The sequence below is a fragment of the Zea mays genome, chromosome 4 (assembly GCF_902167145.1).
Source record: "Zea mays cultivar B73 chromosome 4, Zm-B73-REFERENCE-NAM-5.0, whole genome shotgun sequence".
NCBI classification, from domain to species: domain Eukaryota; kingdom Viridiplantae; phylum Streptophyta; class Magnoliopsida; order Poales; family Poaceae; genus Zea; species Zea mays.
The window spans coordinates 3,115,392-3,232,188 of record NC_050099.1 but is presented as its reverse complement, the minus strand read 5'-3'; the positions used below and the strand labels follow the sequence as shown (position 1 = coordinate 3,232,188).

At 45.3% G+C, this 116,797-nt stretch overlaps 7 protein-coding genes and 2 long non-coding RNA genes across 11 annotated transcripts; 4 read left to right on the top strand and 5 right to left on the bottom strand.

The window, feature by feature from the left end:
• Positions 1 to 47,804: 47,804 nt before the first annotated feature.
• Positions 47,805 to 48,594, bottom strand: LOC100281921 (Bowman-Birk type trypsin inhibitor). The gene is made up of 2 exons (NM_001317908.2): positions 48,437 to 48,594; positions 47,805 to 48,327 (listed from the first exon to the last, which is right to left on the bottom strand). The coding sequence occupies exons 1-2, from the start codon at positions 48,510 to 48,512 to the stop codon at positions 48,029 to 48,031; spliced, it is 375 nt and encodes a 124-aa protein (NP_001304837.1). The 5' UTR covers positions 48,513 to 48,594; the 3' UTR covers positions 47,805 to 48,028.
• A 4,833-nt stretch (positions 48,595 to 53,427) lies between these two features.
• Positions 53,428 to 63,160, bottom strand: LOC118476852 (uncharacterized). Of its 2 annotated transcripts, XR_004857649.1 has the most exons (4): positions 62,695 to 63,145; positions 62,493 to 62,618; positions 61,801 to 61,919; positions 53,428 to 53,725 (listed from the first exon to the last, which is right to left on the bottom strand). It is a non-coding gene; the product is annotated as an uncharacterized lncRNA (long non-coding RNA). The 2 variants fall into 2 exon arrangements; XR_004857648.1 differs by lacking the exon at positions 53,428 to 53,725 and having other exon boundaries at positions 60,451 to 61,919; positions 62,695 to 63,160.
• A 1,225-nt stretch (positions 63,161 to 64,385) lies between these two features.
• Positions 64,386 to 65,157, top strand: LOC118476851 (Bowman-Birk type trypsin inhibitor). Its single transcript, XM_035967154.1, has 2 exons — positions 64,386 to 64,554; positions 64,666 to 65,157. Exons 1-2 carry the CDS (start codon positions 64,482 to 64,484, stop codon positions 64,968 to 64,970), a joined length of 378 nt encoding a protein of 125 aa, XP_035823047.1. The 5' UTR covers positions 64,386 to 64,481; the 3' UTR covers positions 64,971 to 65,157.
• A 5,601-nt stretch (positions 65,158 to 70,758) lies between these two features.
• LOC118476850 (laccase-15-like) lies at positions 70,759 to 74,634 on the top strand. Its single transcript, XM_035967153.1, has 6 exons — positions 70,759 to 71,023; positions 71,104 to 71,255; positions 71,360 to 71,607; positions 71,690 to 71,809; positions 72,974 to 74,023; positions 74,141 to 74,634. Exons 1-6 carry the CDS (start codon positions 70,886 to 70,888, stop codon positions 74,275 to 74,277), a joined length of 1,845 nt encoding a protein of 614 aa, XP_035823046.1. The 5' UTR covers positions 70,759 to 70,885; the 3' UTR covers positions 74,278 to 74,634.
• A 3,412-nt stretch (positions 74,635 to 78,046) lies between these two features.
• LOC118476849 (Bowman-Birk type trypsin inhibitor-like) lies at positions 78,047 to 79,019 on the bottom strand. Its single transcript, XM_035967152.1, has 2 exons — positions 78,676 to 79,019; positions 78,047 to 78,566 (listed from the first exon to the last, which is right to left on the bottom strand). Exons 1-2 carry the CDS (start codon positions 78,749 to 78,751, stop codon positions 78,268 to 78,270), a joined length of 375 nt encoding a protein of 124 aa, XP_035823045.1. The 5' UTR covers positions 78,752 to 79,019; the 3' UTR covers positions 78,047 to 78,267.
• Positions 79,020 to 83,667: 4,648 nt separating this feature from the next.
• LOC103652702 (uncharacterized) lies at positions 83,668 to 93,414 on the bottom strand. 2 transcript variants are annotated; one of them, XR_565027.4, is made up of 4 exons: positions 92,949 to 93,399; positions 92,747 to 92,872; positions 92,055 to 92,173; positions 83,668 to 83,963 (listed from the first exon to the last, which is right to left on the bottom strand). It is a non-coding gene; the product is annotated as an uncharacterized lncRNA (long non-coding RNA). The 2 variants fall into 2 exon arrangements; XR_565026.4 differs by lacking the exon at positions 83,668 to 83,963 and having other exon boundaries at positions 90,704 to 92,173; positions 92,949 to 93,414.
• A 1,230-nt stretch (positions 93,415 to 94,644) lies between these two features.
• Positions 94,645 to 95,416, top strand: LOC103655019 (Bowman-Birk type trypsin inhibitor). The gene is made up of 2 exons (XM_020551794.2): positions 94,645 to 94,813; positions 94,925 to 95,416. The coding sequence occupies exons 1-2, from the start codon at positions 94,741 to 94,743 to the stop codon at positions 95,227 to 95,229; spliced, it is 378 nt and encodes a 125-aa protein (XP_020407383.1). The 5' UTR covers positions 94,645 to 94,740; the 3' UTR covers positions 95,230 to 95,416.
• A 5,335-nt stretch (positions 95,417 to 100,751) lies between these two features.
• On the top strand, positions 100,752 to 103,412 carry LOC100280281 (uncharacterized). The gene is made up of 6 exons (NM_001394731.1): positions 100,752 to 100,975; positions 101,061 to 101,212; positions 101,321 to 101,568; positions 101,654 to 101,773; positions 101,855 to 102,874; positions 103,050 to 103,412. Exons 1-6 carry the CDS (start codon positions 100,838 to 100,840, stop codon positions 103,184 to 103,186), a joined length of 1,815 nt encoding a protein of 604 aa, NP_001381660.1. The 5' UTR covers positions 100,752 to 100,837; the 3' UTR covers positions 103,187 to 103,412.
• Positions 103,413 to 109,221: 5,809 nt separating this feature from the next.
• On the bottom strand, positions 109,222 to 110,047 carry LOC107603303 (uncharacterized). Its single transcript, NM_001323420.1, has 2 exons — positions 109,901 to 110,047; positions 109,222 to 109,785 (listed from the first exon to the last, which is right to left on the bottom strand). Exons 1-2 carry the CDS (start codon positions 109,977 to 109,979, stop codon positions 109,490 to 109,492), a joined length of 375 nt encoding a protein of 124 aa, NP_001310349.1. The 5' UTR covers positions 109,980 to 110,047; the 3' UTR covers positions 109,222 to 109,489.
• Between the last annotated feature and the right edge of the window lie 6,750 nt (positions 110,048 to 116,797).

The window sequence follows — 116,797 nt, the reverse complement described above, 5'->3', positions numbered from 1 at the left end:
CTTGGCAAACCTCCACACTTCGATGGGGAGGACTACGGATTTTGGAGTCACAAAATGCGTAGTCACTTATTCTCTCTCCATCCAAGCATATGGGAGATTGTGGAGAATGGAATGAAATTTGATAGCTCGGATAGTCCTATGCTTATAAATGAATAAATTCATAGAAATGCACAAGCTACTACTGTTCTCTTAGCATCTTTGTGCAGGGAAGAGTACAATAAGGTGAGCGGCTTGGACAATGCCAAGCAGATATGGGACACCCTCAAGATCTCTCACGAGGGGAACGACATCACCATGCTCACCAAGATGGAGTTGGTGGAGGGCGAGCTTGGACGATTCGCCATGATAAGGGGAGAGGAGCCAACTCAAACTTACAACCGGCTCAAGACCCTTATCAACAAAATAAGGAGCTACGGAAGCACGCGTTGGACGGACCACGATGTCGTCCGCCTAATGCTCAGGTCCTTTACCGTTCTTGATCCTCATCTCGTGAACAATATTCGTGAGAATCCCAGGTACACGATGATGACGCCCGAGGAAGTACTTGGAAAATTCGTGAGCGGGCGGATGATGATCAAGGAGGCAAGATACGTCGACGACGCGTTGAATGGTCCACTCCACGAGCCTCAACCCATTGCTCTAAAGGCAACAAGGAGCAAGGAGTCGCTACCTAGCAAGGTGACGCAAGTTGAGGCGGCCGGGCTCAATGATGAAGAGATGGCTCTCATCATCAAGAGATTCAAGACGGCGCTAAAAGGTCGAAAGGGACAGCCAAGCAAGGCCAAGACCAAGGGAAAGCGATCATGCTTCAAATGCGGTAAGCTTGGTCATTTTATTGCTAACTGTCCCGAAAATGATAGTGACCAGGAGCAAGGGAAAAATGGGAAGAGAGAGAACAAGAAGGTTTACAAGAAGGCCAAAGGCGAAGCACACCTTGGAAAGGAGTGGGATTCGGATTGCTCTTCGTCCGACTCCGATGACGAAGGACTCGCCGCCACTGCCTTCAACAAATCGGCTCTCTTCCCCAACGAGCATCACACTTGCCTCATGGCAAGGGAAAAGAAGGTAATCACTCGTAATGCTAATACTTATGATTCTTCTGGTGATGATGAATCTAGTGAGGATGAAATTGATTACTCTAGTTTATTCAAGGGATTGGATAGAACTAAGATAGCTAAGATTAATGAGTTGATTGATGCCTTAAATGAAAAGGATAGAATCTTAGAGAAACAAGAAGACCTTTTATATGAAGAACATGATAAATTTGTTAGTGCACAAAATTCACTTGCTCTAGAAGTTAAAAGAAATGGAATACTTTCTTGTGAACTTTCTACTTGTAATGAAACCATTTCTTCTTTAAAAGGTGAAATTAATGTTTTAACTGCTAAACTAGAAGTAGCAAGTAACTCGTGTGTTGAAAATATTACAATTTGCACTAGGTGTAAGGATTTTGATGTTAATGCTTGTAGTGAACACTTAGTTTCAATTTCAAAACTAAATGATGAGGTGGCTAGTCTTAATGCTCAACTTAAGACTAGCAAGAGTGAAGTTGATAAAATAAAATTTGCAAGGGATGCCTACACGGTTGGTAGACACCCCTCAATTAAGGATGGTCTTGGCTTCAAGAGAGAGGCCAAGAACTTAACAAGCCATAAGGCTCCCATCTTTGTCAAGGAGAAAGGGAAGGCCCCTATGGCTAGTAGTGCTAAAAGGAACCATGCTTTCTTGTACCATAATAGGAGACATGCTAGAAATGCTTATAATGATTTTGATTCACATGTTTATGATTCTCATGCCATGTTTGCTTCTAGTTCTTCCTATAAGCATGATAGAGATATGTGTAAGAGAAATGTTGTGCATATGCCTAGGAGAAATTTTGCTCATATTCCTAGAAAAGTTGTGAACAAACCTTCCACCATTTATTATGCTTGCAATGCTCCCTTTGCTATTTGTAGAAAGGGTAAGAAGGTAATTGCTAGGAAGTTAGGGGCAAAATGCAAGGGAGACAAAACTTGCATTTGGGTCCCTAAGGAAATTTGCACTAACCTTGTAGGACCCAACAAGAGTTGGGTACCTAAGTCCCAAGCCTAAATTTGCCTTGCAGGTTTATGCATCCGGGGGATCAAGCTGGATTATCGACAGCGGATGCACAAACCATATGACGGGGGAGAAGAAGATATTCACTTCCTACGTCAAGAATAAGGATTCCCAGGATTCAATTATATTCGGTGATGGGAATCAAGGCAAGGTAAAAGGGTTAGGTAAAATTGCAATTTCTAGTGAGCATTCTATCTCTAATGTATTTTTAGTAGAGAGTCTTGGATATAATTTGCTATCTGTTAGTCAATTATGTCATATGGGATATAACTGTCTATTTACAAATGTAGATGTGTCTGTCTTTAGAAGAAGCGATGGTTCATTAGCTTTTAAGGGTGTATTAGACGGCAAACTTTATTTAGTTGATTTTGCAAAAGAAGAGGCCGGTCTAGATGCATGCTTAATAGCTAAGACTAGCATGGGCTGGCTGTGGCATCGCCGCTTAGCACATGTGGGGATGAAGAACCTTCACAAGCTTCTAAAGGGAGAACACGTGATAGGTGTGACTAACGTGCATTTCGAAAAAGATAGACCTTGTGCAGCTTGTCAAGCAGGTAAACAAGTGGGAGGAGCGCATCACAGCAAGAATGTGATGACCACTTCAAGACCCCTGGAGCTGCTACATATGGACCTCTTCGGACCTGTCGCCTATCTGAGCATAGGAGGGAGTAAGTATGGTTTAGTTATTGTTGATGACTTTTCCCGCTTCACTTGGGTATTCTTTTTGCAGGATAAGTCTGAAACCCAAGGGACCCTCAAGCGCTTTCTCAGGAGAGCTCAAAATGAGTTTGAGCTCAAGGTGAAGAAGATAAGGAGCGACAACGGGTCCGAATTCAAGAACCTTCAAGTGGAGGAATTTCTTGAGGAGGAAGGGATCAAGCACGAGTTCTCCGCTCCCTACACACCACAGCAAAATGGTGTGGTAGAGAGGAAGAACAGGACGCTAATCTATATGGCGAGGACAATGCTTGGAGAATTCAAGACCCCCGAGTGTTTCTGGTCGGAAGCCGTGAACACGGCTTGCCACGCCATCAACAGGGTCTACCTTCATCGCCTCCTCAAGAAAACTTCGTATGAGCTACTAACCGGTAACAAACCCAATGTATCTTACTTTCGTGTTTTTGGGAGCAAGTGCTACATTCTAGTGAAGAAAGGTAGAAATTCTAAGTTTGCTCCCAAAGCTGTAGAAGGGTTTTTATTAGGTTATGACTCAAATACAAAGGCGTATAGAGTCTTCAACAAATCATCAGGTTTGGTTGAAGTCTCTAGCGACGTTGTATTTGATGAGACTAATGGCTCTCCAAGAGAGCAAGTTGTTGATTGTGATGATGTAGATGAAGAAGATGTTCCGACGGCCGCTATACGAACCATGGCGATTGGAGAAGTACGGCCACAGGAACAAGATGAACGAGATCAACCTTCTTCCTCGACCATGGTGCATCCCCCAACCGAAGATGACGAACAGGTACCTCAAGTGGAGGCGCTTGATCAAGGGGGAGCACAAGACGATCAAGTGATGGAGGAAGAAGCGCAACCGGCACCTCCAACCCAAGTTCGAGCAATGATTCAAAGGGATCATCCCGTCGATCAAATTCTGGGTGACATTAGCAAGGGAGTAACTACTCGATCTCGATTAGCTAACTTTTGTGAGCATTACTCCTTTGTCTCTTCTATTGAGCCTTTCAGGGTAGAGGAGGCCTTGCTAGATCCGGATTGGGTATTGGCCATGCAGGAGGAGCTCAACAACTTCAAGCGCAATGAAGTTTGGACACTGGTGCCTCGTCCAAAGCAAAATGTTGTGGGAACCAAGTGGGTGTTCCGCAACAAACAGGACGAGCACGGGGTGGTGACAAGGAACAAGGCTCGACTTGTGGCAAAAGGTTATGCCCAAGTCGCAGGTTTGGACTTTGAGGAGACTTTTGCTCCGGTGGCTAGGCTAGAGTCAATTCGTATCTTGCTAGCATATGCCGCTCACCATTCTTTCAGGTTGTACCAAATGGATGTGAAGAGCGCTTTCCTCAACGGGCCAATCAAGGAGGAGGTGTACGTGGAGCAACCCCCTGGCTTCGAGGATGAACGGTACCCCGACCATGTGTGTAAGCTCTCTAAGGCGCTCTATGGACTTAAGCAAGCCCCAAGAGCATGGTATGAATGCCTTAGAGACTTTTTAATTGCTAATGCTTTCAAGGTTGGGAAAGCCGATCCAACTCTTTTTACAAAGACATGTGATGGTGATTTGTTTGTGTGCCAAATTTATGTCGATGACATAATATTTGGTTCTACTAACCAAAAGTCTTGTGAAGAGTTTAGCAGGGTGATGACGCAGAAATTCGAGATGTCGATGATGGGCGAGTTGAACTACTTCCTTGGGTTCCAAGTGAAGCAACTCAAGGACGGCACCTTCATCTCCCAAACGAAGTACACGCAAGATCTGCTAAAGCGGTTTGGGATGAAGGACACCAAGCCCGCAAAGACTCCGATGGGGACAGACGGACACACCGACCTCAACAAAGGAGGTAAGTCCGTTGATCAAAAAGCATACCGGTCAATGATAGGTTCTTTGCTTTACTTATGTGCTAGTAGACCGGATATTATGCTTAGCGTATGCATGTGTGCTAGATTTCAATCCGATCCTAAGGAGTGTCATTTAGTGGCGGTAAAGCGAATTCTTAGATATTTGGTTGCTACGCCTTGCTTCGGGCTCTGGTATCCAAAGGGGTCTACCTTTGACTTAGTTGGATACTCAGACTCCGACTATGCTGGATGTAAGGTCGATAGGAAGAGTACATCGGGGACGTGCCAATTCTTAGGAAGGTCCCTGGTGTCATGGAACTCTAAGAAACAAACCTCCGTTGCCCTATCCACCGCTGAGGCCGAGTACGTTGCCGCAGGTCAGTGTTGCGCGCAACTGCTTTGGATGAGGCAAACCCTCCGGGACTTTGGCTACAATCTGAGCAAAGTCCCACTCCTATGTGACAATGAGAGTGCTATCCGCATGGCGGAGAATCCTGTTGAGCACAGCCGCACAAAGCACATAGACATCCGGCATCACTTTTTGAGAGACCACCAGCAAAAGGGAGATATCGAAGTGTTTCATGTTAGCACCGAGAACCAGCTAGCCGATATCTTCACTAAGCCTCTAGATGAGAAGACCTTTTGCAGGTTGCGTAGTGAGCTAAATGTCATAGATTCGCGGAACCTGGATTGAATTGTAGCATACATGTATTTATGCTTTTGATCATGTTCCTTTTTTTTGCATTTTGTTGCTTATTATGGTGCTCAAGTTGTAAAAACACTCCCTGGACCTCACAAGTCCGTTGCAAAGTGATGCACATGTTTAGGGGGAGATGTGTTACAACTTGACCCTTTGAGACTAACCATGTGCTTGAGTTTGATGATTTAGTCTCGAAGGAGGATTGAAAGGGAAAAGGTGGACTTGGACCATGAAAGACTTCCACTGCACTCCGATGAGAGGGTAACTAATTCCAAGTTCATCTCATGAAATCTTATTGCCATTTGCTCTTAATTGAAGACTTTGGTGAGGCAATGGGGTTAAAGAGGCCAAGATTGATCCCGTTTTGGTGCTTGATGCCAAAGGGGGAGAAAATAAAGGCCAAAGTGATAAATGGATCAGCTACCACTTGAGAGATTTTGAAAATAGTAGAATAGAGTTTTTGTTTTGTCAAAAGCTTTTATTGTCTTTTATTGTCTCTATTGTCAAAAGTTGGCTTCTTGTGGGGAGAAGTGTTGATTATGGGAAATAGGGGGAGTTTTTGAAATCTTTGATCGATCTCTTTTGGAATGACTCTCTTTATGCCTCAACATGTGTGTTTGACATAGAAATAGAGATTTGAGTTTGATTTGCAAAAACAAACCAAGTGGTGGCAAAGGATGATCCATATATGTCCAAATTGAATCAAAACCAATTTGAGTTTTTATTTGAAGTGATTTTGCACTTGTTCTATCTGCTTTATGTTGTGTTGGCATAAATCACCAAAAAGGGGGAGATTGAAAGGGAAATGTGCCCTTGGGCCATTTCTAAGTATTTTGGTGATTGAGTGTCAACACAAGTGCTTAAATGTGAATCAATGCCCATGGATGAACAAAGTGCAAATCTTCAACAAAGGTATGTTTCTAAGTCTTAGTACATTGGTTTTGTGTACTAATATATTTGTCTAAGTGTTAGAAACAGAAAGAAGAAGAGAAGAGAAGACTTGGCTGTGTACAGCCAAGGGGCTGTTTCGGTCTGGGGCACCGGACTGTCCGGTGGTGCACCGGACAGTGTCCGGTGCGCCAGGCTCCCTTGGCCGAAGAGGCCGCTCTCGGGAATTTGCTGACGGCGTACGACTAAAATTCACCGGACTGTCTAGTGTGCACCGGACTGTCCGGTGAGCCAACGGTCGGCCAGGGCCAACGGTCGGCCGCGCGATCAGCGCGGGACACGTGGCCGAGCCAACGGTCGGAAAGGGGGCACCGGACTGTCCGGTGTGCACCGGACATGTCCGGTGCGCCAACAGCTCTCGCATCTGCAACGGTCGGCTTCGCCATTTAAGGAAAGGAATCGGGCACCGGACACTGTCCGGTGTGCACCGGACTGTCCGGTGCGCCCGACGACAGAAGGCAAAGATGGCCTTCCAGATTTGTTCTCAACGGCTCCTAGCTGCCTTGGGGCTATAAAAGGGACCCCTAGGCGCATGGAGGGAAGACCAAGCAACTCTTGAGCATTCTTGATCATCCACACTAAGTCTTTGCGCATCCGTTTGAGATTCTAAGTGATTCGAGCTCCGTTCTTGTGAGAAACTGTGAGATAGTCTTTGAGCTCGATTCTTGGTCGTGTGTGTGCGCATTTCGCTGTGGATTTGTGTGTGTTGCTTCCCTCCCTTACTCCGTGTTTCTTTGTGAATCTTAAGTGTAAGGGCGAGAGACTCCAATTTGTGGAGATTCCTCGCGAGTGGGATAAAGATAAGCAAGGCATAACACCGTGGTATTCAAGTGGGTCTTTGGACCGCTTGAGAGGGGTTGATTGCAACCCTCGTCCGTTGGGACGCCACAACGTGGAGTAGGCAAGTTTTGTACTTGGCCGAACCATGGGATAAATCACTGTGTCTCCTCTGTGTTGAATTCTCTGTGATAGTCGTATTGTGCAAGATCTCCTCTTTAGCCACTTGACAATTATTGTGCTAACCCTTAACAAGTTTTTGTGGCTATAAGTTAAGTTTTTACAGGATCACCTATTCACCCCCCCTCTAGGTGCTCTCAATAACAAGCTAGAAAAGATGATCATATTAACAAGGAAAGATCATATTAACAGTTCATGTTACGTTTGCAGATATGGATCTCGATGGTTTTCTCCACATTAGGAAAGCTGGAAGAGCCTTTTGAACTCACTTTTTTGCTAACAATGGTGTTACGGTGGAAAATAGTTTTGCGTGTATGTACCAACAACTAAAATGTAAACACGACATTATCATAGTTGAGTACAGGAATAATTATCTCTTATATCTTATTGTAAAATCTAAAACAGTTCTCCTGTAGATGGTTAGCTTGCATTTTACGCCACAATTACCTCAGATCACTTCTTGTTGTATTTACTCCAATTTACGATATTTCTTGATGCATTTTATGACAACCTCGTGCGCAGAGAGGTATATTTGGTCTACATTCGTTATTATGAAACAGATGAATGATTTACGCTAAAATTCGTACTCATTTACGTTGTTTTGGTTCACGTTTTACGCATAAATCCGTCTGAGCCAAAACCCGCGTACGTCCGGTGACGCGTGATTTTCGCGCCGTAAATTTCGGCTCCATTCGCCATTACGAAACAGATATACGATTTACGCTAACATTCGTACTAATTTACGATGTTTAGGTTCACGTTTACGCTAAAATCCATTCGAGCCAGAACCTGCGCACTCGGCCACACATAATTTTCACGCCGTAATCTCGGGACCTATTTGTTGTTACGAAACAGATAAATGATTTACGCAAAATTTCGTATTAATTTACGTTGTTTTAGCTCACGTTTTACGCTGGAATCCGCCCGAGCCAGAACCCGTGCACGATCGGCTGCACACAATTTTCACGCCGTAATTTTAGGCTTCATTTGCTGTTACAAAACATATATAAGATTTACGCTAAATTTTGTACTCATTTACGCTGTTTTAGCTCACTGTTTACGCTGGAATCGGCCTGATCAAGGACCCGCGCACGATTGGTTGCACGCGATTTTCACGTCGTAATTTTAGGCCCCGTTTGCTGTTACAAAACAGAAATAGGATTTACGCTAAATTTCGAGCTCATTTACGCTGTTTTAGCTCACTGTTTACGCTGGAATCCGCCCGAGCCAGAACCAGAACCACATACTGTATGATTTATGCTGTCAAGTACATGTCATTATGCAGTCGTAAACGCTGTCCACAGTGTCATATTCATTCCACGTGTTTCGGGCGTCAAAAGATTCCTTTATGCATGGTTTACGCATCTTTATCCATATATATATGCATTCGTATATTGCCTTACGCGCTTATCGTCCTGGATTCCTGGCTGTTGACTGCATGGCTGCGCGGGTGCTGGGTTGACCGCGTCCTGGCTGGGGCTTCCATTAGTAGGAGAAGCCCAGGGCTTCCATTACCTCTTCCCTATATATATATATATAATACGAAATTCAGTGATACAAATTTATAAATATTCTTTGTTTTTTTTTTGTGATGGGGCGGCGGATGGAAGGGGTACACCACAAGAAAGCTCAAGTAGCTGAAATGATGAGGTTGTTTACACGCAACTAGACATGCAAGTGTGTATACAATCATACTGTAAGTGCAATCAACCCCAAGTGAGGGTTTTGGTGATTTAATGACAAAACAAATAAGGGTACTAACAGTTTTTGTTCTCAGTGTTTGATTAAAAGGAAACAGGAACTTAAGGAAGCACCAAGGACTTCATGCAACGGACGTATAAAATTTGTGTAAAATCTTGTGTTGCATGATGTAATTCTTCCTTGTTCTTTTTCGCACAGGTACAGGTGTTTGCTATAGCTCAAGTCCCCAAATTCAAAAGCTATTTTTGAAAACCAAAAATCACTTTAACATTATTTGGTTGACCATGGTTAGGGTTGAGAAACCTAGAGTGTTCTTGCTGAAAAGCAGCTGAACTTCTTCAACTGCAGCTGAGCTTTCCAGCTGAACTTAACTTCAGCTGTGATGAGCTTCTTCAGCTGCAGCTGAGCTTTTCAGCTGAGCTGGACTTCAGCTGAGTTGAACTTTTTCAACTCCAGCTGAACTTCAACTTCAGCTGTGGACCTCTTTGACCATACCCAGCTGAACTTGCCCCCGGGCAGCTGAGCTGGGGTTTTCTCTCCAAAACTCTCTGGTCTAGACCAGCTGAACTTGTCCTTGGGGGCAGCTCAACTGGTCTCAGGGGGCGGTTCAACTGCCCTGGGGGGCGGTTCAACCGGTCCTGGTCTGTCTCGGGTCAGTCTGCCAGTCAGTCTGGCAGTCAGACTGGCAGACAGTCTGTTGAGCTGTCAGGGGGCGGCTCAACCGCCCCTGGGGGCGGTTCAACCGGTTTTCAACGGGTTTTTTTAGTCAAACGGCTAGTTTTTGAGCCGTGACTATAAATAGACCCCTCCCTCTCTCTCTTCTTGAAGACGGCTGAACACTCACTCATTTATTGCTCACCTAACTTGAGACAAAGCACTCATCTCTCCATCTCTCTCACACTTAAATCTTCCTCAAGATTCAACCTTGTTGGAGGAGCTCTTGGGTGTGAGGTTTGTGCTTGTGCTCACGATTTGGTTTTCCTCTCCCATCTCTCTTTCAAAGACTTGAGCTTGTGCAAACCCCTCTTGTGCGTTCTTGGTGTTCTTGAAACCCTAGGTTTCAAGATCTTTGAGGTTGCTTGGGAGTCTCCAAATTTGTGGACGACCCTAAGAAGTTTGTATTACCCGCTCCTTGAGCTAAGATAAGAAGAGATTGCCTTGACCTTTGTGGTCGGCTTTTGGAGGATTAGGGTTGAAAAAGACCCGGCCCTTTGTGGGCTCCTCAACGGGGAGTAGGACACCTTTGTGGTGTGGCCGAACCTCGGATTAAATCTTGTGTCTTGTGTTCTTGCTTGTTTCAACTTGAGATATTCTTTTACTTGCAAGATTGACATAAAGATTTCTCTGTAGAGTTTATCTAGAAGTAAAAATAGCCTTTACATATACATCTTTTCATCCTCACTTAGCTATATCTTACTTCTTTCAAGAACTTGTGAAGTACTTTTCGAGTAGATTTTAGTCTAAAGTTTTTTTAAAACAGTTGGATTGGTTCAGAGTGGTTCAACTTGCGCACGTACCTGTTGAACCGGCCTGCACCAGTCGAACTGTGTATCTAACAATCTTTCGAAGTTTGTTGTGAAAATTTTCAGATTAGCCTATTCACCCCCCCCTCTAGGCTACTTTCAATTGGTATCAAAGCTACGTACCTCGTTTTACGCTTAACCGCGTGAGGAAACGATCATGTCTACTCAACGGGACCATGTGGATCCTCTCCTCGAGGAAATCCCCATCACATCTTCCGGTGAGGAAGTGGACCCCAAGGTCCTCGACCTCGCCATGAAGATTGCCGAGAGAATGTTCCTCAAAATGAAAGAGGAAGATGCTAAGAAAAAGGCCGAAGAAGAAGAATCAAGAAGAAAGGCCGAAGAAGATAAAGGTAAGGGAACATTTGATTATAATGACGATCTAGTGGATCTTTTGGTGTCTAAGGTATTGAGCAAGGTAAGTCTCAACACCGAAGGATCATCTACCAAAAGCAAAGGTAATGACTTTAGCAAAGTTCAATTCGATTACTCTAGAAATTATATTCCCAACTTCTCTTCCGCCCCACTTGGAAAGTTACCAACTCTTAGTGAGTTGAACTATGATGAGTGGGCCGACAAGATGAAGTCGCATTTAATCGGTGTGCATCCTAGTCTTTGGGAGATTGTTAATGTAGGTATGTATAAGCCCGCCCAAGGAGAAGAGATGACTCCGGAAATGATGCAAGAGGTTCATCGAAATGCTCAAGCAGTGAGCATAATCAAAGGAAGTCTTTGTCCGGAAGAATACCGGAAAGTTCAAGGAAGAGAAGATGCCCGTGACATTTGGAATATTCTTAAAATGTCACATGAAGGAGATCCCAAAGCTAAAAGACATAGAGTTGAGGCTTTGGAAAGTGAGCTTGCAAGATATGATTGGACAAAGGGTGAGTCGCTTCAATCACTCTTTGATCGCTTGATGGTAATGGTCAACAAAATAAGGGTTCTTGGGAGTGAAGATTGGAGTGACTCCAAGGTCACAAGATTGTTCATGAGAGCTTATAAAGAAAAGGATAAGAGTCTTGCAAGGATGATTAGGGATCGTGATGACTATGAGGATATGACACCTCATCAATTATTTGCAAAGATTCAACAACACGAGTCCGAAGAAGCCCCTATCAAGTCAAGGGACTCTCATGCATTGATCACTAATGAACAAGACAATCCCAAGAAGAACAAAGACCACAAAGCAAAGAAAGTGGTCGAGACTTCAAGTGATGAAGATAGCTCAAGTGATGAAGACACTGCTATGTTCATCAAAACATTCAAGAAATTTGTAAGGAAAAATGACAAGTTCCAAAGGAAAGGAAAGAAGAGGGCATGCTATGAATGTGGCCAAACCGGTCATTTCATAGCGGATTGTCCTAACAAGAAGGAACAAGAAGCTAAGAAGGAATACAAGAAGGACAAGTTCAAAAAGGGGGGCAAGACCAAGGGATACTTCAAGAAGAAGAAATATGGTCAAGCCCATATTGGTGAAGAATGGAACTCCGATGAAGAGAGTTCTAGCTCCGAGGAAGAGGAAGTGGTGGCAAACGTGGCCATCCAATCTACATCAAGCTCGCAACTCTTCACCAACCTACAAGACGAATTCTACACTCAAACTTGCCTCATGGCAAAAGGAGATAAGGTAACCTTATTTAGTAATGATTTTTCAAATGATGATGATGATGAACAAATTGCCATGAAAAATAAAATGATTAAAGAATTTGGCTTGAATGGATACAATGTTATCACCAAATTAATGGAGAAGCTAGATAAAAGAAAAGCAACTCTTGATGCTCAAGAAGACTTGCTTATCCTTGAAAAGGAAAGAAACCTAGAGCTTCAAGAATTGCTTCACAATAAAGATGAAATGCTAGATGTCTTGACTAAGGAAGTATCTTTAGTTAAGATAACTATAGAGAATAAAGATAAAGAAGTAATTAACATGAAAACCTCTATAGCTAATCTTGCAAATGAAAAGAATGCACTTGAAGCAAGCATGTTAAGCTTGAATGATCAAAATCAAGAACTTCAAGTGCAACTTGAAAATTGCAAGAACATCAATGCATCATCTTTAGTGCTTGAATCTAAGTCTAGCTTAAATGATAATTCTTGCAAACATTGTGCCAAATATCATGCTTCTTGTTGTCTAACTAACCATGCAAGGAAAAAGAGCCCACAGGTGAAGGTCAAAGAAATATTGAAAAAATGCTCTAGCAATGATGGGTTAAAGAAAGTTGAACCCAAGTACAAGTCCCTAAAGCCCAACAATGGAAGAAGGGGGCTTGGGTTCAACTCATCCAAGGAAAACCCTAGCATAGAGCATAAGGGGTGGAGATCCCCCAAGTTCATAGAGGGAACCACTCTATATGATGCCTTGGGGAGGATTCACTCCTCAAATGATAAGTCACCTCAGGTAAAGGTTAACTTGAGTTCCACAAAGAGTAAGATGAAGGACGTGGGATCCTCAAGTGGACAAAAATCTAATGCTCCCATTTCCCACTCATATCTTTGTGATTATATGTTGACTTGGGATTTAGGAAAATTGGTTGTGAAATATGTGGGTGCCTACACTAAACGAAAAATCATGAAAAGAAGTGTGTGGGTACCCAAGGCTATAACTAACACTGTAGGACCCAATTCAATTTGGGTACCTAAAAGCATAGCCTAAACTTGTTTTGCAGGTCTACTCCTCTGGTGGGTCAAGTTGGGTGCTTGACAGTGGATGTACAAATCACATGACCGGGGAGAAAGACATGTTTCATACATTGCAACTAACTCAAGAAGCACAAGAAATTGTGTTTGGAGATAGTGGCAAAAGTAAGGTGATTGGTATTGGTAAAATTCCTATCTCAGACCAACAATCACTTTCAAATGTTTTATTAGTAGATTCTTTAAGCTATAACTTGTTGTCCGTTTCACAACTTTGTGGAATGGGTTATAATTGCCTATTTTCGGATGTGGATGTGAAGATCCTTAGAAGGGAGGACTCCTCAGTTGCCTTTACCGGTCGCTTGAAGGGCAAGCTTTATCTTGTTGATTTCACAACAAGTAAAGTGACGCCTGAGACTTGTTTAGTGGCAAAGTCTGACAAGGGTTGGCTTTGGCATCGCCGGCTAGCCCATGTCGGTATGAGGAATTTGGCCAAACTTCAAAAGGATAATCACATCATTGGACTAACAAATGTTGTTTTTGAGAAAAATAGGGTTTGTGGCGCATGCCAAGCAGGAAAGCAACATGGAGTCCCACATCAATCAAAGAATGTGGTCACAACAAAGAGGCCATTTGAGCTTCTTCACATGGACCTCTTCGGACCTGTGGCCTACATTAGCATTGGTGGTAGTAAGTATGGTTTAGTTATTGTTGATGATTTTTCTCGATTTACCTGGGTTTTCTTTTTAAGTGATAAAGGTGAAACTCAAGAAATTTTAAAGAAATTCATGAGGCGAGCTCAAAATGAATTTGAGCTCAAAATCAAGAAAGTGAGAAGTGATAATGGGACGGAATTCAAGAACACAGGTGTCGAAGAATTCTTAGGAGAAGAGGGAATCAAGCATGAGTTCTCGGTGCCTTACACTCCACAACAAAATGGTGTTGTGGAAAGAAAGAACCGAACTCTAATTGAAGCTGCAAGAACCATGTTGGATGAGTACAAGACACCTGACAACTTTTGGGCAGAGGCGGTCAACACCGCCTGTCATGCAATCAACCGTCTCTATCTTCATAAGATCTACAAAAAGACTGCTTATGAGCTTCTCACTGGTAACAAACCAAAAGTTGATTATTTTAGAGTATTTGGTTGTAAGTGTTTTATTCTTAACAAGAAAGTCAAGAGCTCAAAGTTTGCTCCTAGAGTGGACGAGGGTTTCTTGCTTGGGTATGCATCAAATGCGCATGGGTATCGTGTTTTCAACAATACCACCGGTCTTGTTGAAATAGCGATAGACGTGACATTTGATGAGTCTAATGGCTCGCAAGGGCATATTTCTAATGACACTGCAGGAAATGAAGAACCACCTTGTGAGGCCATAAAGAAACTTGCAATAGGTGAGGTGAGACCTCAAGAAAAGGATGATGAAGAAGGAACCTTATGGATGACCAATGAGATAGTTGATGTGGGTGCAAGGGTGGTGAGTGACAAAGTCTCCACTCAAGCAAACCCATCAACCTCAAGTCATCCAAGCCACGAAGAAAATCATCAAAGGATGCCAACGGTGGTAGAAGATGAACACGAAAGCATTGATGGTGAAGTGCCTCTCGATCAAGTGAATGATGAGGAGGAGCAAATTCAAAGACAACCATCAGTGCCTCATCCAAGAGTCCATCATACAATTCAAAGGGATCATCCGGTGGACAATATCCTGGGTAGCATCAGGAGAGGGGTAACAACTCGATCTCGTTTAGCTAATTTTTGTGAATTTTACTCGTTTGTTTCCTCTCTTGAGCCACTTAAGGTTGAAGAAGCATTGGGTGATCCGGATTGGATAATTGCCATGCAAGAGGAGTTGAACAACTTCACTAGGAATGAAGTCTGGTCCTTAGTCCCAAGACCCAAACAAAATGTGATTGGGACTAAATGGGTCTTTAGGAACAAGCAAGATGAACATGGCGTGGTTACAAGAAACAAGGCACGGTTGGTTGCCCAAGGCTATACTCAAGTGGAAGGACTCGATTTTGGCGAAACATATGCGCCGGTAGCAAGGTTAGAATCAATTAGAATATTAATTGCATATGCTACTAACCATGATTTCAAGTTATATCAAATGGATGTCAAGAGCGCATTTCTAAATGGACCACTGCAAGAGAGAGTATATGTGGAGCAACCACCGGGTTTTGAAGATCCAAAGAAGCCAAATCATGTTTATCTTCTTCACAAGGCACTCTACGGGCTTAAACAAGCCCCTAGAGCTTGGTATGACTGTCTTAAAGAATTTTTAATTAAGAATGGGTTTACAATAGGAAAAGCTGACTCTACCTTATTTACTAGAAAGGTTGACAATGAATTATTTGTGTGCCAAGTATATGTTGATGACATTATATTTGGTAGTACTAATGAAAAATTTTGCGAAGAGTTTAGCAAAGTAATGACGAACAGGTTTGAGATGTCTATGATGGGCGAGCTTAAATACTTCCTGGGATTTCAAGTCAAACAGCTCAAGGAAGGTACTTTTCTATGCCAAACCAAATATACACAAGATATGCTCAAGAAATTTGGCATGGAAAAGGCGAAACACGCCAAGACTCCAATGTCATCAAATGGACATCTCGACCTAAATGAGGAAGGTAAACCCGTAGATCAAACATTATATAGATCAATGATAGGATCACTGCTTTATTTATGTGCATCTAGACCTGATATTATGTTGAGTGTTTGCATGTGTGCACGTTTTCAAGCAAATCCTAAAGATTGCCATCTTGTGGCAGTTAAGAGAATTCTAAGATACTTAGTTCACACCCAAAACCTAGGATTATGGTATCCCAAAGGCTCCTTTTTCGATTTACTTGGCTATTCTGACTCAGATTATGCCGGTTGCAAAGTAGATCGAAAAAGTACTACTGGGACTTGCCAATTCCTTGGGCGGTCCTTAGTATCATGGAGTTCCAAGAAACAAAATTGTGCTGCACTTTCCACTGCAGAAGCTGAGTACATAGCAGCTGGGGCATGTTGTGCACAGCTGTTATGGATGAAGCAAACCCTTCGAGATTTTGGTTGTGAGTTTAACAAAATTCCACTTTTGTGCGACAATGAGAGTGCCATAAAACTTGCAAACAACCCTGTGCAACACTCTAGAACTAAACATATTGACATCAGACACCATTTCTTGAGAGACCATGAAGCCAAAGGAGATATCGAATTGTTTCATGTGAGCACCGAAAATCAACTAGCCGATATCTTCACAAAACCCCTCGATGAGACTAGGTTTTGCTTTCTTAGGAGTGAATTAAATATCTTGGATTCTCGTAACTTAACTTGAAAACGGTCACAAAAATTGGTTGATTCACTATTTTTTTATTGATAGTTTTAAAAGCTATGTGATGATCTTTAAAAAAAAAACAAAAAAAACTTTGTGAAAATATTAGAAATTGAATGCATTTTAGTGCAAAGATTTTTTTTTGGGCTCAACTGGCTTGTCCAGCTGAACTTTCTAGTTCAGCTGAGGAGGCCAGCTGAACTTTACAGCTGAACTTCAGCTCAGCTGCTTTTGACCAGATTTTACCAGGAGCTCCCGGGTTAAAACCGGTTGAACTGCCTTGGTGGACCGGTTGAACCGGTGTCTGACCGGCCTGCCCGCGCAGGTCTGTCACCTGCAACTTTTTTTTTTGGTCGCGCAGCACCTTTTTGACCGGTCGCAGGTCTGTCTCCTGCCTTTTTGTCGCGCTGCACCTTTCTTTATGACCGGTCATTTCGCGTTTTTTTTTTGTTTGTTTGTGGTCAGGCGCGCCCACTTTTTCCCTGAGCAGTCAAGCGTCCGGTCACTTCCCCCTGCGGCGTGCGCAGGGCTCTTTTTTTATTTGCATGCAGACGCGCCCCTGTGCAGTCACTTCCCTGGCGCACAGCTCTTTTTCTGCATGCAGAGTCTGCCAGCGCGCGTCTTTTTTTTCTTTGCATGCAGACGCGCAGTGTCCGGTCACTTCCCTGGCGCACAGAACTTTTTTTTTCATGCATTCGCAGCGTCTGGTCACTTCCCCCTGCCGCGCGCGCAGATATTTTTTTTGCTGTGCTGCAGAATCTTTTTTTACATGCAGCGTCTGGTTTGTCTTTTTGGCTTTGCATGACGACATGCGGGTGGAAAATCTTTTATTTGGTCAACAGCAGGGGTGCGCATGCAGGAATTTTTTATTTTATTTTTTCTTCTTGTTCTTGTCTGGTCACATCAGCTCTGCTGCGCGCGCAGACTTTCTTTATTTATTTTCTCTGTCCAGTTCCTTCTCCTCGCGCCATGCATATTTTCTTTCTTTCTTGCCTCGCTCAAGTGCAGGGAGCGCAGACATTTTTTTGAGCAGTTTTTTTGGTCGCTGCGCAGCAAAACCAGCTGAACTGGGCCATGGGGGCAGTTGAACTGGTCCTGAGGACCAGCTCAACTGCCTATATATATTTGACACTCTCTCCTTCTCTTTTCCCACTTCATTCACTCTCGCCTTGGTCGCTTCACATCCTTTAGAGCCTTTCCTTCACACACTTCAACCGCTTCACAGTTTCACCACCGTTTTCAATCATGGTGCGTCGCCGCAACCCCTCTGTGGTTGAGTTTAGCAGCGACTCCGACGAGATTCAGGAGGAATCTCCCGTCCCCTCTCCTCCGCCTCGTCGCTCCCTCTCTAAGAGAGGACGTGGCTCTGGTCGGATGCCTGGCGAGGGCTCTTCCATGCCTTCGCAGCCGACTCGCGGGAGACGCCAAAAGGTTGGCGCCTCTCGTCCTCGTCGTAGCACGTCTTCCTCAGGGTATGCTCCCTGCCAAGAGGAGGATGGGGCTTTCGACGACTTCGTCGACCTTCCGGCGCCTGATGCTCTCTACGTCACCGGACTGCACATGCATCCGGCGAACGTCAGCCGCGGTCCGCATGAATCTCCCATCGACTTCACTCAGAAGGGAATAGAAACCCTTCAGCGTCTTAGGTTTTCCAACCCTACTCTCACTCCTCGTCATCCTGGTGTCCAGGACCCTCGGTTCTGGAATCTTTTCCAGGCTGACTTCTACGATTCTGTCATTCTTACCAAGAAACACCCAGTCGTCCGACATAGATTTATTGACTGGGAGGGTTGTGAGAATATGGGAGATGTTGACATGTCGTCAGCTCTCGTTCACTTAGAGAGAAAGGGGTTACGTAACATTATGACCATGGAATACCCCTGGAACGATGAGGTGGTAGCTCAGTTCTATGCCACCCTCTGGATAAAGAAAGTAGATGAGGAAGCCGATGGGTATGAGTACCCAGTCATGTATTTCTTTATCCAGGGTAACTGGCACAAAGTCAGTTATCGTCGTTTTGCCCATATTCTGGGCTTCTCTGATACAGACATTCAGGGCAGCAACATGCGAGTGCATGACATTCGGCTGCCCATGCGGGAAGAGACAGAATTCATTCATGTCTCTACTGAGCGGGAGTTCTGGACAACCGCTAACATGCATAGGTACTATAGGTACCTTAATTCCTTGTCCCGGATGACCGTTCTCCCAAAGGGCGGTAATCAAATGAACGTCCTTGGGGAGAGTCGAGTCCTCCTCCTCCTCCTTGCTCCAAACCGTCTCGCCCGCATCAATGTGTTTGACATGATCTGGGAGGAGATCGTTCGTGCTTCCTGGTCTCCTCACAGAGGGTGTCTTCATGCACCCTTTATCATGAAGATGATCGAAGTGGTCACCCAGACCCACTTCGAAAAACCCGTCAAACACTCCCGCTACGTACCCTACTGGGTTGATTCCTCCAACCCAGCTGCTCGTACGAAGCGGGTTCCCTCACGGTCTGGAGGCCCTGCCTCCTCCTCTGAGCCACCTCGCCAGCCTCCTCACCATCCTTCCTCCTCTCCCCCCGCTGCTGCCTCGCGTCCCTCTCCTGGCCGCGGATCTCCCATGCCACGTGCTAGTGGTCGTGGTCGAGGTCGTGGCCGTGGGATGGGTGCTCGCTTGCTCCATGGGCTTGCGACATTTTTCTCCGCGTGCCGCAACATTTCTGCTGATGTCCATGAGGTGGCACGGCGTCAGCGGGAGACTGACGACAATCTTCGTCGTCAAGCCTCCTCCATGGGCATGCCTTTTGTCCCTCGTTCGCCTGATGTGCCTCTCCATCCTCCTCCCCCGGAGATCAATGAGTGGCACCAGCAGGCCTACGGGGTGCCTTTTATGTCTGCAGACGATGAAGATGAAGAAGTCTATGTTGATGATCGCGAGGAGTTTGTCCCGCCTCCCTACCATGGGGATCCGGGTCAATCATCCTCCCACCCTCCGCCTCCTTACCCGGGTCCTGGACCCATTCCTGGTGACCCTAGGCCATCCGGCTCTGGTTACCACCCTCCACCTCCTCCTGATCATCGTACATCTTCGGCATCCGTTTTTTCTGCGGCTGATGAGCCACCTCGGGACTCCACTTTTGAGGAGGACGCGATGAGGACTTTTTTCCCTGACTACACTTCATATCCTCCATCGTATCCTCCGTCGTATCCTCCTCCTGGAGGATACTGATTCTTGTATCCTTGTCTCTCTCTCCGTTTTTGGTTCTTGTTGCCAAAAAGGGGGAGAAAATCAAATCTCTAGTTTGTGGTTCTTTCTATTTTGTGGTTCTTTCGGTTTTCTTTTGGATTATTTTCGTTTTCGGCCACTGTTGTGGTTTGTACTTTACCATTGTATGAAATAAAACTGTTGGATTGTTATTCAAAGGAATATGATGGTCTTCTGGCCATCATCTTTTGTTCTATCAGTTTGTAATGACTACTCTGCTATGAAGTAAAAATAATGTGTTTTTAGAGATAGTCATGTGCATCACAACTCCTGTTATGACACTTTTGCACCCCTCGGATGATTGTATTTAGCATGGTTTTTGTCACTACCTCTAAATGTGTTGCTCACATGACATATTATGTCAAAACGTTGGATTCACAATCATGCACACATTTAGGGGGAGCCATCTACATACAATCATTCAAAAGAAACTTTCTATTGCAAATATATATCTTTTTGACCTTAATTGTTTTGGCATCAATCACCAAAAAGGGGGAGATTGTAAGTGCAATCAACCCCAAGTGAGGGTTTTGGTGATTTAATGACAAAACAAATAAGGGTACTAACAGTTTTTGTTCTCAGTGTTTGATTAAAAGGAAACAGGAACTTAAGGAAGCACCAAGGACTTCATGCAACGGACGTATAAAATTTGTGTAAAATCTTGTGTTGCATGATGTAATTCTTCCTTGTTCTTTTTCGCACAGGTACAGGTGTTTGCTATAGCTCAAGTCCCCAAATTCAAAAGCTATTTTTGAAAACCAAAAATCACTTTAACATTATTTGGTTGACCATGGTTAGGGTTGAGAAACCTAGAGTGTTCTTGCTGAAAAGCAGCTGAACTTCTTCAACTGCAGCTGAGCTTTCCAGCTGAACTTAACTTCAGCTGTGATGAGCTTCTTCAGCTGCAGCTGAGCTTTTCAGCTGAGCTGGACTTCAGCTGAGTTGAACTTTTTCAACTCCAGCTGAACTTCAACTTCAGCTGTGGACCTCTTTGACCATACCCAGCTGAACTTGCCCCCGGGCAGCTGAGCTGGGGTTTTCTCTCCAAAACTCTCTGGTCTAGACCAGCTGAACTTGTCCTTGGGGGCAGCTCAACTGGTCTCAGGGGGCGGTTCAACTGCCCTGGGGGGGCGGTTCAACCGGTCCTGGTCTGTCTCGGGTCAGTCTGCCAGTCAGTCTGGCAGTCAGACTGGCAGACAGTCTGTTGAGCTGTCAGGGGGCGGCTCAACCGCCCCTGGGGGCGGTTCAACCGGTTTTCAACGGGTTTTTTTAGTCAAACGGCTAGTTTTTGAGCCGTGACTATAAATAGACCCCTCCCTCTCTCTCTTCTTGAAGACGGCTGAACACTCACTCATTTATTGCTCACCTAACTTGAGACAAAGCACTCATCTCTCCATCTCTCTCACACTTAAATCTTCCTCAAGATTCAACCTTGTTGGAGGAGCTCTTGGGTGTGAGGTTTGTGCTTGTGCTCACGATTTGGTTTTCCTCTCCCATCTCTCTTTCAAAGACTTGAGCTTGTGCAAACCCCTCTTGTGCGTTCTTGGTGTTCTTGAAACCCTAGGTTTCAAGATCTTTGAGGTTGCTTGGGAGTCTCCAAATTTGTGGACGACCCTAAGAAGTTTGTATTACCCGCTCCTTGAGCTAAGATAAGAAGAGATTGCCTTGACCTTTGTGGTCGGCTTTTGGAGGATTAGGGTTGAAAAAGACCCGGCCCTTTGTGGGCTCCTCAACGGGGAGTAGGACACCTTTGTGGTGTGGCCGAACCTCGGATTAAATCTTGTGTCTTGTGTTCTTGCTTGTTTCAACTTGAGATATTCTTTTACTTGCAAGATTGACATAAAGATTTCTCTGTAGAGTTTATCTAGAAGTAAAAATAGCCTTTACATATACATCTTTTCATCCTCACTTAGCTATATCTTACTTCTTTCAAGAACTTGTGAAGTACTTTTCGAGTAGATTTTAGTCTAAAGTTTTTTTAAAACAGTTGGATTGGTTCAGAGTGGTTCAACTTGCGCACGTAGCTGTTGAACCGGCCTGCACCAGTCGAACTGTGTATCTAACAATCTTTCGAAGTTTGTTGTGAAAATTTTCAGATTAGCCTATTCACCCCCCCCTCTAGGCTACTTTCACATACACGTGTACAGCAGAGATCTCAATTAATAAGGAGCTTTTTTACACGCAAGGAACTCAAAGTACAGCAAGTTCGACCATCATTTAATAATAAGGAGCACAAACGCGTGCGTGTGTAGTTGTTATCCAAAATCCTGTGTGGCTAGCTGTGCACAAACGACGCGCGCATAGAAATTTCCTATATATGAAAGTCGGTTCAAACCGAGCTCTCTCGCGGTGTCCACGTCGCCCATAATGTTTCGACGCGTTCGATTTCTAATCAACGGGGCACCGGCCTCCACCCCTCGACGAGCACTCCCCTTCAGTCTTGCCCCAGATCCTTCTCGATGCTTCTCTCGCCCTCGCCCGCGAGGCCGCGACCCATCCCTCGTACGGGGCTGGCCCCTTCCTCCTTCTGCCGCTCGCACCAACCCTCCGCCCCTAGCTCCCCGCCCCGCCCGCGCCAACCCTGCGCCCTCGAGCTCCCTGCCTCATCCAGCTCGTATATATACACTTTGGTGGACTACACTCTCCAGGAGCTTCATCCAACAGCCCAAGTGTACCCAGGCCAGTGCCAGAGCCACCGCCGAAGCTGAAGCTAGCTAGCAATGGCTGCGGCGGCTCCTCCTGCTCGTCCTAGCAGCAGCAGCTGCTGCCGCTGCATCTCGCGGCGCGCCGCCGTCGTCGTGCCGGCGCTGCTGCTGCTGGCGGCGATGGCCGCCTCCTCCGGCGACGCGCAGCCTTCCCCGGAGTACTACCCGAGCTCCAGGTTCAGGCCGGTGCCGTTCAACCGGGCGTACACCAACAAGTGGGGTCCGCAGCACCAGACGCTATCCGGCGACCATTCCGCCCTCACCATCTGGCTCGACAAGACCTGCGGTATGTTGTTGTTTTGTACTGCCAGTGCTCCTTCAACGGTCACTCCACACGACAGTTTTTTTTGACGAAGGGGCGAAGCCCCCTATTTCATTAAGAAATAGGAAAGTATGTAACAACCGCACACACGCGGTAGAACCACCAAAAGAACAGCCACGACCAGAAAGTTATCTAGACTCTAACCACTATCGCTAGATCAGTGAAGAGACTACGATAACAGAGAAAGTTTTGGCCTACGAAGAACTACATAAGACTTTCTTATTTACAACCAACCAGACAGGCAGAAGCCACAAAAGACCTGAACAGTTTAGCCAGCAAAAGACAGACAACTATCCCAACAAGGTTTCACGGCTTCAGCAGTTTTGTCATCCAGAAATCCGCCTGTCAAGAGGACACCACCCCAAGGCCCTCCCGAAAGCTTCACTTGCCGTCTTTCGGATTAACTTGCTTCCTAGCACCACCATTCTTTGCTCCTTCTTTTTCTGACGAATCGCCCAAGAATCCAACCAGAAGCAGCAAAGAAAAATGATGTTAGATGGGTCAAGTAAATGACTATTCCCAAAACACCAATCATTTCTAGTGCGCCAAATAGCCCAGAATAAAGCACCACAACCAAATAACACCAGCTGAGCCATCTTGTCTTTTGGTTTACAAAACCAATTGTCATACAAATCTTTGATATTTTTTGGGATAGATTTCAAATTCAAGGCCACTTGAATAACTCTCCACAAGTAATGGGCAATGGGGCAATAAAAGAACAAGTGATCAATAGATTCATCCACCCCACAAAAACAGCAGTTTAAAGAACCAATCCAGCATCTTTTTCTCAAATTGTCCTTAGTAAGAATCTTATTTCTTACCACTAACCAGAAGAAGACCTTAATTTTATGAGGCAATTTAGATTTCCACAAAAACTTATATGGAATCAAAGATTGATTTTCCATTTTCTTTCTGTATAAAGAATTAACAGAGAAGCTTTTCTTCCCCAGAGACCACACAATTTTATCTTCATGATCAGATAGACAAATCTGCTTACAATAATTAATCAGATCATCATATAGTAACTTCAGATTACCCACAATCCTTCTTCTGAAAGTAAGTGATAGTCGCCTAGAGGGGGGGGTGAATAGGGCGAAACTGAAATTTACAAATATAAACACAACTACAAGCCGGGTTAGCGTTAGAAATATAAACGAGTCCGAGAGAGAGGGCGCAAAACAAATCCCAAGCGAATAAGCAAGTGAGACACGGAGATTTGTTTTACCGAGGTTCGGTTCTTGCAAACCTACTCCCCGTTGAGGAGGCCACAAAGGCCGGGTCTCTTTCAACCCTTCCCTCTCTCAAACGGTCCCTCGGACCGAGTGAGCTTCTCTTCTCAAATCAAAGCCGGGAACAAAACTTCCCCGCAAGGGCCACCACACAATTGGTGCCTCTTGCCTTGATTACAATGGAGTTGTGATCTCAAGAACAAGTGAGAAAGAAAAGAAGCAATCCAAGCGCAAGAGCTCAAATGAACACGGCAAATCACTCTCACTAGTCACTAGGGATTTGTGTGGAATTGGAGAGGATTTGATCTCTTTAGTGTGTCTAGAATTGAATGCTAGAGCTCTTGTAGTAGTTGAGAAGTGGAAAACTTGGATGCAATGAATGGAGGGGTGGTTGGGGTATTTATAGCCCCAACCACCAAACTTGACCGTTGGCTGGAGGCGTCTGCTCGATGGCGCACCGGACAGTCCGGTGCACACCGGACAGTCCGGTGCACACCGGACAGTCCGGTGCCCCTGCCACGTCATCACTGCCGTTGGATTCTGACCGTTGGAGCTTCTGACTTCTGGGCCCTCCTGGGTGTCCGGTGCACACCGGACATGTACTGTTTTATGTCTGGTGCACTGGTATGGGCATGTCTGACGTCTGCGCGCGCTGCGCGCGCATTAAATGCACCGCAGGGAGCCGTTGGCGCCGAAAAGAGCCGTTGCTCCGCTGGTACACCGGACAGTCCGGTGCACACCGGACAGTCCGGTGAATTTTAGCGGAGCGGCTGCCACGCGAACCCGAGGCTGGCGAGTTCCGGAGACCGCGCTTCCTTGGAGCACCGGACATGTCCGGTGCACACCGGACAGTCCGGTGAATTATAGCGCGCCGGCTTCCGAGAATTCCCGAGAGTGAAGAGTTGGAGTTGGAGTCCTCTGGGCGCACCGGACACTGTCCGGTGTACACCGGACAGTCCGGTGCCTTCAGCGAGAGGTGCCTTCGGTTGCCTCGTTGCTCCTTTGTTGAATCCAAAACTTGGTTTTTATATTGGCTAAGTGTGAACCTTTTGCACCTGTATAATCTACACACTTGGGCAAACTAGTTAGTCTAATTATTTGTGTTGGGCAATTCAACCACCAAAATTATTTAGGAACTAGGTGTAAGCCTAATTCCCTTTCAATCTCCCCCTTTTTGGTGATTGATGCCAACACAAACCAAAGCAAACAGAGATGTGCATAATTGAACTAGTTTGCATAATGTAAGTGTAAAGGTTGCTTGGAATTTAGCCAATATAACTACTTACAAAATATGCATGGAATGTTCCTTTCTATTTAGTATTTTGGACCACTCTTGCACTGCATGTTTTGTTTTTGCAAAATTTTTGTAAATTCATTTCAAAGATCTTTTGCAAATAGTCAAAGGTAAATGAATAAGAGTTTGCAAAGCATTTTCAAGATTTGAAATTTTCTCCCCCTGTTTCAAATGCTTTTCCTTTGACTAAACAAAACTCCCCCTAAATTAAATCCTCCTCTTAGTGTTCAAGAGGGTTTTGATATACCATTTTGAAATACTACTTACCATTTTGAAATACTACTTTTTCCCCCTTTTGAACACAGTAGGATACCAAATGATAAATACTTTTGGAAAGCACTAAGTTTTTGAATTTGGTGGTGGTGGTGCGGTCCTTTTGCTTTGGGCTCATTTCTCCCCCTTTTTGGCATGAATCGCCAAAAACGGAATCATTAGAGCCCTCTCGAAGTACTATCTTCCTCTTTGGTCATAAGTAAATGAGTTAAGATTATACCAAAGACGAAATCCGGTCCTTTTGCTTTGGGCTTTTACTTTCTCCCCCAAAGACAAGGTCCTTTTCTTGGAGCGATGGCGAAGGATGAGTTACGGAGTGGAAGCCTTTGTCTTCGCCGAAGACTCCAATTCCCTTTCAATATACCTGTGACTTGGTTTGAAATAGACTTGAAAACACATTAGTCATAGCATATAAAAGAGATATGATCAAAGGTATTCAAATGAGCTATGTGTGCAAGCTAGCAAAAGAAATTTCTAGAATCAAGAATATTGAGCTCATGCCTAAGTCTGGTAAAAGATTGTTCATCAAGTGGCTTGGTAAAGATATCGGCTAATTGATCTTTAGTGTTAATGTAAGAAATCTCGATATCCCCCTTTTGTTGGTGATCCCTAAGAAAATGATACCGAATGGCTATATGCTTAGTGCGACTATGCTCGACGGGATTGTCGGCCATTTTGATTGCACTCTCATTATCACATAGCAAAGGGACTTTGGTTAATTTGTAACCGTAGTCCCGCAGGGTTTGCCTCATCCAAAGCAATTGCGCGCAACAATGACCTGCAGCAATGTACTCGGCTTCGGCGGTGGAAAGAGCGACCGAATTTTGCTTCTTTGAAGCCCAAGACACCAAGGATCTTCCCAAGAACTGACAAGTCCCCGATGTGCTCTTCCTATTAATTTTGCACCCCGCCCAATCGGCATCCGAATAACCAATCAAATCAAACGTGGATCCCCGAGGGTACCAAAGCCCAAACTTAGGTGTATAAGCCAAATATCTCAAGATTCGTTTTACGGCCGTAAGGTGGGATTCCTTAGGGTCGGATTGAAATCTTGCACACATGCAAACGGAAAGCATAATGTCCGGTCGAGATGCACATAAATAAAGTAATGAACCAATCATCGACCGGTATACCTTTTGATCCACGGACTTACCTCCCGTGTCGAGGTCGAGATGCCCATTGGTTCCCATGGGTGTCTTGATGGGCTTGGCATCCTTCATCCCAAACTTGTTTAGAATATCTTGAGTGTACTTTGTTTGGCTAATGAAGGTGCCTTCTTGGAGTTGCTTGACTTGGAATCCTAGAAAATACTTCAACTCACCCATCATCGACATCTCGAATTTCTGTGTCATGATCCTACTAAACTCTTCACATGTAGACTCGTTAGTAGACCCAAATATAATATCATCAACATAAATTTGGCATACAAACAAGTCATTTTCAAGAGTTTTAGTAAAGAGTGTAGGATCGGCCTTGCCGACTTTGAAGCCATTAGCAATAAGGAAATCTCTTAGGCATTCATACCATGCTCTTGGGGCTTGCTTGAGCCCATAAAGCGCCTTAGAGAGCCTATAAACATGGTTAGGATACTCACTGTCTTCAAAGCCGGGAGGTTGCTCAACATAGACCTCTTCCTTGATTGGTCCGTTGAGGAAGGCACTTTTCACGTCCATTTGATAAAGCTTAAAGCCATGGTAAGTAGCATAGGCTAATAATATGCGAATTGACTCAAGCCTAGCTACGGGTGCATAGGTTTCACCGAAATCCAAACCTTCGACTTGGGAGTATCCCTTGGCCACAAGTCGTGCTTTGTTCCTTGTCACCACACCATGCTCATCTTGCTTGTTGCGGAAGACCCATTTGGTTCCTACAACATTTTGGTTAGGACGTGGAACCAAATGCCATACCTCATTTCTAGTGAAGTTGTTGAGCTCCTCTTGCATCGCCACCACCCAATCCGAATCTTGAAGTGCTTCCTCTACCCTGTGTGGCTCAATAGAGGAAACAAAAGAGTAATGTTCACAAAAATGAGCAACACGAGATCTAGTGGTTACCCCCTTATGAATATCGCCGAGGATGGTGTCGACGGGGTGATCTCGTTGGATTGCTTGGTGGACTCTTGGGTGTGGCGGCCTTGGTTCTTCCTCATCCTCCTTTTCTTGATCATTTGTATCTCCCCCTTGATCATTTCCATCATCTTGAGGTGGCTCATCTTCTTGATTTTGCCCTTCATCAACTTGAGTCTCATCCTCATTTTGAGTTGGTGGAGATACTTTCATGGAGGAGGATGGTTGATCTTGTGCACTTGGAGGCTCTTCGGATTCCTTAGGACACACATCCCCAATGGACATGTTCCTTAGCGCTATGCATGGAGCCTGTTCTTCACCTATCTCATCAAGATCAACTTGCTCTACTTGAGAGCCGTTAGTTTCATCAAACACAACGTCACATGAGACTTCAACTAGTCCAGTGGACTTGTTAAAGACCCTATATGCCCTTGTGTTTGAGTCATAACCAAGTAAAAAGCCTTCTACAGTTTTAGGAGCAAATTTTGATTTTCTACCTCTTTTAACAAGAATAAAGCATTTGCTACCAAAAACTCTAAAGTATGAAATGTTGGGCTTTTTACCGGTTAGGAGTTCATAGGATGTCTTCTTGAGGATTCGGTGAAGATATAACCGATTGATGGCGTAGCAGGCGGTGTTGACCGCCTCGGCCCAAAACCGATCCGAAGTCTTGTACTCATCAAGCATGGTCCTTGCCATGTCCAATAGAGTTCTATTCTTCCTCTCCACTACACCATTTTGTTGTGGCGTGTAGGGAGAAGAGAACTCATGCTTGATGCCCTCCTCCTCAAGGAAGCCTTCAGTTTGAGAGTTCTTGAACTCCGTCCCATTGTCGCTTCTTATTTTCTTGATCCTTAAGCCGAACTCATTTTGAGCCCGTCTCAAGAATCCCTTTAAAGTCTCTTGGGTTTGAGATTTTTCCTGTAAAAAGAATACCCAAGTGAAGCGAGAATAATCATCCACTATTACAAGACAATACTTACTCCCGCCGATGCTTATGTAAGCAATCGGGCCGAATAGATCCATGTGGAGTAGCTCAAGCGGCCTGTCGGTCGTCATGATGTTCTTGTGTGGATGATGGACTCCAACTTGCTTCCCCGCCTGGCATGCGCTACAAATCCTGTCTTTCTCAAAATGAACATTTGTTAATCCTAAAATGTGCTCTCCCTTTAGAAGCTTATGAAGATTCTTCATCCCAACATGGGCTAGTCGACGGTGCCAGAGCCAACCCATGTTAGTCTTAGCAATCAAGCATGTGTCGAGCTCAGCTCTATCAAAATCTACTAAGTATAGCTGACCCTCTAACACACCTTTAAATGCTATTGAATCATCACTTCTTCTAAAGACAGTGACACCAATATCAGTAAAAAGACAGTTGTAGCCCATTTGACATAATTGAGATACGGAAAGCAAATTGTAATCTAATGAATCAACAAGAAAAACATTGGAAATGGAATGGTCGGGTGAAATAGCAATTTTACCAAGACCTTTGACCAAACCTTGATTTCCATCCCCGAATGTGATAGCTCGTTGGGGATCTTGGTTTTTCTCATATGAGGAGAACATCCTTTTCTCCCCGGTCATGTGGTTTGTGCACCCGCTGTCGAGTATCCAACTTGAGCCCCCGGATGCATAAACCTACAAAACAAGTTTAGTTCTTGACTTTAGGTACCCAAACTGTTTTGGGTCCTTTGGCATTAGAAACAAGAACTTTTGGGTACCCAAACACAAGTCTTTGACCCCTTGTGTTTGCCCCCAACAAACTTGGCAACGACCTTGCCGGATTTTTTAGTCAAAACATAGGATGCATCAAAAGTTTTAAATGAAATAGCATGATCATTTGATGCATTAGGAGTTTTCTTTCTAGGCAACTTAGCACGGGTTGGTTGCCTAGAACTAGATGTCTCACCCTTATACATAAAAGCATGATTAGGGCCAGAGTGAGACTTCCTAGAATGAATTTTCCTAATTTTGTCCTCGGGATAACCGACAGGGTATAAAATGTAACCCTTGTTATCCTGAGGCATGGGAGCCTTGCCCTTAACAAAATTTGACAATCTTTTAGGAGGGGCACTAAGTTTGACATTGTCTCCCCTTTGGTAGCCAATGCCATCCTTAATGCCAGGGCGTCTCCCATTATAAAGCATGCTACGAGCAAATTCAAATTTCTCATTCTCTAGGTTGTGCTCGGCAATTTTAGCATCTAATTTTGCTATATGATCATTTTGTTGTTTAATTAAAGCCATATGATCAAGAATAGCATTAACATCAACATCTCTACATCTAGTACAAATAGATACATGCTCAACAATAGATGTAGAGGGTTTGCAAGAATTAAGTTCAACAATCTTAGCATGAAGAATATCATTCTTATCTCTAAGATCGGAAATTGTAACTTTGCAAACATCAAAATCTTTAGCCTTAGCAATCAAATTTTCATTCTCTAATCTAAGGCTAGCAAGAGAAATGTTTAATTCTTCAATCCTAGCAAGCAACTCATCATTATTATCTCTAGGATTGGGAATTGAAACATTACAAACATGAGAATCAACCTTAGCATTTAAACTAGCATTTTCATTTCTAAGGTTGTCAATCATCTCACGGCAAGTGCTTAGCTCACTAGATAATTTTTCACATTTCTCAACTTCTAGAGCATAAGCCTTTTTAACCTTAACATGTTTCTTGTTTTTCTTTAATTAGACAATCCTCTTGGGAATCCAAAAGGTCATCCTTTTCATGAATAGCACTAACTAATTCATTTAATTTTTCCTTTTGAGCTATGTTAAGGTTGGCAAAAAGGGAACGCAAGCTATCCTCCTCATCACTAACATTATCATCACTAGAAGATTCATATTTAGTGGAGGAGTTGGATTTAACCTTCTTTCGTTTGCCGTCCTTTGCCATGAGGCACTTGTGGCCGACGTTGGGGAAGAGGAGTCCCTTGGTGACGGCGATGTTGGCGGCGTCCTCGTCGTCGGAGGAGTCGCTTGAGCTCTCGTCGGAGTCCCACTCCCGACAAACATGGGCATCGCCGCCCTTCTTCTTGTAGTACCTCTTCTTCTCCTTTCTTCTCCCCTTCTTGTCGTCGCCTCGGTCACTGTCACTAGATATAGGACATTTAGCAATAAAATGACCGGGCTTACCACACTTGTAGCAAACCTTCTTGGAGCGGGATTTGTAGTCTTTCCCCCTCCTTTGTTTGAGGATTTGGCGGAAGCTCTTGATGACGAGCGCCATTTCCTCATTGTCAAGCTTGGAGGCGTCGATTGGTTGTCTACTTGGTGTAGACTCCTCCTTCTTCTCCTCCGTTGCCTTGAATGCAACGGGTTGGGCTTCGGATGTGGTGGCATCGTCAAGCTCGTTGATCTTCCTCGAGCCTTCGATCATGCACTCAAAACTTACAAAATTCCCAATAACTTCCTCGGGGGTCATTTTGGTATATCTAGGATTGCCACGGATTAATTGAACTTGAGTAGGGTTAAGGAAAATAAGTGATCTTAGAATAACCTTAACCACCTCGTGGTCATCCCACTTTACGCTCCCGAGGTTGCGTGCTTGGTTCACCAAGGTCTTGAGCCGATTGTACATGTGTTGTGGCTCCTCCCCTTTGCGAAGCCGGAAGCGACCGAGCTCCCCCTCAATCGTTTCCCGCTTGGTGATCTTGGTGAGCTCATCACCTTCATGCGCGGTCTTGAGTAAATCCCAAATCTCCTTGGCGCTCTTCAACCCTTGTACTTTGTTATACTCCTCTCTACTTAGAGAGGCGAGGAGTATTGTTGTTGCTTGAGAGTTGAAGTGCTCGATTTGGGCCACCTCATCCTCATCATAGTCCTCATCCCCTACGGATGGTACCTGCGCGCCAAACTCAACAACATCCCATATGCTTTTGTGGAGCGAGGTTAGATGAAATCGCATTAAATCGCTCCACCTAGCGTAATCTTCACCATCAAAAGTTGGTGGTTTGCCTAATGGGACGGAAAGTAAAGGTGTATGTTTGGAAATGCGAGGGTAGCGTAGGGGGATCTTACTATACTTCTTGCGCTCTTGGCGCTTAGAAGTGACGGAGGGCGCATCGGAGTCGGAGGTAGAAGTTGATGAAGTGTCGGTCTCGTAGTAGACCACCTTCCTCATCCTCTTGTGCTTGTCGCCTTTCCGATGCGGCTTGTGGGAAGAAGATTTTTCCTTCTTCTCTTGGTGGTGAGAAGAGGAAGCCTTTTTCTCCTTCCGTTTGGAGGAGTCCTTCTTCCTCTCCTTCCTCTTGGTGCGGGACTCTTCCGATGAAGTGCTCCCATGGCTTGTAGTGGGCTTTTCGCCGGTCTCCATCTCCTTCTTGGCGTGATCTCCTAACATCACTTCGAGCGGTTAGGCTCTAATGAAGCACCGGGCTCTGATACCAATTGATAGTCGCCTAGAGGGGGGGTGAATAGGGCGAAACTGAAATTTACAAATATAAACACAACTACAAGCCGGGTTAGCGTTAGAAATATAAACGAGTCCGAGAGAGAGGGCGCAAAACAAATCCCAAGCGAATAAGCAAGTGAGACACGGAGATTTGTTTTACCGAGGTTCGGTTCTTGCAAACCTACTCCCCGTTGAGGAGGCCACAAAGGCCGGGTCTCTTTCAACCCTTCCCTCTCTCAAACGGTCCCTCGGACCGAGTGAGCTTCTCTTCTCAAATCAAAGCCGGGAACAAAACTTCCCCGCAAGGGCCACCACACAATTGGTGCCTCTTGCCTTGATTACAATGGAGTTGTGATCTCAAGAACAAGTGAGAAAGAAAAGAAGCAATCCAAGCGCAAGAGCTCAAATGAACACGGCAAATCACTCTCACTAGTCACTAGGGATTTGTGTGGAATTGGAGAGGATTTGATCTCTTTAGTGTGTCTAGAATTGAATGCTAGAGCTCTTGTAGTAGTTGAGAAGTGGAAAACTTGGATGCAATGAATGGAGGGGTGGTTGGGGTATTTATAGCCCCAACCACCAAACTTGACCGTTGGCTGGAGGCGTCTGCTCGATGGCGCACCGGACAGTCCGGTGCACACCGGACAGTCCGGTGCCCCTGCCACGTCATCACTGCCGTTGGATTCTGACCGTTGGAGCTTCTGACTTCTGGGCCCTCCTGGGTGTCCGGTGCACACCGGACATGTACTGTTTTATGTCCGGTGCACTGGTATGGGCATGTCTGACGTCTGCGCGCGCTGCGCGCGCATTAAATGCACCGCAGGGAGCCGTTGGCGCCGAAAAGAGCCGTTGCTCCGCTGGTACACCGGACAGTCCGGTGCACACCGGACAGTCCGGTGAATTTTAGCGGAGCGACTGCCACGCGAACCCGAGGCTGGCGAGTTCCGGAGACCGCGCTTCCTTGGAGCACCGGACATGTCCGGTGCACACCGGACAGTCTGGTGAATTATAGCGCGCCGGCTTCCGAGAATTCCCGAGAGTGAAGAGTTGGAGTTGGAGTCCTCTGGGCGCACCGGACACTGTCCGGTGTACACCGGACAGTCCGGTGCCTTCAGCCAGAGGTGCCTTCGGTTGCCTCGTTGCTCCTTTGTTGAATCCAAAACTTGGTTTTTATATTGGCTAAGTGTGAACCTTTTGCACCTGTATAATCTACACACTTGGGCAAACTAGTTAGTCTAATTATTTGTGTTGGGCAATTCAACCACCAAAATTATTTAGGAACTAGGTGTAAGCCTAATTCCCTTTCAGTAAGGGATTCAAAGTTTGAAGTGAAAACTTCGTTAACAGAAACATCTTTGTTATAAGCCAAGTCAAACAAAACTTGAAACTGGCTAGACAACGGTTGGTCACCCAACCAAGTGCTTTTCCAGAAGCTAGTCTTCAAACCATTACCCACATCAGTTTTACAATATTTGTAAAAGATGTCCCTTAACATCAGAAGCTTTTTCCAGAAATGAGAGTCATTTTGCTTTTGCTTAACAACAATAAGGGGTTTCCCTTAATATACTTACTAGCAATAATCTTTTGCCATAAACCATTCGAATTCTCAATATTCCAAAGCCATTTAGAAAGAAGAGAGTCATTCATAACTTCAAGATTTAACACACCCAGGCCCCCTTGAATTTTGGGAGAACACACTGACACCCAATCTGCCAGGTGAAATTTCTTGGACTGTTTACCCCCCTGCCATAAAAGTCTCTTTCTCAACAAATCAATTTTTTTAATAACAGACTTGGGGGCAGGGTAGATCGAAAGCATATATAAAGGAACATTAGAAAGGCAACTATTTAGCAAAGTAAGTCTACCACCAAGACTCAGGAATCTACCCTGCCACCCAGCTAATCTTTTTTCCAACTTTTCAATCATGGGGCACCAGAGATTCTTATTAATCTTTTTCTTATCTATTGGCACACCAAGATATTTCATAGGTAGATTACCTATAGGACAAGTAAAAATATCAGCATACAAAAAGTCTATCTCTTTAGCATCACCAAAACATAATATTTCACTTTTGTGAAAGTTAATTTTCAAACCTGACATGCTTTCAAACAAACATAAAATGAATTTAAGATTTCTGGCGCCTTCTAAGCAATCTTGAATAAGAAAAATGGTATCATCAGCATACTGTAAACAACAGCAACCATTTTGAATGATGTGAGGGATCAACCCTTCAATCAGACCTTCCTCCTGAGCTTTTTTAATCAAACAAGCTAAACCATCAGCCACCAGATTGAACAAAAGGGGAGAAAAAGGATCCCCTTGCCTCACCCCTTTGTGAGTAGTGAAATAAGGGCCCAGAGTATCATTAGTCTTGATGGCAACTTTACCACCTCTCACAATCTTCATGACCCAATCACACCACTTACTACCAAAGCCTTTTTTCTCCATCATATTATAAAGAAAATGCCAATTCACTTTGTCATAAGCTTTTTCAAAATCAATTTTTAAAACTACTCCACTTTGATTTTTCCTTTTAACTTCATGAAGAATTTCATTAAGCGATATGACCCCATCCATAATATATCTATGCTTAATGAAACCATATTGAGAATCACTTATCACTTTTGTGATACAACTCGCCAGTCTGTTGTTCAGAACTTTGGTAATAATCTTGTAGCACACATTCAACAGGCAAATAGGTCTGAAGTTTTTCATGTCAGCCACTTTGTCCACTTTTGGTAATAATGTTACCACCCCAAAATTCAGTCTCTCAATTTTGAGACTATCATTGTAAAAGTCATTGAATAATTGGACAATATCCAACTGAATAGTATCCCAAAAAGTTTGAAAAAATTCAGCAGGGAAACCATCGGGTCCAGGAGCACTGTTATGCTTCATCTCAAAAATAACTTTCTTAATCTCCTCTACTGAGAAAGGAGCCGTCAGGAAAGATCTATCATCGTCTGATAATTGCTTCATGTTGCACTGAGACATATTGATATTAGATATCACCGAATGACCAAAAAGATCTTTATAATAAGAAGTAGCAATTTTATTAATACCATCGGCATCACTCACAGGTACATCATCCTGATTTAAGAAAGGAATTCTAACCCTCCTCTTCCGGCCTTTAGCTAAAAGATGAAAGTACTTGGTATTTTCATCACCCTCATTGATGAATTTCTCTCTAGCAGTTTGTTTTTTTTACAAATATCTTCTTCCATGATTTTTTTCAGATTCCATTCCATATCAAGCTTTTCTATTCTCTCAGAATCTGAGATACCCATTATTTCACATTTTTTATCTAAAATATCAATTTTACCAATCAACTCTTTTTTTAATTTCAAATATCTACCCTCAACATTGATATTCCAACCTTTCAGCAATTTTTTCAATCTTTTGGTTTTTTCTTTCCAAATGTCAATACCAATCTTACTTCTAACAGGCAAAGACCAATTATTCATTACTAAAGACATAAAATCGGGTCTTAATTTCCAACAAAGCTCATACCGAAATTCTCTTCTAGCCGGAGAAATGTAATCAGTTTTTAGACATAAAGGAACATGGTCAGAAAAGGATCTACTCAGACCAGTAACATTCAAATTATTATAATGCAGATCCCAATCAGGACTAACAAGGAACCTGTCTAACTTCTCAAAAGTAGGAGGATTACGATTATTCGACCAGGTAAAATGACGACCACTAAGATCCAACTCAATCAAATCATGAACCTCAATAATAGAATTAAAAAGAGAGCTCCACTTGTTAGTACCCCCAGGTTTGTTCTTATCTGATTCCTTTCTGAAAATATTAAAGTCACCGCCAATCAACAAAGGGTGAGAACAATTAGAACAAAAAGCAGATAACTCACTCAAGAATTTCTGTTTTTGATCATTTTGAGCAGCACCATACACATTAATAAAATTCCAAATAAAACCTGAAACTTTACGAATCACCAACAACCTAATCATAAATTCCCCCAACTCTTTTTCTCTAACATCAAACATTTCCGCATCAAAACCAACCAACAAACCACCTGACCTACCATTAGGAGGAGACCAAACCCAAACAAAATTTCTATTACCACTAATAAAATTCAGCCAAGATTCTTCAAAGTCTTTCTTATTGGTTTCTTGAAGGCCAATGAAGTTAACTTTCTCTTTCATGATAATATCACGAAGGAACTCACTTTTCACACTTTTGCCAAGCCCCTGACAATTCCAAATCACACCAATCATTCTGAACAAATAGGGGCCTGACCATCTGACTGGCCTTTCCTCTTAATAGGTATTTTCCTATTTTTAGGAGTTTTACCAGCCACAATATTATTGTTTTTTTCCTCACAGTTTTTTTCCTGTGTTGAATTTTACGACCTTTTCTAAGAATCATAACATCTTCAAGGTCAGAAAAATTATCATCAAGATTATCATTATGCATGTTATTATCGTCATCAGAAACAATACAATCAGCATTAGAATTATCAACATTAGTCCTAACAGATTGAACCACTAAGTTTTTCCTAGACAATTCTAAAGATTTAATCAGGTTTAAATTTTCAACTGCATCATTAAATGAAGAACCTAAATCAACACCTATTTTGGTAGCCACATCCAAGAGAACATCATTATCAGTATTCAAGACCGAAAAAGGATTATAGGACATACCTTTATTGATGAAAGCATCTTTAGCCATAGCTCTTGCAGCAGCCTTATCAGCAATTTTCACTTCCTCAGAAGATTCCAATCTGCTACTCCTTCTCACACCTTCAGCAGCTTCACCTTCCATAGGACCACATTTTTTACCACCAGCAATCTTGCTAGCATCCTCAACAATACTCATATGTAATTTCTTTTTATCTTGGGCGGGGGAAGGAATATAATCATCATCCTTGATGGATTCATCCAACTCCTGAGAATCCAACAAATCATCTTCACTATCATTGAATTCTTCATCCTCATTTCCCTGACTATCAAGGTAGCCTTTAGGATCTTCAGAACCCTTCCCCATTTTCATGCTTTCAGATTGTTCAGACAGAGAACCAGCAACATTGACCTGACTTGAGGATATCTTTAAGGGAGATTTTCCCTTGATATCTTTGCCAGAGTCCTCATCACCACTCTTGGCCTTTTTAGCATATTTGCCAAGAGAGATCTCACCAAACCCTTGTCTATCAACCGAAGCCCTCTTGCCCAGATTAACAGAATCATCATTCCAACCTTCATCAGTAATGTTGTCAATTTTGAAGAAAATGTCATACAAGAAAGGTTTGACACCAACTTCAATGATAGGAGGGATCATAGCAACACTCTTCACATGAACTTTAAACCTCACAATCTCTTTAGAGTTTAAAGAGTTAATATCCACTTCTTCCATTGCTCCAATAGTGGATCCCAATTCACAAATGGCCTGATAATTTTGTAACTCTTCTGGCACATTCTCAGCCACAATCCACACAGAATGCAGTTTAGATTTAGGCTTAGCCTGAGAACTCCAAGAAGAGACAGAGATTTTGGCTCCAGACAATTTCATTTTCAATTCAGGGAAGTTAATCATTTCATCCAATCTCTCTTGAGAGGGGAATTGCATGAGAAAACCAGAATGGCATTTAGTAGCTTTCCAAGTACGGCCCCAAGGAAAGTGAAAACCAAAATCCTTCTCCAAATCATCGGCGGTGATCAAACCCTCAACGATTTTAACCAAGCCGATAAAACTGCGTTTCGGTTTGTTGGATAAGGGTTTGGCGAAATGAGAGGAATAAAACCCTAGCCCATCAGCCGCCATCCCAACAATCGGCATACTTGGCTTATTCTGTTTGGGAAGAACACACCGAGCAGTATTGTGGGTTTCTTTGCGACAGATTTCGCACCACAAAGATTTAAAGCACTCCCTAGCATGATGACCATCTAAACCACATTTCTGGCAAAAAACCCTACGCACCAAATCATTCTCAGATTTTAGAATGGGGGGCGGGGGGTTTTGAGAATACCTGGCAGACCGGCATCACCGGGAGTGGGGACGGGAACATCATCTTTGATCTCAGATTTTCCAGATCCAGTCTTCAATCGCCAGCTGAGGTTCCGATTCTTTCCCCACGACTGAGATCCTTGCGGCGCCTCCTTCGGACCCCATCGATCCCAGTTAGGGTTTCGATTTTTCGCATCCATCAGAGCCGACACACCAGAGCGGCCCGGAAGAGGCCACTCCTCACCAAGCGAAGGCGGGCGAAACGGAGAGGAGATCCACCCTCCACAGAAACTTTCTCGCGACGAACACGGAAGCGACCAGAAGCGAGAAAGACGCGAAGCGAGATGGGGAAAGGAATGCGACCCAAGGAAATCGATAGGAAACCCTACCTGTGAACCTGAAGGACGTCGTCCCTCGCAAGACACGCCGCGCTCCTGTAGCAGTGGGCCGCCCTCCAGCGCGACCACTCGCCCGGGACGCGGAGAAGACGGCCCAGCAGCCACGTCTTCAACAGTGCGGGCCGCCAGCGGACGAAGGAAGGTGGAAGCATGGCGTCGCCCTTTTTTCTTTTTCTTCATTCTCCCCGGTTCGAGGTCATTCATCCGATTTAGAAAGCAAACTTCTTTCAAAATCAAAGATGCATATGTCTGCTACTCTTGCACCGTCTCACATGACTCCACAACGCGGTTGGAAAAAAGAAAACCTGTTGATATGCATATCATCGTATCTTCAGTTTAATCATAAAAAATAACAAAGTTGTGTTATAACAATACCTATATATATATATATCATTCTTCCTTTTATTTTATATATAAATTTTGATAGGAATATAAAAAAATACCGTGCGCAGCGCGTTAGATACTAGTATATATAATACTGTACGCAGCAGCAGCTAACTTGAGCAAGCATGGAGCAACGCGACGACTTGGGTACGTACTGCTGTCAGTTGATGCCTATCAGTATAATGTGAGAATACCTGAACAAATTATCAGTATAATAAAAATATAGCATATAAATATTTCAGACATTTTTGCTAATACTAGTAACCGGTGATGAACAAGCTATCGTTAGAATGGAATTCAATTTCAATGATCGAAACGGAGCGTAGGTAACTGGTGATGAACAAGCTATCAGCAGTAAACTGGCCGGTGATTCGATGCAGCAGCGACTAGCCTGCCCTTAAACAGAACAGGCCCCTAAACGATTGTTGCCAACACGATTAGGCCGGCCCATATATATATACTCCTGGTCATGTTCTTCGCGCGATCGCCCATATGGGCCGTTCCCGTCTTGCGGATACGCATGCATGTCCACTACAGTAAACGAAGAAACATCCGACGGCCTCCTTATCTCCGACGGCTCTGTACGAGGCCGTCGGAGATAAGGTTATGTCCGACGGCCACAACCGGCGCTCGTACATAGGCCTTATCTCCGACGGCCTCGTACAGAGTCGTCGGAGATAAGGTTATCTCCGACGGCCTCGTACCGAGCCGTCGGAGATAAGGCTTTTTAACGCGCGGATCTGACCCGCGCGCCTTCATTTTCACCCGTCCGTTTCTCTCTCTCTGCCGCCACCGCCGTCCCGCAACGAGCGCCGTCGCCGCCACGCTCGTCGCGCTCGGTCGCCGCCCCGCCCGCCGGAGATAAGGCTACGTGCTCCGGCCGTCGCCGCCCCGTGGTCCGGCCCGTGCTCCGGCCACCGCCCCGTGCTCCGGCCGCCGCCGCCGCCCCGTTCGCCGGTCGCCGCCGCCCCGTGCTCCGGCCAACGGCCCCGTGCGCCCGCCGCCCGCCCGTGCGCCCGTCGCCGGCCGGCTCTCCACACCCGCTAAGTGAGTATACTTAATTAGCAATTTTGTTTATTAAAATTGTATGCTTGTATTAATGTATTTGATTAGAATTGTATGTTTGTATTAATGTATTTGATTAGAAATGTATGTATGAATGCATTTGATTGTTTAGTTTGTTATGTCCGACGGCCAAAATTTGATTACGTAATTAAAGTAACTTGTTTTAGTTTATTTAGTGGTACTTTAGATAATTTAAATTTTTAATTTCTGAGGGTAATTATTATGCCCTCGGAAATAAGGTCATTTTATATAATTTGTCATTTATAACAATGTTATTTCGTATGTAATATTGTATTGTGGTTTATTAGTTTAATTATTTAATAATGCACGATGATTATAGTTAATCATAGTGTATCGTAGTGTGAACAAACGAAACCTAGGCGTCACCCGTTTCGGCCCAACACACCTTACAAGCGACGCATGTGAGGTATGTTAGGCCGGAATTGTCCCTTTGTTGGACAGCCTCGGGGTGACCAACAGAGTCCGTGTTTATGACAAAAGCATGTGCTCCTGCTTAGTTTCGGCAGCATAACCTCTCTGTTCTCCAATTGCACCATTTTTAGGCGTGCGATTGGAGAACAACGGGGTTATGCTGCCGAAATTTCGCACGACCACATGTCTTGTCATAAACACGGCCTTGTCGGTCACTCCTGGGTGGGTTTAGGACCTATCCTTTCCTACAGATGTAGGGGCGTGATTTCTTCGTAAATACGGATGGTCCGTGCATTACTTATCTAATTAAGTTAACGTCTCGTATCTAGTATAGAGGAGAATCGTCGATGGATGTATGAAGGTTGGAAGAAAAGAGGTGCTCTATCAAGTGAGTGGGTGGCCAAGACTGACGCTTTTCTCGACCATGCTTTTGCTCGGTCAGAGACTGGAACCGATGTTAGGTGCCCTTGTAGCAAGTGTCGGAACATTAATTTCCTTGACAGGAGGACTATGTCGATACATATTTGCAAGAACGGTTATATGCCAGGCTATGAGTTGTGGGTGCACCACGGTGAGGACCCACCTCCTCGTATTGTATCGGAAGTTCAGTCACATGAAGAGGAGGACTACGATAGGATGGAAGAGATGCTTGACGATGTACGCCATGAGTTTCTAACCGTCGATTCATTAATTTATCATGTGAGCATTTCATTACTTTGTTTTCTCAGCGAGTTCTTTGTCTATGAAAAAACCACGCGCACCCTAGGCATAATCAGCCAATTATAAAATTATCTGTTACGTTGTTTAAAACATGCAAAATTCCCGCCTTAGATCTTGTCCGGTTATTCCCATTTCATGAGGATTAATGGAGATTGGACCGATTTTGACTCCCCCTGCTATCCATGTCAAGTTATTGACACCCTCGTATTCTCGCGTACTAAGGACATGTTTTGGTTTGTGGCTAACTATATCATACTTTGCATAAGGTTAGTCGTCCGAATTAAAGAACTAACTTTAGACACAAAAGTGTGGCAAATTAGGCAGCGAACCAAACATGCCTTTCTTGTTGTCTAAGTAGGCCACAAGGTTGTGCTGTCGATGCCAATATACGGTCGTTGTGGCGAGCTATATGCATGTTTATATCCTACCAACTATATTTACCACTAGCCTTGTTCAATCTGGCTCTTTGCCGAGTGCTCGGTGCTTTGCCAAGTGCAGTTTATCGGATAGTGGACGGACTAAGACTCTCGGTACAGACCTCGTTTACCGGATAGATATATCGTCAAATAGATATACTATAAAAATATAACTGACGAAGAATCTAAAGATACTTACTTGGTATTACAGATGTTATAATCTTATGATATGGATTCGATCAAATTTAAAATGGTTTGATTTTACAAGAAATTAAATAGTTGGGATGACTTATAATTTGCAGTCGAGAGTAGAAAGGGCGTAACACATACAACGTGATTGGTTGACTGGGTGCACAGCCCCAGTCTCCAGCTAGCCCGGATCGCTGGATACGCAGGATAGGCACGTTTCCGCGCATGCAGGCAATCAAGCCAAAAAAAAAGCCTATGCTGCATGTACGGGTACATGCTGCCACCCTCCTCTCCGGTTAACCAAATAGGCGCTGCGCAAGGTCAACGGAACGACGCGGGCCTGGAGGCAGCCGGCCAACCAACCAATCACGTAGATAATGAATTAGCATCCAATTTCCCATTCCACCACCGTTTACAAGACATATGGCACAAATATTTAATCAGCCACATGCGAAAATGAACCGGCACCAGGTGATGATCCAGTCTGCTGCCGTTTACAATTAAGAATAAGTATAATCAACCTACCATATCATTAATCTGAACCTACAAAAACTTTCCAAGATTCCACCCCATGCAGTCTAGCTACCAGCAGCTGCAGAAAGGTGGCATTAGTAATAAACTAGTCAAAATGATCTTTACAGTAAACAACAGCCATGCATCTAACTATTTGCCAAAATTAAAGATCCTTCTTTTTTACTTGAAACAAATAATTAGTCAAAAGCAGCTGAAGGTAACTTGATTGCACATCTATCCATCCTGCAGGCATTAATTCACGTAGGATATGATAAACCATATGCATACATGGTTGAAATACCGGCACATGTATATATACGGACGACGTACGTACAGACGCGATCCAGACACCTTGTGTTGCACGGCATCTACAATGTCACAGCAGGGGATCGGAGAAGGAAATGCTTTGTCGGTTGGTATAGAGGTTGGTAATGAGAGATAAGTAGAAGAGCCCACTCCAGAAGCCGTCTAGGTAGCTAGCTAGTGTGAGACAAAGAGGATGAGGTAGCAGGATGGATGGAGCTGGAAGTCAGTCTTTGCAAGTTGCATCCAATTAATAGTGAAGCACTCAATAAGCATAGAATCAAAGATTACAGACATGTGTGTGTTTTTGCTAACTACACATAGATCCATGCATGCATAGACGATGAAGTATTCTTTGCTGCTACTGGCTAGCTTATTATATATTATGGAGCTATATATGTATGCTAGGTTGACAATGAAAAAAGTTTTCGTGACATCCAAAAAGCTAAGTGGTAACGCAGATAACAATGACTTTGACCATACCGCCTCCGGCCACCTAGCTAGCTTCTGACTTGTCCATTTCTTCCTTTCTTTCTTTTTGTTTGTTTGTTTCATAGTCCTATAATCTATATCCATTCAGAGTCCTGACACACGGTGGTGTTGACCTGCCGGTGAGTTGACATCGAAACATCATGCATATATAAACAAATCTAGTTGCTAATAGCTGAATAATTCCTGCCTCGATCGGTTTATTTACATCCCACAAAATTTAGTACAAATGTCAGTTCTTGAATCAAAAGAAAGAACATTGCTGTATGTTAGATGAACCGGGGGAATAATTCCTGCAGTCTCGATCACCAAGTCATCATCGAACAACCCTAGCCTCCGATGTACGTCGTAGCATATGCATGTCATCAGACAGCCTAATTATCTGGACTCTTTTATAGTTTACTATTATTAATATATTCACGTATATGCATGAATGGTCAACTGCCAACGCCTGGTCTTTGCATCCGCCGTCTCGCGGTAATCAGGGAATTGCCAAATCACATGCGCCTGTTTTTTGCTTTGTTTTTATGCGATATAAACATCGTCTATCTAATCTAAATCCAGAGGTCAGAATTTATATATCCATCTTAGTATCATCGATCACCATCTTCTCTCTTGCTGCTAGGTTCATCTTTACTTTCAAACAGATAAAAAATATGCGGTAATAATTAACTCAATCGATCTTTATTTTCGCCTTCTTTTCACCCATGCATGAGTCGATGCACAATGTACCATGAATAATGGTACAGAAATAACAAATTAAAGCGCCGTGGTGAACACGGTTTCCGTTCACATGTCAAGCTGACACTTCAATTAAAGAAAATTCAACCTTATTAGGCATGACAAACACAAAAAATTCTCCATCTTAATTACCTCGAAAGGAGTTTAGAAGGCTGCTGTAAAATTCCTGCCCATAGAGAATGCGCCGTAAAGCTTGACAAGGTCGTCTCTAGACATCTGAAAATTTGAGGCAGGCCCTTTAAGGCTACTCAGTCACCACGCGCTCGAAAATAGAAGCCTGAAGCACCAGTCTGGCAAGAAAGAAAAGGCCAGGCCGCCACGAGTTGAATAGTTGTGTCGTGTTGTGCCCCAAACTTAGATACAACGTATGACACGTCACAACACGACTAGATAGATCGTGCTTGAAGATTTGATACTGCGGATTACATACAACTAACATCCATTAAAATCTACAATTGATACAAACAAAAGCACCACTTGAAGACTTAGATAACTAATATTTTGCGTGATGTATGTTTAGAGCTTCCTCTCTAGCTATCATACCCACATGAATATAGAAGCATTGCAAAGAAAACCATAAAACGAAGATCAAGATCCATGTTCTCTTTCTTTTAGCATAGATCCGATATGGGCCTAGTGGAAACCGTCTAGGCTATGTTTGGGCTGAGCTAAACTATTTCGGGTCACACAAAGAGGACCATGCCGCCACCATCCTTGTAAGCCGTTCGAGACTTTCGGCTGCTCACTCTGGTGGTGGCAGGGCAGAGATGGGAGGAGAAAGGGGCGACGGTGGCTAAGGTTTGGTGCCGTCTGAGCCACCTCACGAGAGATGGCGCGGAGGTTAGAATTATGGTTTCTCACTCGACATATAAAATGTATGCATGTATATAGGTTACATGATAGACGCGTTGAGATTGAACACAACGGCTAGTTCAAATAGAGCACAGATTATTATAAAAGTTTATAAAAGTTTGAAACGTGTTTGAACAACTATTCTGTTTAAATAAAATCTATCTGTGTGATATATAAAACACACACATATACACCTGACTAGTTGATAATACAGTGATACGCAAGGATACGATCGGTCCTTTTGGGACGACAAGATCAGTGATTGGTGGCGCCGTCAAATGGTGGTGGTGGTTACAAAAGCCACGTTGAGCCGAGTTCCGAAGTCAATTGTGATTAAAGGTAACTGCTAATGCTACTACTAGTTTCGTCTTGACCAGATCAGGTTGCTATTTATTTTATTCGTATATAGATCATGCATATGCATGCTGCTTCCCGAGGACGTACGCTACCATGCTTGCTTGCCCCTGCAGCTGCTTGCTATATATTCAGCTCAAACATGCACACATCTACTCACACGGTCACACCGCATTTGAAGCAGATTGCTTGCTCATCACACTACATCACGTAGAAGTAGACGTAGTGCAGAGCAATTTAAACAAACTTTATACACAGAGCAGCAAAACAAACAACAGAATGAAACCATTTCTCCTGTCGTCGTTGCCGGCAGGCGGCAGCAGCTGCGCATGCTGTCGTTGTCGTCGTCGCAGCTATCTCCATCGTCGTCCTCTCCGCCACGTCCATGCTGCTGCCGGTGGCCGCCGTCGAGCATACGTTCGTGGTATGATCAGCTCCTAGTATAAAAGAAGTGATTCTTTTGTTATCCCATCCCCATGTGAATCCCACGGCGTTTTGAACATTTGGATGGTTGAGAATCATATATTGACGCCCAAAGAAATTCAGATTACATACAAATAAGGGGCTAACACGTTTGTAAGCTTGAACATATAGTAGACTGATGAAACCTGATCTAGAGACCGGTTAAGCCGACGTGTTGATCCTATTATTCGCTCGTAGAACTTGCAAACACTCGTTTGGGTGGTGAGGGGGGAGCACACAAAGGTTGTCCTCTAGCATCGACAAGGCTATATAGAACACCATCAAATCTCACGGAAAGACACGTGGCATATAGTATGATAGAGAGGAAAGAGGGATAAAGAGATAGTACATATATAGTTTTTATCGGTTGATCGTAAGAGAGCAACAATTTTTTTCTTTTTAATTTGTTTCAATTTTAATATATAAGAGAGCAACACTTTTTTTTCTCCGCCTAGATCTATATGCATGCCTGCTAATAGTGCATGCATGTGTTTCACGAATCGTCGTCATTATTCTCTGCATGTATGCACTTGTATTGCATTGGGTCTGTGCTAAAGTCTCAAGCTTGGACCACAGACAGGCTATGGCAGTACGTGTTCTCCATCCACGGCAGCATCACGTACGCATATGGCTTCAATAACGACACTACAGCTGCATATGCACGCACACGATATATAGTCCATGTACACAAAATGCATGCACCTTTCGTCGAATCTAAACGTTGTGCCAAGAGAGCATATATAATTCCTTTAGAATAAAGTTATGGGTATATATATGAGCACATGCATGTAACATATGTTTTGGCTTATATATTACTTGTGCATTGTCTAGTACGCATGGTCCCAAGACCTGGAGTGGAGGCCGGCCGGGTCTCCGCACCGTCTCTTCACGTGAGCATGCCCCATCCACATGTGTTTCGCGCGTCCATGCAATATGTATTAATTATGATATGATGATGAGCCCTAAGCCCCTAATGAATTAGTTAGGGGATAGGTACATGGGTTAACTTGTGAGATGGTAGGCCGACCGTAGGATATCCACATGACCACATTAGGGTGCAACAATTTGTGCACATACACAATGCTACCATTACATTATCCACTAATAGAGTGTTTCGTTTGATGAATAAGCTAGTCTACCATCTTCTCACTCCTAACTTTTTTTGTTTGGTTTGTGGAATGAAATGAGTTGATCTATATATCACCACCTCATTCCTCGATCATAGTTAGTTAGTACTAATATAAAGAATTAGATCATCCCACCAAGTTTGATGAATGAATCCATGATGCACCACCTCATTTTGGATGGAGTGATTCCGCAAACCAAACACCCCCTAAAAGATCGATTCAAGCATATGCTTGTTGATATATGCTTGATTAGCCTAAAGCTCTATCTCTACTATATTTAAGTGTGAGCTTATCCGTGTGTTTTAACTTCCCACGCTCACACGCGCCAGCCAGCGAACAAAAAATAAAAAATAGGACGCCAGATCAAACCCCTACCCCTTAGAAAGTTTAGGAAGCGCGAACCAAACATTCCTCGATCATAGTTAGTTAGTACTAATATGAAGAATTAGATCATCCCACCAAGTTTGATGAATGAATACATGATGCACCACCTCATTTTGGATGGAGTGATTCTGCAAACCAAACACCCCCTAAAAGATCGATTCAAGCATATGCTTGTTGATATATGCTTGAATATTAGCCTAGGGCTCTATCTCTACTATATTTAAGTGTGAGCTTATCCGTGTGTTTTAACTTCCCACGCTCACACGCGCCAGCCAGCGAACAAAAAATAAAAAATAGGACGCCAGATCAAACCCCTACCCCTTAGAAAGTTTAGGAAGCGCGAACCAAACATTCCTCGATCATAGTTAGTTAGTACTAATATGAAGAATTAGATCATCCCACCAAGTTTGATGAATGAATACATGATGCACCACCTCATTTTGGATGGAGTGATTCTGCAAACCAAACACCCCCTAAAAGATCGATTCAAGCATATGCTTGTTGATATATGCTTGAATATTAGCCTAGGGCTCTATCTCTACTATATTTAAGTGTAAGCTTATCCGTGTGTTTTAACTTCCCACGCTCACACGCGCCGGCCAGCGAACAAAAAATAAAAAATAGGACGCCAGATCAAACCCCTACCCCTTAGAAAGTTTAGGAAGCGCGAACCAAACATTCCCTTAGTCATCAAGTCACCAGCTGGTTTAAATGATTTTGAGTCAGACTCTTGTTTCATTGTGATTGGAGTGGAGAGGTTGGATTTTGAGTTTTGTAAGGTTTCACTATTGCGCTCAGTTTTTTTTTGGCTACAAGTGTCATGCTATGCTGATCACTAGCCATCATAGAGAACATCTAGCCACACCGTACCACTGAGCTCGATGGCATCACTTGTGTTTGTCCGGCCAGCCGCTTAGTGGAAATCAAGATGTTGATCTTGACTTCGGAACTTTCTTTTAATTATTTGGGTTTTTGGATGCATGGTTGATCGTCAGGACAACAACCGTACCGTTCGAGAAGAAAATCCAAGTTCTCTTGGACATAAAAGTAACATGAAAACCTCATGCAAAGCACAGATCATAACTGAAGTGACGATGCAGGTTAATTCATGGACACCAGCATCATATGAAGCAGCGCCATTTATTTTTCAAACTTAAGAAAGTTGGACATCCTACAATAATTATAGAAATATTGGTTTATTCAAGGAGAGGCATGCACGCGCATCAACAGCGCGCGGCAACATTTATTTAGTTCTTCTCTGAAGCGGCACACACGGCGGCAACGATGGCATGCATATGCATCCGTCTACTTGGTGCTAGCAGCAACTGCGGCGGGAGTGCAGCGGCGCTCGCAGAAGTTGAAGAGGATGTCGGCGCAGCGGTAGGCGTGCACGGGCGGGATGTCGACGCCACCGTCGGCGGTGTACCTGATGCACTGCTTGCACTCTGGGTGGCACCCGACCGTCGAGAAGTCCAGGCATTGGCACTGCGGCGGGTCAGACAGGTAGCAGAAACCGCACTTGTTGCAGCATGGCCACGAGCTCGTTCCGGCGGCGGCGTCCACGGCGGCGACTGCCTCCCCTCCTCCTCCTTCCTCCTCCGTCCCTGCATGCATGCCGTGGCCACCATGCAGCAAATATAGCCAACGTGCGCGCGTATACCTTACCAAGTGATTCTTCTGGAAAAAAAAGTTGAAGGAACAAAAATCTCTCACCTTTGCTGAGTGGCAGAGCTGCAAGGACGACGACGATAACAGCCAGTGTGACGAGTAACGACGCCTGAGGTCTCATGGTTGCTTCTCTCGGCCAGCAACTTTGTTGCTTTGATTTCCTCCTAGCTTCCTACTGTGATAGTAGTATAGTATTGATCGACGACGGAGACCGTATGAGGGCTTCTTTATATATACTCCAGGAGGGAAGGGGTTCCGTATTGTCCACAGCTAGCAGCGGCACGTGTCACACGTGCACTACTAGACCTAATTTCAAATTTAAGTACCATTTAGGTTAAAACTGATACTGACGTAAGCCTCACCATATCGATTCAAGCTGCCACGCGTACCTAGAAAAAACAGTAGGTATCGGTCAGTAATAACTCAACCGGTACTAATTTATGCTTAAAAAGTTAGTATCGTTCGGTGGCTCCAATCCATACTATAGCTACAAAATATTAATATGGGTTGAAACCGCTGACTCGTTGTTGGCCCGATCTAGGCGCCAAACACTTGGAGTGAACCATCTGGTGGTGCTCTCTGTGGAGGCACGAACGGTCCGTGTCTCTTGGCCGGACAGTCCACGACCTAGGTGTAGGAGCGGCTCCTTCCCTGCGTACGTCTGGATGGTTCGTGTCTGGGACTCGGATGGTCCGCGATGGCGCAGAGGGTCTTCTTCTCTGTGAAAAAAACACTAAAACTCAATCCAGGGTAAATACCGTCGAGGAGGAGAGTTTCAGGGGCTGCTTCGGGGTCAGCAAGCCACCCGGGGTGTCGCTAATCGCCAGGGATCACTGATTGGGTACAAGGAGCCGCCAAGTGCGTAGATTCCGAGGTTGATCCGCAAAGGGTCTGCACCGCTGCGGAGCCGTGGCGCGCGTGCGTGGCCAATCCTAGTTGTCTCCCCCTTCTTTGGTAAGGCTATCCGCACTCATTCTACTCTAAATTTCTACTCTAAAAGGAATATTCTATCCTAGTCATCAACATTTTAAAATACAGTAGCCAAACTCCCGCATCCACAACTACTCTATATCTCAACCCTATACAAACTACCACATTTTTTATCAATATATATCAAAAATTCCCACCGTGGGCCCCACCACCCACTCCTTTTTTTTTTGCCCCACTCGTACGCTACAGTGTATGGAGTAGCGCATCGCCTTTACGCCAGATTTAGCGCTCACTCGTGAGCTACAGTGTATAGAGTAGCGCATAACGCATGCGAGTGCAGCAAAATTTGCTACGCTATCCTTTACCGTTCGGCTGTGCAGTACGTGAGTGCGGCTAGCCTAAGAGTCTCATCCCATGTCCTCCATGTCCCTGTCGTTGTGATAGCCCTTCGCCTCGATTCCCATAAAGTGTAGCATGGAATAGCACTCTTCGTAGCATAGAATAGGGCGGAGGGAGTAGGAAATCGCGTCAGAGGGCCAGGATTAGATTTAACTCATACTGTTTCGCGCGTTGTATCGGAACCATTGGATCCGACCTGGACGGCTCCGGTGCCCTCCACCCAAGCCAGCCGTGTACATCTTTCCAAATATCCCCCGACTTTTTGACAAATCAACCCATCGTTTGTGCCTGTTATAAAAGTATTAAGTCTAGGTCCTATTTTTAACATAATCAATCTCGAGCTTTTACAAAACACGATTAGACGTCCAAAAGGTTTTATAATTTATATAAAAATATGGAAATGAATTTATAGTGTATACTATAAAGGGGGACGATAGCGTCAATCAAGGGCAGATCATCTGATCACTATTGCATAGGCAATAGACACTGTAACACATATGATGTGGGTATTATCTCGCATTGAGAGCTTGTACATGTCTAAATCCCAGTGTCCGTTGTGCATTTACTTTCAATTCTCGATTGTCCGTTGTGCATTTACTTTCAGTTCTCGATGTCATGATCCACCCCGTACAAATTCACTGCCAAAATTTCCTCCACAGTTGTCATGAACGAAGGAGACATGATTTGGCTCTTTTAGATGAAGGTCCCTTGTGTCATGACATATTTGATCTTTGCATATGCTCTTCTTCTTCCCTTCTCATGTGTTGTAGTTTTTTTAGGTTTCATCTATCTCACTACAGGAAACGCCTAAATTTTCGTGGGCCAAAAACCCACGAAAATAAGCCTAAACCGACGAAAATAGAATATTTTCGTCGGCAGGCCGACGAAAATAGCCGCCGAAAATAAATTCGACGAAATTAGGCAACTATTTTCGTCGGTCCCGACGAAAAATAGCTATTTTCGTCGGCTTTCCCAAGGCCGACGAAAATAGTGAGTGGACCAACTATTTTCGTCGGCCCGATGGTGGCCGACGAAAATAAGTTCCCAGGTTATTTTCGTCGGCCAACACTGAGACCGACGAAAATAGCCTGGGAACTTATTTTCGTCGGCCACACCGAGGCCGACGAAAATTGATGTTTCCCCCCCAAAAACAGATTTTTCTGCACCTATTAATAATTCACAGCAAAATAAACATTATCACAATTAACATATACACATTCACAAGCAAAATACATAATTAACAAAACACATTCACATAATTCACAAAACACATTCCATAGTCCATTCAAATAAGTCCAGTCCAGAGTCCATAAATAGTCCATAAGTCCATAAACAGTCCATAGTACACACTCACTACTCACTCCTCACTCCGGCGGGCTGTGGGAGTTTTGGCCACTCCCTCCTCCGCCACCAGGAAGGTGGCCACTCCCTCCAGCACCATGGACGAGGAAGTCTTGGACGTTGACACCACCCTCCGATCCATGAGCATGTGACGCTGAACCCTGCAATTCATCAATCATTCAAATAAGGCTGTATACATATACATTGTTGTGTTTGGTCAATATTTGCGTAAAACTAAACATGGAACATCACCTGTGATCCATGGTGAGGAGGAGGTTGTGCATGCATCCACGGGTACTGTTGTGGTGGCCACCCCAGAGGTGGTGGCACCCACCCCGTCGGTGGCGGTGCCATCCACGCTTGATATGGCTGAGAGCCCGCCGGTGGCTGGGAGACCGGTGGCACCCATCCCGGGACTGGCTGCGATCCTTGGGGTGGTGGAGGCGTCCAAGTGCCTGGAGGTGCCTGCGTCCACCCAACACCGGTCCACTGTGGCTGCGACGCTGGAGCTTGTCCTGGCCACTGTCCCCATCCTTGTGCCTGCGAGCCATTTTTGATAATAAAGAAAAAGTTGCTATGGAATTGAAGTGTTCAGAAAGTGTTACCTGGGGAGGGCGAAAAGCGGGCAAGTTCATATCAGGGCCGAGTCGAGTAGTCATTTCCTGCAAATGGATGCAACGTTAGAATCACAACATTATACTTTGAATTCAATGACGACACGTGATGAGATAGACAAATTACCTGAAAATAAGAAGCCATATATTGCGTCAGCTGTCCAACCTGCTCCTGCGCTGCTCGAGCCTGCTCCTGTGCTGCTCGAGCCTGCTCCTGTGCTGCCCGAGTCTCCTCCTCCAGCTGAGCCTCTCGAGCAGACCTGGAGGAGCGAGAACTCCCTCCCGAAGAGGATGCCTTCCCTTGACCTATTGTCCTGTTATATTCCACAACGCCGGTGCCAAAGGCAAACCTGCATGATACACATAGTTGAGCCATTAAGTGGACACATTCTTGTTAATGAAATCGTCGAATCAAACACAAACACCTCACCTGCCATGCTTTCTACCCCCACCACTATGGTACAACGCCGAGGCATCTAAGTCTGAATGCATCCAGTCGAAATCAGGCCCATGGCGTTGAGTCATTTCCTCCCCATATGCATTCTGCAAAGAAAGTTAAAGTTGGAGTTAGACACAAAACATGCAATTTAATTCGTAAATACAAACTTGTTTACCATTTTCTCCCTTGCCGCCTCGCTGCATAGCTCATCAGGGTTCGTCGGATCAGGGCCACGGTGACCACGGACGTAAACCTCCATAAAACTTGGAGCAACTCCACTTTCAGCTTCCTGCATGAAAAAGAAGAGTTAAACCATATAATTTTCATAGATGTAACATACAAGTTTGATTTATATACTGACCATGCGGCGTGCGGTACCAAGGTGTCCATCGGCGCCGTACCTATGCCCCGGTCCTTCAGTGCCACGGTTGACACGGTGCTTGTTGGACTCTGCAATCCACTCAGGCGACGCCCATCTCTTAGCCAACCACCTCCATGCTTCCATGTCCTTGGACAGCCAATCCACAACGCTCTCCAGGTACTGCTCCTCTGTGAGGTAGATCTCATTGGCCCCTAATGCTTTGCTCATTTTCTGACCCTTTATCTTCTTGTAGTAGTAGTTGACGGCCGCGATGCGAGCATTGTACATGGCATCCTTGATTATCTTATCAGCGCACTTCCGAAAGTGCCTCTTCACACGTGTCCACTGAGCCTGATCCTCCTCGATGTCATCCGGCAATTGGAACCTCCCCTACATATCAATGGAGAAGTTAAGTTAAAGTAAGATTAGGTGAAGCAATAATTCAATGAATTGCTTATATACGAAAGTAAACTCACCCAGAACTCGTCCCACACAGCCACCTGACAAGTCCTTCGTTTTTTTTTCCGAACTTCCCCCTCCGCTACTGCTTTCCCCTGACTCCCCTGGCTCGACATAGTCCTTTAGACCCCAGTCAGCCCACTGCATAGCCGCGAACCTCTCGCCATTGAGCTCCACCATGCCAGGGTAGTAGAAGCGACAGAGGCTACCCAACACCGCGTTCACCTTAGGACGTCTGCCTGTACCGTCCCAAGTCAAGTCTTCCCATGACCTACAAAAATTAATAAAACAAGTAAACTAGTGCAATCACGTTCACATTAAAAAATTAACAAAACAGAAATAAGCCCCACCATTCTCCATGCGGCCGGATGAGCCTCCTCTCGGCAGGTCTCGGACCAAGCGCATTGCTCTTCTTATACCTAAGTATACAAGTAAATTCAATATGATGAAATGATTAGAAACTAATATCAATTAAAGTAATATGCATAATAATACCTGAAGGACGTAGAACCATCTGACGCGTCGCCCGCGCTGCCTGCCCCCATTGGGTCAACCTCCTCATCCTGCTCACCCTCGTCATCCTGCTCACCCTCCTCACCCTGCACATGAGCATCCTGCTGAGGAGTCTCCTGCTCACCCTCCTCACCCTGCACTTCGTCTAGACAGTCGAGAAGTTGTTGCTGCCTTTGTCGGCTCTGTGAGGTGCCCTGAAAAAGCCCACTGCCCGAGCTGTCCTCGCTGGCCGCGCTGCCCCCACTCCTCCTCGATCTCCTATGCTTGAACATGTTCAACTGTAGATAAATTAATGTCAAACCACAGTATATGAAACAAATAATATGAAAATTAATAATGTGGAAATTGGAATACATAGCTAAAAGAAACATACTAATCAAAAGTCATCCGCATCCGATGATGCTTCTTCGGCTCGTTGTTTATTCATACGCTCTTGATTTCGTTGGATCCTTACTGATCTTCTAACGACGACAGGTCGTTTGCGCTTTGACCTAGGTTCTTCAATTAAGTCGCTTGAATTGCAACAGAGATTTTCAAGTCCTTCTCCATTGGTCACATGGAATCGGTGAGCTATGTCTTGATTCGACGCCGCTTCTGGTTGAAAAACAGCATCATCGTTGTCCCTGATTATACTCACGTAGTCAGCACTCTCTGGAGCGACGACTTGTGGGTTGACTTTGATTGCAACCCACCAAGCCCTAAGGCTTGGGTGAGGATATGGCAGGTAGTACACCTGTTTTGCCTGATTTGCAAGGACAACATCGCTCATACTGCTCGGAATCCTAGAGCTATGCTTCACCTCGACATTACCATACTTGTCGACACGAGTCCCACTATGAGCATCAAACCAGTCGCACTCGAAAAACACGACTTTAAGTTCTTTGGGGCCATCGAAAATCAACTCTACAATGTTTTGAAGAACACCGTAATAGTCCACTACTTTGTCATCGTCAACATATGAACTTGCCAACACACCACTATTGGTGGTGGCTGCCAATGGTCGACTCTTCTCCAATTTCGCGGTTCGGAAGCGATATCCATTTACATCATAGCGAGTATAGTTTCGGACGGACACAGAGGTATGTGCCATTTGCTGCAAGTCCGGGTGCACAGAGTTTTTGGAAACCTATACAAGTAATTAGTATATGCATTATATCTTCCAAGTCCAAAATTCAAAGATTAAGTATGGACAATGAGAGAATGACAATTACTAACATAATTACGAAACCACTGCACGAAGTTTGGTCCACCTTTCAACCCATCACGTCGAAGATTTTCTAATTGGATGGTCGTAGGTTTACTAGTAGATTTCCAACATTCTTCATCAAACATGCTGGACATATTACAAACATGGAGATTACACACTATAGAAATTATGAGATGAGAAAATGGACGTAATTATGAGGAAAACTTACTCGAACGCCTCCTGTGTGCTGTCAATATTGCTATACATATATAGCATTAGCGTGTTCAAATCTGATGCTTCAATGTGACGTACACTCCCTTTTCCAACTGCTTTACCCGGATTCGCAAAAATTTGAAGGGTGCTTTGGGGTGATTCATTATCGACATGAAGTCGCACTGAAGGCGCAAACACATTGTTGGCTCGAGCGAAATACCTGGTTGAGAATTGAGATATCTCCTTAAGGGCAAAAGCCTCCGCAATACACCCTTCGACTCTAGCCTTGTTCCGAACAGACGCCCTGAGCTTTTTCAACGCCCTTTCTATAGGATACATCCACCTGAATTGCACTGGTCCGCCTACCAAAGCTTCCCAAGGCAAATGCACAATTAGATGTTGCATCACATTGAAGAATCCTGGCGGGAAAACCTTTTCAAATTTACAAATAAGAATTGGAATTTCTTTCTCAAATTTCTGCATCAACCTCTTCGATACCGTCTTTGCGCATACTTCCCTATAGAAGTAACTCAACTCTGCAAATATGCTCCAAAGCTCATCCTTAAAATAGCCTCGAAACATCACGGGCATCAGCCTCTCCATAATAATATGGTAGTCATGGCTTTTCAAACCGATCAATTTACCGGTCTTCAGATTGACTGCCCGTTTCAGATTTGCCGCATACCGATCTGGAAATTTCAGATTCTTCAACCACTTAAATATTTCTTTCCTTTCATCCGGCTTGAGGCAGTAATCAGCTCGCGGCCTACTTTCATGCCCTTTATCGCTTACTTTCAACTCGAGCATCGGCCTCTTACAAATTTCAGCCATGTCTTTTCTTGCCTTCATATTATCTTTCGTTTTATCAGTCACATCGAAACATGTGCTTATGATGCTTTCAGCAACGTTACGCTCTTGGTGCATCAAGTCTATGTTGTGCGGCATGATCAAGGCTTTTGCATACGGAAGCTCCCATATTGATGAAATATGGGTCCAGTTATGGTCCTCCCCGTAGCCTTGGAACCTATCATTTTCTCCTTGCTTCAGACAAGCATGCCATGCCATTATCTGCGGTGCAGTTTGCCTCTTTGGTGGCCCATTTCTGATTTTGGCTCCACCTCTGAATGCAGTAAGCGAATTCCTAAAATCATGCTTGAATGGAGTCCAACGTCGATGAGCATCAAAGAATGACACTTTCCCACCATGCTTCAATCTGAATGCATCCGTATCATTCATACATATGGGACAGCACAACCGACCATGGACGCACCATCCAGACCAATCTCCATACGCCAGCAGATCATGCACTGACCACAAATAAGCAGCGCGCATGGTAAACTCCTTTTCAGTATGGCTGTCATAAGCCTTCACACCTCTCCACAACTGTTTCAGCTCTTCGATTAAAGGGCGAACAAACATATTCAGCTTTGGCCCTGGATGCTCGGGGCCTGGGATGACTAGTGCAAGGAACATGAACTCTTCTTTATTGACCAACTCAGGAGGAAGATTATATGGCACAATGAAGACAGGCCAACACGAGTAAGGGCTTGCACTGGTATTGAAAGGTGTGAATCCGTCCGTCGATAGACCAAGCCGTACACTCCTAGGGTCGTTTGCAAATTCGGGATCAAACTCGTCAAATGCCTTCCACGCATCACCGTCCGACGGATGGACCATTATGTCTGGATCAGTGACGAGACGTACACCATTCTTTGGCCACGTCATATGCAGAGCTATTTCCTTGTTGAGGAACAGCCTTGAAAGCCGAGGAATGATAGGCAACCGACGAAGTTGCTTAGCTGCGACCTTCGTAACTACCAATTCACCCTCATCATTTGTCACCTCGACATATCTAGAAGCTTTACAATGCTTACAACGGTCAAGCTTGTCATCATCCTCAAAGAATAGCATGCAACTATTGGGACACACGTCGATCTTCTCATATGTCATCCCAAGACCAGCCAACATCTTCTTTGTGAAGTACATATTCTTTGGCAACTTATGATTCTCCGGGAGAACCTCGCCCATAAGTTGGACGATGTCGTTGTAAGCACTGTTTGAAATGTTGTGCTTCGACTTTATCGCCATTAGTCTTGTGAGAGTCCCAAGAACTGACATCTGAGTGTGCTCGTGCAGTCTCTCTTCTCCCGCGGCGAGTAGCCGGAAGAATTCTTGAGCATCGCGTGGAAGCTGCCCCGGCTCCTCAGCGTTCATTTCAACCTCCCTACCAAGATCATGCAACATATCGTCCATCCTATCATGATCGTCATCAAGCTCCACCTCCGCGTCAACGTGTCTAATAGACTCTCCATGCCGGTACCATACAAGGTAGTTCGGCATAAACCCACTTTTGCAAAGGTGTTTCTCCATTTCTTCCTTCTTCTGAGGCCACTTGTTCTCGCAGCGATTGCAAGGACACTTCACTAGACGACCAGTTGCATCTTTGAAAGCGTGCTCAAGAAAAGCCTTTGTTACACCCATCCATTCATTTGAATGTGCCCCATCCTTTCTCCACCCGTCATACATCACCCTTCGATCACCGTCCATTTTAAAGGCTAAACAAAAGTCAAAGAACATCAACGATCGTCCGTGGCTTAATTAGGTGAACTCCCTATTAGGTAAAGGCCCTAAACCCACCCAAGAGTGTAGGCTGATGCTTGTGATTTATGACGTGTAGCCTACGATTGTCGCTAAATTTCGGCAGCATAACCCCGCTGCTCTCCAAGCACACGCCTGAACATGGTGTGTTGGAGAACAACTGAGTTACACAACCGAAATTCCGCGTAAATCGTAAGACACATATCACAAATCACAAGCATCGGCCTACACTCTCAGGCTGTCCAAAATACGTGGACAATTCCGGAGCGGCAAACCTCACAAGCCAATGTGACGTTCGCCGTTCCCGAACGGGTGACGCATACGGTTCGCTACGGTTAACGATTAAAACTAAACTCTAAACATTAAAACATAACTCGGAGACAAAATATGAATTTGAATTAAAGCAATAAACAGTTAAACTAATCACAACACGACAAGATGACTAATATAAATTAATGACCTCGGAGCCTCGGCAATTATACTTGCCTGATGGCGCAAATGCGGGCGAGTCGAGGCGGGCGACGACGCAGCTGGGAGACCTTCGCGACGGAGCGGGCGGGCGTGTGGGCGGCGGCACGGCGCAGGGAGGCCGTCGCGATGCGGTGCAGCGCGCCTCGGGCGGGACGACGGCGCGGCGAGGGACGGGCGGGGTGCCTCGGACGACGGGCGTGCGGGCAGCGGCGTGGGGCTCGGCGGGGCGGGCGTGGGGCTCGGCAGGCGTGCACGGGCGAGGGGCGCAGCGTGTAGGGGTAGGGGCACGGCGTGCAGGGGCGGGCGTGGGCCTCGGCGGCGTGCAGGGGCGCGGTGAGCGTGGGCTCGGTGGCGCGGGCTCCCTTAGCGCGCGGGGCGGCGGCGTGGCACCGGCGGCGCGGGGACCGGCGGGCGGGCGCGGGCACCGGCGGGCGGGGTGGCACCGGCGGCGCGGGCACCGGCGGGCTCCCTTAGCGCGCGGGGCGGCGGCGTGGCGCGTCGGCGCGGGCACCGGCGGGCGGCGGGCGGTGGCGCGGCGAGGGGAGGGCGAGCGTGGGGCGGCGGCGTTGGGTGAAACGAGTGACGCGCGATTGAAACGAGCGGGGCCGAGGACGACGATGTTGGGCCTCTATTTTCGTCGGCCTCACTAGGCCGACGAAAATAGAGTACGGTTAATGATGTATTTTCGTCGGTTTGGCCATGGCCCACGAAAATAAGCGTTATTTTCGTCGGCCTAGTGACCGACGAAAATACGTTTTTGTATTTTCGTCGGCAGGTCGATGGGCCCACGAAAATACGCATTATTTTCGTCGGCCTAGGGACCGACGAAAATAATGTCAGTATTTTCGTGGGCCGGCCGACGAAAATATCTCGGCCCACGAAAATTTAGGCGTTTCCTGTAGTGTCTGCCAATGAAGGTGGGCGACGTGAAGCATCTTTTGCTTTTGGATTTTGACATCTCTTAATGTCATGGAGACACTCGATTTCTTCATCAACATTGTCTTATTGAGGTGGTTGTTTTAGAGTTTTTCTTTTCTCATGTCTTCGGCGCGTGACTTCAGGCCGATGAGTAGCTTTTGTGTGTTATTCCTCGGCCTTCGAGATCCATATAGTAGAGCCAACAACATTAATCCCACGCCTTTGTGGAGGCATAATAGTGGTGGTAAGTGGGTTCACCGGTGGTGGGTGCCAAATGTTGGGTACGTGTCAAAGTCCCTACAAGAAACCATAACAGGGCAACACTATTAAGACAAGGTTCATCCTCCCTACTACCTTCAAAGGGCTCGAAGGTGAAAGGGGGATGAAGTGAAACCAATAGATATTGATGGACAATTTAACTTCTACGTGATGAATCATTGTAAATGAAACACATAATTTATCTTCTTGCCTTTCACTCGCAACTTTGAGATGTTAGGGTCAAAAGAGTACATTATTGAGCTTACAAACCATAGTACATTTGGAGACTCCACACAAGACCCACGAAGGATGTTCTATGAAGCGACCTTTGAATGCTCTGCTATCCGAAAGCGATAGACTCTAGGTGCACGAGTGCTCAACCCTGTAGTAGTGGTACTATATACCTATTTATAGTGTGCCACCAATATACATTTTCATACTAAAATAAAATCATCCTCTGTCATGTACAACAGATCTAGACTACTATGGGAGGGTAACTAGGTCCTTTGACACAAGAGTCGTATCATGTATGTCTTCTTATCAGTATTTTTTAAAATAATATTGCCATCGAGCTTTTTATTGGGATGTGTTGACATTAAAACAATATTTTGCTTAAATGTAATTTCATCTGTAAATCAAAACCATGCAACAAGCCAAGCCTTATCTAGGGTGTGTTTGTATTGATAAACGAGGTGATTCATTTTCTTCTCGCACCTTTTTTTGTTTGGTTCGTAAAATAGAATAGATTGATTTATCACCAAATGCTTTATCACAAGCTAATATTACTATATGCATGAAGAATGTATCATTGTTTCTACCAAAATTCATGGGATGGTGATAAACTGATGATGTGCAACCTCACGAAACTCACGGGTCGAGTGATTTCATGACCAAACACTACTAGGTGTTTGGTTTGAGTAATAAGCTAGTTTATCATCTTATCACTCATCATTTTTTTAGTCTGTAGAATGGAATAAGTTGTGGAGTAAAATAAGTTGATCCATCAAACCAAACACTCCTTACATATCTTAATTGGATCAATCGTGTTCATTATGCAGTGGTTGGTTGGCAGGAACGTAACGACATGCATGCATGTCCCCATGACCCCATCGTCCTCATGTTTCATGCATCATGTGTTTCACGATAAGCCCAGCTGGTCCATGCATAGGCGCCATACTTGTCTCTGCTCAAGCCTCACGCGTTGTTGGACCGCAGCTCGTGACTCAAAATGAAAAGAGTCTGACTCAAAATCCTTTAAACGAGCTGGTGACTAGATGACTAAGAGGCTGTTTGGTTCGCGCCTCCTAAACTTTCTAAGGGGTAGGGATTTGATCTGACGTCCTATTTTTCATTTTTTTGTTTGCTGACCGGCGCGCGTGAGCGTGGGAAGGTGAAACACACGAATAAACTCACACTTAAATATAGTTGAGATAGAGCCATAAGCTAATCAAGTATATAAATCAAATAACAAGCATATGCTTGAATCGATCTTTTAGTGGATGATGTGGTGTCAAAAAAAATATTACAGAGAAGCATAAGGGTAGTATTGTGCATGTGCACAACTGTTGCATCCATGTGCGATATATATATAGGGGCCGGGAATGATGTGTGGTCATGCATGTGGATATCCTACGGTCGGCCTACCATCTCACAACTTAGCAATTAGCATAGACCCATGTACCTATCCCATAATAACTAATTCATTAATAGTGTGTTTGGTTTGAGGAACGAAGTGATCCATCTTCTTCTCACTCCTCACTTTTTTATTTGGTTTGTGGAATATAATGAGTTGATCCATCACCACATCATTCCTCATAAGCTAATAATTAGTATATAAATGAAGAGTTGTTTGATTCTACCAAAATTGATGGAATGAACTTATGATGCATCACCTCATGAAGCATGGAGTGACTCCACAAACCAAACACACTATAAAGATGCATTTGATTACATTAATGACAGGACGAGACGGGGATGGAATATTTAAGATTGTTTGGTTCAGGGTCAAGGGTTGGAATATGACTATCCCAGTGTTATCTTAGTTATCCCTTAAAATTAGAGAGACGAGAGAGGACGCTAGTGGCTTATTCTGAATGTCTCGCAACCAAACGCACCTAAGGGCTTTGGGGCTCATCATCATATCGTAAAACACGACGCGTGAAACACATGTGGATGGGGGGCATGCTCACATGAAGAGACAGAGCATCCAGGTCTCTTAGGACCACGTACATTATTGTCACAATGCACAAGTAATATATAAACCAAAACATGCATATATATGTTACATGTGCTCAGAGACTAATGAAGACAGTTCGTCAATTCCCCAAGGCTGATCGTGAAACACATACATGCAGGGACGGGATGGACGTGGCCGAGGTTCCCGGGCGAGATAGAGACATGTGGGCTGCTGCTACTTGAATTTTGTGAATGTGCATGTAACCTACTGTATTGTACGCGTCCTCGATCAATCTCTTTCCTGTGATTGTGGCGCGTGTGTGAGGGAGGGAAGGAGGAAGGAAGACTACTGGACAATGGACCGATCGGCACGATGGGATATTGATGTCTAATGTAGGAGTACTATGTGTTAGTTGTGCGAGTAAACTACAGCGGGTTGGTGGGATGCACCTGTCTAATCCTAAGACCAGAGAGCAGCCTACGATTTATCTGATAAGTTCGATGAACACAAGAACACACAGAGGTTTAGATTACCGCCCGTACTCCAGTGTGAGTTGTATTGCTGTGGGTGTAGATTAACTTAGGTGGACTCGAGAGTGCTCGTCCCCAGAGCTTAACGTCCGGTCCCCTCCGCCTGTCTCCATCACCTGTCTCTGTAGTGGAAATAGTAGAGGTTATGATGAGAACCACCCATACGCGACACAGAGTCAATGGTCTTTGCCTCGGTAACGTGTCTGTCACTTTACGGTAATGATATTGTCTTTACGAAAACGATACGATTATGAAGTCCTAGTTATAGAATTTTTGAAAACAATTTTCATCCCTAGGTGCGGCCCAGGCCTTGCGAACAGCACTAGCCGCTTACATTTAATACGGGGCGCACGCCGTCAGTGACTTGTGGACTTGTGCAAACAGGCGTGCCTCCTGCCAGTATTAAATGTGGGTGCTCCACGCCAGAGACTCGTGTCAGGCTATGCCTAGTGCCTTTCACGATGCGTCAAAGGCCACGTGGCAGCACCGGCTCCCTGCCTGAGCAGAGAGCGAGGGCTAGGAGTGCATACAGTGGCAGAGGACGGAAACAAATTTAGGTATGGCTCTACACAACTGGACCGTATAATATTTAGCACACAACCAATCAACTTGTAGAACAACTCACGGTATATATAAAGAAATAGAACATTGTCTAAAATAAGAATAAATTGCTACAAAATATGTAACTGTCATACCTCAGAATTTGCTATATATGTCTCGGAGTTCTAGGCAGTTGTATTTGCCTATCCTTCTTCTTTTGAAATGTCTTCTTAATATTTTGAAGATGAAGCCCTTTGAACAATCCTCCAAATATATCAACTCTGCATGTTTGTGACAAACATCAACATTCAAACAATCAAATTATTCAACAGACAAGCAGTTGTTTGCTTTGCTTACTGTTACAGCTCGGAAGGCACATGCGCACAGCGGCGGACCGCGGAAGGCACAGGCGTGGCGTGGCCCGCATGGGCGCGTGGCTGGAGGGCTGGGCGCCTGGCCGCCTGGGTACAACAGACGAGCAACGAACGACGGCTCGCGGGCTCAGCACAGAAGGCCGGACGGCTGGGGCCACTAGGCAGTGGGCACATCGGCGGCTCGGCACAACGACGGACCGCGGACGGCGTCAGCGCATGGTCGGAAGGGCGGAAGGTTGGGCACAGAGGGCAGCGACGGAAGGCTCGGTCTCCCCTCGACAGCTCGGCGGACGGCGGAAGGCTAGGCACAGCGGCCAGCGGCAGTAGGCTCGGTCTCGCCTCGACGGCTCGGCGGGCAGTGGAAGGCTAAGTGCCTGGGCACAACGGCAGGCGGCTGTGTTCGTGAGGCGCCAGGCGGTGAGGGTTAGGGTTAGCGCCAGGCTGCCAGCGCGAATGTGCGATATGGAAGCTGGGCCGGCGCTCGACGGACCTTTTTTTGGTATGGCTTGGGCCATAATGGGCCATAATGGGCCCTCCGCCCCTGAGTGCATACAGACGTGGCAGTCCTGAACCTCCCATAGCTGGGGATCCGGATGGGAGTTGTGGACGTTCAGGTTCCATCAGTTATGGGCTAATAGCAAGTTTAATAATATACCTCACAATGAGCTTTATAATATTGCCATGTCACATATAGTCAACTAAAAGTCTAGTCATACGATAACGCAACTTGTACATAAGTGCATTTAATAATTAGTTCATTTTTTTCTCTCACAATCTGTCTTGGAGTCCGTGAGCAGCATGCTCTACTAATGAGTAGCTCACTTCTATTATCTTCATTTCTCTTTTCTCCACACCACCATAAATCTAATGTGGCATATCTTGCAGCCCGTCTACGTCACCCTATTATACTTGCTATAAGTCGTGTTAGCTACTAGTTACTGATGATGATAAACTAACCCATCTCTATCTCTCTGTCTCAACTTTGTCTCTATCTCTCTCCTTTCATATCCATAGATCCGAGGTGCCCCGATCCGCTCCTAGAAAGTCACCCATTTATTTGTACATGGAAGAATATATATATATATATATATATATATATATATATATATATATATATATATATAGGCTATAGTTTTGTGTTCTTGTCATCGTCAGCCCATATGATGGACATAGTGTGATCACATGTAGCTAAACTACTTAGCCAGATTGCTGGTCAAATTAATAAAGAGATCGAGAGGCAGGTACGGTGAAATAATTGCACGTGTATTCGGTGATACAATATTTTGTAGGGTCACACACACTACCAGGTCAGACATGCATGCATGTTAGTACACGTGAAGTCTGCTTGATGGTCGTGCGCTCATCAACCAAACCACAACCACCCAAAATTAATTAGCTAGCTGCATGCTTGCTAGGTTAATTAGTTTTCTAACTGTTAAGTGCAGTGCATGCCAGTGAACTGCTGTACTGTATATTTATTTTTATATGACCTCTCCAATGCAAGTCTCGTCGTCGTTAACAATTCTCATCATTCATGGATGCACAATAATCATTGTTCATGCAAGGTCTCCATAAGAACAATCTTTAGACTGACTCAGTGTCACAAATGGTGCTCAACAACAATTCGACGAACCCCCACCCCCCCCCCCCCCCCCCCCCACCCTATAAGAAGCCCTCGAGCCTCATACGGTCTCCGTCGTCGATCAATACTACTACACAGTAGGAAGCTAGGAGGAAATTAAAGCAACAAAGTTGCGGAGAGAAGCGACCATGAGGCCTCGGGTGTTACTCGTCACACTGGCTGTTATCGTCGTCGTCCTTGCAGCTCTGCCACTCAGCAAAGGTGAGTGATTTTTGTTCCTTCAACTTTTTTTCCACAGAAGAATCACTTGGTAAGGTATACGCGCACATATGCACGTTGTCTTATTTGCTGCATGGCGGCCACGGCATGCAGGGACGGAGGAGGAAGACGGAGGGGCGGCAGTCGCCGCCGTGGACGCCGCCGGAACGAGCTCGTGGCCGTGCTGCAACGAGTGCGGTTTCTGCAAATTGTCTTACCCGCCGCAGTGCCAATGCCTGGACTTCTCGATGGTCGGGTGCCACCCAGAGTGCAAGCGGTGCATCAGGTACACCGCCGACGGTGGCGTCGACATCCCGCCCGTGCACGCCTACCGCTGCGCCGACATCCTCGTCAACTTCTGCGAGCGCCGCTGCACTCCCGCCGCAGCTGCTTCTATGTGTAGCGCTAGCACCAAGTAGAAGGATGCATGCATGCCATGCATCCTCGTCGATCTGCATGCCATTGCCGGGTGCCGCTTCTGAGAAGAAGCAAATAAATGTTGCCGCTGTTGATGCGTGCTGCCTCTCCTTAAATAAACTAATATTTCTGTAATAATTATTGTATGTCCAACTTTCTTAAGTTTGAAAAAATAAATGTGTTGCTTCATACGATGCTGGTGACCAACATATAGAGACAGAAACAATAAGTAGAAGTCGATACGAATTAAAGTCAAGGAACAAGCTGGCATGTAATTTTTGTGTCCATTGTCAGTTTGTATTGCAAGAATAGGCGCTGTTTTTTTTTTCTTTACAGAAATTACCGATGGCATCATAAATACTTGTGCTGGCATAAAAATAATGTTTCAATCGCAAAATTATTTCTAAAAAACACATATCTTACTATATCTTTTAATAAAAAAACTAAAAATAACTACTAATTTTCGGCGGCCAGAGCTCAACCGCCGAAATTTGGTCAGGCTTATTTTCGGCCGCCGTTACATGATCGCCGAAAATAAGTAATTTTAGAGAAAGGGTATAAAAGAAATATAAAAAGCAACAATTTCAATGACAATATAATCAAAATATCATGACAGAAATAGTAATTCCAGAATTACACGCATTTAACACAAAATATCATAATTTTTCACAAATACATCACAATTCACCAAAAGAACCTTTTGATGGAAAAGGGCTCGGCACGCGGAGCGGAGGCGGGAGGAGAGCTCGACGGCTGCCGGGCGACGGGGAGCGGCGGGACGAGCTGCGCGGCCAGGGCGGGGGCTGGGAGAGAGAGGAAAGCCGGCGTCGAGAGGAAACATGGAGGAAGAAAGGAACCAGCCGTTTAAAAGGCTAATTTTCGGCGGTCAGTGCTCGACTGCCAAAAATAAGAGATTATTTTCGGCGACTTTGTCAGTAGCCGCCGAAAATAAGTTTATTTTCGGCAGTCGTGTCATAAGCCACCGAAAATAAGCTTATTTTTAGTTATTTTCGGTGGCTAAGCTCTGGCCGCCGAAAATAAGTTCTTATTTTCGGCGGCTGAGTCCTGGCCACCGAAAATCATGTACGATGTTGTTTTGCTTTGTATTCGAAACCTAATTTTTTTGTCACATTGGATTACTACCAAAACACCAGCCTTACAAGAAAGGCCTGTCCACTGGCAACTATGTGGTGGCTCATCATAATCTATACCCTATCTCTTCCCTTATTTTTATCTTTTCAGTAATCAGCACCAATGACATGGTATCGACAAGTTTTTGAGCTTTAGACAGACTTAAATTAAAGGACCGAGAAAAAACGACTATACCGAGGTGAATGAGAGCCAATTAAATTATCTTATCGAATGATTGTTGTCCTGAGCAACCATTAAAAAAAACTAAATAAAAAGAAAGTTTCAAAGTCAAGACTGTCATAGACCAACAGTTTGATTTCCACTAAGCGAACAACTTACAAAAGTGATGCCATCGAGCTAATTGGTACGGTGGTGTAACACCCGAATTTAAGGACAAATGCATTTTACGTGTGTGTCATGATCAAGTCTAACACATATGATGACTCAGGGTACATAAATCAATGCCACATCTTTATTACTTATACAATTTCTGTACTAAATAGCTAGATAAAATACATCATATGACGACAATGATCCTCCGTAATCATAGTTGACTGGGAGACGACGACCTAGACCACTTCGAACTCATCTTCATGATTCTCTTCCGGTTGTACCCTTTCTTCACCTAGTGTGATTATAGCAAGGGTGAGCTCTTATACAGTCGTCGCATACAGCAACTCGAGGTTAGTGCTTCTGTAACTCGTCCTTCCTTTAGTTATATACCTAGTCTTTGAGTTACTATAACGTTGGCTTGTAATATTACAGACCCAACTAGAAGAGATGGAGGCGAGGATAATGGCGGAGCGGGCGGCGGCTGATCAGAGGATGGCGGAGATGTTCCAGTACATGCAGAGCCTTGGCGCCGCACAGGGCATCGCTCCGCCACCTCCATTGTTCCCCCCAGTTGACCCTACTGTCTTCCACACTCCTGTGAGTATCAATATTGTAGTTAGATGTTTGTAATGCATCTGGTATAACACATGTTATCTCTTCTCTGTGCAGGGCCAATCTGGGGCGGCATCCAACAACCCTTCGGAAGGGTTCAGCCCAACGCAACCCCGGCCAAACCGCCCACCTCCATGAGTCATTGTTTTAGACTTCATAACTTATGTATAATACTTATGTTTCTGTTTGATACTTATGTGAGAGCTTGCGACGTTTGAGACTTATGTTTGTGTTTAATACTTGTGTTGAACACTTATGTTTGTGATGAATATTTATGTTTGTGGTCACGGTTTTATGTTTGTGTTGGCTATTTATGTCTGTGATGATATCTGTGATGTATATATGTGATATATATGTGATATCTTCTGTTTGTGTGGATGGAAAACAAAAAACAAATAAAAAAGGTACATACTGGTCACTTTGCCGAGTGTAACACTCAGCAAAGAGGCTCTTTGCCGAGTGTCTGGGTCATAACACTCGGCAAAGAGCACAGACCTGAGCACCGGCTTAGGTTCTTTGCCGAGTGTTATGTCGCTAGCACTCGGCAAAGAGGTCGTCTTTGCCGAGTGCCAATTGGGACACTCGGCAAAGAGCCTGACATGGGGACCCTCCCTGGCGGGCTCTTTGCCGAGTGCTGCCAGGAGGACACTCGGCAAAGATATCTTCGTTGCCGAGTGTCGCCGTTGACACTCGGCAAAGCCACCGTCTCCGTCAACCGGCGCCGTAACGGTCGCTTTTCTTTGCCGAGTGCTCCCTGACACTCGGCAAAGATCTTTGCCGAGTGCCCGAGAAAAAGTACTCGGCAAAGAAGTCTTTGCCGATGCACTGTTTGCCGAGCCTTCTTTGCCGAGTGTTACACTCGGCAAAGCCTTTGCCGAGTGTTTTTAAGGCTTCGCCGAGTGCTTCCGGCACTCGGCGAAGATGTTGATTCCGGTAGTGAAAGCGGCCGTCACGGCGCCCGGTAACGGAGGCGGCGCCTTTGCCAAGTGTTTTAGATGACACTCGGCAAAGAAATTAACTTTGCCAAGTGTGGAGCTGGAAGTCAGTCTTTGCAAGTTGCATCCAATAGTGAAGCACTCGATAAGCATAGAATCAAAGAATACAGACATGTGTGTGTTTTTGCTAACTACACATAGATCCATGAATGCATAAATGAAGTATTCTTTGCTACTACTGGCTAGCTTATTATATGGAGCTATGTATGCTAGGTTGACAATGAAAAAAGTTTTCGTGACATCCAAAAAGCTAAGTGGTAACGCAGATAACAATGACTTTGACCATACCGCCTCCGGCCACCTAGCTAGCTTCTGACTTGTCCATTTCTTCCTTTCTTTCTTTTTGTTTGTTTGTTTCATAGTCCTATAATCTATATCCATTCAGAGTCCTGACACACGGTGGTGTTGACCTGCCGGTGAGTTGACATCGAAACATCATGCATATATAAACAAATCTAGTTGCTAATAGCTGAATAATTCCTGCCTCGATCGGTTTATTTACATCCCACAAAATTTAGTACAAATGTCAGTTCTTGAATCAAAAGAAAGAACATTGCTGTATGTTAGATGAACCGGGGGAATAATTCCTGCAGTCTCGATCACCAAGTCATCATCGAACAACCCTAGCCTCCGATGTACGTCGTAGCATATGCATGTCATCAGACAGCCTAATTATCTGGACTCTTTTATAGTTTACTATTATTAATATATTCACGTATATGCATGAATGGTCAACTGCCAACGCCTGGTCTTTGCATCCGCCGTCTCGCGGTAATCAGGGAATTGCCAAATCACATGCGCCTGTTTTTTGCTTTGTTTTTATGCGATATAAACATCGTCTATCTAATCTAAATCCAGAGGTCAGAATTTATATATCCATCTTAGTATCATCGATCACCATCTTCTCTCTTGCTGCTAGGTTCATCTTTACTTTCAAACAGATAAAAAATATGCGGTAATAATTAACTCAATCGATCTTTATTTTCGCCTTCTTTTCACCCATGCATGAGTCGATGCACAATGTACCATGAATAATGGTACAGAAATAACAAATTAAAGCGCCGTGGTGAACACGGTTTCCGTTCACATGTCAAGCTGACACTTCAATTAAAGAAAATTCAACCTTATTAGGCATGACAAACACAAAAAATTCTCCATCTTAATTACCTCGAAAGGAGTTTAGAAGGCTGCTGTAAAATTCCTGCCCATAGAGAATGCGCCGTAAAGCTTGACAAGGTCGTCTCTAGACATCTGAAAATTTGAGGCAGGCCCTTTAAGGCTACTCAGTCACCACGCGCTCGAAAATAGAAGCCTGAAGCACCAGTCTGGCAAGAAAGAAAAGGTCAGGCCGCCACGAGTTGAATAGTTGTGTCGTGTTGTGCCCCAAACTTAGATACAACGTATGACACGTCACAACACGACTAGATAGATCGTGCTTGAAGATTTGATACTGCGGATTACATACAACTAACATCCATTAAAATCTACAATTGATACAAACAAAAGCACCACTTGAAGACTTAGATAACTAATATTTTGCGTGATGTATGTTTAGAGCTTCCTCTCTAGCTATCATACCCACATGAATATAGAAGCATTGCAAAGAAAACCATAAAACGAAGATCAAGATCCATGTTCTCTTTCTTTTAGCATAGATCCGATATGGGCCTAGTGGAAACCGTCTAGGCTATGTTTGGGCTGAGCTAAACTATTTCGGGTCACACAAAGAGGACCATGCCGCCACCATCCTTGTAAGCCGTTCGAGACTTTCGGCTGCTCACTCTGGTGGTGGCAGGGCAGAGATGGGAGGAGAAAGGGGCGACGGTGGCTAAGGTTTGGTGCCGTCTGAGCCACCTCACGAGAGATGGCGCGGAGGTTAGAATTATGGTTTCTCACTCGACATATAAAATGTATGCATGTATATAGGTTACATGATAGACGCGTTGAGATTGAACACAACGGCTAGTTCAAATAGAGCACAGATTATTATAAAAGTTTATAAAAGTTTGAAACGTGTTTGAACAACTATTCTGTTTAAATAAAATCTATCTGTGTGATATATAAAACACACACATATACACCTGACTAGTTGATAATACAGTGATACGCAAGGATACGATCGGTCCTTTTGGGACGACAAGATCAGTGATTGGTGGCGCCGTCAAATGGTGGTGGTGGTTACAAAAGCCACGTTGAGCCGAGTTCCGAAGTCAATTGTGATTAAAGGTAACTGCGCTCAACGTGGCTTTTGTAACATGTACAGTGGAGAGACACCAAAACGGTTCTCCAAGCACAGGAGACAACTAAGAGACTCTATTGTACAATAGAGTGTCTATAAACATAGTCTATTAATAAATACAGAATTAAATGTATTTGTATAGCATCAGATCGATAGAACAGACGACAAATTCGTACAATGAGAAGTGAGGCGTCTGTTGTTACTTGGTTTACGAGCCAGAGGCGTCTCTTCACGGAGAGACGGCTCTAAGATTTTTTTGCAAATAACCCCCTAAAACACCTTAAGAGCCCCCACATTAAACACCACTGTACATGCCCTAATGCTACTACTAGTTTCGTCTTGACCAGATCAGGTTGCTATTTATTTTATTCGTATATAGATCATGCATATGCATGCTGCTTCCCGAGGACGTACGCTACCATGCTTGCTTGCCCCTGCAGCTGCTTGCTATATATTCAGCTCAAACATGCACACATCTACTCACACGGTCACACCGCATTTGAAGCAGATTGCTTGCTCATCACACTACATCACGTAGAAGTAGACGTAGTGCAGAGCAGTTTAAACAAACTTTATACATAGAGCAGCTAGCAAAACAAACAACAGAATGAAACCATTTCTGCTGTCGTCGTCGTTGCCGGCAGCAGCTGCGCATGCTGTCGCTGTCGTCGTCGTAGCTATCTCCATCGTCGTCCTCTCCGCCACGTCCATGCTGCCGGTGGCCGCCGTCGAGCATACGTTCGTGGTATGATCAGCTTGACGCGACCATGCATGCATGCACTCATATCATATATACGTACGTGGAACTAACCTCTTGATGAGCAGGTGAGCCAGGTGAAGATGACGCGCATGTGCAAGCAGATTCCGGTCACTGTGGTGAACGGGCAGCTGCCGGGGCCGACGATTGAGGTCACCGAGGGGCACTCGGTGACGGTGCATGTCGTTAACATGTCGCCCTACAACCTTACGATCCATTGGTATTTATATATATAGATATATATATTTTTGGGGTTCCTTTATATATATATATATATATATATATATATATATATATATTTATCTCATGTCAACAAATATCCAGGCATGGAGTGTACCAGTTGCTGAACTGTTGGAACGACGGGGTGCCCATGGTGACCCAGCGTCCCATCCCGCCCAACGCCAACTTCACCTACCGGTTCGACGTCGCCGGCCAGGAAGGCACCCTGTGGTGGCACGCTCACGACGCCTTCCTCCGGGCAACCGTCTACGGCGCTCTCATCATACGGCCCCGGAACGGCGCCGCCTCCTATCCATTTCCAAAGCCTCACAAGGAGATCCCCATTCTCATAGGTTTCTTATTCGTCGTCTTCTTCTTCTTCATCTTCTTGGTCGTCTTCTTCTTCATCCCCATTCTCATATATATGCGTGGCAGGCGAATGGTGGGAGAAGGACCTTGCAGCGGTGGACAGGAACTTCACGCGAGGTCACTACGACGAATTCTCCAGTGGGTCCACAATCAACGGCAAGCTTGGAGATCTCTTCAACTGCTCCGGTACCTACCTTTTTTTTTTGATAATGGAGAGAAAGTTCCGGCTTTCCCCTCAAAAGAGGTTAGGGCCAACACAAATTGTTATATCACACTGCTCAATGAAGGGACATACCCCTCCACACAGCCACACACTAACACACTAAAGGTTCTTTAAACTTAATAAAACCAGTGAGATGATTACAAGGCAATCCTATTAGAAAACCTCCAATCAAAATTAACACAAAATTGCATGGCCACCGATTCCAGGCGACGACAGACATTCTTTATTAAAACTCCATCAGCTTCATCCTTTTGTAGCTGAGCCCAGAATCTAAGCCAGTGTGTACCTCTAAAAAGAACCTGCAGATAAGTAAAACTTGAAACATTATTAAAAACTAAGTCATTCCTACTTATCCAAATAGCCCAGCAAAACACTGAGACACCTGTAATAACAAGACGCTTAGTTTTTAAATCAATACCGGTGATCCACGTACTAAAAATATGACGAACAGACCTCGGTGCACTCATACCAAAACAGAAGTGAAACAGCCTCCACATATGGCGAGCAACATGACATTCTATAAACAAATGTTGAATAGACTCATCAGTATTACAAAACCCACATTTTTTGTTCCCATTCCAATTTCTTTTGATGAGGTTATCCTTAGTTAGAATAATCCCTTTAACCAAATACCACAAAAAGATTTTAATCTTTAGGGGTAAATTCAGTTTCCAAATCAGCTTGTGATTAAACATTTGACCGTTATTAATCAGAGCCTGATACATTGATTGCACCGTGAACTGACCAGAAGATGTTTCCCTCCACTTAAAGACATCTCTATTAGAGCTCAGCGGAGTGAGCACCACCCGATTAATAAGGTCATACCACAAAGATAAGTTATGACCCCGCAACGTCCTACGAAACGAAACATTGAGGGGGGTTGACCTCAAGATAGACGCAACTGTATCACTTTTCTGTCTCACAATATGATATAGTGAAGGATATTGCCTCATGAGTGGTTGGTCTCCCAACCACACATCCTCCCAGAATCTTATTTGTTCTCCATTACCTAAAACAAAAGATCCTAGGTTAAAAAACAAATCTTTCACTTTCATAATTCCCGACCAGAAAATGTGAACGATGGTGATCATGCTGCTTATTATTGGCACCATGCATCAAATTTGCAGGCGTCTTCGAAGATGGCTACGTGCTGGACGTGGAGCCCGGCAAGACGTACCTGCTCCGAGTAATCAACGCGGCGCTCTTCTCCGAGTACTTCATCAAGATCGCCGGCCACAAGTTCACGGTGGTGGCCGCCGACGCCAACTACGTCACGCCCTACGCCACGGACGTCATCGTCATCGCGCCCGGGGAGACGATGGACGCCCTGGTCGTCGCCGACGCGGCCCCCGGCACCGGCAGGTACTACATGGCCGCGCAGCCCATCCAGGCGCCTCCGCCGGACACGCAGACGCCAGAGTTCGCCACCCGAGGGACAGTGCGGTACTACCAGCACCAGCACACCAGGAATAATAAGTCGAGCCCAGTCGACGACGACGACGCCGTGGCGCCGGACATGCCTGACCAGCACGACACCATCAAGTCCTTCTACTTCCACGGCAACCTGACGGGCCTCCGGCAGCGGCAGCGGCAGCGCGCGCGGGTGCCGGCGCGCGCCGACGAGCGGCTCCTCGTCACGCTCGGGCTGGGCTCCATCTGCCGCCTCCCCGGGCGCAGGTCCTGCAAGAGAGGGGACCATCCGGAGAGCATGGTGGTGGCGAACATGAACAACGTCTCGTTCCACGACGCCGACGCCGCGGCGCCGCCGCTCCTCGAGGCGCACTACTACCGCCGCCGCCGCGGCGCTAACGGCGGCGTGGGCACGGCGGGGCTCCCCGACCGGCCGCCCAGCGCGTTCAACTACACCGACCCGGCGCTGATCCCGTTCGGGCCCGAGGAGATGCGGCTGGAGCCGACGCGGAGGGCCACGGCCGTGCGGCGCTTCAGGCACGGCGCCGTGGTGGACGTCGTGTTCCAGAGCACCGCCATGCTGCAGAGCGACTCCAACCCCATGCACCTCCACGGCCACGACATGTTCGTGCTCGCGCAGGGGATCGGCAACTACGACGCTGCCACGGATGAGGCCAAGTACAACCTGGTCAACCCGCCCAGGAAGAACACCGTCCTCGTACCGAATCTTGGCTGGGCGGCCATCAGATTTGTCGCCGACAATCCAGGTCCGTACGTACGTTTTAAGATTCTTTGAAGGGCGGATGGAATCCAGTCATAATCTTTTTTTTTCTTAGTTTTAAGGATCTAATTCATTGTTTGTTTTGTTTGTCATGCATGCACAGGTGCATGGTTCATACATTGCCACTTTGAGTTTCATTTGGCGATGGGCATGGCTGCAGTGTTCATTGTAGAGGATGGGCCAACAACGAATACATCGCTCCCTCCACCACCACCAGGTTTCTTGGACGGAAGGCCATGACGATAGATATATAATCTCATGTGTCAAGTCAATGCTACCTCATCAAAACTAAGAAAAGTGAAGCCTCGGTAGTCTTGCCTTAATTTCACTGTTAGTAGTTTTTGAATATATATATATATATATATATAATAAACCAATTACCTTATGGATTAATAATATATGTATGTGTTCTTAATTAGAGATAAATAAAATGTGTCTGTATCAATCTTGTACGTAGCTTGCTCAAATATTCATTATTATGGTGCTTCTATGTTATGCATCTATGTCTGTTATGCGTCTATAAATAAGAAATGATATATGTATTTGCTACGATGTTATCTCTAAGCTAATATATAGCTCTACTTTGTCACACACACCAGCTCAATGCAAAGGTTATGACGACGCCCGCGAGAATAAACACACTCATCACTTGCTATCAGCCACACTTAGCTTCTGCTGCCAACTAACGTGTTAAAACTACCTACCTTCGTTGCTTGAATAAATACAATCATATTAATTAATGCACTAGTTTCTACGGTTCTTCTTCCCCTGTCCACCTTCCTCTTTATGCACAAACAAAATAAAATTATGCATATCTTCGAATAATCATGGTTGTTGGCTTCTAAAATACAAAATGCATGGCACAAACAGATGCACGAAGATGCCGGGAACAAATTAGGTCCTGTTTGGCACAACTACTGCTTGTTGAAAAAACAGCTTATCTGATAAGCTGGTGAAAAGCAGCTTCTGCTTGTTGGTTGCTTTTAGTGTATTTTGAGAAGCAGCTGAACTAATAAGCTGCTGCAAAAGCTAGCAGTTTGGCAGAAATTCTACTTAAATTTATGAAGAAGCTGAAAATAAGCTGTGCCAAACAGAGCCTTAGAAGGACCTCTCGAACTAACTACAGCTTCTTATTTATTGTAACTGAAAACCAACCAATGCAACAGTGATTTGAGAGCATATATAGCATGCATCATGCATGGCTCTTTATTCCTGAAACACCAGTAGTAAAACACGACGAGGACGACGAGCATATCAGCATGCCGGCCGTCGTCAGAATTCAGAAGACGACCTCATGCAGGGGATTGCCCGCAGCCGGCGCCGGCGTGCAGCGGCGCTTGCACAAGTTTAAGTGCAGTAAGTAAGGCACGTATGCATATATATTCACGTATTTCAATACAACAGTGATTCTTTTGTTATCCCATCCCCATGTGAATCCCACGGCGTTTTGAACATTTGGATGGTTGAGAATCATATATTGACGCCCAAAGAAATTCAGATTACATACAAATAAGGGGCTAACACGTTTGTAAGCTTGAACATATAGTAGACTGATGAAACCTGATCTAGAGACCGGTTAAGCCGACGTGTTGATCCTATTATTCGCTCGTAGAACTTGCAAACACTCGTTTGGGTGGTGAGGGGGGAGCACACAAAGGTTGTCCTCTAGCATCGACAAGGCTATATAGAACACCATCAAATCTCACGGAAAGACACGTGGCATATAGTATGATAGAGAGGAAAGAGGGATAAAGAGATAGTACATATATAGTTTTTATCGGTTGATCGTAAGAGAGCAACAATTTTTTTCTTTTTAATTTGTTTCAATTTTAATATATAAGAGAGCAACACTTTTTTTTCTCCGCCTAGATCTATATGCATGCCTGCTAATAGTGCATGCATGTGTTTCACGAATCGTCGTCATTATTCTCTGCATGTATGCACTTGTATTGCATTGGGTCTGTGCTAAAGTCTCAAGCTTGGACCACAGACAGGCTATGGCAGTACGTGTTCTCCATCCACGGCAGCATCACGTACGCATATGGCTTCAATAACGACACTACAGCTGCATATGCACGCACACGATATATAGTCCATGTACACAAAATGCATGCACCTTTCGTCGAATCTAAACGTTGTGCCAAGAGAGCATATATAATTCCTTTAGAATAAAGTTATGGGTATATATATGAGCACATGCATGTAACATATGTTTTGGCTTATATATTACTTGTGCATTGTCTAGTACGCATGGTCCCAAGACCTGGAGTGGAGGCCGGCCGGGTCTCCGCACCGTCTCTTCACGTGAGCATGCCCCATCCACATGTGTTTCGCGCGTCCATGCAATATGTATTAATTATGATATGATGATGAGCCCTAAGCCCCTAATGAATTAGTTAGGGGATAGGTACATGGGTTAACTTGTGAGATGGTAGGCCGACCGTAGGATATCCACATGACCACATTAGGGTGCAACAATTTGTGCACATACACAATGCTACCATTACATTATCCACTAATAGAGTGTTTCGTTTGATGAATAAGCTAGTCTACCATCTTCTCACTCCTAACTTTTTTTGTTTGGTTTGTGGAATGAAATGAGTTGATCTATATATCACCACCTCATTCCTCGATCATAGTTAGTTAGTACTAATATAAAGAATTAGATCATCCCACCAAGTTTGATGAATGAATCCATGATGCACCACCTCATTTTGGATGGAGTGATTCCGCAAACCAAACACCCCCTAAAAGATCGATTCAAGCATATGCTTGTTGATATATGCTTGATTAGCCTAAAGCTCTATCTCTACTATATTTAAGTGTGAGCTTATCCGTGTGTTTTAACTTCCCACGCTCACACGCGCCAGCCAGCGAACAAAAAATAAAAAATAGGACGCCAGATCAAACCCCTACCCCTTAGAAAGTTTAGGAAGCGCGAACCAAACATTCCTCGATCATAGTTAGTTAGTACTAATATGAAGAATTAGATCATCCCACCAAGTTTGATGAATGAATACATGATGCACCACCTCATTTTGGATGGAGTGATTCTGCAAACCAAACACCCCCTAAAAGATCGATTCAAGCATATGCTTGTTGATATATGCTTGAATATTAGCCTAGGGCTCTATCTCTACTATATTTAAGTGTGAGCTTATCCGTGTGTTTTAACTTCCCACGCTCACACGCGCCAGCCAGCGAACAAAAAATAAAAAATAGGACGCCAGATCAAACCCCTACCCCTTAGAAAGTTTAGGAAGCGCGAACCAAACATTCCTCGATCATAGTTAGTTAGTACTAATATGAAGAATTAGATCATCCCACCAAGTTTGATGAATGAATACATGATGCACCACCTCATTTTGGATGGAGTGATTCTGCAAACCAAACACCCCCTAAAAGATCGATTCAAGCATATGCTTGTTGATATATGCTTGAATATTAGCCTAGGGCTCTATCTCTACTATATTTAAGTGTAAGCTTATCCGTGTGTTTTAACTTCCCACGCTCACACGCGCCGGCCAGCGAACAAAAAATAAAAAATAGGACGCCAGATCAAACCCCTACCCCTTAGAAAGTTTAGGAAGCGCGAACCAAACATTCCCTTAGTCATCAAGTCACCAGCTGGTTTAAATGATTTTGAGTCAGACTCTTGTTTCATTGTGATTGGAGTGGAGAGGTTGGATTTTGAGTTTTGTAAGGTTTCACTATTGCGCTCAGTTTTTTTTTGGCTACAAGTGTCATGCTATGCTGATCACTAGCCATCATAGAGAACATCTAGCCACACCGTACCACTGAGCTCGATGGCATCACTTGTGTTTGTCCGGCCAGCCGCTTAGTGGAAATCAAGATGTTGATCTTGACTTCGGAACTTTCTTTTAATTATTTGGGTTTTTGGATGCATGGTTGATCGTCAGGACAACAACCGTACCGTTCGAGAAGAAAATCCAAGTTCTCTTGGACATAAAAGTAACATGAAAACCTCATGCAAAGCACAGATCATAACTGAAGTGACGATGCAGGTTAATTCATGGACACCAGCATCATATGAAGCAGCGCCATTTATTTTTCAAACTTAAGAAAGTTGGACATCCTACAATAATTATAGAAATATTGGTTTATTCAAGGAGAGGCATGCACGCGCATCAACAGCGCGCGGCAACATTTATTTAGTTCTTCTCTGAAGCGGCACACACGGCGGCAACGATGGCATGCATATGCATCCGTCTACTTGGTGCTAGCAGCAACTGCGGCGGGAGTGCAGCGGCGCTCGCAGAAGTTGAAGAGGATGTCGGCGCAGCGGTAGGCGTGCACGGGCGGGATGTCGACGCCACCGTCGGCGGTGTACCTGATGCACTGCTTGCACTCTGGGTGGCACCCGACCGTCGAGAAGTCCAGGCATTGGCACTGCGGCGGGTCAGACAGGTAGCAGAAACCGCACTTGTTGCAGCATGGCCACGAGCTCGTTCCGGCGGCGGCGTCCACGGCGGCGACTGCCTCCCCTCCTCCTCCTTCCTCCTCCGTCCCTGCATGCATGCCGTGGCCACCATGCAGCAAATATAGCCAACGTGCGCGCGTATACCTTACCAAGTGATTCTTCTGGAAAAAAAAGTTGAAGGAACAAAAATCTCTCACCTTTGCTGAGTGGCAGAGCTGCAAGGACGACGACGATAACAGCCAGTGTGACGAGTAACGACGCCTGAGGTCTCATGGTTGCTTCTCTCGGCCAGCAACTTTGTTGCTTTGATTTCCTCCTAGCTTCCTACTGTGATAGTAGTATAGTATTGATCGACGACGGAGACCGTATGAGGGCTTCTTTATATATACTCCAGGAGGGAAGGGGTTCCGTATTGTCCACAGCTAGCAGCGGCACGTGTCACACGTGCACTACTAGACCTAATTTCAAATTTAAGTACCATTTAGGTTAAAACTGATACTGACGTAAGCCTCACCATATCGATTCAAGCTGCCACGCGTACCTAGAAAAAACAGTAGGTATCGGTCAGTAATAACTCAACCGGTACTAATTTATGCTTAAAAAGTTAGTATCGTTCGGTGGCTCCAATCCATACTATAGCTACAAAATATTAATATGGGTTGAAACCGCTGACTCGTTGTTGGCCCGATCTAGGCGCCAAACACTTGGAGTGAACCATCTGGTGGTGCTCTCTGTGGAGGCACGAACGGTCCGTGTCTCTTGGCCGGACAGTCCACGACCTAGGTGTAGGAGCGGCTCCTTCCCTGCGTACGTCTGGATGGTTCGTGTCTGGGACTCGGATGGTCCGCGATGGCGCAGAGGGTCTTCTTCTCTGTGAAAAAAACACTAAAACTCAATCCAGGGTAAATACCGTCGAGGAGGAGAGTTTCAGGGGCTGCTTCGGGGTCAGCAAGCCACCCGGGGTGTCGCTAATCGCCAGGGATCACTGATTGGGTACAAGGAGCCGCCAAGTGCGTAGATTCCGAGGTTGATCCGCAAAGGGTCTGCACCGCTGCGGAGCCGTGGCGCGCGTGCGTGGCCAATCCTAGTCGTCTCCCCCTTCTTTGGTAAGGCTATCCGCACTCATTCTACTCTAAATTTCTACTCTAAAAGGAATATTCTATCCTAGTCATTAACATTTTAAAATACAGTAGCCAAACTCCCGCATCCACAACTACTCTATATCTCAACCCTATACAAACTACCACATTTTTTATCAATATATATCAAAAATTCCCACCGTGGGCCCCACCACCCACTCCTTTTTTTTTTGCCCCACTCGTACGCTACAGTGTATGGAGTAGCGCATCGCCTTTACGCCAGATTTAGCGCTCACTCGTGAGCTACAGTGTATAGAGTAGCGCATAACGCATGCGAGTGCAGCAAAATTTGCTACGCTATCCTTTACCGTTCGGCTGTGCAGTACGTGAGTGCGGCTAGCCTAAGAGTCTCATCCCATGTCCTCCATGTCCCTGTCGTTGTGATAGCCCTTCGCCTCGATTCCCATAAAGTGTAGCATGGAATAGCACTCTTCGTAGCATAGAATAGGGCGGAGGGAGTAGGAAATCGCGTCAGAGGGCCAGGATTAGATTTAACTCATACTGTTTCGCGCGTTGTATCGGAACCATTGGATCCGACCTGGACGGCTCCGGTGCCCTCCACCCAAGCCAGCCGTGTACATCTTTCCAAATATCCCCCGACTTTTTGACAAATCAACCCATCGTTTGTGCCTGTTATAAAAGTATTAAGTCTAGGTCCTATTTTTAACATAATCAATCTCGAGCTTTTACAAAACACGATTAGACGTCCAAAAGGTTTTATAATTTATATAAAAATATGGAAATGAATTTATAGTGTATACTATAAAGGGGGACGATAGCGTCAATCAAGGGCAGATCATCTGATCACTATTGCATAGGCAATAGACACTGTAACACATATGATGTGGGTATTATCTCGCATTGAGAGCTTGTACATGTCTAAATCCCAGTGTCCGTTGTGCATTTACTTTCAATTCTCGATTGTCCGTTGTGCATTTACTTTCAGTTCTCGATGTCATGATCCACCCCGTACAAATTCACTGCCAAAATTTCCTCCACAGTTGTCATGAACGAAGGAGACATGATTTGGCTCTTTTAGATGAAGGTCCCTTGTGTCATGACATATTTGATCTTTGCATATGCTCTTCTTCTTCCCTTCTCATGTGTTGTAGTTTTTTTAGGTTTCATCTATCTCACTACAGGAAACGCCTAAATTTTCGTGGGCCAAAAACCCACGAAAATAAGCCTAAACCGACGAAAATAGAATATTTTCGTCGGCAGGCCGACGAAAATAGCCGCCGAAAATAAATTCGACGAAATTAGGCAACTATTTTCATCGGTCCCGACGAAAAATAGTTATTTTCGTCGGCTTTCCCAAGGCCGACGAAAATAGTGAGTGGACCAACTATTTTCGTCGGCCCGATGGTGGCCGACGAAAATAAGTTCCCAGGTTATTTTCGTCGGCCAACACTGAGACCGACGAAAATAGCCTGGGAACTTATTTTCGTCGGCCACACCGAGGCCGACGAAAATTGATGTTTCCCCCCCAAAAACAGATTTTTCTGCACCTATTAATAATTCACAGCAAAATAAACATTATCACAATTAACATATACACATTCACAAGCAAAATACATAATTAACAAAACACATTCACATAATTCACAAAACACATTCCATAGTCCATTCAAATAAGTCCAGTCCAGAGTCCATAAATAGTCCATAAGTCCATAAACAGTCCATAGTACACACTCACTACTCACTCCTCACTCCGGCGGGCTGTGAGAGTTTTGGCCACTCCCTCCTCCGCCACCAGGAAGGTGGCCACTCCCTCCAGCACCATGGACGAGGAAGTCTTGGACGTTGACACCACCCTCCGATCCATGAGCATGTGACGCTGAACCCTGCAATTCATCAATCATTCAAATAAGGCTGTATACATATACATTGTTGTGTTTGGTCAATATTTGCGTAAAACTAAACATGGAACATCACCTGTGATCCATGGTGAGGAGGAGGTTGTGCATGCATCCACGGGTACTGTTGTGGTGGCCACCCCAGAGGTGGTGGCACCCACCCCGTCGGTGGCGGTGCCATCCACGCTTGATATGGCTGAGAGCCCGCCGGTGGCTGGGAGACCGGTGGCACCCATCCCGGGACTGGCTGCGATCCTTGGGGTGGTGGAGGCGTCCAAGTGCCTGGAGGTGCCTGCGTCCACCCAACACCGGTCCACTGTGGCTGCGACGCTGGAGCTTGTCCTGGCCACTGTCCCCATCCTTGTGCCTGCGAGCCATTTTTGATAATAAAGAAAAAGTTGCTATGGAATTGAAGTGTTCAGAAAGTGTTACCTGGGGAGGGCGAAAAGCGGGCAAGTTCATATCAGGGCCGAGTCGAGTAGTCATTTCCTGCAAATGGATGCAACGTTAGAATCACAACATTATACTTTGAATTCAATGACGACACGTGATGAGATAGACAAATTACCTGAAAATAAGAAGCCATATATTGCGTCAGCTGTCCAACCTGCTCCTGCGCTGCTCGAGCCTGCTCCTGTGCTGCTCGAGCCTGCTCCTGTGCTGCCCGAGTCTCCTCCTCCAGCTGAGCCTCTCGAGCAGACCTGGAGGAGCGAGAACTCCCTCCCGAAGAGGATGCCTTCCCTTGACCTATTGTCCTGTTATATTCCACAACGCCGGTGCCAAAGGCAAACCTGCATGATACACATAGTTGAGCCATTAAGTGGACACATTCTTGTTAATGAAATCGTCGAATCAAACACAAACACCTCACCTGCCATGCTTTCTACCCCCACCACTATGGTACAACGCCGAGGCATCTAAGTCTGAATGCATCCAGTCGAAATCAGGCCCATGGCGTTGAGTCATTTCCTCCCCATATGCATTCTGCAAAGAAAGTTAAAGTTGGAGTTAGACACAAAACATGCAATTTAATTCGTAAATACAAACTTGTTTACCATTTTCTCCCTTGCCGCCTCGCTGCATAGCTCATCAGGGTTCGTCGGATCAGGGCCACGATGACCACGGACGTAAACCTCCATAAAACTTGGAGCAACTCCACTTTCAGCTTCCTGCATGAAAAAGAAGAGTTAAACCATATAATTTTCATAGATGTAACATACAAGTTTGATTTATATACTGACCATGCGGCGTGCGGTACCAAGGTGTCCATCGGCGCCGTACCTATGCCCCGGTCCTTCAGTGCCACGGTTGACACGGTGCTTGTTGGACTCTGCAATCCACTCAGGCGACGCCCATCTCTTAGCCAACCACCTCCATGCTTCCATGTCCTTGGACAGCCAATCCACAACTCTCTCCAGGTACTGCTCCTCTGTGAGGTAGATCTCATTGGCCCCTAATGCTTTGCTCATTTTCTGACCCTTTATCTTCTTGTAGTAGTAGTTGACGGCCGCGATGCGAGCATTGTACATGGCATCCTTGATTATCTTATCAGCGCACTTCCGAAAGTGCCTCTTCACACGTGTCCACTGAGCCTGATCCTCCTCGATGTCATCCGGCAATTGGAACCTCCCCTACATATCAATGGAGAAGTTAAGTTAAAGTAAGATTAGGTGAAGCAATAATTCAATGAATTGCTTATATACGAAAGTAAACTCACCCAGAACTCGTCCCACACAGCCACCTGACAAGTCCTTCGTTTTTTTTCCGAACTTCCCCCTCCGCTACTGCTTTCCCCTGACTCCCCTGGCTCGACATAGTCCTTTAGACCCCAGTCAGCCCACTGCATAGCCGCGAACCTCTCGCCATTGAGCTCCACCATGCCAGGGTAGTAGAAGCGACAGAGGCTACCCAACACCGCGTTCACCTTAGGACGTCTGCCTGTACCGTCCCAAGTCAAGTCTTCCCATGACCTACAAAAATTAATAAAACAAGTAAACTAGTGCAATCACGTTCACATTAAAAAATTAACAAAACAGAAATAAGCCCCACCATTCTCCATGCGGCCGGATGAGCCTCCTCTCGGCAGGTCTCGGACCAAGCGCATTGCTCTTCTTATACCTAAGTATACAAGTAAATTCAATATGATGAAATGATTAGAAACTAATATCAATTAAAGTAATATGCATAATAATACCTGAAGGACGTAGAACCATCTGACGCGTCGCCCGCGCTGCCTGCCCCCATTGGGTCAACCTCCTCATCCTGCTCACCCTCGTCATCCTGCTCACCCTCCTCACCCTGCACATGAGCATCCTGCTGAGGAGTCTCCTGCTCACCCTCCTCACCCTGCACTTCATCTAGACAGTCGAGAAGTTGTTGCTGCCTTTGTCGGCTCTGTGAGGTGCCCTGAAAAAGCCCACTGCCCGAGCTGTCCTCGCTGGCCGCGCTGCCCCCACTCCTCCTCGATCTCCTATGCTTGAACATGTTCAACTGTAGATAAATTAATGTCAAACCACAGTATATGAAACAAATAATATGAAAATTAATAATGTGGAAATTGGAATACATAGCTAAAAGAAACATACTAATCAAAAGTCATCCGCATCCGATGATGCTTCTTCGGCTCGTTGTTTATTCATACGCTCTTGATTTCGTTGGATCCTTACTGATCTTCTAACGACGACAGGTCGTTTGCGCTTTGACCTAGGTTCTTCAATTAAGTCGCTTGAATTGCAACAGAGATTTTCAAGTCCTTCTCCATTGGTCACATGGAATCGGTGAGCTATGTCTTGATTCGACGCCGCTTCTGGTTGAAAAACAGCATCATCGTTGTCCCTGATTATACTCACGTAGTCAGCACTCTCTGGAGCGACGACTTGTGGGTTGACTTTGATTGCAACCCACCAAGCCCTAAGGCTTGGGTGAGGATATGGCAGGTAGTACACCTGTTTTGCCTGATTTGCAAGGACAACATCGCTCATACTGCTCGGAATCCTAGAGCTATGCTTCACCTCGACATTACCATACTTGTCGACACGAGTCCCACTATGAGCATCAAACCAGTCGCACTCGAAAAACACGACTTTAAGTTCTTTGGGGCCATCGAAAATCAACTCTACAATGTTTTGAAGAACACCGTAATAGTCCACTACTTTGTCATCGTCAACATATGAACTTGCCAACACACCACTATTGGTGGTGGCTGCCAATGGTCGACTCTTCTCCAATTTCGCGGTTCGGAAGCGATATCCATTTACATCATAGCGAGTATAGTTTCGGACGGACACAGAGGTATGTGCCATTTGCTGCAAGTCCGGGTGCACAGAGTTTTTGGAAACCTATACAAGTAATTAGTATATGCATTATATCTTCCAAGTCCAAAATTCAAAGATTAAGTATGGACAATGAGAGAATGACAATTACTAACATAATTACGAAACCACTGCACGAAGTTTGGTCCACCTTTCAACCCATCACGTCGAAGATTTTCTAATTGGATGGCCGTAGGTTTACTAGTAGATTTCCAACATTCTTCATCAAACATGCTGGACATATTACAAACATGGAGATTACACACTATAGAAATTATGAGATGAGAAAATGGACGTAATTATGAGGAAAACTTACTCGAACGCCTCCTGTGTGCTGTCAATATTGCTATACATATATAGCATTAGCGTGTTCAAATCTGATGCTTCAATGTGACGTACACTCCCTTTTCCAACTGCTTTACCCGGATTCGCAAAAATTTGAAGGGTGCTTTGGGGTGATTCATTATCGACATGAAGTCGCACTGAAGGCGCAAACACATTGTTGGCTCGAGCGAAATACCTGGTTGAGAATTGAGATATCTCCTTAAGGGCAAAAGCCTCCGCAATACACCCTTCGACTCTAGCCTTGTTCCGAACAGACGCCCTGAGCTTTTTCAACGCCCTTTCTATAGGATACATCCACCTGAATTGCACTGGTCCGCCTACCAAAGCTTCCCAAGGCAAATGCACAATTAGATGTTGCATCACATTGAAGAATCCTGGCGGGAAAACCTTTTCAAATTTACAAATAAGAATTGGAATTTCTTTCTCAAATTTCTGCATCAACCTCTTCGATACCGTCTTTGCGCATACTTCCCTATAGAAGTAACTCAACTCTGCAAATATGCTCCAAAGCTCATCCTTAAAATAGCCTCGAAACATCACGGGCATCAGCCTCTCCATAATAATATGGTAGTCATGGCTTTTCAAACCGATCAATTTACCGGTCTTCAGATTGACTGCCCGTTTCAGATTTGCCGCATACCGATCTGGAAATTTCAGATTCTTCAACCACTTAAATATTTCTTTCCTTTCATCCGGCTTGAGGCAGTAATCAGCTCGCGGCCTACTTTCATGCCCTTTATCGCTTACTTTCAACTCGAGCATCGGCCTCTTACAAATTTCAGCCATGTCTTTTCTTGCCTTCATATTATCTTTCGTTTTATCAGTCACATCGAAACATGTGCTTATGATGCTTTCAGCAACGTTACGCTCTTGGTGCATCAAGTCTATGTTGTGCGGCATGATCAAGGCTTTTGCATACGGAAGCTCCCATATTGATGAAATATGGGTCCAGTTATGGTCCTCCCCGTAGCCTTGGAACCTATCATTTTCTCCTTGCTTCAGACAAGCATGCCATGCCATTATCTGCGGTGCAGTTTGCCTCTTTGGTGGCCCATTTCTGATTTTGGCTCCACCTCTGAATGCAGTAAGCGAATTCCTAAAATCATGCTTGAATGGAGTCCAACGTCGATGAGCATCAAAGAATGACACTTTCCCACCATGCTTCAATCTGAATGCATCCGTATCATTCATACATATGGGACAGCACAACCGACCATGGACGCACCATCCAGACCAATCTCCATACGCCAGCAGATCATGCACTGACCACAAATAAGCAGCGCGCATGGTAAACTCCTTTTCAGTATGGCTGTCATAAGCCTTCACACCTCTCCACAACTGTTTCAGCTCTTCGATTAAAGGGCGAACAAACATATTCAGCTTTGGCCCTGGATGCTCGGGGCCTGGGATGACTAGTGCAAGGAACATGAACTCTTCTTTATTGACCAACTCAGGAGGAAGATTATATGGCACAATGAAGACAGGCCAACACGAGTAAGGGCTTGCACTGGTATTGAAAGGTGTGAATCCGTCCGTCGATAGACCAAGCCGTACACTCCTAGGGTCGTTTGCAAATTCGGGATCAAACTCGTCAAATGCCTTCCACGCATCACCGTCCGACGGATGGACCATTATGTCTGGATCAGTGACGAGACGTACACCATTCTTTGGCCACGTCATATGCAGAGCTATTTCCTTGTTGAGGAACAGCCTTGAAAGCCGAGGAATGATAGGCAACCGACGAAGTTGCTTAGCTGCGACCTTCGTAACTACCAATTCACCCTCATCATTTGTCACCTCGACATATCTAGAAGCTTCACAATGCTTACAACGGTCAAGCTTGTCATCATCCTCAAAGAATAGCATGCAACTATTGGGACACACGTCGATCTTCTCATATGTCATCCCAAGACCAGCCAACATCTTCTTTGTGAAGTACATATTCTTTGGCAACTTATGATTCTCCGGGAGAACCTCGCCCATAAGTTGGACGATGTCGTTGTAAGCACTGTTTGAAATGTTGTGCTTCGACTTTATCGCCATTAGTCTTGTGAGAGTCCCAAGAACTGACATCTGAGTGTGCTCGTGCAGTCTCTCTTCTCCCGCGGCGAGTAGCCGGAAGAATTCTTGAGCATCGCGTGGAAGCTGCCCCGGCTCCTCAGCGTTCATTTCAACCTCCCTACCAAGATCATGCAACATATCGTCCATCCTATCATGATCGTCATCAAGCTCCACCTCCGCGTCAACGTGTCTAATAGACTCTCCATGCCGGTACCATACAAGGTAGTTCGGCATAAACCCACTTTTGCAAAGGTGTTTCTCCATTTCTTCCTTCTTCTGAGGCCACTTGTTCTCGCAGCGATTGCAAGGACACTTCACTAGACGACCAGTTGCATCTTTGAAAGCGTGCTCAAGAAAAGCCTTTGTTACACCCATCCATTCATTTGAATGTGCCCCATCCTTTCTCCACCCGTCATACATCACCCTTCGATCACCGTCCATTTTAAAGGCTAAACAAAAGTCAAAGAACATCAACGATCGTCCGTGGCTTAATTAGGTGAACTCCCTATTAGGTAAAGGCCCTAAACCCACCCAAGAGTGTAGGCTGATGCTTGTGATTTATGACGTGTAGCCTACGATTGTCGCTAAATTTCGGCAGCATAACCCCGCTGCTCTCCAAGCACACGCCTGAACATGGTGTGTTGGAGAACAACTGAGTTACACAACCGAAATTCCGCGTAAATCGTAAGACACATATCACAAATCACAAGCATCGGCCTACACTCTCAGGCTGTCCAAAATACGTGGACAATTCCGGAGCGGCAAACCTCACAAGCCAATGTGACGTTCGCCGTTCCCGAACGGGTGACGCATACGGTTCGCTACGGTTAACGATTAAAACTAAACTCTAAACATTAAAACATAACTCGGAGACAAAATATGAATTTGAATTAAAGCAATAAACAGTTAAACTAATCACAACACGACAAGATGACTAATATAAATTAATGACCTCGGAGCCTCGGCAATTATACTTGCCTGATGGCGCAAATGCGGGCGAGTCGAGGCGGGCGACGACGCAGCTGGGAGACCTTCGCGACGGAGCGGGCGGGCGTGTGGGCGGCGGCACGGCGCAGGGAGGCCGTCGCGATGCGGTGCAGCGCGCCTCGGGCGGGACGACGGCGCGGCGAGGGACGGGCGGGGTGCCTCGGACGACGGGCGTGCGGGCAGCGGCGTGGGGCTCGGCGGGGCGGGCGTGGGGCTCGGCAGGCGTGCACGGGCGAGGGGCGCAGCGTGTAGGGGTAGGGGCACGGCGTGCAGGGGCGGGCGTGGGCCTCGGCGGCGTGCAGGGGCGCGGTGAGCGTGGGCTCGGTGGCGCGGGCTCCCTTAGCGCGCGGGGCGGCGGCGTGGCACCGGCGGCGCGGGGACCGGCGGCGCGGGCACCGGCGGGCGGGCGCGGGCACCGGCGGGCGGGGTGGCACCGGCGGCGCGGGCACCGGCGGGCTCCCTTAGCGCGCGGGGCGGCGGCGTGGCGCGTCGGCGCGGGCACCGGCGGGCGGCGGGCGGTGGCGCGGCGAGGGGAGGGCGAGCGTGGGGCGGCGGCGTTGGGTGAAACGAGTGACGCGCGATTGAAACGAGCGGGGCCGAGGACGACGATGTTGGGCCTCTATTTTCGTCGGCCTCACTAGGCCGACGAAAATAGAGTACGGTTAATGATGTATTTTCGTCGGTTTGGCCATGGCCCACGAAAATAAGCGTTATTTTCGTCGGCCTAGTGACCGACGAAAATACGTTTTTGTATTTTCGTCGGCAGGTCGATGGGCCCACGAAAATACGCATTATTTTCGTCGGCCTAGGGACCGACGAAAATAATGTCAGTATTTTCGTGGGCCGGCCGACGAAAATATCTCGGCCCACGAAAATTTAGGCGTTTCCTGTAGTGTCTGCCAATGAAGGTGGGCGACGTGAAGCATCTTTTGCTTTTGGATTTTGACATCTCTTAATGTCATGGAGACACTCGATTTCTTCATCAACATTGTCTTATTGAGGTGGTTGTTTTAGAGTTTTTCTTTTCTCATGTCTTCGGCGCGTGACTTCAGGCCGATGAGTAGCTTTTGTGTGTTATTCCTCGGCCTTCGAGATCCATATAGTAGAGCCAACAACATTAATCCCACGCCTTTGTGGAGGCATAATAGTGGTGGTAAGTGGGTTCACCGGTGGTGGGTGCCAAATGTTGGGTACGTGTCAAAGTCCCTACAAGAAACCATAACAGGGCAACACTATTAAGACAAGGTTCATCCTCCCTACTACCTTCAAAGGGCTCGAAGGTGAAAGGGGGATGAAGTGAAACCAATAGATATTGATGGACAATTTAACTTCTACGTGATGAATCATTGTAAATGAAACACATAATTTATCTTCTTGCCTTTCACTCGCAACTTTGAGATGTTAGGGTCAAAAGAGTACATTATTGAGCTTACAAACCATAGTACATTTGGAGACTCCACACAAGACCCACGAAGGATGTTCTATGAAGCGACCTTTGAATGCTCTGCTATCCGAAAGCGATAGACTCTAGGTGCACGAGTGCTCAACCCTGTAGTAGTGGTACTATATACCTATTTATAGTGTGCCACCAATATACATTTTCATACTAAAATAAAATCATCCTCTGTCATGTACAACAGATCTAGACTACTATGGGAGGGTAACTAGGTCCTTTGACACAAGAGTCGTATCATGTATGTCTTCTTATCAGTATTTTTTAAAATAATATTGCCATCGAGCTTTTTATTGGGATGTGTTGACATTAAAACAATATTTTGCTTAAATGTAATTTCATCTGTAAATCAAAACCATGCAACAAGCCAAGCCTTATCTAGGGTGTGTTTGTATTGATAAACGAGGTGATTCATTTTCTTCTCGCACCTTTTTTTGTTTGGTTCGTAAAATAGAATAGATTGATTTATCACCAAATGCTTTATCACAAGCTAATATTACTATATGCATGAAGAATGTATCATTGTTTCTACCAAAATTCATGGGATGGTGATAAACTGATGATGTGCAACCTCACGAAACTCACGGGTCGAGTGATTTCATGACCAAACACTACTAGGTGTTTGGTTTGAGTAATAAGCTAGTTTATCATCTTATCACTCATCATTTTTTTAGTCTGTAGAATGGAATAAGTTGTGGAGTAAAATAAGTTGATCCATCAAACCAAACACTCCTTACATATCTTAATTGGATCAATCGTGTTCATTATGCAGTGGTTGGTTGGCAGGAACGTAACGACATGCATGCATGTCCCCATGACCCCATCGTCCTCATGTTTCATGCATCATGTGTTTCACGATAAGCCCAGCTGGTCCATGCATAGGCGCCATACTTGTCTCTGCTCAAGCCTCACGCGTTGTTGGACCGCAGCTCGTGACTCAAAATGAAAAGAGTCTGACTCAAAATCCTTTAAACGAGCTGGTGACTAGATGACTAAGAGGCTGTTTGGTTCGCGCCTCCTAAACTTTCTAAGGGGTAGGGATTTGATCTGACGTCCTATTTTTCATTTTTTTGTTTGCTGACCGGCGCGCGTGAGCGTGGGAAGGTGAAACACACGAATAAACTCACACTTAAATATAGTTGAGATAGAGCCATAAGCTAATCAAGTATATAAATCAAATAACAAGCATATGCTTGAATCGATCTTTTAGTGGATGATGTGGTGTCAAAAAAAAATATTACAGAGAAGCATAAGGGTAGTATTGTGCATGTGCACAACTGTTGCATCCATGTGCGATATATATATAGGGGCCGGGAATGATGTGTGGTCATGCATGTGGATATCCTACGGTCGGCCTACCATCTCACAACTTAGCAATTAGCATAGACCCATGTACCTATCCCATAATAACTAATTCATTAATAGTGTGTTTGGTTTGAGGAACGAAGTGATCCATCTTCTTCTCACTCCTCACTTTTTTATTTGGTTTGTGGAATATAATGAGTTGATCCATCACCACATCATTCCTCATAAGCTAATAATTAGTATATAAATGAAGAGTTGTTTGATTCTACCAAAATTGATGGAATGAACTTATGATGCATCACCTCATGAAGCATGGAGTGACTCCACAAACCAAACACACTATAAAGATGCATTTGATTACATTAATGACAGGACGAGACGGGGATGGAATATTTAAGATTGTTTGGTTCAGGGTCAAGGGTTGGAATATGACTATCCCAGTGTTATCTTAGTTATCCCTTAAAATTAGAGAGACGAGAGAGGACGCTAGTGGCTTATTCTGAATGTCTCGCAACCAAACGCACCTAAGGGCTTTGGGGCTCATCATCATATCGTAAAACACGACGCGTGAAACACATGTGGATGGGGGGCATGCTCACATGAAGAGACAGAGCATCCAGGTCTCTTAGGACCACGTACATTATTGTCACAATGCACAAGTAATATATAAACCAAAACATGCATATATATGTTACATGTGCTCAGAGACTAATGAAGACAGTTCGTCAATTCCCCAAGGCTGATCGTGAAACACATACATGCAGGGACGGGATGGACGTGGCCGAGGTTCCCGGGCGAGATAGAGACATGTGGGCTGCTGCTACTTGAATTTTGTGAATGTGCATGTAACCTACTGTATTGTACGCGTCCTCGATCAATCTCTTTCCTGTGATTGTGGCGCGTGTGTGAGGGAGGGAAGGAGGAAGGAAGACTACTGGACAATGGACCGATCGGCACGATGGGATATTGATGTCTAATGTAGGAGTACTATGTGTTAGTTGTGCGAGTAAACTACAGCGGGTTGGTGGGATGCACCTGTCTAATCCTAAGACCAGAGAGCAGCCTACGATTTATCTGATAAGTTCGATGAACACAAGAACACACAGAGGTTTAGATTACCGCCCGTACTCCAGTGTGAGTTGTATTGCTGTGGGTGTAGATTAACTTAGGTGGACTCGAGAGTGCTCGTCCCCAGAGCTTAACGTCCGGTCCCCTCCGCCTGTCTCCATCACCTGTCTCTGTAGTGGAAATAGTAGAGGTTATGATGAGAACCACCCATACGCGACACAGAGTCAATGGTCTTTGCCTCGGTAACGTGTCTGTCACTTTACGGTAATGATATTGTCTTTACGAAAACGATACGATTATGAAGTCCTAGTTATAGAATTTTTGAAAACAATTTTCATCCCTAGGTGCGGCCCAGGCCTTGCGAACAGCACTAGCCGCTTACATTTAATACGGGGCGCACGCCGTCAGTGACTTGTGGACTTGTGCAAACAGGCGTGCCTCCTGCCAGTATTAAATGTGGGTGCTCCACGCCAGAGACTCGTGTCAGGCTATGCCTAGTGCCTTTCACGATGCGTCAAAGGCCACGTGGCAGCACCGGCTCCCTGCCTGAGCAGAGAGCGAGGGCTAGGAGTGCATACAGTGGCAGAGGACGGAAACAAATTTAGGTATGGCTCTACACAACTGGACCGTATAATATTTAGCACACAACCAATCAACTTGTAGAACAACTCACGGTATATATAAAGAAATAGAACATTGTCTAAAATAAGAATAAATTGCTACAAAATATGTAACTGTCATACCTCAGAATTTGCTATATATGTCTCGGAGTTCTAGGCAGTTGTATTTGCCTATCCTTCTTCTTTTGAAATGTCTTCTTAATATTTTGAAGATGAAGCCCTTTGAACAATCCTCCAAATATATCAACTCTGCATGTTTGTGACAAACATCAACATTCAAACAATCAAATTATTCAACAGACAAGCAGTTGTTTGCTTTGCTTACTGTTACAGCTCGGAAGGCACATGCGCACAGCGGCGGACCGCGGAAGGCACAGGCGTGGCGTGGCCCGCATGGGCGCGTGGCTGGAGGGCTGGGCGCCTGGCCGCCTGGGTACAACAGACGAGCAACGAACGACGGCTCGCGGGCTCAGCACAGAAGGCCGGACGGCTGGGGCCACTAGGCAGTGGGCACATCGGCGGCTCGGCACAACGACGGACCGCGGACGGCGTCAGCGCATGGTCGGAAGGGCGGAAGGTTGGGCACAGAGGGCAGCGACGGAAGGCTCGGTCTCCCCTCGACAGCTCGGCGGACGGCGGAAGGCTAGGCACAGCGGCCAGCGGCAGTAGGCTCGGTCTCGCCTCGACGGCTCGGCGGGCAGTGGAAGGCTAAGTGCCTGGGCACAACGGCAGGCGGCTGTGTTCGTGAGGCGCCAGGCGGTGAGGGTTAGGGTTAGCGCCAGGCTGCCAGCGCGAATGTGCGATATGGAAGCTGGGCCGGCGCTCGACGGACCTTTTTTTGGTATTTTTTGGTATGGCTTGGGCCATAATGGGCCCTCCGCCCCTGAGTGCATACAGACGTGGCAGTCCTGAACCTCCCATAGCTGGGGATCCGGATGGGAGTTGTGGACGTTCAGGTTCCATCAGTTATGGGCTAATAGCAAGTTTAATAATATACCTCACAATGAGCTTTATAATATTGCCATGTCACATATAGTCAACTAAAAGTCTAGTCATACGATAACGCAACTTGTACATAAGTGCATTTAATAATTAGTTCATTTTTTTCTCTCACAATCTGTCTTGGAGTCCGTGAGCAGCATGCTCTACTAATGAGTAGCTCACTTCTATTATCTTCATTTCTCTTTTCTCCACACCACCATAAATCTAATGTGGCATATCTTGCAGCCCGTCTACGTCACCCTATTATACTTGCTATAAGTCGTGTTAGCTACTAGTTACTGATGATGATAAACTAACCCATCTCTATCTCTCTGTCTCAACTTTGTCTCTATCTCTCTCCTTTCATATCCATAGATCCGAGGTGCCCCGATCCGCTCCTAGAAAGTCACCCATTTATTTGTACATGGAAGAATATATATATATATATATATATATATATATATATATATATATATATATATATATAGGCTATAGTTTTGTGTTCTTGTCATCGTCAGCCCATATGATGGACATAGTGTGATCACATGTAGCTAAACTACTTAGCCAGATTGCTGGTCAAATTAATAAAGAGATCGAGAGGCAGGTACGGTGAAATAATTGCACGTGTATTCGGTGATACAATATTTTGTAGGGTCACACACACTACCAGGTCAGACATGCATGCATGTTAGTACACGTGAAGTCTGCTTGATGGTCGTGCGCTCATCAACCAAACCACAACCACCCAAAATTAATTAGCTAGCTGCATGCTTGCTAGGTTAATTAGTTTTCTAACTGTTAAGTGCAGTGCATGCCAGTGAACTGCTGTACTGTATATTTATTTTTATATGACCTCTCCAATGCAAGTCTCGTCGTCGTTAACAATTCTCATCATTCATGGATGCACAATAATCATTGTTCATGCAAGGTCTCCATAAGAACAATCTTTAGACTGACTCAGTGTCACAAATGGTGCTCAACAACAATTCGACGAACCCCCACCCCCCCCCCCCCCCCCCCCCCCCACCCTATAAGAAGCCCTCGAGCCTCATACGGTCTCCGTCGTCGATCAATACTACTACACAGTAGGAAGCTAGGAGGAAATTAAAGCAACAAAGTTGCGGAGAGAAGCGACCATGAGGCCTCGGGTGTTACTCGTCACACTGGCTGTTATCGTCGTCGTCCTTGCAGCTCTGCCACTCAGCAAAGGTGAGTGATTTTTGTTCCTTCAACTTTTTTTCCACAGAAGAATCACTTGGTAAGGTATACGCGCACATATGCACGTTGTCTTATTTGCTGCATGGCGGCCACGGCATGCAGGGACGGAGGAGGAAGACGGAGGGGCGGCAGTCGCCGCCGTGGACGCCGCCGGAACGAGCTCGTGGCCGTGCTGCAACGAGTGCGGTTTCTGCAAATTGTCTTACCCGCCGCAGTGCCAATGCCTGGACTTCTCGATGGTCGGGTGCCACCCAGAGTGCAAGCGGTGCATCAGGTACACCGCCGACGGTGGCGTCGACATCCCGCCCGTGCACGCCTACCGCTGCGCCGACATCCTCGTCAACTTCTGCGAGCGCCGCTGCACTCCCGCCGCAGCTGCTTCTATGTGTAGCGCTAGCACCAAGTAGAAGGATGCATGCATGCCATGCATCCTCGTCGATCTGCATGCCATTGCCGGGTGCCGCTTCTGAGAAGAAGCAAATAAATGTTGCCGCTGTTGATGCGTGCTGCCTCTCCTTAAATAAACTAATATTTCTGTAATAATTATTGTATGTCCAACTTTCTTAAGTTTGAAAAAATAAATGTGTTGCTTCATACGATGCTGGTGACCAACATATAGAGACAGAAACAATAAGTAGAAGTCGATACGAATTAAAGTCAAGGAACAAGCTGGCATGTAATTTTTGTGTCCATTGTCAGTTTGTATTGCAAGAATAGGCGCTGTTTTTTTTTCTTTACAGAAATTACCGATGGCATCATAAATACTTGTGCTGGCATAAAAATAATGTTTCAATCGCAAAATTATTTCTAAAAAACACATATCTTACTATATCTTTTAATAAAAAAACTAAAAATAACTACTAATTTTCGGCGGCCAGAGCTCAACCGCCGAAATTTGGTCAGGCTTATTTTCGGCCGCCGTTACATGATCGCCGAAAATAAGTAATTTTAGAGAAAGGGTATAAAAGAAATATAAAAAGCAACAATTTCAATGACAATATAATCAAAATATCATGACAGAAATAGTAATTCCAGAATTACACGCATTTAACACAAAATATCATAATTTTTCACAAATACATCACAATTCACCAAAAGAACCTTTTGATGGAAAAGGGCTCGGCACGCGGAGCGGAGGCGGGAGGAGAGCTCGACGGCTGCCGGGCGACGGGGAGCGGCGGGACGAGCTGCGCGGCCAGGGCGGGGGCTGGGAGAGAGAGGAAAGCCGGCGTCGAGAGGAAACATGGAGGAAGAAAGGAACCAGCCGTTTAAAAGGCTAATTTTCGGCGGTCAGTGCTCGACTGCCAAAAATAAGAGATTATTTTCGGCGACTTTGTCAGTAGCCGCCGAAAATAAGAGCTTATTTTCGGCGGCTTTGTCGGTAGCCGCCGAAAATAAGTTTATTTTCGGCAGTCGTGTCATAAGCCACCGAAAATAAGCTTATTTTTAGTTATTTTCGGTGGCTAAGCTCTGGCCGCCGAAAATAAGTTCTTATTTTCGGCGGCTGAGTCCTGGCCACCGAAAATCATGTACGATGTTGTTTTGCTTTGTATTCGAAACCTAATTTTTTTGTCACATTGGATTACTACCAAAACACCAGCCTTACAAGAAAGGCCTGTCCACTGGCAACTATGTGGTGGCTCATCATAATCTATACCCTATCTCTTCCCTTATTTTTATCTTTTCAGTAATCAGCACCAATGACATGGTATCGACAAGTTTTTGAGCTTTAGACAGACTTAAATTAAAGGACCGAGAAAAAACGACTATACCGAGGTGAATGAGAGCCAATTAAATTATCTTATCGAATGATTGTTGTCCTGAGCAACCATTAAAAAAAACTAAATAAAAAGAAAGTTTCAAAGTCAAGACTGTCATAGACCAACAGTTTGATTTCCACTAAGCGAACAACTTACAAAAGTGATGCCATCGAGCTAATTGGTACGGTGGTGTAACACCCGAATTTAAGGACAAATGCATTTTACGTGTGTGTCATGATCAAGTCTAACACATATGATGACTCAGGGTACATAAATCAATGCCACATCTTTATTACTTATACAATTTCTGTACTAAATAGCTAGATAAAATACATCATATGACGACAATGATCCTCCGTAATCATAGTTGACTGGGAGACGACGACCTAGACCACTTCGAACTCATCTTCATGATTCTCTTCCGGTTGTACCCTTTCTTCACCTAGTGTGATTATAGCAAGGGTGAGCTCTTATACAGTCGTCGCATACAGCAACTCGAGGTTAGTGCTTCTGTAACTCGTCCTTCCTTTAGTTATATACCTAGTCTTTGAGTTACTATAACGTTGGCTTGTAATATTACAGACCCAACTAGAAGAGATGGAGGCGAGGATAATGGCGGAGCGGGCGGCGGCTGATCAGAGGATGGCGGAGATGTTCCAGTACATGCAGAGCCTTGGCGCCACACAGGGCATCGCTCCGCCACCTCCATTGTTCCCCCCAGTTGACCCTACTGTCTTCCACACTCCTGTGAGTATCAATATTGTAGTTAGATGTTTGTAATGCATCTGGTATAACACATGTTATCTCTTCTCTGTGCAGGGCCAATCTGGGGCGGCATCCAACAACCCTTCGGAAGGGTTCAGCCCAACGCAACCCCGGCCAAACCGCCCACCTCCATGAGTCATTGTTTTAGACTTCATAACTTATGTATAATACTTATGTTTCTGTTTGATACTTATGTGAGAGCTTGCGACGTTTGAGACTTATGTTTGTGTTTAATACTTGTGTTGAACACTTATGTTTGTGATGAATATTTATGTTTGTGGTCACGGTTTTATGTTTGTGTTGGCTATTTATGTCTGTGATGATATCTGTGATGTATATATGTGATATATATGTGATATCTTCTGTTTGTGTGGATGGAAAACAAAAAACAAATAAAAAAGGTACATACTGGTCACTTTGCCGAGTGTAACACTCGGCAAAGAGGCTCTTTGCCGAGTGTCTGGGTCATAACACTCGGCAAAGAGCACAGACCTGAGCACCGGCTTAGGTTCTTTGCCGAGTGTTATGTCGCTAGCACTCGGCAAAGAGGTCGTCTTTGCCGAGTGCCAATTGGGACACTCGGCAAAGAGCCTGACATGGGGACCCTCCCTGGCGGGCTCTTTGCCGAGTGCTGCCAGGAGGACACTCGGCAAAGATATCTTCGTTGCCGAGTGTCGCCGTTGACACTCGGCAAAGCCACCGTCTCCGTCAACCGGCGCCGTAACGGTCGCTTTTCTTTGCCGAGTGCTCCCTGACACTCGGCAAAGATCTTTGCCGAGTGCCCGAGAAAAAGTACTCGGCAAAGAAGTCTTTGCCGATGCACTGTTTGCCGAGCCTTCTTTGCCGAGTGTTACACTCGGCAAAGCCTTTGCCGAGTGTTTTTAAGGCTTCGCCGAGTGCTTCCGGCACTCGGCGAAGATGTTGATTCCGGTAGTGAAAGCGGCCGTCACGGCGCCCGGTAACGGAGGCGGCGCCTTTGCCAAGTGTTTTAGATGACACTCGGCAAAGAAATTAACTTTGCCAAGTGTGGAGCTGGAAGTCAGTCTTTGCAAGTTGCATCCAATAGTGAAGCACTCGATAAGCATAGAATCAAAGAATACAGACATGTGTGTGTTTTTGCTAACTACACATAGATCCATGAATGCATAAATGAAGTATTCTTTGCTACTACTGGCTAGCTTATTATATGGAGCTATGTATGCTAGGTTGACAATGAAAAAAGTTTTCGTGACATCCAAAAAGCTAAGTGGTAACGCAGATAACAATGACTTTGACCATACCGCCTCCGGCCACCTAGCTAGCTTCTGACTTGTCCATTTCTTCCTTTCTTTCTTTTTGTTTGTTTGTTTCATAGTCCTATAATCTATATCCATTCAGAGTCCTGACACACGGTGGTGTTGACCTGCCGGTGAGTTGACATCGAAACATCATGCATATATAAACAAATCTAGTTGCTAATAGCTGAATAATTCCTGCCTCGATCGGTTTATTTACATCCCACAAAATTTAGTACAAATGTCAGTTCTTGAATCAAAAGAAAGAACATTGCTGTATGTTAGATGAACCGGGGGAATAATTCCTGCAGTCTCGATCACCAAGTCATCATCGAACAACCCTAGCCTCCGATGTACGTCGTAGCATATGCATGTCATCAGACAGCCTAATTATCTGGACTCTTTTATAGTTTACTATTATTAATATATTCACGTATATGCATGAATGGTCAACTGCCAACGCCTGGTCTTTGCATCCGCCGTCTCGCGGTAATCAGGGAATTGCCAAATCACATGCGCCTGTTTTTTGCTTTGTTTTTATGCGATATAAACATCGTCTATCTAATCTAAATCCAGAGGTCAGAATTTATATATCCATCTTAGTATCATCGATCACCATCTTCTCTCTTGCTGCTAGGTTCATCTTTACTTTCAAACAAATAACAAAAATATGCGGTAATAATTAACTCTATCGACGATCTTTATTTTCGCCTTCTTTTCACCCATGAGTCGATGCACAATGTACCATGAATAATGGTACAGCAATAACAAATTAAAGCGCCGTGGTGAACACGGTTTCCGTTTCACATGTCAAGCTGACACTTCAATTAAAGAAAATTCAACCTTATTAGGCATGACAAACACAAAAAATTCTCCATCTTAATTACCTCGAAACGAGTTTAAAAGGCTGCTGTAAAATTCCTGCCCACAGAGAATGCGCGCCGTAAAGCTTGACAAGGTCTTCTCTAGACCTAAAAATTTAGGCCAGGCCATGTAGAGCTGCTCAATCACGGCATACCCGCTCGAAAATAGAAGCCTGAAGCACAGTCTGGCAAGAAAAAAAGGTCGGACCGGCACGAGTTGAATAGCTGTGTCGTATTGTGCCCCAAACTTAGATACTACGTGTGACGCTTCACAATGCGACTAGATGGACCGTGCTTGAAGATTTGATATTGCGGATTACATACAACTAACGTAACATCCATTAAATTCTACAATTGATACAAACAAAAGCACCACTTGAAGACTTAGCTAACTAATAATTTGCGTCATGTATGTTTAGAGCTTTCTCTCTATCATACCCACATGAGTATAGAAGCATTGCAAAGAAAACCATAAAACGAAGAACAAGATCCATGTTCTCTTTCTTCTAGCATACATCTGTGTCGGACCGGGCTAAACCGATATGGGCCTAGAGGACAACGGTCTGAGCCGTGCTTGGGCTGAGCTAAACTGTGTCGGGCCACACCAAGAGGACCCTACCGCGACCATCCTCGTAAGCCGTTCGGGACTTTCGGCTGCTTAATCTGGTGATGGCAGGGCGAAAGGGGCGACGGTGGCTAGGGTTTGGTGCTGTCTGAGCCACCTCACGGGGGATGGCACGGAGATTGGAATTATGGTTTCTCACTCGAAATATAAAATACATGCATACATGTAGGTTACATGATAGACACGTTGAGATTGAACATAACGATTAGCTCAAATAGAGCATAGATCATCGTAAAAGTTTAAAACGTGTTTAAATAACTATTCCATTTAAATAAGATCTATATGTGTGATATATAAAACACACATATATACACCTAACTAGATGATAATACAGTGAGATATGCAAGGATACGATGATCGATCCTTTTGGGACGACAAGATCAGTGATTGGTGGCGCCGTCAGATGGTGGTGGTGGTTACAAAAGCCACGTTAAGCCGAGTTCCGAAGTCAATTGTGATTAAAGGTAACTGCTACTATACTAGTTTCGTCTTGACCAGATCAGGTTGCTATTTATTTTATTCGTATATAGATCATGCATGCATGCTGCTTCCCGAGGACGTACGCTACCATGCTTGCTTTGCCCCTGCGTGCAGCTGCTATATATTCAGCTCAAACATGCATCGTGCCACACATCTACTGCATGCTCACACGCCACGTAGGAGTAAGAGTAGACGTGGAGAGCATTTGAAACAAACTTTATACACAGAGCAGCAAAACAAACAACAGAATGAAACCATTTCTGCTGTCGTCGTCGTTGCCGGCAGCAGCTGCGCATGCTGTCGTTGTCGTCGTCGCAGCTATCTCCATCGTCGTCCTCTCCGCCACGTCCATGATGCCGGTGGCCGCCGTCGAGCACACGTTCGTGGTATGATCAGCGCGACGCGACCATGCATGCATGCACTCATATCATATATACGTGCAGTGGAACTATATAATCTCTTGATGAGCAGGTGAGCCAGGTGAAGATGACGCGCATGTGCAAGCAGATTCCGGTCACTGTGGTGAACGGGCAGCTGCCGGGGCCGACGATTGAGGTCACCGAGGGGCACTCGGTGACGGTGCATGTCGTTAACATGTCGCCCTACAACCTTACGATCCATTGGTATTTAGATATATAGATATATATTTGGGTTCCTTTATTATTAGTAATAACAATATAATCTTACTGTCGTTATATATTTATCTCAAGTACGTCAACAAATATCCACAGGCATGGAGTGTACCAGTTGCTGAACTGTTGGAACGACGGGGTGCCCATGGTGACCCAGCGTCCCATCCCGCCCAACGCCAACTTCACCTACCGGTTCGACGTCGCCGGGCAGGAAGGCACCCTGTGGTGGCACGCTCACGACGCCTTCCTCCGGGCAACCGTCTACGGCGCTCTCATCATACGGCCCCGGAACGGCGCCGCCTCCTATCCATTTCCAAAGCCTCACAAGGAGATCCCCATTCTCATAGGTTTCTTATTCGTCGTCTTCTTCTTCTTGGTCATCTTCTTGGTCGTCGTCTTCTTCATCCCCATTCTCATATATATGCGTGGCAGGCGAATGGTGGGAGAAGGACCTTGCAGCGGTGGACAGGAACTTCACGCGAGGTCACTACGACGAATTCTCCAGTGGGTCCACAATCAACGGCAAGCTTGGAGATCTCTTCAACTGCTCCGGTACCTACTACTAAGCTAGCTAGTCATGTGAACGATGGCGAGCATGCTGCTTATTATTGGCACCATGCATCAAATTTGCAGGCGTCTTCGAAGATGGCTACGTGCTGGACGTGGAGCCCGGCAAGACGTACCTGCTCCGAGTAATCAACGCGGCGCTCTTCTCCGAGTACTTCATCAAGATCGCCGGCCACAAGTTCACGGTGGTGGCCGCCGACGCCAACTACGTCACGCCCTACGCCACGGACGTCATCGTCATCGCGCCAGGGGAGACGATGGACGCCCTGGTCATCGCCGACGCGGCCCCCGTGGGCAGGTACTACATGGCCGCGCAGCCCATCCAGGCGCCTCCGCCGGACACGCAGACGCCAGAGTTCGCCACCCGAGGGACAGTGCGGTACTACCAGCACCAGCACACCAGGAATAACGACGACGCCGTGGCGCCGGACATGCCTGACCAGCACGACACCATCAAGTCCTTCTACTTCCACGGCAACCTGACGGGCCTCCGGCAGCGGCAGCGGCAGCGCGCGCGGGTGCCGGCGCGCGCCGACGAGCGGCTCCTCGTCACGCTCGGGCTGGGCTCCATCTGCCGCCTCCCCGGGCGCAGGTCCTGCAAGAGAGGGGACCATCCGGAGAGCATGGTGGTGGCGAACATGAACAACGTCTCGTTCCACGACGCCGCGGCGGCGGCGCCGCTCCTCGAGGCGCACTACTACCACCGCCGCGGCGGCAACGGCGGCGTGGGCACGGCGGGGCTCCCCGACCGGCCGCCCAGCGCGTTCAACTACACCGACCCGGCGCTGATCCCGTTCGGGCCCCAGGAGATGCGGCTGGAGCCGACGCGGAGGGCCACGGCCGTGCGGCGCTTCAGGCACGGCGCCGTGGTGGACGTCGTGTTCCAGAGCACCGCCATGCTGCAGGGCGACTCCAACCCGATGCACCTCCACGGCCACGACATGTTCGTGCTCGCGCAGGGGATCGGCAACTACGACGCTGCCACGGATGAGGGCAAGTACAACCTGGTCAACCCGCCCAGGAAGAACACCGTCCTCGTCCCGAATCTTGGCTGGGCGGCCATCAGATTTGTCGCCGACAATCCAGGTCCGTACGTACGTTTTAAGATTTTAAATACAAGAATGACATTTTTTTTGTTTGTAGGGATGCATGGAATCCAGTCATAATCTCTGTTTTTTTTCCTTAGTTTTGGATGGCAAATAATCTGAACTTTAAGGATCTAATCCATTGTTTGCATGTTTTGTTTGTCATGCATGCACAGGTGCATGGTTCATACATTGCCACTTTGAGTTCCATTTGGCGATGGGCATGGCTGCAGTGTTCATTGTAGAGGATGGGCCAACACCGAATACATCGCTCCCTCCACCACCACCAGGTTTCTTGGACGGAAGGCCATGATGACGATATATAATCTCATGTACCAAGTCAATGCTACGTCATCAAAACTAAGAAATGTGAAACCTCGGTAGTCTTGCCTTAATTTCACTGTTAGTAGTTTTTGAATATATATATATATATATATATGTATATATATATAAAATAAACCAATTAACTTATGGATTGTATAATAATATGTATGTGTTCTTAGAGATAATTAAATAAAATGTGTCTGTATCAATCTTGTACGTAGCTTGCTCAAATATTCATTATGGTGCTTCTATATGTTATGCATCTATGTCTGTAATGTGTCTATAAATAAGAATATATATATATATATATATATATATATATATATATATATATATATATATATATATATATATATATATATATATATATATATACATATTATATGCTACGATGTTATCTCTAATATATAGCTCTACTTTGTCACACCAGCTCAATGCATAGGTTATGACGCCCGCGCGAGAATAAACACACTCATAGCATATGTTCGAATCTTGGTTGCTGGCTTCATATAACCACCAGAATCATATTAATGCACTAGTTTCTACACGTCCCTGCCCTCCTTTTTCTTTATTAAAAAATAAGATAAAATTATGCATATATTCGAATCTTGGTTCCTGGCTTCATATAACCATCAGAATATATATATTTTTGTTTTTTTATTAAAATAAAGTCTACACATATAATATATTGGCATCTTACTAATACTCCCTCCTTTTCTTTTTTGTTGTCGCTGGATAGTTTAATTTTGCACTATCACTACCGGAATCAGCTCCTTTGCCGTGTGTCTGAGACACACGACAAAGGCTATTTTACACCCGGCAAAGCCTTTGCCGAGTGTAACACTCGGAAAAAAACGATCGACGAACTGTACATCGGCAACAGCCTCTTTGCCGAGTACTTTTTATCGGACACTCGGTAAAGACTTTGCCGAGTGCCAAATGGCACTCGACAAAGAAAAGTCACCGTCATGGCGCCAAGTGACGGTGACGGATCCTTTGCCGAGTGCCTTCTGCGGCACTCGGCAAAGAGGCCAATTTTGCCGAGTGTGAGGCCCTCGGCAAGGACTGGTCCAGTGGGCCCCACCGCCAGTCCCTGTGCCGAGAGCTTTGGTAGGCACTCGGCAAAGAACCCTCTAGTGGGCCCCTTTGCCAGTATCTTTGCCAAGTGCCTTGGCACCAGCACTCGGCAAAGATGTCTTTGCCGGTTCCCAGGTTTCCTTCTTTGCCGAGTGCCATTGTCAGCACTCAGCAAAGATGGCTTTACCGGTTCCTAGGTTTTCTTCTTTGCCGAGTGCCATGGTCATAGCACTCGGCAAAGCGGCCCCTCAGCAAAGTGACCAGGATGTCCCTTTTTTATTTGCTTTTGTTGTTCCATCCAAACATACAAAAGATATATATCATTCACATCACATTATATATCAATCACATCACAGAATGAACACATTTATCATCAACACCATATATATCATAAAGTCTCACTAAAGTCTCACAAATATAAGTCAGGATCATCACAAAACAGATATAAGTCTGCATCATCACTAACATCACCAAGTATCTCACAAGATAAAGTCTAACTAACATCACCAACACTCATAAAGGTAAGTCTGGATCATCACAAAACAGATCATCAACGAGGTGGGCATCTGGACTGGTTCGGCGAAGGGCTGGACGAAGCATGAGGGTTGTTCGACGCCACCGATTGACCCTGCACAGAGAAGAGATTTTATGTGTGAGAACATATGAATATATATCATGCAGTACTAAAATTTTGATACTCACAGGAGTAGTGGACTCTGTAGGATCAGCTGCAGGGAACAACGGAGGTGGTGGAGCATGACCCTGTGCGGCGCCAAGGCTCTGCATGTACGCGAACATCTCCGTCATCCTCTTCTCCAGCTCCTCACGTTGCCTCCTCTCATCATCTAGCTGAGTCTGTAATATTTCGCACTAATGTTACGATAATGCAAAGAGAAGATATATAAAAATCAATGAACGATGAATAGATAAGGAATAACCTGGAGTTGCTGGATACGATGCTGTGAGGTGTCCGGAGAACAACAGGGAGGTGACGCCGAAACTCTATCTTGGACCGGAGTAGAGCATGAAACTAACCCCATCTACGCAACCGCGGGCTGTCCAAAAAACGTGGACAATTCGAAACTGATACATTTGTAGATATGCAAAGATCTGCATATCTACACCGTATCACTTTCGAACGGGAGACGCCTAACTAGGTTAAGTGATCTACGACCATGATGCGGAAATAGAGGTTATACCTAGGGTGGCGGTGGAGTCAGGCTAGTGGGGCTGTGGCGGGTCGGTGCAGTGGCGACTCGACGCGGTGCAGGCAGACCCGCAACGGCTAGGAAGACCTCTGCAAAAAAATAAACAAGTCTGTCAATAAAAAATTTCGGCAGCACCTCCCATGCACGGGAGGTTTCCAAAACCTGCAAATAAAACTGACAACACAATGGCAGACATCCACACATATATCAACGGCACGATGGCCGACAATCACATTTAATCGACATCCATATCCACCATCACCAACTAATATTAATTTCTACAACTAATTAACAGAAGAACCATATCCATATCCATATCCACACATTTAATCGACAATCACATTTATTTCTACAACTAATTTCTACATCGTTCTTCAATTACGTACCGGAGGCGAGGACGGCGGAGGCGAGGACGAAGGCGCGGACGGCGGCGAGCGGGCGGACGACTGGCGGACGGCGGTGAGCGGGCGGACGGCGGCGCGTGGGCGGGCAAACGGTGGGGCGCGGGCGGCGGTGAGGCGGTGAGGCGGCGCTTGGGCGGGCGACGGTGACACTCGGCGGGCGGCGGCGTGCGCGGCGGCGTGCGCGTGGCGGGAAGAACGGCGCGCGGCGAGGCAAACGGTGGGGCGTGTGGCGTGCGCGTGGCGGGCAAACGGCGCGCGGCGAGGCGGCGGCGCGGCGAGGCAGCGGCCGCAGGGAGGCGCGGCGGGGCGGCGGCGCGGCGAGCGGGCGGGCGCGGGGAGCTGGCGGGCGCGGGGAGGCGCGGCGGGGCGGCGGCGCGGCGAGCGGGCGTGCGCGGGGAGGCAGCGGCGCGGGAAGGCGCGGCGGCGAGCGAGCGGGCGGCGCAGCGTAACAGAGGATGAGTGGAGAGAAAGGAGAGAAAGGAAGAAGCACGCCGTTTATTTGCTTTCTTTGCCGAGTGCCCGTGATCTGGCACTCGGCAAAGATTTTTTAAAAATATTAAAATATTCTTTGTCGAGTGCCAGATCGCGGGCACTCGGCAAAGTGTCCTTTGCCGAGTGCCAGATCGCTGGCACTCGACAAAGTGTTCTTTGCCGAGTGCCAGCTGGATGACACTCGGCAAAGAATCTTTTACAATCCTTTGCCGAGTGTCATCCAGCTGGCACTCGGCAAAGAATCTTTTACAATCCTTTGCCGAGTGTCATCCAGCTGGCACTCGGCAAACCATCTTTTGCCGAGTGTCATTTGTTGGCACTCGGCAAATTACTTTTTTATTTTTTTTATTTTGGTCACCAAACTTTTTGTGGTATGTTCCTACACTATGTAGACCTACATGTACCATTTTGGGACAATTATAACAGTGTTTTCTATAGCTAGTACATTTAGTTTGTTTATTTGAATTTCTTCGGAAAATTCAGATTTGAACTGCACGTCACTCGAAACTTGGAAAACCGTGCATGCAAAAATGATATCCATGCTACTTAGCACAAGTTACGACCGATTTCAGGAGCGGACCGGAAACTTCGAGCACCATGCTCACTCAACATGACCGTAAACTTGCCACACAGATGTTTAAAAAATTTATAAAACACAAACAAACTTAGAAAATCATGAAACTTGTCCACATGTCATGATATTATATGTAAAGTCTGTGATAAAAAAATTTAGAATGTTTGGAGAAAGTTGTGAGACATTATGTGTAGAAACCTAAGAGAACCACACATGAAATCATAGAGTTTCAATGTGGATCTCTTAGGTTTGTACACATAGTGCGTTACAGCTTTCTCGAAACTTTTTCAAATTTTTATCACAGCCTCTACATATGATATCATGACACGTGGACAGGTTTCATGATTTTCTGACTTTGTTCCTGTTTTATACAATTTTTAAACACCTGTATGGCAAGTTTACGGTCATGTTGAGTGAGCATGGTGCTCGAAGTTTCCGGTCCGCTCCTGAAATCGGTCGTAACTTGTGCTAAGTAGCATGGATATCATTTTTGCATGCACGGTTTTCCAAGTTTCGAGTGACCTGCAGTTCAAATCTGAATTTTCCGAAGAAATTCAAATAAACAAACTAAATGTGCTAGCTATAGAAAACACTGTTATAATTGTCCCAAAATGATACATGTAGGTCTACATAGTGTAGGAACATACCACAAAAAGTTTGGTGACCAAAATAAAAAAAAAAAATAAAAATATGCTTTGCCGAGTGTCTACATAGGACACTCGGCAAAGACACTGTTTGCCGAGTGCGAGATATTTGACACTCGGCAAAGACTGACGGCCGTCAGTTGTAGACGGCCGCTAACGGCCCTTTGCCGAGAGCCAGGTTTGCCGAGTGCTTGACGCTCAGCAAAGCAGTCTTTGCCGAGTGTTTGGATGTGCCGAGTGTCCTACACTCGATAAACCAGCTCTTTACCGAGCGCAGAACTTTGACGAGTGCGCTACTCTGCAAAGTGTGCTTTGTCGAGTGCCCGATAAAAAGCACTCGGCAAAGCCTCCGGCACTCGGCAAAGTTGCGGATTCCGGTAGTGTATCCAGCGACAAATAAAACGAAACGGAGGGAGTAGTTAATTGATCGGCAATTTTACTATAGGGTTATCCAGAGTCGAGACAATGATTTAGACAAGTTAAGCCTGCTAAACAGCTCAATAATAACCTGCATCCTATGGCCTTATGACCTGTTGTTATCTTTCTTGGTGGTGTTATGTTATGAGAGGAATATACTCATGTCTCTCTTTTAGTTTATATATATGCTACAGAAGGCAGAGAGACGATTGGATCTAGTCGTAGCTAGTTAAGAGATAAGGTTATAATCCTATTAATAGTCCTTACTACTCTATCGCCTGATACCTAGTCTCTGCATGCATGTATATTATTGCATTGGGTCTGTGCTAAAGTCTCAAGCTTGGACCACAGACAGGCTATGGCAGTGTTCTCCATCATCACGCATGGCTGCAATAACGTTGTGCCAAGAAAGCATATATAATTTCTTTAGAATAAAGTTATTATGGGTATATACATGCATGTAACATATGTTTTGGCTTATATATATATATATATATATATATATATATATATATATATATATATATATTACTTGTGCATTGTCTAGTACGCATGGTCCCAAGACCTGGAGTGGAGGCCGGGTCTCCGTCGATCTCTACTATATTTTGGATGGAGTGATTCTGCAAACCAAACACCTCCTAAAAGATCGATTCAAGTATATGCTTGTTGATATATGCTTGATTAGCCTAGGGTCTATCTCTACTATATTTAAGTGTGAGCTTATCCGTGTGTTTTAACTTCCCACGCTCACGCACGTGAGCCAGCCAGCGAACAAAAAATATGGAAAATAGGACGCCAGATCAAACCCCTACCCTAGAAAGTTTAGGAGGCGCGAACCAAACATCCGCTTAGTCATAAAGTCACCAGCTGGTTTAAATGATTTTGAGTCAGACTCTTGTTTCATCGCGATTGGAGTGGAGAGGTTCGATTTTGAGTTTTGAAAAGTTTCACTATTGCGCTCAGTTTTTTTGCTACAGTGAGTGTCATGCTATGCTGATCACTAGTCATCATCGAGAACATCTAGCCACACCGTACCAATGAGCTCGATGGCATCACTACTTGCGTTTGTCCGGCCAGCCGCTTAGTGGAAATCAAGATGTTGATCTTGACTTCGGAACTTTCTTTTAATTATTTGGGTTTTTGGAGGGTTGATCGTAAGGACAACAACCGTACCGTTCGAGAAGAAAATCCAAGTTCTCTTGGACATAAAAGTAACATGAAAACCTCATGCAAAGCAGACCATAAGTGAAGTGAAGTGACGATGATGCAGGTTAATTCATGGACACCAGCATCATATGAAGCAGCGCCATTTATTTTTCAAACTTAAGAAAGTTGGACATACTACAATAATTATAGAAATATTGGTTTATTCAAGGAGGAGAGGCATGCACGCATCAAGAGCATGCGGTAACATTTATTTAGTTCTTCTCTGAAGCGGCACACACGGCGGCAACGATGGCATGCATATGCATCCGTCTACTTGGTGCTAGCAGCAACTGCGGCGGGAGTACTGCAGCGGCGCTCGCAGAAGTTGAAGAGGATGTCGGCGCAGCGGTAGGCGTGCACGGGCGGGATGTCGACGCCACCGTCGGCGGTGTACCTGATGCACTGCTTGCACTCTGGGTGGCACCCGACCGTCGAGAAGTCCAGGCATTGGCACTGCGGCGGGTCAGACACGTAGCAGAAACCACACTTGTCGCAGCATGGCCACGAGCTCGTTCCGGCGGCGTCCACGGCGGCGACTGCCGCCCCTCCTCCTTCCTCCTCCGTCCCTGCATGCATGCCGTACGTGGCCACCATGCAGCAAATATAGCCAACGTGTGCGCGTATATATACCTTACCAAGTGATTCTTCTGGAAAGAAGTTGAAGGAACAAAAATCTCTCACCTTTGCTGAGTGGCAGAGCTGCAAGGACGACGACGATAACAGCCAGTGTGACGACGAGTAACGACGCCTGAGGTCTCATGGTTGCTTCTCTCGGCCGGCCGGCAACTTTGTTGCTTTGATTTTCCTCCTAGCTTCCTACTGTGATAGTAGTATAGTATTGATCGACGTCGGATACCGTATGAGGGCTTCTTTATATATACTCCAGTAGGGAAGGGGTTCCGTATTGTCCACAGCTAGCAGCACGTGTCATACGTGCACTACTAGACCTAATTTCAAATTTAAGTACCATTTAGGTTAAAACTGATACTGACGTAAGCCTCAGCATATCGATTCAAGCTGCCACGCGTACCTATAAAAAACAGTAGGTATCGGTCAGTAGCTCAACCGGTACTAATTTATGCTTAAAAAGTTAGTATCGTTCGGCGTCTCCAATCCATACTATAGCTACAAAATATTAATATTGATTCAAACCACTGACAGGTTGTTGGCACCGATCTAGACGCCAAACATTTAAAGTGAACCACCTGGCGGTACGTACTATCTGTGAAGGCGCGAACGGTCCGTGTCTCTCGGCCGGACGGTCCACGACCTGGATGCAGAAGCGGCTCCTTCCCTGCTTACGTCCGGCCGGTCCACGTCTGGGGCTCGGAAGGTCTGTGATGGCGCAGAGGGTCTTCTTCTCCGTAAAAACCCCTAAAACTCTCCCCGAGGTAGATACTGTCGAGGAGGAGAGTTCCAAGGGCTGCTTCGGGGTCGGCAAGCCACCCGGGACGTCGCTAATCGCCAGGGATCACTGATTGGGTACAAGGAGCCGCCAAGTGCGTAAAGTATTAAGTCTAGGTCCTATTTTTAACAGAATCAATCTCCAGCTTTTACAAAACACGATTCGACATCCAAAAGGTTTTATAATTTATATAAAATTATGGAAATGAATTTATAGTATATACTATAAAGGGGGACAATAGCGTCAATCAAGGGCAGATCATCTGATCACTATTGCATAGGCAATAGACACTGTAACACATATGATGTGGGTATTATCTCGCATTGAGAGCTTGTACATGTCTAAATCCTAGTGTCCATTGTGCATTTACTTTCAATTCTCGATTGTCCGTTGTGCATTTAATTTCAGTTCTCGATGTCATGATCCACCCCATACAAATTCACTGCCAAAATTTCCTCCATAGTTGTCATGAACGAAGGAGACATGATTTGGCTCTTTTAGATGAAGGTCCCTTGTGTCATGACATCTTTGATCTTTGCATATGCTCTTCTTCTTCTTCCCTTCTCATATGTTGTAGTTTTTTTTGAGGTTTCATCTATCTGCCAATGAAGGTGGGCGACGTGAAGCATCTTTTGCTTTTGGATTTTGACATCTCTTAATGTCATGGAGACACTCGATTTCTTCATCAACATTGTCTTATTGAGGTGGTTGTTTTAGAGCTTTTCTTTTTCTCATGTCTTCGGCGCGTGACTTCATGCCGATGAGTAGCTTTTGTGTGTTCCTTGGCCTTTGAGATCCATAGTAGACCCATCCCTTTGTGGAGGCATAATAGTGGTGGTAAGTGGATTCATGGTGGGTGCCAAATGTTGGGTACCTGTCAGAGTCCCTACAAGGAACCCTAAGAGGGCAACACTATTAAGACAAGGTCTGTCCTTCCTACTAGTCAAAGGTGAAAGGGGGATGAAGGGAAACCAATATATATTGATGGACAATTTGACTTCTACGTGATGAATCATTGTAAATGAAACACATAATTTATCTTCTTGCCTTTCACTCGCAACTTTGAGATGCTAGGGTCAAAAGAGTACATTATTGAGCATACAAACCATAGTACCTTTGGAGACTCCACAAGACACACCAAGGATGTTCTATGCAGCGACCTTTGAATGCTTTGCTATCAGAAAGCGATAGACTCTAGGTGCACGAGTGCTCAACCTTATAGTAGTGGTACTATATACCTATTTATAGTGTGCCGCCAATTTACATTTTCGTACTAAAATAAAAATCATCCTCTGTCATGTACAACAGATCTAGACAACTACTATGGGAGGGTAACTAGGTCCTTTGACACGAGAGTCATATCGTGTATGTCTTCTCATCAATATTTTTTGAAATAATATTGCCATCGAGCTTTCTATTTGGATGTGTTGACATTAAAACAATATTTTGCTTAAAATGTAATTTCATCTGTAAATCAAAACCATGCAACAAGCCAAGACTTATGTAGGGTGTGTTTGTTTTGAGAAACGAGGTGGTCCATCTTCTTCTCGCACCTTTTTTTTGTTTGGTTCGTAAAATAGAATAGATTAATTTATCACCAAATGCTTTATCACAAGTTAATATTACTATATGCATGAAGAATGTGTCATTGTTTCTACCAAAATTCGTGGGATGATGATAAACTGATGATGTGCAACCTCACGAAACTAACGGGCCGGGTGATTTCATGACCAAACACTACTAGGTGTTTGGTTTGAGCAATAAGCTAGTTTATCATATTCTCACTCGTCACTTTTTTGTTTAGTCTGTAGAATGGAATGTGGAATGAAATAAGTTGATCCATCAAACCAATCACCCCTTACATATCTTAATTGGATCAATCTTGTTCATATGTGCAGTGGTTGGTTGCCAGGAACGACATGCATGCATGTCCCCATGACCCCATCGTCCTCATGTTTCACGCATCCATGTGTTTCACGATAAGCCTAGCTGGTACCATGCATAGGCGCCATATACTTGTCTCTTCTCAAGCCTCATGCGCTGTTGGACCGCAGCTCGTGACTCAAAATGAAACAAGAGTCTGACTCAAAATCCTTTAAACCAGCTGGTGACTTGATGACTAATTAAGGGGGTGTTTGGTTCGCGCCTCCTAAACTTTCCAAGGGGTAGTAGGGGTTTGATCTGGCGTCCTATTTTTCATTTTTTTTTGTTTGCTGACGGGCGCGCGTAAGCGTGGGAAGGTGAAACACACGAATAGACTCACACTTAAATATAGTAGAGATAGAGCCCTAGGCTAGTCAAGCATATAAATCTTGAATCGATCGATCTTTTAGTGGATGATGTGGTGTCAAAAAAAAACTACATATATAGAAGCGTAAGGGTAGTATGGTGCATGTGCACAATTGTTGCATCCGTGGGCGATAGGGGAAAGGACGTGGCCATGTGGATATATATATCCTACGGTCGGCCTACCATCTCACAACTTCTATACCCTAATAACTACTCCCTCCGTTTCTTTTTATTTGTCGCTGGATAGTGTAAAATTGCACTATCCAGCGACAAATAAAAAGAAACGGAGGGAGTAATTCATTAGGGGCTTTGGGGGCTCATCATCATATCCTAAAACACGGACGCGCGAAACACATGTGGATGTGGGGCATGCTCACGTGAAGAGACAGAGCATCCAGGTCTCTTGGGACCATGTACATTATTGTCACAATGCACAAGTAATAATATATAAGCCAAAACATATGTTACATGTGCTCAGAGACTAATGAGTAATGACGACAATTCGTCAATTCCCCAAGGCTGATCGTGAAACACATGCATGCATGGAGGGACGACGGGATGGACGTGGCCGAGGTTCCCGGGCGAGATAGAGACATCTGGGCTGCTGCTACTTGAATTTTGTGAATGTGCATGTAACCTACTGTATTGTACGCATCCTCGATCAATCTGTACAAGTGAGCCACAAGTGGGCCTAGAAATACAAAAATATGGAGCGTGGAGCAACACGGATAGAGTTGGTGGACTGTAATACCCAAATTTGTAAATCATATGATAAGAGAATATTTCCTTTGTCTATATGTGTGTACCATCTCTAGTTACTATCACATGTGAATAAACACCCCCAAAAAGGGATTAAATAACCAATGACACCTAAATGAACCATGCATCTTTTACTTGATTGTGCATTTATGAATAATAAAATAAAGGTGGTGTTAACAATATATTAAAATATTAAAGGACACATGGAATTTAAACTCTAACTTGGAAAGCAAAATTCTAAAGAAATATGGAGAAGGGGGGAAAAGCATTAGCCATCACCAAATAAATTTCTTAAAAATAAATCAATTTATATCATGTCATATTCAAGTGGGATATTTAATTGGAAGACAAGTTTGCCACAGAATTCAAATTTAAAAGTTGAAGAGAAGTTTGAATTTGGAAAGAAGAGAAAAGGAAAAGGAATTAGAAATGGAAAAGAAAAGAATAAAACAAAACTAACCTAACTGAGCCCTAATCTCGATTTCGGCCCACTGTTGCATTCAGCGCGCGCGCGACCCAACTTGCCCTCCTTCTGCGCGCGGCCGACTTACATGCGGGACCCACCCGGCAGCCTGAGTCCATCTTCTTCCCCAGCTTCCGAGCTCCGCGGCGCGCCGTGCGCGGCATCCGCAACAAATCTGCGAAGCAGGGCCTGGGCGATCGGGCGTAACGACCTCCGTTCTCGTGCGCAGGGGGGCATATAAACCCTGTGAACCTAACCTCGGTGTCGTATACCAGCTAGGGTCTAGCCACCACCACGCGCGGCGGACGTCAGGGAGGAGATTGCCGCCGTTCCGCGGCAGCGCTGTTGGGTCCGCAAATTGTCTTCGGAGCCTCGCAGCGCATAGAGGTAGACGTGCGCAAACCATTCCGCTCGGACCACTGTTCGGGGAACTCGTGAATCGGTCGTCGGAGTTCCTGAAGTGCCGCGGATGCGATTCGCCGTGGGCGGGGCAATTCCAGCGTCGGATTTCGGTAAGAATCCCGGGATCGTTCTCGCATAACCCACTGATCACACGTTACTAATTAGACTCGGGTTTGGGAATCGGGGCGCCGATAATTGCTCACCGTAGCGATTCCTCCGCCGTGAGTTGGACCGCACCATGGCGGGGTCTGCGCTGGGTGGTGGCAGAAATTGATGGGAGGAAAAGGTGTGGGGAGTCGTCAATTTCACGGGGGCCATGTGAATCAGTGTATGGCGCTCGGAATAGCCGGGCAGGGCACGCTCACCAGCATGGATTCGGCCGACGGATGGCGCTGCTGTGGGGAAGAAGACGATCAGCAGCCGTTGATTTGCTAACTCACGGTCTAGATCGATCGCGCGTCTGGACCGCTCGATTTGGATCCAAAGGTAGAAGTGCGATGCGCGCTAGGAACTAATCTAAGCCGTAGATCACGTATCCTGCGGCTCAGATTGCATACCGGTTCAGCGTATAAAACTTCTAATCTGGGCCGACCATTGCGGATCGGGCGGCCAAGATCTCTCGATACCCCTTCGCTTGCGCGCTTTGCATAAGAGTCCCTGGACAATTTAATAACAAACCTGCAGTCCATTGGCCACTGTTCCCTGAGTCTAGGTTATCTTGCGCAGAGACCCTTGAGCTTTCTGAAAATTGATGCCCAGTCCAGAACCTGTATAAAATGAATAAATGAATTAGTAAATGTATTTTTAATGCAAAAACAATTGCTAGAACTTGGAAAATTCATATTTAGTTCATTTTAAATCTAAATTGAGCCATTCCAATTTCTAAAATTTTGTAATAATATTCTCTATCAGTTAGTTTCTCTGTTTTAACATGAAAGCAGTAAGAAGATTAATTTATCATTTAATCCTATTTCAAGCACATTAAACATTAGGAAATTCATAACTTGAACTCTATAACTCCAAATTTAATGGTTCCAGTTCCTATGATCTCATTTTAATGTGTAGATTTTTACTGTATATTTTATTTGCATGTTTGATGTAATGTTAATTTATGCTATACCGTGTATGTATTGTGTTGATGCGAGTAGACGAGCAAGCTACTGTGGATTCTGAGGTTCAGCAAGTAGAAGTAGCTGAGCAGGAGCTCATTGAAGGCAAGTTGTGCCCTTGGTCACTTACTTTTCCAAGCTATGTTCTTATTAATTTTAATGATATGCATAGGTTAATTTTGATGGGATCCTTTAGGTTACCCCAGTTTTGGTTATCTTTATACCTTGTTCACCACTGAAACATTTTTGGGTAGTACTTGCTATTACTTTATGTGGATTGGGTATGGAGATACAACATTCATGATTACTCTTTTATTATCTTGTTATTATTACTATTCATGTTAAGATCATTAAATTAATGGGAACATGGAGCGACCACCCGGGAAAACAGTGCTACCACAAGGGCTTAATGGGACGCCCTTGGCTGATTAACTAGGAAAGCTAGTGGAGGTCTTCCTTACCCGAAAGGGGCAAGGGCAGTAGGGGAGTGGTCAGTGTAGGGAGGTCCTTGGGTTGATTTTGCTGCAATGGCGGTCAGGCGAGGGATTCCTGCACTGGAGCTTCCTATAAACTGTAGCGGGATTTCTGAAGCTAGTGGAACTTTGTAAAGGCCTCGTAGTGTTACCCTGCCTCGCCTCCTCGGTAGAGGTGTATGGGATTGGCCGTCTCTTGGCAGATGGGTAACATGACTTGTGGGTAAAGATGCACAACCTCTGCAGAGTGTAAAACTAGTATACTAGTCGTGCTCACGGTCATGAGCGGCTCGGACCCTCACATGATTAATTTATGGAACTTAAATTTAATTTGACATTTGCATCGTATTTGGGATTATTTTACTATTACTTTTCTTTATTATTATTAAGGTTTGGTATTTACTTACACTTAGTAATTGCTAATAAAATTTTGACCAACTTATAAAAGCAATGCTCAGCTCAGCCTTTATTTCATTGATCAGCCTTACACTACATGAACTCCCACCTTTGGTGAGTTTATGCCACATTATTCCCCATGACTTGTTGAGCTATGAACGTATGTGAGCTCACTCTTGCTGTCTCACACCCCCCACAGGAGAAGAACAGGTGGTCGAAGAGGAGTCGCCTAACACCGAGGCATTCGATCTGATCTAGGTGGCATTTCTCAGTCGACATTGG

Excerpts from the sequence above, each read along its gene's own strand:
- LOC118476851 (XM_035967154.1), top strand. The coding sequence starts at position 64,482 with ATGAGGCCTCGGGTGTTACTCGTCACACTGGCTGTTATCGTCGTCGTC. Across the intron at positions 64,555-64,665 it reads AGCTCTGCCACTCAGCAAAG|GGACGGAGGAGGAAGACGGA; the intron begins GTGAGTGATTTT and ends CACGGCATGCAG.
- LOC118476849 (XM_035967152.1), bottom strand. The coding sequence starts at position 78,751 with ATGAGACCTCAGGCGTCGTTACTCGTCACACTGGCTGTTATCGTCGTC. Across the intron at positions 78,567-78,675 it reads AGCTCTGCCACTCAGCAAAG|GGACGGAGGAGGAAGGAGGA; the intron begins GTGAGAGATTTT and ends GCATGCATGCAG.
- LOC100280281 (NM_001394731.1), top strand. The coding sequence starts at position 100,838 with ATGAAACCATTTCTGCTGTCGTCGTCGTTGCCGGCAGCAGCTGCGCAT. Across the intron at positions 101,569-101,653 it reads GGAGATCCCCATTCTCATAG|GCGAATGGTGGGAGAAGGAC; the intron begins GTTTCTTATTCG and ends TATGCGTGGCAG. Across the intron at positions 101,774-101,854 it reads AGATCTCTTCAACTGCTCCG|GCGTCTTCGAAGATGGCTAC; the intron begins GTACCTACTACT and ends TCAAATTTGCAG.
- LOC118476850 (XM_035967153.1), top strand. The coding sequence starts at position 70,886 with ATGAAACCATTTCTGCTGTCGTCGTCGTTGCCGGCAGCAGCTGCGCAT. Across the intron at positions 71,024-71,103 it reads CCGTCGAGCATACGTTCGTG|GTGAGCCAGGTGAAGATGAC; the intron begins GTATGATCAGCT and ends CTTGATGAGCAG. Across the intron at positions 71,256-71,359 it reads TACAACCTTACGATCCATTG|GCATGGAGTGTACCAGTTGC; the intron begins GTATTTATATAT and ends ACAAATATCCAG.
- LOC100281921 (NM_001317908.2), bottom strand. The coding sequence starts at position 48,512 with ATGAGACCTCAGGCGTCGTTACTCGTCACACTGGCTGTTATCGTCGTC. Across the intron at positions 48,328-48,436 it reads AGCTCTGCCACTCAGCAAAG|GGACGGAGGAGGAAGGAGGA; the intron begins GTGAGAGATTTT and ends GCATGCATGCAG.
- LOC103655019 (XM_020551794.2), top strand. The coding sequence starts at position 94,741 with ATGAGGCCTCGGGTGTTACTCGTCACACTGGCTGTTATCGTCGTCGTC. Across the intron at positions 94,814-94,924 it reads AGCTCTGCCACTCAGCAAAG|GGACGGAGGAGGAAGACGGA; the intron begins GTGAGTGATTTT and ends CACGGCATGCAG.
- LOC107603303 (NM_001323420.1), bottom strand. The coding sequence starts at position 109,979 with ATGAGACCTCAGGCGTCGTTACTCGTCGTCACACTGGCTGTTATCGTC. Across the intron at positions 109,786-109,900 it reads AGCTCTGCCACTCAGCAAAG|GGACGGAGGAGGAAGGAGGA; the intron begins GTGAGAGATTTT and ends GCATGCATGCAG.